Source organism: Coturnix japonica, chromosome 6 (genome assembly GCF_001577835.2).
Source record: "Coturnix japonica isolate 7356 chromosome 6, Coturnix japonica 2.1, whole genome shotgun sequence".
NCBI classification, from domain to species: domain Eukaryota; kingdom Metazoa; phylum Chordata; class Aves; order Galliformes; family Phasianidae; genus Coturnix; species Coturnix japonica.
Window position 1 is genome coordinate 15139425 of NC_029521.1, and position 144179 is coordinate 15283603.

The 144179-nt window shown below is 41.6% G+C and overlaps 3 protein-coding genes across 14 annotated transcripts; all 3 read right to left on the minus strand.

Annotated features, from left to right (window-relative positions):
* Nucleotides 1-3387: 3387 nt before the first annotated feature.
* MARCHF8 (membrane associated ring-CH-type finger 8) lies at nucleotides 3388-83024 on the minus strand. 5 transcript variants are annotated; one of them, XM_032445406.1, is made up of 9 exons: nucleotides 76382-76578; nucleotides 75344-75566; nucleotides 63584-63762; nucleotides 24346-24396; nucleotides 14740-14819; nucleotides 13591-14436; nucleotides 11505-11685; nucleotides 7804-7951; nucleotides 3388-5424 (listed from the first exon to the last, which is right to left on the minus strand). In XM_032445406.1, exons 3-9 carry the CDS (start codon nucleotides 63677-63679, stop codon nucleotides 5120-5122), a joined length of 1707 nt encoding a protein of 568 aa, XP_032301297.1. In that variant the 5' UTR covers nucleotides 63680-63762; nucleotides 75344-75566; nucleotides 76382-76578; the 3' UTR covers nucleotides 3388-5119. The 5 variants fall into 5 exon arrangements, with proteins under 5 accessions (XP_032301297.1, XP_015722304.1, XP_032301298.1 ...); XM_015866818.2 differs by lacking the exons at nucleotides 75344-75566; nucleotides 76382-76578 and adding an exon at nucleotides 82842-83024; XM_032445407.1 differs by lacking the exons at nucleotides 75344-75566; nucleotides 76382-76578 and adding an exon at nucleotides 82341-82626.
* A 10803-nt stretch (nucleotides 83025-93827) lies between these two features.
* Nucleotides 93828-112026, minus strand: ZFAND4 (zinc finger AN1-type containing 4). 3 transcript variants are annotated; one of them, XM_015866754.2, is made up of 11 exons: nucleotides 111722-112020; nucleotides 110937-111226; nucleotides 104929-105004; nucleotides 104766-104833; nucleotides 103118-103304; nucleotides 100263-100410; nucleotides 99027-99450; nucleotides 98269-98933; nucleotides 97682-97736; nucleotides 96056-96173; nucleotides 93828-94734 (listed from the first exon to the last, which is right to left on the minus strand). In XM_015866754.2, exons 2-11 carry the CDS (start codon nucleotides 111118-111120, stop codon nucleotides 94599-94601), a joined length of 2061 nt encoding a protein of 686 aa, XP_015722240.1. In that variant the 5' UTR covers nucleotides 111121-111226; nucleotides 111722-112020; the 3' UTR covers nucleotides 93828-94598. The 3 variants fall into 3 exon arrangements, with proteins under 3 accessions (XP_015722240.1, XP_015722239.1, XP_015722238.1); XM_015866753.2 differs by having other exon boundaries at nucleotides 96056-96170; nucleotides 98269-99450; nucleotides 111722-112026; XM_015866752.2 differs by having other exon boundaries at nucleotides 98269-99450; nucleotides 111722-112026.
* Nucleotides 112027-112843: 817 nt separating this feature from the next.
* On the minus strand, nucleotides 112844-143167 carry WASHC2C (WASH complex subunit 2C). 6 transcript variants are annotated; one of them, XM_015866746.2, is made up of 31 exons: nucleotides 143085-143167; nucleotides 142904-143014; nucleotides 142660-142824; nucleotides 141428-141493; nucleotides 140630-140803; nucleotides 139891-139984; nucleotides 139435-139493; nucleotides 138597-138644; nucleotides 137590-137694; nucleotides 136984-137071; nucleotides 136579-136647; nucleotides 136110-136222; nucleotides 133998-134067; nucleotides 133482-133538; nucleotides 132742-132900; nucleotides 132000-132133; nucleotides 130488-130580; nucleotides 129703-129807; nucleotides 128478-128594; nucleotides 127502-127665; nucleotides 126959-127061; nucleotides 125852-126034; nucleotides 124796-124969; nucleotides 122900-123028; nucleotides 122602-122697; nucleotides 120874-120993; nucleotides 119132-119194; nucleotides 118253-118465; nucleotides 117336-117926; nucleotides 116537-116711; nucleotides 112844-113333 (listed from the first exon to the last, which is right to left on the minus strand). In XM_015866746.2, exons 2-31 carry the CDS (start codon nucleotides 143012-143014, stop codon nucleotides 113197-113199), a joined length of 3975 nt encoding a protein of 1324 aa, XP_015722232.1. In that variant the 5' UTR covers nucleotides 143085-143167; the 3' UTR covers nucleotides 112844-113196. The 6 variants fall into 6 exon arrangements, with proteins under 6 accessions (XP_015722232.1, XP_032301522.1, XP_032301526.1 ...); XM_032445631.1 differs by lacking the exon at nucleotides 143085-143167 and having other exon boundaries at nucleotides 124796-124963; nucleotides 142904-143078; XM_032445635.1 differs by lacking the exons at nucleotides 136579-136647; nucleotides 143085-143167 and having other exon boundaries at nucleotides 142904-143078.
* Nucleotides 143168-144179: the final 1012 nt, after the last annotated feature.

Here is a 144179-nt window from a genome sequence, read left to right on the forward strand (position 1 = left end):
AGACAACTTTGCAGATCTTATTTGCTCTTTGGCATTTACATGTTTGTTACAAGCTGTCTCTCAGCAGTGCAGATAGCACTTTGCCTTATTGGTGGTAGAAATTTATTTATGAAAAACTACTGAAGGCTCAGTCCTAGCATGGAAGCACACATAACGCTATGATCATGCTTACACAGGCAGCAATGAGGGGTTATCGTAGTTGCACACTGCTCCACACTTACACACACTTATTTTTTCTTAGACATCAATCAGTGTAATGAGCATCATCTGCTCTGCACCAATGCACTGAGAACCCAACAAGAGACATGAAGCATTCATAGCAACACCCAGCATTTCAAGGCCCAAGGGAATCCTCTGCACCTCCTGTATGGCACAAGCCAGAAACCTCTCCTATGATCCCCACACCTGACCCCAAAGCACCTGCACAAAGTCATGTTTTCTCACTGCAGTGACAGACTCACCCACTTGTTCTTCATGGTTAACTACCCCTTTATGATCCATGACATCAAATTGTCATGGATCCTACTGGTCTGCTACACTCAAGAGCCATGCAGTCCTGTGTTTGCTCCAGTAAAAGTAACTCTCTTCATTTGATCATCTCACTATGGGGAGCTCAGCTTCTCTCCAGACTGGGCCACTAACACTTATTGAAACAAAATGGATACTCTACTGCTTTTGTTTTGTTCCATTTTTTTTGTTTTATAGAAACACTTTATTGCTGCAGTCAATAACCCTGTGTATCACACACACAAAAAAAACCCAATTACAGTTTAAGAAACTAAAAATAATTCAGCAAGTGGTAATACTGAGAAAAAGAACATACATGAAAGGATACAAAACTATACATTTAAGTTACTAGAAATTTACTAACTAAAAAATCCTGCAGAACTGTGAAGTGTCTTGTATAAACTATACAACACATGCCAGTGTAAAGTTGTTTAATGTTATACAATTACCTATCTACAAATGTTTTACCTAAATACAAGATCAGCTGCAATTTTCTTTTAAACAGTTACCTTCTATACAATGACAAGTGCTTTCAGTACTTCATTGGAATATACAGACACTGCAATATCTCTGAACTAAAAAATAATCACAAAATAAAAAATCCCGTTTAGAAGTTTTCTTTGCATATCCAATACAATGCGTCAAAACCCAGCCAGCAATAGCCATGCTTTTGTATTTGCCCTGTTTCAGCCCATATTTGCGAGGGACCCAATCCAGACTCACAGACCTCCTTTCAGCACTGGCCATGACCTTTAAAGCAGACTATGCCAGAAACACCTGTTGATATGCCCCAGCCCAGGGGAAATTTGGATCTGAGTCTCACTTTGTAACATAGCCAACCAAACACAGGGCAGAGGAACCTGCTCCTTATGCAGCACCAGAACACACAGACCAGGTGCTCTGATCAGTGCAGGAAGTGGCAGGAGGGATGGACAGTGAGTTACCTCAGCACCAGTGTAACCTCTGTTGAATCCCTCCTGCTGAAGCAAAGCCAACCTCAATCACATCCAACCAGATGACTGTCTCCAGGTCTGGCCACCTCTTTAGTCAGAATATTGGATTGTGGTCAAAGAAAGTCCTGAGAATTCATAGGAATTTAACATCTCATGATCTCTTAGAGTGAAGCAATCTTCTGCAGCACATACCTGTGTTTCAAACACAACACATGGTCATGACCCGGCAGATGCACTGAAGGGAGATCTCCTTGGCATAATCAGTGCTTTTCTGGACAGGATATAAGTCCATAGCATGGGAGTTCAGTCAGATCACTAGAGCAAAGGATCTGGCAATCTATGGAAAGAGCTGCAGTAGCTGGTACTAAGTCTATATTCCCTCCTATTTTAATTCTTGTCCCAGAGAAGTCCCAGGTAACCTGAACTAACGTTGGCCAAGGAACAAGGACCAAAACAAGTCAGACTTTGTTTCAGTCATTTCAAAAGCTGCCAAAAGGAAGTTCTGGAATGCCTGATGTGATGGGAGTGGTGTTTTCCGTTACCAACATCCGGGTGGGCAGGACGGTGCTCACCCAAGCTAGCACAAGTGCCCTGCAGCTGGAAGCTGAACACAAGTCAGCAGAATCTCCTTAAAGAAACAAGAAGGAAAAAGCACCCTTCAGCCTTCTTACACCATTTAATAGCACCATGTAGAAGCAGAGAACTGCAGCTCCAGAAGCTCCCTGTTAACATTAAGCAAGAATCAGCTCAAGTATGACCAGCTTAAGTGACAAGCCCTGGCAGATGCATCTCTTCCGCAGCCCTTCCTGGTTTGAGCAATCCTCACCAGTAGATAGAATTTAAATACTAGGCATTATTTTCTTTCAGGTAAGATCTACTGGAGAAAGGGGATGGTTAGTAGTTAACACTGTCTAAAACAGTGTTAACTGTTTATCTGCAATTACTTTTCCCCAGACAATTTTAATGGAGATTTTTTTCTTCTTAGGATACACAGGGCCACAGCAAAAACATTCAGTGTCCTGAATACACTGAACGCTAACTGGTATATGCTGCACAGAGCTTCCCAAATGCCAAATGAAATCTCACAATATTTCATCAAGATTCATTTATGATAGTGATTAAAACAGGACAAGCGTGTTACAATATGCCACACTGGCACTGTCAGAACACCAGTTGGACACCAGTGCCTCTCAGATGCAAACTGGAGCACAAACAGGTGTCATACCAGGACTTGTCTGCTTTCATTTGCCCTGCTGGCCAGAGACTGGATGAGAATGCATCAGCTGATTCTGTGCATCTTGCAGACATGAAAGCCCTGTGCACTGGGCATTTCAGAAGAAAATTATGAAGGTATGTAAGACCTGATATTAACCCACCTGAGTTTATCCAGTAAATATTTTTCACAGATTGAAAAGAAAGAAAACAAAACAAGACTGCTATCAGGGTTGTCATAACAGGATCATTCATAGCAGAGTTCAGGAAAGAGTCTTAGTAATTGCACTTTAAAATATGGCAGGCATAGACAACAAGCTCGACACGCATATGGTCATGAAGACTGCTGTCCAGTAAGGTGTGCAGGGCTTGTCTGCCTACATCACATAAGCATGGTATATCCTGACAACTAGCACAGCATGCAAACCCATGCCAGTGCAGCTTTGCTAGGACTGCCTGGAGGTCTGTGTGTCTTAAAACACCTCAAGGACAAGGTACTGTGTTGTTCTTGAAGAACACAGCTGGGAAGCTTCAAGCATGAGATCATACAGAGGCACACATGTGCACACTCTACTTCCAACTGCTCGTCATGTGTGTTCTCTTACCTTAGATCCACCTCAGGCATTTCTAAGAAAGATTGACATAGAAATAAATTAATAATATATTATCAGGAGGAAGGAAAAAAAAAAGAAAAAAAAGGAAAAAAAATGATTTATTTTTTTTTTTTTGGATATGTTAAAGCAATTGCTTTTATTATGAAAAGGTCATGCCCAGTGAAGTTGTACTTGAAAAGGATAAAGTAAAACCTGAACTGGACCTAGGGATTTAGTTCAGTATCTCAACAAGTAAGTAGAGGCTTTTACGTAGCAGAGAAGTCCAGGAGATCCCTATTAATATCATTCAGAAAATTGTCATTGATTTTACAGAGATTTAGATTAGGCTCAGGTAGAGAAAGTTAGCATTCATACACAGAAGCCTCATGTACGGAGTTTCAATGGGGCTCTGTGTCTGCCCCAGTCACACTGATGGGAGACTTTGGTTGAACGAGGGCTCAGAGTTGGACAGTGAAGCAAACTGGTCAAGTGAATCGACAGCAGACATCCCAGGCTTTGGGCAAGTCTGTCTAAAGCTCTGCAAACAGGTTTTAAAATTGTCCCTCTTTTCATTAAGGCTGACAGATGAAATAGTCAGTCCCAAATTCAAAGCAACAGACAAAGCTAATCTCTGACCATGTAACGGATCACATCAGGACTAAAACAGGCAAGTATTTCTTTTAATTCATCCACCTAATGCAATGCTTACACCCTATATTTTGATCTTAGCATCCCCTCTCACAATATCAAATTCTTGGGTAATTCACACATAACACAGTACCAAGGAAAGAAAACCAATTTCAGCTGTATTGACTCAATATCTTTCTTCCACAACAGGTGACATTTTCACCAGTGTACCAGCAAACCCTTTACCAATGGTCCGGAATGACAGTTACATTAGGTACATACATGAAGATTTGTCAATGGTCTGACCTGTTCAAAACAAAACAAAAAAGCAAAAGCAATCCCTAAAATAGAGCACTGAAACCCTCATTCATTGAAAATGAACACTGTACACATCCACATGTCACAAGTGCAATATCCTTTGAAAAGAATTGCTCCTCAAAGGAAACCCAAAGAGGCAGATTTTTAGTGTTATGCTTAGTAGGATAATGTGAGCATGTGCTGGAAATCATGTGTTGGAATTTTTTTGTTTCCATTTTTTAAATAAGGCAAGAGGCTTTCGTTCTAGTAGAATGGATGGGGCAAAGAACAAAGAAATGTTCTGCAAATGACACATTCTTTCAAGTTTCATTCTCATTGGACATACTATAAAATAAAGATTTTTAAAAGTGCTATATGCTTTGTGAGTCTCAGCACAATCCGTGAAGCATAATGTTACACCTGCTGCCTAAGACAAAATGTTAGTGGCAGTGTTAGTGGTAGATTAGACTCTATATCTCTCATTTCCTGCAGCATCTGGGACAACCTCCTTCATTATGCTTCGGAAAAAAAACAAACAGAAAACAAGCAAAGAAACCCAACCGTACCATACTCTACATGTCTTCCACAATCATTTAGAGTCATCTTCTAAAGTAACAAACTCCATATGCAGTTGATGACAGTCCACCAGTGGCTTGCTGGATACCACAACCAAGGCTCATTCTACCCAACTACCCGTGGTCTTCGATCAGGCAGTATGTGGGACGCAATGCTGAGAGGTATGCAACCATGATAACATTGACAGATATGCTGAAGGGGTTTAAAAAAAATTCCAACAAAACACAAATGTAAAAAGAGTCATCCGCCAGCCCTCAGCTGATAGCTGATCTTAACAAGGTAGAGCAGCTTGCAGTAAACAATGATATTTTAAATCTTCGAGGACATACAGAATCTTCCCCTCCCACCCAGCAATCAGACGTGAAGGATTTCTGCAGCACAGTCTTCTGGCTCTGTGTAATGTGAAGAGTTTGTATCCGAATGGTGAACCCCAAGCATTTCTTTACTTTCAAAGTTTGGCTCCATTAGTGCAGGTTTTTCAAAAATGTTCTTTTTACTAGTTTCTGGACAGTTTTGTACATATATTACTCGGTTATAAGCTTTAAGTCTCTTCCACAGCTGTACGTACACTTTGCATTGTACATACATGAACAGAAGTCCTCCAGTGAAACCAATAGCCACAACCACCAGCTTAGTCCAAAATGGCCATTCTAGAATCCCTGGAAGAAAGGGGGGAAAAAAAGAAAAGGAACAGAGAAAAAATCAGGTCAATACTTGAGTTTCTCAAAAGCACCCTAAAGGAGACAATTACAGAGTTCTTATTTTGCTGTCTTTCTTGTTCTCCCTTTTTTTTCTCCCTTCAGGCTTAACACATGTAGACGTCTAAGCTTGTTGAGTTCACATAACATATCTCTCACCAAAGAGGAAAAAAACCCACAAAAACAATTGATCCTTTATGACTGAGCTGCTGTGCAGCACAATCAAGGCAACAGCCAGTAATAAACTTCCAGTCCTTTTACACCTGCCTTTAAAAGACAATTGGATCAGATTATGAATGGGCTTCTATGGCATGCTTTCTTCTTAATAGTAAGATATTCAGAGACCTAAGGAGTCTGTTCCACTCTATGATCACACAGTATACACAGCCATAGTCTTTGAAGGGAACCATTGTCACCATACATCTTGAGACATTCTTGACACAAACCTGACTATTTGATTACCTGCATCAGACCCAGTAGCTTGTAGCTGAACTACGGCACCTCTTCGGATGCAAGATGGCAGGTGTTGGAGATGCTGAAGCATTCTGACAAGCTCACTTGACATTTTAAAAATGACCACCAGTACTTTTCCTGGATATGCCTGAACTCCTAGCCACTGCATCTCATTACATCCCTATAACCTACTTCTAAATGAGAAATGACTAATTTTATACCTCACCTGCTTATAAACATCCCATATCCATCCAGTCTATCTCCCCCTGAAAGATAAGCATCCCAAGATGGATAAGAAACCATGCTGAATTACTCATTTTCAGGTTTCTCAGAGAATTAGCAATGTAACAAAATCATTGCTAAGTCTTCAAAGTTTTCACAAGATACAGGCCACTGTTCTTTTGGAAATGCACAGTAGTGTAGGAAGAATGAAAATATTTTAGTCTCCAAACCCAAAGAGCACGGCAACATGACTACTGATGAAATCCCACTAGTGATGAATACCTGAACCTCTGATTCACAGAGGAGCTATCTGATGCCATCTGGAGGCAGCAATAGCCTACGCTTTGCTGTGCAGACGTGAATACATAAACACATGCACACTCCACTCATGCACCTCAGCTCCTCAGAGCATCCCTCAGATTTAGAATTCAAATGAAGGGAGCAAAGAAAGCAGAGTAACAAGTACTATGCAGTCATACTATTCCTAGTCATGTTCATCGAATGTATTGAATAAAATAATGAGGATAGGATAAATCTTCGAGAGCATGTGCTTTTCTCTATCATATGGAAACCTTATACTGAAGGAACAGTTTCCACCATACATGGAAAAGATGGTGTTGGATGGAACAGAAACTACAAACTTTCATTCAAAGCAGATTCCTGACAAACTATGATCAATACAATACAAGACCACAGCTAAACTGAACAAATGACAGCAAAACTATCTCTGCACTACAGAGACTGTAAGAGCTCTGTGGATTTGCAGGTTTTTAGATGCTCAGCTCTTCAAACCCAAGCCAAAGATTCCCCAACTGCATATGAGGTTGGCATTCAATGATCTGGACAGTTTGCCTTAAAAGAGTTGTGATTCCCAGCCTTGGTGCACAGCCTGTCCCTCCAATCCCACCTTTAGGGGGAGCTCAGCTGCCTCAAAAAACAGTTCTGCAAGAGCTGCAAATACACAGCCTGGCATTCCAAAGTCAACCCATTTCAATTTGGTATGCTCATATCTGGCACACTGAAGGAAAGCTGCTACCCTGAAAGTTAAGACACCCATGTAGTGGGCTGGCAACCACTGCATCAATTGCAGTGCACCTCATCTCAGCTGCATGAATGGGAATTCTAAGAATCAACCCGAATTTCTCTGCTTCGCACACAACCACTCTAATTTCTGCAGACTCCCTGTAGAAAAGTTGTGTTAACGAGTCTCAACGATGTCTGAATAGAAAGAATAATCCTGTTAGTTTGGCTCAGGTTTGGATTTTGGTTCCCCTTCCTTCTTCTCTTTTTTAAAATTGTTCTCGTTTTACTCAGCTAAAGGTAGCCATAGCAGCAAACAAATGCTTACATCCTTGTCATCTCAGTAAGTGTTCCAGCTTAGAACTAAATTAGCCAGTGCAATTTCATGTTTGGCTACAGTGTTTTCCTCTTGTATCTGTGCATTTCACAAGTGCAAAATTGACATGTACAGACATGTACAGACAAATTTACACCAATTTAACTAAATCTCTTTAGAACTGTTCTTTTAAACCAACTCAATCTCTGCCTAAAGCTGACTGTTCTAAGTAAAAGCATTTCCTGCATTCTCAGGCTTTGCATCCTCCCTGCATTCAGGATAAAGAATTGTTCCAAATGAGTAAGTAGGAAAATAACCAAGTAACATACCAGTAGTCTGTCCCTGTTTAATCTCTTCAGCAGTCCTGTCTATGAGGACATATAGAGACCACACGACGCAGGTGATGGCAATGATATGGAATGTTACAGAGCACATGATCTTCCTCCTCTCGCTGGCTGTCATCTGCAGCTTCTCCCACTGGCAAGAAACCCAGAAAGCAGAACAAGAGATTAAGTGTTTATCACAGTTACCAGAGAGAATAAAGAGAAAACACTGACCAGAACCAAAAGCGGGCAAGAGACCAGTTTCCCACCTCATCTTGCTCTGACCACAGTACGTGCAGCTGGCAGCTTGCTCTGCCACACTGGAAACAACCACTCCTGGTGCAGGAGGGGACATCAGCACTCAGCTCCATCCAGAGCTGCAGCACCGAGTTACCCCACAGGGATCCCAGCACAGAGCAAGCAAGCCTGTTCTTCAGTGTATTCACAAAGCAATGAACAGCAAGCACCCACAGTCAGAAATGAGCATCATGAAGGGCAAAGGGGTGCCGTTGCTAAGGCAGCCATTCAATAACACACTGCAGTAGGAAGGGTACACAATCCAATCGTCCAGTATGTGTACGGCATCTCACTGGGAACAGTTAAGAGTCCCCCAGAGTGCAGTCAGAACCATTTAGCACTAAGCTCAAGGCTGTTTAGTTCTCACCTCCCACCTCTGGAAGTTTCATTCAATCTTCACGTATATTTAGCACTCCATAGAGCAGCAACACAGATTTTATTTTCAGTGTTTCAAGTACACTTGAACACGTGCCCGAAGAGTACATAGCAGCACTGGGATGACAGCTTTTATAACTGAAAGGATACAGGAAATTAAACCCCCAGATCTGCACCTATCAGTAATGTTTATACAGCCCCAGGAGAAAACTCAACATCAGGTCACTGACATTCAGAATGGACACAAAGAAAGCAGACAGGTACTACAGGTGCTTCAAGTATACAGGGAATTTTTCAGAATCAGCTTTTCTTTACTTTTCTATCAGTGGCACCAGGAAATCGTTGGTGGTGGGTTTTTGGGTTGTTTTTTTTTTTTTTGTTTGTTTGTTTATTTTTTAATATTTTCCCATTCCTTTTTAAAATATATATATATATATATTCTTTTTTAAAAATTGTTTCCAAAGCAATTTATCTGTATGAAGAAACGTCTATAGGTGGGTAACACATCCCTCATTATATTTGTCCGGAATGGTGTTAAGGCAATCTGTCCTTGTATTTCCACAAAATGCACACAGGGGCACATAAGCTTCTCATACATACCCACGTGCTCTAGAGAGGTGTATTTGGTGTCTCCTAGAATAAGTTGCAGAAAAAGTTGACTTCGAAAAGGAGGAAAAGTGTGGAAGATAATGAGGATGACCTTAATGAGATCATTCATCAGGTCGAATCATTGTTACTACTGCTGCAAATACAAGAATGGTTGAACCACAAAACAGAGATTTTGTGATACTTTCTGTCTTGCCGACAAGCAATCTCTTTGGTAAGTCAAAGCCACACTTCTGTATCAGCGGACATCTAAATCTCATCATGGCAGAAGAACAGAAGATTTCCAGCAATGATATACCAGATTCACATCACCCTAGAAAACTGCACACTTTCAATTATTGTTACAAAATGACTGGACAAAACTTTTGCTTTGGATAACGTTATAAATAGGAAATGGATTTTGTATCTAAACAATGGTGTTCGTTTTCTGCAGAAAATATAATTTAATTCATTTATTCTGTCAAAATGTAAGCATGCGTGAGTGCTCTTACAGGGCCACAAGGGCTCATATTTTGACTATATTCCTCTTTTCTGTATTGCAGCTAGAGATGTTCCACTGGACTCTGACTTCTCTTATTATATGCTGGCATTGCAGCTCCCAAACCATCCCATACCACTTCATCTTTCCAAAGACAGGAGTGCACAGCAGGGAAGTTATCCTGCTAATTTTATTCTGTCCTAGCCCAGAGAATGGAGTCCAGAGTTGCCTGCTGCATTATCCTAATGACACAGCAAGCAATATTTCACAAATTAAAAAGTCAAAATTTCTATTCAATCCACAGAATTTTCAGTTTTTCTTTCTTTTCTTTGTTGTTGTTTTCACTTGAATTATACAGCAGAGCCTGCCTCTCTTGTCTCTCCTCACTTTCACTTGTACTGTGATATGGTTTGTTCCTCACTCTCTTCCACTTGTAAATTAGCATTTGAACATATCACAGGCCAATATGCAGTGATGCAATATAGCCTTAAGATGTTGAGAATGCTAATTCCATTCCTGCCCTGCAGACAAGCACAAGCCCTATTATTTGTCCCACCTGTTAGTAATCACCAGTTCCAGACTGTTTTGTCCTGACTGACAGGATACAATAAAGGATGAGCTGAAGACACAGCTTGTCTTCTGGCTGCAGCTGAACCTCTAAAGGACCCTTCAGACATATCTGAAAGGTAAAATCCTTCTTATCCTTCTAGTTATGGCTCAGCCCCCACCTCCTGGCATCTGGTCCCTCTCCCATGGATGACCTGCTCAAATATAACTAATGATGCCAAATGACTCATTTTTGAAGGTGCCCAACAGCTTTTTCTCACCACACACCAATATGCAGGAAATGCTTCCCACCCACTCTAGGCAGGGTGAGCACAGAAAAGTCAGCAGCTAACCATCACCTATGGCAACTCTTTTTATTTGGGCTCCTCCAATTTCTTTCACATCCTACAGATGGGCTGTGCGATCTGTCTGTGTGATAACAAAGCCTGTGGCAGCCATAACTGCAGCTCTGAGCTCCTACGCACTGTGCTAAGAGGCTACCAAAGAAAAAGCTACAGCTCTTAGATGGCAATGCTTCTCTGCAGTCATCAGCAGAGGTTGAGATGTCAACACAACATTCTCTGCCATATACTTTGTGGACTGTAGATCTCCATTAAGAAAAAAATAAATAAATCAAAACTTACAAAGTGTTTGAAGTCTGCTCTATTTTCTGTTAGGATTCACTTTCAGAAAGCAGACAATTTCTCATAGCAGCTTTCAGATGGCTGCAGTCTGGACTTCCCATCCCTTATCATTTAGGATAATCACATTTGAATGTTTCTCAGTTATTCTAGTTCTAGACTGAGGTTATTGCTATTAATCTCTTTCATAGCAAGATCTGTCTGTGGTAAGAACACCAGTGACTTTCACCTCAGAATCCTGATGGTAAGGACCAACTAAATTTGAAAGCCTGGAGGATATGGGAGAACAAAACAGGTCTTACAATACACAAAGCATTTAGATAACTAGGTTTTAAATCACCAGACTTGGGAAAGGTAATTTGTTTATAAAACAAAAACAAGTTATAGCAACCCAAACTACTAAAACTGTTGTGAGTGTATGTAAGTACATTTAAGGAGAGCACTGCTGGGCTGCACTAAATCTACACTTTTTCTCCTGTTAGATATAGGGTGATGTAAAGGAAGGAAGGACTGAGACTCATTGTTTGCTTGGACAGTTGATGAGTTCTTGAAGCAGAATTATCATGACAATGGCATGAGCAGAAAAACGCCACCTCTCAGACCTGGATTCCACTGATGTTGAATTTGTGAGGTTGAGTGTTAGACAACCTCCAGCACCTATACAAAACTGACCAGAATTACTAAGGAGCCACCAAATCGGTTCTGTGGGATTGTGGGCAATGACAGCCTCTGTTCAGCGCAGGTGTATGTTTAACAAAGCCTACCTTTCGCAAAGGCTTCAGCTTTGTCTCCATGATGAACTCATACTTGCAGAGTTCACAGCATCGTGTATCTGAGCTCTTGATCCACTGCTGCAGGCAGGCTTGGTGCACAAAATGAAGACTTCCCGTGCAGTGACAGGGGGTAATCAAAGGGCTCTCATCATCTCCTTCACAGTGACATATCCTGGATCAGAAGCAAAGCTGCTCATTAGAAACAAAGGAAATGGAAAGCATGTGGAAGAGGCATGTAATATCTGTGATCACACAAGACTGTCTGTTGAGGATCCTAAGACATACATATCAAAGGAATGTATTCCATAAAGGAACTAAAACTAAAGAACTCCCTTGCTATACAAGCACATACACACACACAACATAATTGAGCACAGACACTGCTAACTAGACAGCTGCTTTCTAACAGACGAGGCAGACACACAGAGCCTGACAGAAATTCAGTACCCGAAAGAAAAAAAAAAAGTGTGAGAAATGACAATCCTCCATCTACTGGAACAATAGCACTTAACTGAATACAGCATTTAAACAGATCAGACAGCACTTCCCAAGACAAAACATGCACAGAGAGGTGCAGTTACTCATGAATTATGATCTAACACAGATGAAACAAAATTCCCTAAGGAACTGTGAAACAGCCCAACCTAGTATCACAGAGAGTTAATTTGGTCCGAATTTTGCACAAGGGAAATGATTGTTTCTAGTCTCAGATGCTAAGGGGCAGAACCATGCTGCAAAAAAATAGCATCCATTTCCCCCAAATACGCCTACTTTAAAAGGACTAATGGCTTTGCTCTTCCAATTCTTATTTTGCAAGAGTTGCTAAGGAAGCACCAGCTCTGCAAAATTCCCAGTTTCCCTCACCATCTAACTGCAGACAGCAAGGACACCTGATACAGTGCTACTGCCAGGTGCTGGCATTTGATTTCCAGCTTCAATTTACACACAGCACTTGGGCTGCATCAAACATCACTAAGTCCTTCGAACCACGTGAAAGAGGTCAGGAACTGAAAGGGGGATGGTAAGGAGCTCAGGGAATGAATATAAGTTACTAAGCATATGGGACGTGCATCCTGGCACACTGCCATCCCCATCTATTACTGAAATCTCTCACTGATGTGTAGCATCTTGCCTCTTGTGACCTTGCTGATAGCTTGCAAGTGGGACTGAAAGAGTGGGTGGATTAAAAGAGCATCTTGTTGATGACAAGCCAGTAAGGAACTAGATTTTGCTGGTAACGGAGTATTGAGGGAATAAAAACTTGCTGGCAGGTATTAACAAAGCCAGCTTCGGATAGCGGTGTCAAAGAGGAGAAAGATTAAGACAGGAAAATGCTTTGCAGAAGGATGTGACAGTTACTCCTGTACTTGGCATCTCCTTCTCCCCAGACTCATTTTGGAGCTGGGACAGGGCAGGACTGCAGAGAATTCACCACAAAGACAGTCAAGAGCTGCATGTTCCTTTCACCTATGTACATAGCTAATCCTCTGTAGCTGAAACAAGGAGATCCCATCCTTTTTGGACATCATACTGCTCACTAATCATCACTAATACCTAATGTTTAGTTCTCTCTTAGCCATCTAGAAGCGGGGAGATAAAAGTTAAAAAACAATCTTAGGCTATATTGACTAGATCTCAGAACCAATGTTCAAGCATTCTTTTCCTCTTCATTGCCCACCCTCCTCTGACACAACTCAGCACTGCTTGTCTGGAAAACACATTGCTCATTAAAAGCTAAGAAATTTTCAGCTTGGTTTTTAATATGTGTAACTGATTCTCTCAAAATATTCCCAGATTGGGCAAGGATGAAAGAAAAATACCACCTCAGAACCCCAAATCTGAAATAAATTGCAAGAGAATTTATTTGACTCCCAAGGATATGCTTTTGCTTAGTAGACTTGTTAAGTGCATCAGAGGGGTACAGGAAGCAGAGAGAAGGTTGCATGCTTCACATTACACATATTAAAGCAAGGCGACAGGGTGAAAAAAGGACAAACAGCACAAAGGCAAGGAAAGCAGAACGGTCACCACTGCACACAGGAGGGCTCGAAGGTAGGCGGTTCTCTGATGCACCAACCTGCAGGTATCTCCCGATGCAGACACCGGGGAGAGAGGGGGGAATTTTTCTGAGAGGGGGGAAGGGCAGTCAAGGTCACTGTCCTTCTCTACTGAACACAGCGGTGCCCGCTGCTCTTTTGTTCTCAGTTTCATTGAGGTGCTGTCCTCAAAGACGTCATCATCTCCCATGTCCTCAGAGCAGAAGTCCGTGCTTTCCACCAGCATGCTGGAGGATTTCTCAGCTTGGAAGTGACTGGAATAGCTCTCCAGTTCGTGGAACTTATGCAGGCTGCTGGTGCTGGAGGTGTGGGAGAAGGAAAAAAGGTAACGCAACAGTTTTTTGCTTCTTGAGTTGTCATGGTCCACTCTGTCCTCCAGCAAGGGGATATGTACAGCGCTGCGGTTCTCTGCTCCTCCTGATGCACTCGAATAGTTGGAAAGGGAAGGGATGTAGGAGTGTTTAGAAGTGCTAAAAGAAAGAGGCCTGAGATTCAGCGTTTTCCTCTCTTTAAGATGAAATTTGTTAATCCTCAAACACTGCTCTTGAGTCGGGGTCAATTTGCCTTCTGAGCAAGTTCGCTCCACGTAGTCAAAGCACTCACTGGTGCTCTGTGCCTTCTGGTCCACGTCATTGAGGGACTTGGAGAATTTCAAAGTGCGGGCGGGCTTTACATTCTTAGCAGACCTGAGCGCCTGGCCCCGATCCTGCCCACGGGAGTTTCTCTTTGCTGCATGTAACGTGTCCTGACAGATTACAGTCACAGTGACCCCTTGTGTCAGAGAGCTCTGGCAGTGAGGATTTTTCAAGACAACAGCAGACTGCACTGGACTGTGATGACAACATTCAGAAAACACTGCACTGGAACTGCATGCAGAACAGTGGAATAAAAAGCACAGAAAGTAAAAAAAAACAATTACATAAGAGAACACATATAATCAAAAGCGAAGAAATGAGAATTACAGCTAGTGTGGGAACGGCAAACATAGCGGGCCAGTCAGTGGGATTCAATGAAGCAGTGTTAGACAGCAGTTGAGTCAAACAAATGGGACACTTCAGACCAGAACCCCGAGTTGCTTACTTCTCCGTACACATGCTTTTTCAGCTTTGGTTTTCCTTAAACGAACCTTGCATGAACCTCACTGTAGCTATGCAAACAGGACAATTTACCTGCAGATGTCCTGGTTGGATGGCGTAACAGAAGTCCGAGAGAAGCTATGAGGAGCTGTGATAGAGGTTGGACTTCCAGCCTGCAGTGACATAAAAATAAAAGGGAAAAACACACACACACACACAAAAAAAAAAAGCAAGTCAGAAGTTGGAAGAGTTTCATAGGCGCAGCAGTCACCTTCAGGGCTGAACACAGCATATGGAGTCAGATATCACTCTACATCAGATATTCAAGGGCTGGTTGCAAGAAAGCGAGGTGTCACTGTCAAGTGCTAAGAAAGAAGGTTGTCACAGCCTCATCCTTGGAAAAACAGAGATCAGAACAGAAACGTTTTTCCCCAAGGTCATATGCAACCATCTCTGGAGCGGAACCTGCCAGCTGTCAGACACTGCACAGAACAATAGCGCAGGAAATGAGCAATGCTACAGTAATTAGCATAATCAGATGGAGGTGTGTATGCAGACTAGTTGTAATTTAGCTACCACTTAATAGCTAATCCTTCCACTTACCACAATGACAAGAGATTAGGGGCTTGTTTTCTTTTTCATTTTTTTCCACAAGACACTACCATCTGTAATTCAGCAACTCAGAGAATATTTGTAGGGAAGGTAGTTTCAGTACCAGGATGTACACATGAGCACCACCTGCCTAACCAGACCCTTCCCTGAAGGCTTTGTACTCTTTGTACTTCAGGAGACCTTTCACCCTGCTCCTACCTTGACAGGGCCTTTCACCTCTTTGCAGGAAAGCTGTGATGGCAGCTACATTCACGGGACCAACAAGATCACAGCATGAGATTGAATAGGTGTAGAATTCAGAATTCAGCTGAAATCAAAAAAAGCTAAGCCCAGGGCTTATGTAGCACTTAAGAAACAAGCCTCTAAAGTCAATATGGTAATAACTATCTCAACAGCCTACTATTACAGGCCTTTTTGCTGCTGCATGTTTTGAGTGTCAAACTGAAAATACAGAACACTTCCCAAAGATTGTGATGAGGTATATGCTGGTAACCTCTTAATGGGCAGAGAATCTCTAAACCTGTTTCTCCCACACTCCACAGCTGTTGAACATGCAGTGCAGCTCACTTGCTCCTGCAAAGCACTGCTCTCATTTTTCAATTCAGACAAAGGTTTATGGTTCTTCTGATCAGTCAAGCAAAGCTCGAAGATTCTCCAACAGCAGTGAAGAGAGAGACATGCCCGGTATTGCATCAGGATGTCTCAGGTACGCAAGTATGAAAAATCAGGTATCCACTTACAGCTGGGCTGGCAGGGGCAGAGGGTAAAGCTCAAACACACACCTCTCAACCTGCAGCAAGGCACTGTGGCTTGTTTCCCATCTCAGACAGCTAGGTTTGTATACGGAATAAAAACCAGGATAACCTTGCTCTAAAAAAGCAAATTGAACAATGTCATGACTGACAAAACATATTAACATGTAAAGATTGGTTTGGGCTTTATCCTGAAAAGCAAAATTCGTACACTTTACACCACTTGTGCATGCTGATGATATAGGAGTGTTCACACAGTGAGGTGAATTCAGCTATTATTTGGAATTTTTCTTCTTGCTGTTTAACCCATCCTAAAAGCAGGCACATCTCTGACTAAAACCCATCTCTTAGAAAGAGCGCAGTAATTACTTTGTTAAAAAGAAAGACAGGTTAGTGAAAGAGCTGACACTATAATCTGCTGCTATAATTATGCAAATGAAAATTAATATGACTTAAGTAATGAATTATTTAAAAAGACATATTTAGCAATCTGCTAAAAACAAAATATTGAACCAGTAAAAAAACACGTTATATTCTGCCATGGAAACAGAGCAATATATTGCTGCAACTGCAGTCACAAATCAATTAATATATCTGTCTCAGGTTTTGTTATGAGCAAATCACAGAAGGTATTCTGCTTATAAAGAATCTGCTTTCTTTACTGCTTCATTTTAGAAATGAAGCATTCCAAAAAAGACAGACGTGCACACAATGTGACAGTCTAATAGCAGATGACTAGATTCAATGAACCAAAATTTCCTTCTGAACCCACATTACTGGTTTCTTGATCCAACTGCCTGGCACCAAGACAGCATGTCAAAGTCTCGCTGCTTGGAACATCAAAAAGCTGGGACAAGGAAGAAACAGTGAAATTGCATTTGTATTTCAAAATCACTGCATCTAGATGCCAGCACTACTCATGACAGCTTGCATGGAAGGAAAAAAATAAAGAAAGCCAAGTGAAGCAACTTTCCTTTTCCTCTCACCCTCCTGTTTCTTGTATATAAGAAGTCTTTTATGCCACCCTTAGACTAAATGCAAATGCAACCAAAAAAATGAACACCAGTTAGCACACATGGAAAGGCAACACAAAGTGGAAGATCAAAATGCCCCCATCCTCAGCTGGAGCTGATATCAGGTGTGGCTACCATTAACAGCCATGGTTTGGCGCACCTCTTCTCATACCTCCCACTCTCTGTTCCTCCCATGCTTTTGCCTGTGACACTATTTACACAGCTGCATTGCAGATCAGATAGGATACTGAGGTGAGACAGAACAAAGCATTTATTTTCCTGAGCTTGCTTAATGTCAGTCATTTCCCTAGCTGCATTTGCCAGAGGACATTAGCTGGTTACAGCAACGAGCCTCTAACGGTGAGACACAGCTTGTCAACAAGAGAAGAATACAGTAAAATGCAAGCTGCTGCCCAGAACCCAACAAGCAAAAAAAGCCATGAAAAGAAGAATGGAAGAAACATGACAGCCTAGGGCCAGAACATGACAAAGAGGTGATGTGATGGTTGAATGTAGCAGAGAGGTAGATCCAGCTCACTTGGGAGTCCTGGCTGCTCTCCTATGCCAGGCTCAGCTCCAAAGAGGCTGGGAAAATGAGCAATCAAAGCCTTTACCACCATCCTTACTGCTCCAGTAGCAGCCTCACAAGTAGTAGCACCATTGGGTAAACCAACTTCTTATGATGTTGTTTGTAGCCATAGATTTTAAAGCAGTCCTTTTCATAGGGGGTTTCTGCTACGTTCATTAACTGACAGACGTCCTAAGCTTGAATTCAACCCTTCTAACCTCAGAACCACTCACTGAATCTCTGTGGTTATTTCTTGCCCTTCACTCTGGATGACTATCACCACCAACAAGAAGTCCTAGGAGCTACAAGCTAGTGAATTGCTCTGCGCAGTCAGACTTGTGGCCTAAAATAGCTCAGAACTAAAGGTCAATAGTTAGTTAATTGTTTTGACTGCCATTCCCATCTAATGCAATTCAGTGAGGTCACAGCGTGGCCCTCCCATCTGGTTTTGGATAACCACAGTAACTGAAAGCAGCAATCCCTGGAAGCCCACAGCTCTCTACAGCGTTGCCATCAAGAACATATATGAATGTGTGTTTATGCTGGCATAGCTGGTTGTTCTCATTCTTGCACTACTCTGCAAACTGTGATCCCTTAGTAAGAGGAATTGGTCTCTTCCAAAGACCTACTGGTGACTACCTCCAGCACACCTGAAAACAAATACACCCACCCTGCCTCAGAAAATAATATAATCTTTGAAGTAATCCTACTCCATAATAACCTGCTCATCTGAGATGGTGCTTCTGGGTGTATCTTCTGTTCACTCAGCCTCAGCTGCACTTCAGTACAAGTAATTACACATTATCTTAAAGAATAAGGCCTGAGACATTTTAACAAACTTATTACATTTCCTCCACCAATGGGAAGTCTGAAGGAAGAATCACAAACCTTACAATTTCTAGGTGCCACATAAGTAGGATCAACACTGTCACCTAATATCCGGGCTACAAAAACATCTAGAAGTCTCAGCTAAGGAGACTCTGTAGGAGTGCAGTGACTGCCTTTGCTGAGCCAACTCCAACTAGAAGCAGACCCTGAGGGAGCTTGAAGAGACACAGGTAATCCTCACTGCAGGTGTTGGTTAAGGGGAGACATCTACCACCACTGTTTTGGAGTCACCTGTCCTCCAAGAACAGCCAGGGACCTAGCCCACCCCAATGACCCAGAGGCTGTGATGCTTTTCAGCATACAGTGCTGTGGTCTGTGATGGGCCACTGGGAGTTCTGTCTGAATCTGATTCATGTCTGCTGGCATTAACACATCACAATGATGAATGCGGTAGAACCACAGAGAAAAGACAGAGGGATGGTTATCACACTGTACTTCAGAAGAACTCATTACCAAAAAGCTATTTTATCTGTCTCACACAGATCCCACTTTAACATGTATTAAAAAGGCAGGACTGCTGCTAGACGTGGACATGACAGACACTTATCTTAAGCAGTGCATCTCCAGGGGCAGTGAAAGCCCCAGATTCTTCTGCCTCCTTAGTTTACACCATGGAAACCAGGACCAATCACCCCACATCTGTCCCCTGGCAGGCTCTAGGAACAGCCAGCCAAGTCAGGAGAGAAAACAGAAGTGGGCTCTTGATGAAAATGAAGCACTAAGCACCACTGCAGGGTATCCATAGCTAACCTGGCTATTCTTCAGGTACTTGAACAACTACAGAGACACAGGGAATGTGGCAACTGTTCCTCAAGAAGGAGACAACATTTTGCACACCGCACAACTGATGCATGTGGACCACTTCTACACCATTTGCTGCTCCAGCTGTCCACCTTCACAAGGACGCAATGCATTTGTATTTTTATGTTTCCAGCAAGAGCTGTGCACTCTGACTGAAGGCTCCTGCACTGCAGCTGTGGCCTCCAGCAATTATAAGTGGTGTCCACAGCAGGCCTCCAGCTGGACCAGAGTGCCCAGGAGCAATGGGGCAATGACAGCAACTAGTTGTGTGGCCAAGCTGGCACTTGAGATGGCCCAAGAGGCTACTGGACATCATGAAGGGCAGACAGCCCCAGCTGACAGCCTTCTAAATTGCAGCATGGCTGGATCAAATATCAGTAAATTCTAGCCTACACAACTCCTCCCTACCGGATACATGCCACGTAGTCTTCCAGTGTGTGATGATATCAAGTGTCTTTGCCTGAAATATGATGCATTATTAGAATGGAGAGTGGTAAGAAAAAATACTGGGGGAAAAAAAAAGATCACAACAGTTCACCAATGACTGCTTGATAAAACCATGACTTTGCCAAAGAAAAAAGAGTTCCTAAGTTTGTCCCAAATGCTCCATTGTATTAGCATCTTAGATTAACAGAGCATTTTTCTATTCAACAAGGATAAAATGTAGGTACAGGATGTAGGAGGAAACACTGTTGATGAAGATGTGGGAAAGAGANCTGATATTTTCAGGATGATCAACTCCATCAAATAATTCTGGAAACAATTTGACAGGAACTGGCAGCTGGCTCCTTGAAATACTTTGTTCCATACTCTACATAACGTACATGACTATAATTAAGATGACATCTGGAAACTAGGAGTGAAAGCCCTCTCTATCGCACTGTGCCCAGGCACAAGTTCACATGCCTTTCTGAATGGGGAAAAGTGCATCCCTTCACCTTTATGCTATGCAGTCTTGTTTTTCCCGAGCATCTCAGTTGTATCAGATTTTGTTTAAGCAGCTTCACTTTCCCTATTCCCTTTTCCCCTAAATTCATGTACCTGGACAGAGCACGTCTGATCAGCAGACCTTTGCAGTGAGCCCTGGTCATCTGATAGACTACAGGAAAGCTCAGCTCGGCAACTAAAAAACCTGGACAGATTTTCTATGGACGAACGCTCACTGAATCCATCAAAGCTTCAGGCAACAGTGGATGTGTGTATTCATATGCTTTTCTAAATCTGTTCCAAGCTGATGAACAGCCTAAATGGATTTTAAATTTCATAGCAAGCTTAGGCTACCACTTTGCATCTGCACTGGCTGCCATTCAGTCCAAGAATAATTTAATACTTTACAATGTGCTCCTGCTCAAAAGATAAAGCTGTGCTAGCCTTCAGAAAAGACAAAGCATTTACATTTTTTAAGCAGCGTGCTTTTGATTTCTTTGCTACAATCTCAGTATTAGCATTTTCAAAGTTTACCTCTCAGAGAGCTACAAAAGTAAGTCTAAAATGTACTTCCCCTGAACACTAAAATCAGCCCTCCAGAGAAACCAGATGACAGGAAAAGTACACAGATGACCTAAAGATATTTCCCTACATCACATCATCAGTTTACTATACACTCTAATGCCAAACAATATGGCTAATCTGAGGATAACTGTTTACAGACCAGCTTTGTAAGTACCCCATTTACTTTGCTTGCTAACAGAATTTCTTTATTTAAGAGTGGAAGATGCGAACTATCAATACTGTGAAAATCCTCTTTTTGTGGCCTCGTAGTGGCTAGCTGTGCTTTAGGGTCAATTTTATCCATACAGAGAAGATGAAGCTTATTAAGGTTAATTATTTCTGTATGGCTTGTATGATGAAGGCACTTACTAATGAATGGTGGCTTCTTGGTAAAAATGCAGGCTTAGGGCACAGAACTGAGATGTGAATCCAGCCTGTGTGGCCGTATGCCAGTCAGAAATATTCCAATCAGTGTCACTGCTCTTGAACAGGGTGTTTGGAACTGGGCCTTGTCTGAGTACTATGACTAAATCAATTCAATCTCCTTCCAACACTTTTTTTTTTTTTTTAAATTTGTTTTAAGATTTGGAAAAGATTCCATAAATTCAAACACATTTTTGTAGAGCAGATTTAAAAGGAGTGTTTGAAATATACTCACCAAAAAAGCAAAGAAGGGCCTGGAGGAATGTTACATCCCCCAATGCACAACAGACTGCACAAAATCTAATAGCACCACACAAAGATCCTCCTACATCTTATCCCCTACTTCTTTTTCTGCTACTGCTGGCCTTCATCCCCAGCCAAATGTTCACATTCTTATTACTAGGCCTGACCACATACACCAGCATCTCTTCAGCCTCTGAAGATCTGCTGAGATCTGCTCTTGAAGGACTGCCCTTTTTGCCCCTTTTGCTCTGGACAGCCCCAGCAGTTGGGGTCTATGTTCAAAGAGGTGCTGCTACCTTCACCAGCTGATCTCATTTTAGTGGTGCCATCTGCCTGCTGCTCTCCTTAACCACCCCAAGCCCTATGGCATCAGCTCCTTTCCTTGGTCACACCAAATAACACAGCATCCTCTCCTGGCTAGAGGCTGATCTCTGACTCAACCCTTGACACTCACGTTGTGCCGTACAACTGAGAACAGTGGAAAGATGCACAGTAATAACCACAGCAGGTTGGTAATGACATATCAGCACCAGAAATGGCCTTAAATCAAGTGCCAGCATCGAGTGTTTGTAGTAGCTCTACTGTAAGCTAGATCTGAGTGGAAAAAAATAGCTGCAACAGTCATTTGCAGAAAGTGTGATCATTGCTTCTGTAAACACACATGCACACCCCAACAGATCTGGAAAAGTAGCACATATCTGATTAAACTCAACTTAAGTTACATAGCTCCTCTTAGAGCAGTGCAGTGTCAGAAAGCTCTGAGGACTGCAGAAAGGGCTATACATGCAGCCAAACACTTCCTCACATTTTCCTTTACATGCATTCAATCCGCTTTATTGGCCAGGTCGTTACACTATTCCAGACAGACATAAAAGGCACTTTCCTATTAACTTCAGAATGAATGACATTTTCCATGTACTCAAGCTTCTATGCAGTATCCTGCTAACTATAATCTTTCCTGGTTTGCCCGACAAATTGCTTGTGACAGCCATCCCACTGGTGGGCTGCAATATAAATTGTTGCAGCTTAGTGCTGAATTGTCTGGATGCACAAGGCAGCACGCAGATGAATGAGGTAAATCACTGACTAATTTCACCAGAGGGACTTCCACCTCTTGCCCTTGCTAGGAGCAATCTCCAGAATGAAGCAGCACAGAATGGATCAAATGCAGGTGACAGAGGGAAATAAGAACATTTATACCTCTGGGAAACTCATGTTTGGAACCAACAATTCTCACAGGTTGAACTGGCAAAGCTGACTTTTGCTCCCCTTGAGAACTTTTGCTTTTGCAACACACAGCAATCACTTTGAATATTTCAGTGCTTCAAGAAGAATGCAAATCTTGGTGTCTCACTTGCCAGAGCTCCCAGGGAAAGCTCTGCCAGAAAGCCTGGTCCTTCCCACTCCACCAACAACTCTTGATGAATTAAGAATGAACTGTGCAGCCGGCTTTATGTATGCTGCTTCTGCTGGGATAGGGTTCCTCTGTGAGAACAACAGAGGGAATAGGAATGAAACAGGTGCTGCAGAAAGGCATCTTGTGTTGAATTTTGCACACTCTGGGAAAAGTACAATGATACTTGATAAAAACTGCCATTTCCTTTGAACAATGCCTGAAAATTCAAGAAAAAGCCCTAGGAAGAGAAGAGCAAAGGCAACAAGGAATAGGCACGGTCCTGTTTTGGGATAGGATGAATCAGAAGTTACACCCGCAATACATTTACTTCAAAACCCTTTGTGTGAATATGTGATTTCTGAAGCTGAATACAAAAGATAATGCTGTGCTGCTCCATGATAATACCACCTTCAGTTTGGTCAGTGCCTTAAGCAATGGACAGCTGCCCTAATTGTTATTTAGGACATTCATCAATTTTCTCTTTCTGCCCCAAAGTGAAAGTTGTCTGTGCCCATATAAGCCATAAAGAGTGCCCATATAAGCCAGAAACCGTTTCCTTTGCTGGAGATAGGCACAAATAACTTCATGTATCCTGAAGTACCCAAAATGGAATAAAGTGACTTGAGCGTGTCACAGATGCAATGACTCACTCTGTCATTAGAAGTCATTATCACCAGCAACAATAACCTTGAAAAAGACGGGTTAAGGCTCATGCACCCCATGAAAAATACTAGCCAGCCAGCACAGTGTTGCTCGCACAAAGCCTTCAAACAATTGTACCTGTTGTAAGCAACAAGGTACGCTGAAAGCACTTCAGATTTTAGCTAATTAGAAGTCTGGTAAGAAGTGGGAGTAGCAAGTATGTTCTTGCAACAAGCTGTTTTGGAAGGAGGGTTATTTTTTTTTTCAGATGACACAAAGTGACTGTGTTTTTGATGTGTCCGTTTGTTATACTGAAGGATTAGAAAGGCAGTTTATCATGCTTCCCTTAACTTTGGAATACTTACATAGCCATGCCCTAATAACACTGAACTTCATGACACTACCAATACAATTCAAATGAGGTGAGAATAAAACAATATTTAAAGTATGCATCCAATACACATTATGGATGCATCCCACATTAGGCTGGACAGATTATGGAAAAGATAAAAAAAAAAAGAAAAAAGAAAAAAGAACATACTTGAGTGATAGTTTTGGAGCACTTTTTTTTTTTTTTCCCCAAGATAAAATCTCAGGCATCTGTCATCTATCTCGCTCCTATCAAGCTAAGGAGGCTGACAGTGTGAAAGAGAAAACCTACTATGGCTTCCATTTCATTTGACCTGTAAAGACAATCTGCATAACACCAGAGAATTCTAATGTTTCAGCAGAGTGACTATCAATTACAGACAGCCATAAGCAACATTTTCTACTGGTCACACTGTGACATCTATCACTTCAAATCTGAAATGAAAGAAATCCCATTATCCCCCAAATTTATCAAAGACTGAGTTATATTGAGGAACATACCTTAGAGATGTTACTAGAGCGGCTCACGGAATGCCCCAAAGCCTTCTCATTCTGAAAGAGGAAGAATAAGATTATTGCAAGAGTAAATCAGTTATGAGAGTATTTTAAAGCTGGTGTTAGAAACCAAGTATGGAGAACAGTTTGAGCTGTGACTTTTGGGGATGTTGCTTCTATTGACATCAGTCTGATCTGCCACATTTACTAAGCTGTTTTGTTTGCTTAACTACATATTACATTGCTGAAAATCAAATAGGCAAGACAAGTACAAACTGAGAAATAGTAGAACAACGACCTCTCTATCAGTACTGCAAAGCCCTTTCCTCAAATGCCATCTGTTTTGGAAAGGATATTTCTCAGCTCTGCCTCTTTGACATCCAAAGGCAAACATCCAACCACTAAAACTGAAAGCTTTTGCTTCAAGGAAACAGTGATGTAAAGAAAAGTATCCCAGTGATGTCCTGAAACAATTCTGAATAATCACACGTATGTCATTTCAGGAAACGAAGCGGAGTTACAAAGCAACTTCCTATCTACCACAGAACTCAGAATTAGACTGGAAATATCACACAGAATGGAAATAGAAAAGCTGAAATTTCCTGAAACTGAAATCAGTTATGAATGTATCTGTTACTTTTCAGTATGCAAACCCTAGCTGATAAGGATGACAATCTTAACTACTACCAAAATAAATGGTAGGTTTCACCATGGTGTTTCATCATTTACTGGCTCCTGCTTTCTGAATATCCATGTACCATAAATGCTAATGGACGTGATTGTTCCACTGGTAAGAACCTGGAAACTTATCTGCAAAGGCTTGCTTGCTTTTCTGAATAAAACCCAAAAGGAAACATGTTCTTTTGAAAAACATTTCAAACAGAGCAAGTCATAACATTTGGCTGCATATCCATATCACCACTTCTCTATGTCTGTGAAGCTGGGAGACAAATTTGTTTGCGACTTAAGCACCTGAAAAAGGGCGTATTCACTACTTTTTCCTACGGGCTCCATGCTGGGTAATAGCTTCTAGAAGTGCACCCTTCCATCTGGCATTTCAACAACCCAACAGAGATGCTTTGATAGCACCCTCTTCCAGCTCTCATTGGCACCAACTGATCAGACAGAACCTGAGAACAGAAGTCCTGCATGCATAACAAATGGGGACATAAAAGAAAGAAAAATAAAAATTAAAAAAAAAAAAAAAATCCACGAAAAACCCAACAGACCAGCCATTAACTTGCAACTACTTTTATATCAGCTTAGATATAATGTTCTTTGTTTGAGACCTTACATCTGTGACCTTACATTTGTCACAATTCAAGAGACATTCAGCTACCAAAGCCCACATCAATGCAGCCTGGGTGGCCAGGCACCTAGGCACTACACCCACACTTTGGGATCCCTGTGCTCCCAGACATTTCTTCTTTCAGCACACTCCTCGAGCAGCTTGAGAGCTGTGTGCTGAGAAAAGAGAAGGCAAGGAATTTCAGCATATGCTCAGAAAACCAGACAGGCTCTTCCTTCTAACACAGTCATGGGCACTACCTTGGCTGATGGATATAAATCACACTTTCTCCTTTAAAAATCCGAGGAAGCAAATAACGGTGCTCTGAAATCCTCTCTATGTAGGTGTTTGAGTACCTTAAAGGCAGCCTTTCAAAAGAACAGAGGAGAAGTGTCAAAGGAACCCCCACAAATTCTGACTGACGGCCAAATCAAAAGTCAGAGAGAATCTACGTAAGGTCTGGAACAGCTAAATAACTGTTGACTTGAATGCCAGATTTGCATCCTACAAGGCCGAGTTTATCTTAGATAAGATTATGAGCTTTTATTACGTGAATATCAGTATTCCTGGAAGAGAAACAAACACCTGAAGACCCTCAAAGAATACGGGCATGATGCTTCTGTGATGACTAACACTGAACTGGGCTACTGCCAAAAAAAGCCTGGCCAAGAATCAACTCCAACCGTAAGGGAAGGACCCAGCTAATTTCATCAAAGACACTGTAACTATAGCAACAGGAAAAAGTTCATTGAAGCTACAGAATACAGAAGAAAGAAAAAAGGGGGCAGGGACATGTTCTTAAGCTATGACGAAGAGAGAGCAACACAAGTTGGCAAGCACAGCGACTTGTCACTGCGGATGTGCGAGGTGTGGGGGAAGCGGGCTGCGCTCGCCAGGCCTTGCAGGGATGTGTGGGAGGTAAACAAAGCTCGGCTCTGTGGGACAAGGGAAATGCTGGTGAGGAAAGAGACCTGTGGGCAAGAAGTCAGCCTGAAGCAGCACACAGCCCCATGCAGATGGCAGCCCCAAATGCAGCCCTAGACATCAAAGACTTTCAGGCAAAATTCCTGAAGACAAAATTAAACAGAGTTCTTCACATTAACTCAACACTTCCCAGTACTGCTGTCTAGCTGAAGAAGATGCCTGTGAGGCAGCATGACCGAACTTACGCAGGCACCTGTGTTGAAAAGGATGTGCTAAAATTCAATAACTGAAGAGGCTGGAGGACAAGAGCTGTATTTACACAACACAGAGCAAATACACTCTCGGCCACGCCCCAGAAACTAGTCTTCCTGCTCCCAGGGCTGTGATCTTATCTGGTGGATGCCAGCAGTGTGAGAGAGACAGATGCTCATATCATCCTTATTGATCTGTTGTTGGAAATGTACCTTTCTGAGGTCCCAGTAAGTACACGATTGTGAACAGTTGGGTTTGTAACTGAAAGAGTGATCATTACTAAACAAAAAGTGCTCTTAGAAAATATTCTGTATATACAGAGAGCGGATGCACACATATTAAAGTAGGAATGATATTTCTAAATTACTCACCCACATAAATGCCTTTATATTCCTGCTCCTTTACCACATATAACTGCTATGGACCGTAAAGCCAACAGGAAATTGACTGAAGACTTAGCCCAAATTGGCCAGGTCCTGTCCTTGTAAGGGCTACTGGAGCCACAGAATAACAAAATCGTTAAAGGTTGGAAAAAAACACTGAGCTTATCTAGTGCAGCCATCAACCTACCTCCACCATACCCACTAACCACGTCTCTCAGTGCCACATCTCCACGTTTCTTGAACACCTCCTGGGATGTGGACTCTGCCATTTCCCTGGGCAGTCAAACTGACAAACAGGAAGAGCACCAGCTCAGTCCCACATTCAAGGAGCAACAACAGACAAAACAGCCACTAACAGATCCAAAACAGATTTGCAAATACACACATACACTTTTTTTCAGTTTGTTTGGCCTTTCCAACTACCAAGCAGCTCCCACCACTTAGTTGAAACTGTTTCAGCCTTTGGTCACCAACGGATACTATCTCTGCATGCCTTCTGATCAGAGATGTTCTTCTGAAACAGCAGCTCCAAGTCTCAGCTTACACGCAGGCTTTAAAATGTGGTGGGTAGAAAACAGATAAACAACTGAGCTGCATTGTGCAACAGCAATTTCCAGTTTACTGTGACCACTCAAGTAGCATCCTTGCTGAAAGCACTTGTCATGCTTTTTTTGCAGGCTTCCACAAAGGACCAAAAAATTATTTTTTAATCAATGAACAGCAACAGAAACACCTCCAGGTGATATATGAGGGCTGCTCCAAAAGTAACACCTCCTATTTTATTATGTACACCCATGACACCAGAGGCAGATGTTGGTGGTATGGCTGTAGAGGTATGTCACTGAACTCCTCCATGAGGAAAAAACGGCACTCATTGACATTCACTAACACTTGCAGAGTGTTTATGGAGACTGAACAGTGATGTGAGCACAGTGATGGGGTGGGAGGTTCACTTCAGCAGTGGTGACTGTGAGTGGTCACCTCCACTGGCTGCAGATTATTATGAATGCGACATGCAAGTACTTATTCATTGTTGCATATCTAATGGTGGCGGCTATGATGAAAAATAGAGTTTTGTAGCTGAGAATTTGCTCTATCAAATAGTGTTATTGTGCTCTTTGTATCTGTTGTAGTTTCCATGGCAATAAATAGAGGGCATTACTTTCTGAGCAACCCACGTATTTCATGAAGTCTAGTTGTGCCATTTAATACTCTTATACAAAAAAATTAATAAAAATCTATACATAAGAGAATAAAAACACAGTGGAAAACATTAAAGACAGCACTTTATGGTGTTTCCAAAGATGCAGTACATTAAGGATGCTTTATGCTTTCCAGTCATTAAACTAGAAAAGAACTGCAAAGCCATAGAAGGAAAACTACTGGAATAAATGCATTTGAATGGCAGACACAGTGCAAACAAACAAAAGTCATTTTTCACACTATATTCATTGCCAGTACACTTATCATAGAATCTTTTAGGTAATGCACAAATTAACATTGAGTTGGGAGTGGAAAGGCAAAGCCTCCATTACAGTACTCCTAGTACCCAACAAATGAAAGTGCTCAGAGACTATTTCTAGTATGTTCACATTGCACAGTAAAACATATTCTGGTCCGACAATTACAGCTCTAAACAAGCTCTCCTTCCTTCTTGCAAAAGCATTAGACTTTGCACTTCAGCAGAAAGGTCAAGACAAACGCAACATCTGTCAGCATGGACCACACAATTACCACCACTTAAAGCAAGCATGGCTCTCCTTTAGCAGATCAGACTTTCTGCATGGGATAATGGGAATCTTACCTTTCAAAATTCATCCTACTCAACTAGGATCAGTGGGCAGGCACTTAAAAAAATAGTAATAAAAAAATACAAATAGAAAAAGCTTCTAAGTGCAGCAGGGCTTAACTTCCCCCCAGTCACTCACTGACAGCTGCTGTTCTGACGTCCTGTCAGATCCTGGCTTAGGGAAAAAACACGGAAGGCAGGAGGGGGGAAACGATTTAAAAACAGGAAATCTGCTACCCAGTTCCTACTGTAGCACACGTGCTTCTAAATTCTGGATGTACTTGCTTGCCACTGCTTGAATCCCCCTCCCAACGTTCTTTCCCTGTCTTCCACATTTGCTCTCTACTGTGATGGCTGAGCTCTCTCCTTCCTTCAGCAGTTGCATCAGTTGTTCCCTGAAGAGCTCTCTCATTTGCTTTCTCCACCTTGCTGGCTCTCTTCCCCTCTGCCACCACTCCTCAGCTACCTTCACACAATGGCTCTTGCCTCCTTAGTTCAGAGATCTCCCAGTTGCCACCCCCCTTCCACCTTCCCACTCACCTCAGTCTTCCCTATTCAGCACTTAAAGTTATTTCACCTTTGCTTCCCCATCATAAGATACCCTTGTTCCACTAAGTGCAACAGCTCTGTAACTCTCACAGCCACATGAACCCCAAACCACCAGCTCCTGCTGCCCAAGCCAGGGGTGCTGTCAATCCCTTGACAGCAGTTCTGATAGCCAAAAGTGCTCTCATGCCCTCACAAAACCAAGTAGTACACCACCCTACCTCCAAACTCAGCTGTAGAGTTAACCAAGAGGGCACCATGAAGAAACACGACTTGCATGTCCTTGCCAGGATGGAAGGAAGAGAAAAATACCCAGGTGAAATGGTTTGGATTTTGTCTCTGTATTACTCAGAACTGAGCTGCCACAGTGCAGCTGCAAGTCAGCACAGTGAAACTCGGTTCTTCCTGAGCCCCACAATGAGAGCACAAACGCTCGGCTGCTCTGCAGACACGCAGCCACACACACCCAGGTATTGTTTCGGGTTTCATAACTGATCAGATTTCCAAACAATCTCTTCTCAGCGCTTATGTAAATCTCGCACTGCAATTCTATACCTGAAGTGTAGAAAGTGAAAAGAACATACACTTTTAGTTCGAGCAAGGAGGTTGCTATTGTTGGCAGTATCGGTACATGCACTTCATTGTCCAGAGTGACTTGTATAAAGGGAAAGAAATGGGAAATGGCTTTGTCGATTACTTTCTTTGTGTTTCCATTGGGTTGTTAAACTACAAAGGTTCTGGCACTGACAGAACCCAGCATTTCATTATTTCAGCAGGAAATGCTATTTAGCATCATACCAAGTGAATGTGGTCTTTATTTCTTTGGCAGTTAAGGGACCCTCATACAAGAGCAACATACTAATGGTTTCAAAGCCAGTGCTTTGCAAATATCTTAGATCTTATTCTGTTCAGTCTTTTACCCACAAAATACCGTCGTATATAATCAAGGTTCATCAATGAGCATACAGCTAGAAGATTCAGGCGAGGGCAAGTAATGACATCTAATCAAACAACAGTAACTGCATCTGAGCACTGCATCTCTGCCTGTGCATAGTATCTACCTCTAGACAGTACTGCTGTTGAGCTGGGGCTGCCAGGCCTGCAAGTGCAAGCTTTCCTTTCTGTACAAAACCAACTGCCTGGCACATTTCACTAACATAGCATATATCTGCATACTTACATATTCATGTGCCTAATTTGTAACACAAAGTAAACTGCAAAGACTTTGGCATCTAAGATGTTCTATGGAAGTCCTTATCTTGCTGTTGCCAGACAACCTAAAATGGATGCACATCTATGGGATACAACACATAGAAATGAATCCTTTCCTTCGTGAACAAATTGTACAAACTACAAGGGTCGTTATTCAAAACCATACACCTTTCTTGGTAATGGAAGCAGTATGCATTAAGCTTACCTATGTGAAAATGCCATTTCAAACCATTTTACGTGTTTAACAGCACAAAGAAGGATATGAACAAGGAAGCCAGCAATTATGAACAGATTAATAGGAATAACATTCTGTCTTTTGTAGAGTAAATGCATTTAATGCAACTGCTGGAATTCTCATGGTACACTACACACGTCAATATGCCAAAGCAATTTGACTATTTTAAACATTCACAGATTAAAACTCCCCCTAGGCAACTGGTAATTTGGAATTTCTCGAGCTGCCAACAGACATCGGAAGCCTGCAGCCCAGATAACTCTCGATGGAGCCGGACTTGCTCAGTTTCTACACAACCTGCATGTTCAGCTGTCTACAGAAAGAACAGACTGCATGCTATCACATGTCCCTTGTACTTGGATGCACAGTTTGCTAATCCTGTGGAATCTCCCGAAGTGACACCGGGAAAGCATTCAGGGTATTTTTAGTAACATTTAACATGATACAGCCAAAGTAATGCAACTATAAAGCTATTGAAAGGGTACCAGTAAGTATCAGTCCTGTTTAGTAATACCTAATCATTGCATACCAGTGTGGTTTTGCCTCAGACTTCATCCTCCCATTTTTAACTGTGCAAATTGCAAATTATTCTGACCCACAGCATTTAAAACTCAGTGTTAAACGACCACATGAATTTAGCTAAATGAGGAATCAGGTCCCAGAGAACTCATTAAAGTTACACAGCCAAACACCCGTTAGAGCAAGATCCTTGTAAATATCTGAGCTGTGATGTTCTAGAGAGTTTTAAACTCGTTGCTTTTAACAAAAATAGACTGAAAGGTGAGAGAGTACACAAGGAGTAATATCTAGGAAGAAGCAATACATTCTGCTGTCCTTCCGTAAGTAAGCCAACCTAAGTGATGGAAGACACTGCTCTGGGAGGAAAAATGCATAAGCTAAGAGTGCAGCTGATCTCATGTGGGTCTTTGACAATTGAGCCCTGAGGAGGTGACCTGGGAGCAGGCAGAGGAGAAGCCCTGGCAGCCCATCATTCCTGAGCACCTGCCTTTGCCAACAGTCCTGCCTGTGAAACAGTGACTCAAGCCCCATCATTTCTCACTGTCAAATTCTCATTTGCACAGTGATAAACACTGCAAAATCCCTGGATATTGGGGATTTAAAATGCTCTAAATGTACTTACTCCTTTAGCCTAAAAATCTGTAGTCATTTACATCATAGCCACAATCAGGGTGTTTTTACTTAAAGTTAGTGAATATGTTAATCTTTAAAGGGAACTGAGATTGCTGAGTTCCCAAGAGTCACGAACAAACAAGTTTCAGAAACTGCTAAACTAAGAAATACTGCACTGTTCATCTGCAAAATATTCTGGCACTCAGTTGTGCAAGGAATGCTTAGGATCTGTTACTTACAGGAGTAAATACCACTGGATCTGGCTACCTTCCACCCATGCAGCAGGGACAGGGAGAATATAGCACTACACATCTTAGATAGCAATGGGTAAAGAATGAAAATGTGGGGAAAGAAAAGGACAGAAGCAATTTGTCATGTTCTGTTTTTCTTTTTTGTATATCCCTAATTAAGCACATCCCTGATACAGAAGAATTCAGCACTTATCTGTCCACCAGCTGAAGTGATCCAATACACTGATATTGATCAGCGGGATATGCATACATCGTGTTCCCACCTTCGCTACTGTGTCTATCACAATAGCTTATGCCCACCAATGAAAATTGATTACAGAAATCCTCTTGAGGGAAGATGAGCATTCAGGATATTTAAATTCTTTAAATTTTTGATACTTTGCCTCCTCTTATATTCCTAATCTTGTCTGAGTAGGAAAATGGGCTGAAAACAAAATCCTACAGATTTATACTAGCTTAGGATGATCCTTTTAACTTTTTATTTAAAGCAGTTACTAAAGAAAATAGAAAAAAAGATGGTATGGCTGTAGAACATAAAGGGAAAATCTTCCACGTGGGCATGAAAAGCAAAATGATCAACCCCATTCTGACAGGGGCATCTGTTTTAGTTCTGTATTCAGCAGTAGTGCTGCTTGAAAAGGAGACCTTACCAGATCTTGTCTGTCTTCAAAATATAACAGCAGTCAACAATGCCAACAAAATGCCAACACAGAAAAGGATTGGATGGAAATGAATACTGAAACAGTAACAAAACCAAGGACAAATCAATGGCTTTTGCATATGGTCTCTAGAGATTAAATACCGACTTTATAGAAGTAGAGTGAATTCCACCAAGAAATCAATCACATCAGGAGATCAGCCTCTGTTAACAGCAGATAGGGTGGAAATACACAATTCAGAGCAACAAATACAGCAATACAGAAAAGCCTTTATATGTGGACAGTTGGAGCAGAACATTATTTATTTACTTTTTCTTTCAATGAAGTGAAGAAAATACATGTAGCTAAGTAAGAAGCCTTCACAGCTGTGTCCCACACCTTCAGAAGAACACCCAGAAGCAGGAGATGTGAGCCAGTTACTGCAGGCTGAGTCACTGACCTTGCTTGAGCTTATCTATCAGTATTTCCTGGAGGAAGCAATAAATGCTCTGTGTAGCTGCGGCAGCCCTAGTGAAGCCAACAAGAAATCCCACTGGGTTCAGAAAGACTTAGACTGAGCCTCAACCAACATCCTAATCCTAAAAAAGTATTTCAGGAACTGCAACTAGCATTAGGCACACTTTAGCAGATTTGGACCTAGAGAATTTATAGAAATACTGACTTGTCTTACAGCACGAGAAACAGGGAAGAAAAGAAACTGCAATAAAATCTATCTACAAAAACACATTCCCCTTGCACATGGAAATCTACATCTGTTCAGCAGGGAAAAGCAGGAACCCCATGCAGGAACACAACACTGTGCAGTGCTAACACTGAGCAACATGCAACCTGTGGAGCTGTGCAGGCTGAATAAAACACGGATGAGCCCAGTGACCTAAGCACAGTAGGGCCAACAACATAATGGCCAGAAAACAGCAAGAAAAAGAATGTTTTTGGAGCAGGTGGTGTGAATAGTGTGGTGCTCAGAGCACTTCCAAGCACCACTCCTGTTCAGGGCTTCCATGACTGAAAAGGGAATGCTTCTGGTAGGCATCCTCATCTCTCATCACTCGCATCCTAAAATCGTGTCAGATTACAGTGGAAGAGCATCAGAGGCAATCAGAGAGGAGACTAACAAGACTTCCTGGCTGCAGAAGAGCCCTTCAAAGAGCACAGCTCTTTACCCGGCTGTGAACCTTCACAGCAGCCACAGTCTGACTGGAGGGCTGTAAGTTTTTGTGTGCCTGAACAAGCTGAATGCCAGCAGCTGTATAAGAACTAAATTTATCACTGCAGTCCCGGGAACGCCTGCATTTTCTGCTAAAATAAAATCTCTGGGCCATTAGCCTATTGAAACAGAAGCTTTTCCACTTATCTGAAGACATTCACTCATTCTCTTTCGTCAACTCTCATGCACCAGTTCCAGTCAAATCCTGCTTAGTTTTAGAAATTTTTATGGAAAGACGTGCACATCAAAAAAGCTCAAAAATACCGATATTATGTCAGTAGTATTAAACAATTCACTTCACTGGGTTGCTCTGCCTCTCGCATTTATGCATATGAAACAGAAAATAAGCTGCAGCTGTCAGAGCACTGCCTGACCTATTGGAGACTGTGCTGCATTCTTGCATGCGCTGACATAGCATTCTCTAAAGTTTGTTTCCCAAGGGGAAAGGTTTATAAATAAGTCCCATATTCACAGTAAATCTCCTGCCCTTCATTCCCTACAGCTTTGAGCTCGGGCAGTTTTTGTCACAGGAAATTTCATCAAAGGTTTCAGAAAAAGTGTATTAGCTTATTTGATTTGCTTCTGCCAAACAGCCTTTAAAATTACCCCCACCAAAGCTAGAATTGTAAAACTCGCTTCTCTACTTCCCTTTGTTCATTGCTGTACATGTTCATTATCTGTGGAAATCATATTGCACATCTGTGAAATCTGTGCATGCTTCAGAAGATAACAGATTTTATCAAAATACATTTTGTAGCTTTTAAAACTCACTTTTAAAAAACCTCAGAGAACTGCTACACAAATACATGTTTTCAGAAGGCATAAAGAAATGCCTTTAAAGTCAGACCTCTGGGGAGGCAACGTTTTTCTCTTAGGTGCTACTCTTGTAATGGAGCTGATGAGAGGCTGAAATGATAAAAGAAGGGGCTCACCATGGGCTCTGGAGTCCAACAGAGAAGATTCGCTCAAAGGGAAGGATCGTTGGATTGTAGGATTTTATGCCCCAGGGATCACACTGACACAGTGTTTGCTGATCCCATTACAACAAGGTTCCGATCCAGAACTGGAACTTTTTTCCTCTTTGAAGCATCTATTTCTGATTCCTCTTACTTTTGAAAATTTAAAATATAGTGTAGCGCAGCAGAATGGTAAATTATGAAAGCAACACTTAAAGAACACTATCAAGAAAGAAAGTAACGCTTTTCTTCCTGGGTTCCTTAATAACATCTGGTACTAGTACCTTGGAGGACAGAGTGGAGCATACTGAGATGATAATGTAGATCTGGAAGAACCTCTCGTAAGATAAACGTGCATTTAAGCAGCACACTCAAATCATCACTGAAAATAAGGCTGTACCACAGGGCTGAAACTTCAGCACAGAATGAACATACTTCTCGTATAACATCTTTCCTACAAACCACTATTATCCATTCAAAACAGAATACTGCAGTTGGTTGGTGCTCAACAGCATCAGGCAGCAACTCAAAACAAGAATTCAAAACAAACTGTAAGAGGAAAATGATGAGGTCAGTTTGCAACTTACAGACCCTTGCAACATACACTGCTGACCTTCTACACTGGTATTATGAAGCAGGCAAATGTGATCGTCAATCGGCAGACAAAAAAAACTGGGGTACGCAGAAATTATGCTGTCCTCAGAAATGTGGCCTTCCTTGTCCTACACCAACACACAGATTCTCTCATATGGCTCAGTGCTGCAGATGTTTTTGCATAATACTTTTACACAGGGTGAATTTCACATACAGTGTGCCAGGGAAAGGAAACCATCATTGAGATCTCTCCCTTCCATTTTTCTCAGTAACAGAACATGACTCTCCAACCTGAAATCTGTCAGTGCCCTCATTTTCATGTGGACTATCAGACTGTGATCTACCTGAACAACTGCCATCTAGTAAAGCACAGATGCATTTGAGAAAGCTCTTCCCCGATGTTGGAAGAATGTCTCATTCATCCAGTCTTCCTCCTTGAAACTTTACTGCCAGGTTCTCTTTACTTGTAAATGTGGTCCCCAGTCCTCCTTGCACATCCCTGTCTGTACAGTGAATGATGTTTGGATCTCTAAGCTTGATGACTCACGAGAAAAACTATCACGGCACCAAAGCATAAGGCATCTACAGGGTTTTCAAAAAGAACTGGGATTTAGGATCAAGACTAACACACACTACTTTGGGTAATAGTTCTTTGGGAGATCCTGGTACACAGATATTTTGATTTTTTCAGCCTTTGGCACACAGAAAACTTGCTGCCCACGCTCCCAAGTGCGCATACATAAGTATTGTAACCGTGGAACTGAAGTAAGAGGATTACATTTCAGGAGGGACATGTTTTGGTGAGAGACTAGAGGCTTAGGGGGATTAAAAGATAGGAACTGCTTCTGAGAATGACAGGGTGAGAAACAGCAAAGCCCACACAAAAGCACTGCCTGCAAGAAAGCATTGTTTTGTATCATTCTACAGCAATGAGATACAGCAAGCAGAAAAACAAAAGAACAAGGGAACACATCAGCTGCATCTTCAGCCTCCTCCAATGTCCCCACACCATTTTATCCCATATCATACTTGCATTTTCTCTGTCTCCTCATGCCTTTTATCACCCTTATTTCTCAGCTGCGTCTTTGACCACATGAATCAGCTATTTTCTCCCACCTTTGTCCTATCTATATTGGTTTTTCTGCATCATTTCCTTTCACAATAGGAAAATTTGGAAACACTTTTTGGAGGCTTATTTATCAAGAAACTTGAATGGATAGAAACACAGCTGATCTAATCCTGGGTACGAGGGAAGTCCTGCAAGCTTTAGCAAAAATGACTGTAATCATTTTTAAATCCAAGAGGATTTTATTTGATGCTAGCCAACAGCCCTCAGAGGTGAAGCATTAGATTTGGCTTCCAGTTAAATACACTCTTCTAACAAATACTACCACAGCAGGATTTTTGTTCCCTGAAAGATATGGAGTTAAATGCACTAACAAGAGTTACAAATGCCAGAGGGTTCCAGCAGAACTGGAACATCCTATGTGGATGCCACTTAGAAGTCAGAACACTGTGCCAAATTCAACTGATGTTTTCAAGAAAGAACAGAATTCAAGAGCAGGTCGCTGTGGTGCTAAGCATATAAAACATGGCAAAAGGCTGGAGTTGCTTCAGAAAGCTAATGACCCAGTTAAAAAAATACAAAGATGACTATGGCAATCAAACAACAAACACTGAGAGGGATGAACGTTAGTGTACAAGATATGAGTAAAAGCAGCCAGGCATATTTAATGTCAAACACATTAAAATAAATGCACATATGTGTCTACATGCATATATTCATATATGTGTATAATATATAGATAAACCTATAATTTATGTTTTTATTTAATGGGAAAAAAAAATCCTGAACTGAACAGGGTTGAATCCCAAAGGATGCAGTACAAACCCAAGAAGCTCTCCTACAAGAGAAGTCCTGCATTGACTGCTGAATTGCAAGGATGGAGCAGTTGATCCCATTTGTATTACTGACAGCATCCTAGAATAAGAGCAAAGGTTAGGATGACGACTGAGCCACAGGCTTAGGATGCAGGAAGATGTATTCCTGGACTCAGATCTTTATGGCCTTTGATACAAAACTTTCGCAAATCTGTTTTTCCATTTGAAAAGAATAGCATAGGATATTCTCACTCCAGAAAAGTGTTGACTATAAATCTGGTTCATGTCTGTAAATGGTAAAGAAGCCACTGTTATGGAGGACAACTTGCAAAACTGCTAGCATTAAAATGAACATACTTAAATTCTCTTCCCACCGCTGTTCAGAACCTTATGTTTTCTATTTGTTAAATTCAGACTTCTTGATATTGCAGACAATCTGTTTTCATTTCAAATATAACTGTGTTCACCCTTCTTTTCCTCTCGGTGAAATGTATGTTAACTTCTTCCCTGGAGTCAGATATGTGAGAATGCTTCCGCTTCTGCTTCCACAAATCAAAAGCAGCTGCTACATGACATAGCATGGTAGAAGAAAAAGCTCTTAAATAATAATAAAAAACAACAAAAACAGAAGAGCAAAAGGTGAAAGGAGGATAGAGCAAGTAACAAGCAATATAGCCTGCAATACAACTGAGGGTAAAAACAAAAGAAACAATGCCCCTCACTGTTTGTTTTTCTTTTGTTTTTGTTTTTAGTTTGGCTGGTTTTTTAAGGGCAAGATGACATGAATTTCTTTGTTGAATTTTGGATGAGAAAATTAGGTCTTCTGATGAAAGATAAGTTTTAGAAACTATTAATGGTTTGAGGCATCAAGTGTACTCAAGGGGCTGCTTCATACTATTCTTCGCGGGCTGGGGGAAAATACCTAATAACAAAGGACAATGTGTAACTCCCTTTCCAACTGTTCCTACCCAAAGCATGTCCTTGTCCCTGCTGTCCTTTGCCCACTTTCAAGATAACAGACTACAGAAGTAGGAACATTAACAGGATATTATCCATCCTACAGCTATTGCATTTCAGGAATCCTTTGGCAAAAGAATCCCAGCTCCCATCGCTCTTCCAGAATGAGTTTCTGGAATAAACATTAAAGTTTTTTGGTTCGTTGATTAACATATTAAAATGCCTTTAAAAACAAAAAACAAAACAAAACAAAACAAACAAACAAAAAAAAAACCAAACAAAAAGGAGAGGGAAAAAAGTCTGTTCTTGGGTCAGAATATCACTGCATGTACCTGGCTTGATTTTTTTAATTGCGTTATATTAATTTAGCCTTTTTTCAATGGCTACCTTTTTTTTGCTTCTTAAATTACCACCAACATTTCTTTAGCCCTGCTTCTCTCCACCCAGGAGAGCTAGAGTGACTTAGACTGGTTTTATACATTAGATATCCTGAAGATAGCCTCAATTTTGCCTTTAAAAGGGTTTGCCCCAGTATATCTGAGGGAAACAGAAAAGAGATTTATAGAAAGAAACTCAGCTTGTAATGAGACAGAATTCTTATCCTTGATTACATGTAAGTTAAGGCTAATTTACTTAAGAATTGGATTGGTTCTGACATCACTCTAGAACCACAGAATCATTAAGGTTGGAAAAGAACCCTAAGACCATCTACCCCAACCATCAATCCACCCCCACCATGCCCACTAACAATGTTTCTCAGTGCTACATCTACACATTTCTTGAACACCTCCAGGGATGGCGACTCCACCACCTCAGTTGCACCAGTGCCTCATTGCTCTTGCTGAGAAGTTGTTTTTCCTAATAACCAGACCAAACCTCCCCAGGTACAAACTTAAGCCATTAGGTCTCATCCTATTGTTGTTACCTGGGAAAAGAGACCTTTGACACCCGCCTTGCTACAACTTTCTTTCAGGCAGTTGTAAAGGGCAACAAGGTCTCCCCTGACCCTCCTCTTCTCCATACTGAACCATCCCAGTTCCCTCAGCTGTTCCCCATAACACTTGTGTTCCAGATTGTTCGCAACTTCTTTGCCCTTCTTTGGATACACTCCAGGGCCACAATGTATTTCAACACCACTTCACATTTAACACAGCAGTTCTCGGCAGGAAAAGAAAATGCCTGATGTGTAATAAAGAGCTGGGATAAGACTAACTTGTTTAAACAGCACAGGTATGGCAAGAAAAATCATGGCATAACAAGAACTTACGCAAAACTCTCTGTACTGTGCAGCCAGTATTAGTTTCATATTAAACTGTGAACCTTAGAAGTCAGGTTTTTAGCTCCCTCACCCTTAGAATTCTAAGAAAATTATAAAAAGTCTTATCATTGTGAAAATGCTTCCAGTTGAAATACACAGGCAGCCTGAACCAGCTGGTCAATGGGGGCAAGCTGTTCAGCCAATATGTCGATGTGGCAATGACAGCAACAACTGTGTGTCACTGAAGTTCATTAGTTCAAGGTTGGTGAATATCAGGAGGGACACTTGTGAACAGTTTCACCTCTGAGGCCAGCATCTCTCAAGCTTTTCCATTCAATAAGCCATTTCAGAGATGACAACTGCAGCACTGCTCATCACTTCATAATTTAAGAGATTATGTTCAATTGTAATAGCTACATCAGCTACGAAACAGACAGCGAGTCAACTCCTACTCTGGTATCTGACCATAACCTGGCAAATGGGAAGTCAATAGAAGTCAGGAGATTAACTTGACTTGAAACAAAGGTCATCTTTAGGAGAACAACGTGTAGTAGGTGCTCTCATGGAGATTGGAGTGAGCTCACAATTATGGGACAAGAAAATATTACAAAAATGTTTTAGCAGAAGCACAGTTCCTTGATAAAGCAGTGAGAGGAAACATAAAGATTATTACTTCAACAACAATGGCCCAGCCTGGATTTGAAAGCAGAACTGGTGCCTTGAATAGCCTAAGGTATTACATCTGGTTCTTCAAACCAATCTGACCCCTTTGAGACAGGCAAACATTTCCTTGGAGAAGAACAGTTGTTGTGCTTCAAAGTCATAATGCTAACCAATGAATGACAATCAAGATAAAACAAGCACCCCAGTGAGTCATAAAGTCATAATTTTCCATTAGACAGCAAAAGAGAAAGCGATGACAAGAAAAAAACAATAAAATTGGCCATTAACAGAAGCCAGATGGAATGGCAAAAACTATTCAAAAAGAACTATTAACCTAATATAAAGAAGTAACAATGTGCAATAACCACAAAATGTCTCAATACAAAGACCAACCAGCCATCAAGGTCAACATAAGAGAGCTAAAATTGGTTGTTCTGAGTGAGCTTCCTGTTACACTAGGTTAACCTGACATTAAATTAGCTAGAAAGGAAAAAAAAAAAAGCAACCCTCAAACAAGAGAAACACAAAAATTCATGTTGACTGCAACCTACTTGCCCAACAGAAGGTGCAGAAACCAGGCCATGGTAGAACATTTTAAAGACATTTCCTTCTCTTCCCAACACTTCCCTGCTACCTCAGTGCCACCTCTCTCATTTGAACTACAACAGTCAATCACTGGTGAACTTTAGCTCACTAAAATTAAATGAAAGACTCCAGCATCTCCATAGATTAGAGCCCTTGAAAAGGTTTGATAGGAATATACTAATTCTAGTCACTGAAGTGAAGCACTGCTAGATGTATTACGCAGGAGTTAAACTGTTCCCCACTCTTTAGAACAGCTCAATGTTGTCAACCTACGATACATACAAAATATGACTCAAATTTTGAAGTCATAAAATTTCTTTTAAAGACATAAAAACAATTATGAGCACATTCACAATCACAGAGGCTGAGTGCACCAAAATACACATGATAAAAATAAGTCAGTAATATTGCCTAGTAACTGCAAAAGACAGGAAACATATTAAAAATGCATGTTTCAAGCACTTACTGAAAAAAAGAAAGAAGATGAAAAACAGAGGTACCTTGATCTTCACCAGCTTTCTTTCAGTTATATGCAGGTTAGATGGGTGGGTCTGGTACTTCCATGCTCAATCAATTTGAGTAAGGCTGTTTAAATTATGCTTTTAAAAGTGCTTAATCTCAGGAAAAAGCAACAATACACAAGGTTCTTGCTTTTAAGCAAGTCTCACCATTTTCTTTAGTAGGACTAAAAGGTAGGATTTAGTAGGATTTAGGATTTTTTTCACCAAATGAGGCTGCCATCCACAGAGGCATGGCTATCTGTTTCAGGTTAGCACCCTGCTAATAGGCTGGAGGCATTCTGTCCTGGCATGCAGTCCCTCAGCAATAGCATATGAAGAGGTCAGAGATGAAATAGTGAAGGAAAAGTAAAAGAAAACCAAACCTCTGTAGTTAGGTTCTTCTGATTTTCTCAGAGCTATCCTCATAAAGAAAGCAGTGTGAAGCCATATGAGGGAAGACAATTACTATTTCCTTCAAACCCATTGTGTACTCTTATGTGAAATCAAATGACTTAAATGAGAGTAGAAGGTGATATGAATCCACAACAAAGTCTGAAGACTGCCACTTTAACTCATCAAAATCATTAAATCTTAGTTCCTAAGAGCACTGGCGATGCACTGATGGCTTGGCTGTTCTTGATCATCTATGCTTAAGGCAAGCAAGGTTCCCACACATCTGTAACAGTCAACAGTATATGCATCTAGCAACATTTGCTATTTGGTGAGCCTGAAATCAAGGTAATGAAGTCCCTAATCATGATCTTTGCCTCTCATCCACATATAGCAACCAGATGAGAAAGGGATGTTGCTAAGAAAGAAACACATGGATTCTAAGACACGTTACTAATGAATATTTTTAGTAAATGTAACCATGAAAAAAAAAGCATGCAGCTTTAGCAACAAGTGAAAAGAATCCATGAGTGAAAACAACATATCCAGAAGTGATATCTAACAAAAATTAAATGCTAATGTCAAAAAAACATGAAAGGGAAGGAGAGCAAACCACAAAAAGACATCAAAAAGGAGAGGTGGCAGAAAGAACAGCATAATCTGAAATTCTCTCTGTTCCTTACAGGTTTATGAGTGTTAAAGATCCAGATTATTTTATTTTATTTTTTTCTTTTTTTTTTCTTCTGGGTGGGGGGGGGTAGGAGGCTCCTGTTACTCTCAGCAAATCCATACTGTATTAACTTGGAAAAGTTTAGCTCTGCTCTGTGGCTTCACCTAAACTGTCTTGTCTACTTTTGTCCTTCTCCAAATGTTGTTCTAATGTTGTCAAACAGGGTTTCCCCACTGAGGCCGCCTGATTTCTATTGCAGCCTATGTGACAGAGCACACAGAATCACAATGGTCACAGAGAAACAAGTAGGAAACAATCCTCCTTCACTCCAGTAGAAGAATTGAGGCCATACAACAACATGAGCCATTGAGAACAAAAGAAGAGAGATTTTTTTTTCACAATCCATAATTAACAATGGGACTCTGATCCAGCTGATTGAAGATGCTCAATATTTTAGCTAGGTTCAAAAAATGATTCAGATTGATTAGAGGAGGGAAATCTGCTAAGAACTACTAAACAGAAATACCAAAAATTCTTTGGGCTATACATCAGTGAGGTTTGGGAAGACATCACTGGGAAGACTGGGGAGGTATCATATCAAGCATAACTTGATGATATACCTACTTTCAGAGATATTATGTAATTATATGCCTGTTTTTATTCTAGTCCCCAAGCACTTGCTTTTGCATATTGCCACAAGATGCTTTGGTCCAACCTGGAACAGCATTTTTAGTGTTCTCGTTTCTAACTATGATTTTGACTTTGTTGTCAACTTAAGCATTCCTGCTATTGTGAGCATAAGGGACCATCTGGGTCTTTGAGTCAGTTCTCTGGAATAATCATTCATGAGACATGAATCAAGTTCAAACAGGTTCAAGAGAACACTATTCTCCCACATGGGAGACAGATCTCTCCTGCAATTGAGCAGGAAAACAAGATTTCACCACCAGTGATTCAGGTACCTGTAGTGCAGAGATATAAATTAGATAAAAATACCCCAGGACAATCCTACAAGGAGGACAAAAATACAAAAGCAGATTCCCAAATCCCAAATTGCAATAGCTACTGTCAGTTCCTTCCTGACTTCCATGCTTTTTTAGTCATTCAGGCCACAAACCTTCACCGTCTTCACGCAGACTCTTCCAGAAACACAGGGAAGGCACAATGCCTGCAGCTCCTGGCAAAGTTCAATACTGCAGTGGTTGAACTTGGAGAGGTATGCAGCTCCCAGCTGGCCTACCTGAATTCACTGTGCTGTATGTAAGCCCAAGGCCACAAACATCCATGCACCAATGCAAACTGTGCTAAAATACCTTTCTGTTAGTTTCAAGCTTGGATATTGAGTGAGTCTGCAGTCACCTCACCCAAAGACTGTTCTTTAAACATTATTGAGAGGCAAATGTAAGACAGGGGGGCACCCCTTCACCCTCCTACACCAGAGTGAGATACTGAGGCATGCCTTCTGCAGCCCCACCAAGGGCAGCCCCACCATTTCAGAGAGAAGAGACTGTTCCATTTTATACTACAAAAGACTTGATTCTGAGTCTAAACCTATTCTTCATGCATTTTTAAATCCCCCCAAGCACCCCGCAAGCAACAAAACAAACAAATGAAAAACAAACATACATCTTCCCTCACCATAGGTCTACCTTTAAGATTCCTTTTCAGCTTAGAAATATAAGAACAAAGTTTCTCCACTACTTGATAGGTCCAACAAAAAGTCCACCTTACTTGGTCTTATCCGTTTTTCTCTCTTTTCCCAAGGACACCAAAAGTGTAATCATTTTATTTAGTATAAGATATTACCCTTGGTATCAACTAGTTTTGCAATATGTTTATTACTCCACCAATATAAGCATACTTTTCATTTTAGTTTGTGTTTTGTCTCGCTGCTGCCAAATATTGATCATTTTGTTGTATTTCTTACTCTACTATTAGGAGTTTAACAACTGAGATAAGAGAGAAAACTGATTAGGAGTTCTATCAAGTACATCTCAGCCTTCTTCCTGGCCTCAGTCAGAACATAAAGAAGCATGCATCCCACTCTGGTTTGATTCCAGCTCTCTATAGAGATCTATAGAAGAATTAGCAAAAAAAAAACCAGACTTGTGCCCCTTTCCTCCTCAATCATTAGTTAACTTTTTTGTTCAGTGCAAGCTCTCACCTTCGTGGATCTGTAAGTAATGCCTGAATTGCTCCTGTCAAGTCTGAACATTTTTCCCACTCTTCAGTGACAGAGCAAATCTTTGTGAACTTTTGCTGATATTTTGATCCAGATGCATGAAAGCTCCTCATCTTACTATTGTACTGATGAGCCCCATCCAACAAGACCACAGCCTGATTATGTGCATATGTGATATCCCTCCCAGCTGTTAGCAAAATGGTAAACAGAAATGTGCACAAGAATATGATATTCAGTGACATGCAAGTTCCGCTCAGGTGATCAAATCATCTTGGAAGAAAACATACTGCCTAGGCAACATACACTTAACCTCACCAAAAGCATGTGATCATTAACCTCCTCCCTGGGGGATTTCACATAAAGCCAGACAAATTCTACAGCCACCAGTAGTGCTTATTTACTAAACAGTGAATCAGACTTCAGCTAGAAATTTTAAAAGGAAACGCCTTGTCTGCACAGCAGTGCACACCGTTTGGTCCTAATTATCTAGTGGGGCTTCGCTCTTTGCACTTTTAAGATTTCAGCAGCCCATCTCTCAAGGAAAACAAACAAACAAACAAAACACCTCCATAAAAAGCTGCCCCTAAATCAAACCAAAACCCCAGGCAGGCAGGCAGGCCACACGTGCAGCGGTGTGCTTAGCAGCCAGCAGCAGCGTACAGACTTCAGACACACAAAACCAAACACATTTGAACATTCTTGCCACATGGCATTACGTGTTTGTATTCCTCCCTTCCTCACGCATTCACAAACCCACACATTATAAAGAAAATAATGCTTACAGAATAGAACAAAGACCCTTTGTTATTAGAGAATCACAGAATCATAGAATTGGAGGGGCTGGAAGGGATCTCAAGAGTTATTGTTCCATAAGGTTTTGGAAAATCCCCTTTCTTTGTCTAAAACTAAACTAAACAGTGCTGCTGGAGTCACGATGTTTTAAATATAAAAAGCTTGTACTGAAAAGAAATACCGATTTATTTTAGAACTTATATCATTAGATAATAGAGACAAGCTTTCCAGAGCACAAGACCCGATTTCTAAGCATCTTTATTCAGGGGGGAAAAAAAAGTAGTAAACACAGCACCCATTCAAATGCACAGACTCTGAAAGGACACAATTGGAGCTTAAGGCTTATCGCACCCAGCTGTGTTACAACAAAACCTCTCATGGTTACCTCCCCCAAATAAAAGTGCTAATACTAGCACAATCAAAAAGCAAGCTTAAATTAATAACAAACAAGCAAACCCAAGCCAATACCAAATACAGCAACAGAAGGAAACAAACAAATAAAAAAACAACCAGCAAAACCCAGCAGGCTGTCTCTGTTTATGATAGTACGAATGAAGGAAAGATGCTCGGCAACAAAAACATGCAGCTTCACAATTAGGAAGGAACAAAGTACCAGACCGAAGGGATCGTTCGTGGAGCACTGAGTCCCTACAGCAGCCTCTCCTGACAGGCTGCCCTAACGCATATTTATTCTGCAAGGCTTAAAGCATCCGTACAATAACTGCAAGTCACAATACTCTGCTGACAAGGCATTCGCCTACCTGAAGCTTCATTTTCCAGCACGAATGCATGCACGTATCTCCAGCGTAGCTTCCCTTGGTTGCATGATTCCTGTTAGCCAGCCTAAAGAGATGGAGCCGTGTAAGCAGAGCTACGGACTGCCCTACATTTGCCTACAGACGAAGAGAAAGAGTTGGTTCTGTACTTGCCTGGGCTTGTTTAAGCCCCTTAAATGTAATACTAGTGTAGCTCAAACTAGACTAACTACTTCCTCCAGCTGATCCAAGTGAAAGGAGCTCGTGATGAATAATGCATGAGAGCTCCCAGAACAGCTCATTCCTCGCTGCAGCTGATGTCCACCTCTCCAGCTTCCCAAAAGCAGTCCCTAGCAATTTTTGTGCTGTGAAGCATAGCGACTCTCCCTGTATCCAAAGAGCAGGGAGGATGTCCCTCCCAGATCCATTTTCTTACCTCTACTTATTAGTAGATCCGGTGATTATACTATGAATTTTAATATTAAAAGTCCACAGAGCTAGAAGTCAAAGAAAAAATAGTAACCACAAGAGCCGTACCTCTAGAATACCTGATACCAGTAAACTCAGCCAGTTGCTCAGAAATTAATGTTTCTTACTCCTAAGGCAATAAGAGAAGCCACGTAAAGATGAGCACTGAAGGCAGAGGAAGAATGGGACTCACTGGAAAACAATACCACAGAAAGAAGGTGGTAAATAAAAACCTTGCTCTAGCTGGCAGTTTCAGTTGGCTGTTTACAGATAAATGAGATTGTTTAGGGGAACTTTGTGGGTGGAAGAATATGGGAGATAAATTCACGTGGTTCTTCTTTTGAGCAATAAATTCCGCTGCTCACTACAACTTCACAAGCTAACTACAAATATCTCTTACTTTTCAATATCCTTCCAGAATGAACAAACGCGGGACTAATTTGCAAATACTTCATTTGCAATTACTGCAGTAGGCAAATATCAGTGCACGCCACTTACAGACTCTATTCTATTTCCCAGAACTGTTTTGTTTTGCTTTGATTTCTGTTAGAGGCACAAGATATCTGGCATCTGTTTATCAGTTATCTGCTGTGGTCCAAATGACAGAGCCATCTCAACACAATATCAAAGCTTTTTAAAGTGGTTAGTTTCCTGTAAATGAAATGCAGCTTTATTGTATCGCGTACCAAAGGCAGTATCTGTGCATGAACCCAGTCTTGCACATCACGTCCTACCAGCTAAGCAATTGGGCTGAATGCAACAGAGACAGGAAGACTGCTTTATAGACAGATGTTCTGTTTCTGCAAAGGAAGCCGAAAGGAATACACCTTGTCAGGGATACCAGAGTCATGAGGCATACCCAGAGTCTGCACTATAACCAGATAGTATAAGATTAAACAGCAGATTATTCTGACTGCAACACACTTCTGAGTAGTGAAACAGAGTATGGTCTGTTCATTTCTATCTACCTGACTTGATTTTTTATATTCTAGCAAGTGGTAAATACAAACTGAAAGATTAGCTCTATTGATGGCAGGGTCCAAAACCTTTCCATTCTCATACTGCATTTTGATAAAACATCAGGACCTTCTTCTCTCCATGCCTGCAGACTCCTGCATGCACACAGAGTGATACCTGGATCTGCTTCTCACAGAGCCACTGCTAACAAGGATTTTGCAGTCAAAATTTCTGGACACCTGCACTGCCAGGAAGTCACTCTCTAGATGTCTACTTTAATACCTGTGCTTATGGCATGGAAACTAGAGTTGAGTTCTGAGGTAGTTTTTCAGACTCTGAAACTGGGGTTAAGAGGATTTACTGGAGGGGAGGGGAAAAATATGTCATTAACTTACAGTTGTCAGGCTTTGTATACAGTGGAGTATACATCAAGGCTTAGTTAAGAATATTTACCCTTTTCCACATAGCACTATAGCACTCCAGAAGGATAGGTCGGAGGTTATGAAGGTCAGTTTCTAAACTCGGTCAATAAGAAAGAAGGGGACAGACTCTCGAGCAGGGTCTGTTATGACAGAACAAGGGGAAATGGTTTCAAACTAAAACAGAAGAGATTAAGACTGGGTATAAGGAGAAAGTTTGTTGTATTAAGGGTGGTGGGCACTGGCACAGGTGTCCTTGAGAAGCGGTGGATGTCCCTCCCTTGGAAACATCCATGGTCAGTCTAGATGGGGCTCTGAGCAACACGACCAAGCTATAGGTGGTCCTGTTCATTGCAGGGGAGTTGGACTAGATGACCTTTAAGGGTTCCTTCCAGCTCAAACAATTCTGAACATAGCAAGCTGGAAGAGAAATCCGGTTTAATCACATTTGCTCCAGCATTATGGTGAAGGGTTGTCCCAGAGCCATGCGTGCACGTGGCCCATGGGGCCGCTCCCACAGCTTGGGCTGGTAGCAGTGCAGTGCATTTCTGGAAGAAACCAACCAGCGCACAAACAGATGAACATAAGGGTAATCAAATGCTGTTAATTATTTCAGACAGTTATCTCCATTGTGTATTTCAATTTAAAACTTAGCATGAGAGAATTCAGTTCCACCTTCCTGTTGGAGATGGTTGTTTATCAGAGAGATTTAAATTAAAAAAAAACATTTTCCTGACTCTTTAAAGAATAATGAACTCAGGCCTTTCTAAAACAATGATTTCAAATTAACTAAAAATTTCACTGAAAATCCACTCACACACAATTCCCCCAATTTTGGTGTGTTTCAGAACTGGGGGGAAAAATTCAGAATCATATATGTAAAGTGTAAGGCCACATGGCAAACAACTCCAAATTGCCATGAGTTCACTAAGTTCAGTGGACTTTTGAAGCAGTTTGTGATTTATATTTCTTATGTTCAGGAGGCTAGAAAGGACAGTTTAAAAATTGAAGGGGTTCAATTAAACAGTCAATTAAACATTTTATTTAGAATGAAGGGCATTTTGCAGCATTCTCCTGCATGCCTGAACAATGATGCTACTGCTGTGAAGAAAGAGATGCAGAAGAGGCCTCTCCACAACCAGAACTGTGCAGAGCAGAGTCATCTTTCATTCATGTGCACTTACTAGGTGAAACCTGAAATAACATGTGCAGCGTCAGCTCAAAGACACATCACTTCATTACATGCTTATGCTAGAGGCCAAGCTGAATCATGTTGGTTAAGTAGTTAGCTACTGACTGGCCAGTTAATTTTAAAGTCAAATTTTGTACAGTCTATTTAGTTTCTCCCGTTTTTAAATAACTGCCATCTCCTGGGGAAATTCTCTAGTAGACCATCTGCTCATTTCCTATAAAACCTCTTCTCAGACCTTATCCAAATTGCTGCTGCCAATCTGAACTTCTTTGATGTATAGGTGGTGGCAGCAATGAAATAAAAAAATATAACAATTTTAAAAGTACTCTGAACTGAAGCCTGCAATACAAAACGGCACTTGGTACCCATGAGATAACAATAGAAAGGCAGTCATTTCTCTGCAGTGTACCTCAGCCAGCAGAGAAGCATTTCTGGTCCTTCCTGGCCATGGGTTAGGAGACAACAGTCATCATCCAGGGGCAGCTCATCTTGCATTTTTAGCCTGGTATATTTCTGCCTGAGTCTCTGCACAGCCTTGGAGGGCATCGCAGGGGCCGCCTGCAAGCATCCTTCAGGCTTCTTGGCTGCTGCCATGTGTGCTCCAACCTCAAGCCTACCCTGTGGCTTCCAGCTGGTGGACATTCCTTGGTCCAAACCAAAGGAAGATGGAAGGAAGGAAGGAAGAACCAATGTGGATGGCACAAGGATAAGGAGGGAAAAAGGGAATAAGGAGATGCTAAATAACAGGAAGTGCTTCTTGCCTGTGAAATTGCAGGAGATGGTATTTATTGAAAGGCTTCTCTCTTTTTCATGAAATGCTGCAGGCTGCACAGATGCAATGTTACTTGAAACTACTTCCAAATAAACAAGGCTGGAAGGAGCTTCTTCAATCAGAGGACACACTGAGAAGCTTACAGACTTTGATACAGCAGATGTTTCTCCCAGTCTATGTGAATTTCACAGTGGAAAAAAGCGAGGATTTTACATCTATTTTTAATGAAATTAGCATCAGTACTCAAACTTTTTACCAAGCATTAACAAATACCACACAAATCCCATGCTTCCACGCAGCAGGCAGAAAGACAGCAGCACCCGCGGGTACGAGCTGACTTGGGTCTACTGCTTGTGCCCAATTCAAGTACTTGTCAATGTGACAGCAAAATTACACTTCTACAGAGCAACGTAATGGTGCCTACCCAGGTGCTGTGGATGTCACTAATGCAGCTACAAAACAAGAGCGGGATAGAACAATATCACCTGTAGAATTTTTTTTTTTTAAGATGGATTAAAATATGGAAGAAAAACACACACACAAAAAGCACTTCACACTAGAGAAAATCAGGTGATTAAACATGGAATGAAAAGGCCGAAGTTCCCCTTATATATCTACAGGTTTGGCTCTCCTTGTTCTGCTTTTTGGCTTTGGGAGGTATAGCTGAGTTCAGAATGGTGGACTGCACACAAGTTCTGCCCAGCAAAACCACACACAGTGGAACTAGTTAGGACACTTTCACAAACATTTGAGAAATCTAAGAAAAAAACCAAAACCCAGAACTTTGTTATAAAGAGGAACTGCAAGAGCTTCCTCATAAATTCTTCCGAAAGGAAAAACAAACCAACAAAAAAAAATAGATTCAAACCCAGCAATAGCTAAATCCCCTGCTATGTGTTCCACAAGGTTTTGACAGAAAAGATACAACACACCCAGGGTCAGGGTTCTGCATTAAACACCTCAAAAATCCTGGTTCTAAATCAGAACAACAGACTCCACAGTTACACGTCTCAATAACTGAACTGAAAAAACAGCAGTGCCATGAAATCAGCTGATCTCATCTGCTTCCCTTCACCTTGCAATTCCCGGAGGCTGTGGATGCCTCAGCCAGGTTTACCACAGGTTGCAAGACTGAAGTAAGCCTTCAGCTGTCTGCTTTCTGTGCTCCTGCTGGCTACCCCACAACATCCTGTGGATGTGGCAAGGACACCAGGGCCTACAGCCCACCCCCAGCAGCTGACCGCATCTGCACCGCTCCTGGGATGCTGGGCCCAGGGCCCAGTCCTCACCTTGTAAAACCTGGCAGTAACTTGGAGATATGTATGAGGAAAGCATTTCATGTTCTTCACTGTATCTGCATTCAAAAGGAAACAGGTTTATGGATGAAGGGGTTAAAAACGACAGTAACTTGCTCCCTAGCCTCATTAATAGAAAATACAAGAACACTTAAATCAGTTCATTCTAAGAACTACTAAAAAGCATCTTTCCAAATAGCATTATTCTTCAAATTCCATGGAATAAGAAGTGTAAAGGAAAGCTCCAACACTTGGGTGTGCTGACTGCTCAAGAAGCCCTCCTGAAGCAGGGATACCACAGGGAGTGAGGACAGCCTTGCTGGAAACATGCTCTCCCCATCTGCTTTGTCTGCCAGCCTCTTGTCTGCCAATAACATTCCCTAGTAGTCTTCTCTAGAGCACTGAAACTCCCACCTGAACTATGTCTGCAGTGGTGGTGTTCCTTCCAATACACACTCTGCAAACGACAGTACAGTCTCAAGTTAGTTGTTGCCCAGTGTAAAACAAAGCACTGTGTTTTTCTGCTGTCTTTGCTTTAATGAGGCGCCATCCCCAGACATCTACAAAGGCTATGAGGTAGGAAAAGAGCAGTGTTTTCTCCAGCTATCAGCATGAATTAATAAAGTTCCATTTGACAAGATTTAGAAGGAAGCCTTAAGTGTTACTGGAAGTATTTTCCAAGATAGATGAAAGGATTTGATTTGCTGTATTCAAGGTAAAGAATATCTCCTTAAGAATAATCGAGTCCAAGGCTTTTGTGAAACTCATACCTACAAGTAAGTCTGTCTTGATTTGTATTCAGTCCAGATCACCATTTTCTGTGAGACTTTGACTTGATTTCCTAACAGCCTTTCAGGGGTGCCCGATGACCCTATGTAAAGGGTATAAAACAGCTAAGCTCTGAATTAGTGCAAGTCATTGCTCTACATCTTAGCAAAGGGGCACTCATTTGTCACAGACATAAGTGAATTCACAGAAGGATGGTGAGGGGAAGCGTTATCAAGTGATCCCCACTTCCTTCTTTTAAGCTATGAATGTTTTGAATGCAGCTAGTTTCACCAAGTAGAAATTTGCAACTGCCTCAAATGATGTGATTTTTCCATCTAAAGAAGGCAAGCAATACAAATAGAAAACCTAAATGGTGATGAGCAGGTTCCTGGCAGATTCAAAGTTGGCCTTGTCAATACACAGTCAAATGAAGATGTTCCTACTGGTTCCATGAGATCACTGTTAAACCTGGCATTAGTCAATATTTTCAATAATCATGTGAAAATGAATTTTAAAAAATATAGAAAAGTCTTTAAGTCTTTGCCAGCTACATTTATAGATGACAAAGCTTAGCAGGGTGGTAAAAATGAAGAGGCTGACAGGCACTTCACAGACATCAAGCAATCAAAATTGATTTTTTTGGGGAAAAAAATTAACTCAAACTGTGCTTTACTTTGAGCAAGTCCAAATGACACCAACTGCAACTGCAAGCTATACAGGATTCAGCACATAAAGCAGGAGCGCAGTGAAGGATTTAGGAAGTTGCAGTAAGGTGACAACTGGAGATGAGAACCTGATCAATGCAATTTGCTACTGTGCTACAGCAAGGAGAGATCAGCTTTCCCTCTGAAATACAGCACCACCAAAGGGAAGCGCTGGAGAATTAAGGGAGGACAGCAGCAGTTACAACAAAGCACCGACAGTAAAGAAAAGCAGCTCGCCTTGTAATTGAGATCCTTGTATTCACCTCCACTGTCCCAATCTTTCCTTCCCAATAAGAGAGACCAGAGGGAAGGATTTCCTTCCCTGCCCCCAAGCTCTTTCAAGGCTGTTGGAAACACACTACTTTTTAAGAACTTTATCTGTAAGTTTCTCTAAAAAAAAGGTTGACCTAACTTGCTTGCAATGTGTTGAGTAGTCCATGAGCACAATTTAAGAGTCTGTTTCAATTAACAGAGAAAGAGGCACCAACAACCAGCTGCTGGGAGCTGAAGCCAGACAAACTCAGAATTAAAAACACAGAAAATAGAAGTCAGGTGTGGTTTCTGTAAACTAAGGCTGGTTGGCATGGAAACAAACTATCAACCAAACGAGAACATCTACCCCTTGTCTTCAGCTCAAGGCTGGAGATTTGGCTACAGTGTGTCTTGTGCAGTTATGGACAGAGGTCAGGGCAAATCCAATGTGACCATCCCTCCTGGACATCAACATCACAAACTTCAAAGGAGCACAAAAATAAAAGAAGGCATTCTCAGTCTAACTAATGGGAAAGGGTTTGGGGGTGGAAGGTCCTGCAGACTTCAGTTTAAAGGACAATCAGCCTTTCACTATTAACGCCTACAAATACATGTATATACTTTTATTTTATATAGCTATGCGCCACTTTACCTAGTAAAAATTTCATACAACAAAACAATCTGTACTCCAGCAAGTCCCTCCCTCTTCTGTGTGTGACAACTTATGTCATCATTATGTGAAAACCAAGATTCTTTACAGGGTGACTTGAAGCAATGTAAGCACAACAGTCAAGGTTTTTATATTGATCACAGAACAGAACCAGTTCTGTACTGAGAGAGGGTATTTTATATTAGTTTAAGCACAACACAGCATTGGAAGTACCCAGGCTCTAATTTGCAAACATTTCCATGAACACTTCCTTTTTAAGTGCTTAACTTAAATAGCTACAGTTTAAAGCTTATAGGTACTCAGTAGCTGTGCTTCCCTTTTCCCAAGGGCTCTAACCTTGGTGTCTAAGAGCAGAATATCCTGTTTAGAGGGGACTCTTCCACATTTCTGCCTGTGGATGTTTCAGTTGCTCAAGTGGCTCTACTGTACGTGATGCTTGTAGGCAGCCAAAGGAAAAGTTACACTGCAGCATTTCATGTGGAAAGAATCTATTTAACTGCTGTTATATTAACCAGCTCAGAGAAATTAAGATGCAAAAATTAGTGAATGTTTCACTTGGTTGCATACAGGCCTGCCTTGCAACCTTTACCCAAATAATGTGCTCACTGCCATCTGCACTACAATAAACATAACTAAAGAGGACTGGGGAGGGTGGAGAGAAAAGGGGGAGGGGAGAAACGCCCCTACCATTGCATATTCTTTGAGTCAACCAAATGGTTCCAATGTTGTGAATAAAATCTAAAGCCAAAAAACATATACATAAGCTACTTGCTGAGGGAAATGTACACTGCTTTATTCAAACTGATCAATCCAGAAACCACCTCCTCTCACATCTACTGCTTGAGAATAATGACTAGAAATATACAGGCAGACAATTACCAGAAAAAACTTTAAAACTGATGTGGGTTTTGTGCATCCAGTCAGTCCTTCTCTGAAGCCTTCAAGTCAGGGAAAGCCAGTAATCTATGATAAAAGGCTGTTCCTTCACTGCTTTCAAGAAGAAAAAAAAAATAAGAAAATCAATTAATCACTTGCCATTCAAGAAAAAAAAAAAAAAAAAAAAAAAAAAAAAAGTCAGATGCAGCCCCCACACTTTCAAACTGTCTTTTTCGGGGCTCCTGTCTCCGGTTCTGAAGAAAAGGATAATCTCATAAACAATTCAATGCCAATCTGTAATTCTGAACAACATATGGTTGTGACATTTAAAGTACAGTACAGGAGGATGAAATAAAAGCTAAATATACACACACACACACTAGTCACTTCCCTGGACTATATAGTCAAATCTGACATCAACACATGCAGGAGTAGTAAGATAAAACTTGCCCTGTGTGACTCCATGAGGCCTCAGAGGATTGCAGACATGCCCATTTACATCAGGCCTGGAAGGGCAACATTGAACTGGGGGACCTACAACTTCCTCTCTCCCTACTACAATCCAAATGCTAGAAAATACAACTAAGGTATGTACTGGCCTCTGGTTTCCTACTACAATCCAAATGCTAGAAAATACAACTAAGGTATGTACTGGCCTCTGGTTTCTCGCAAGCATCTTTAACCACTGTTTAAGGGAGGTTAACATCCTCCCACAGAAGAGTACAAGTCTGGTGTGGGAAATACCTTACAACAGATCACATTTGGCAGCCAGCTCTGAAAGGATTCCTGTTACTGGCTGAAAAGCTCTCCTGAAATAGCATGAAAGCACAGAATGCCATTATTTTAAGTCATCTATTATTTTCGTAGTAACTAGAGAGGAAAGACTACTACACTGGCTCTGAAAATCACTGAAGAAATAACCTGATTCCACACAGATTTGTAGTATAACATGGTCAAGCTTTTAATGTCCACTTTTGCCAGCTCTTCAGAAATGAATCAATTAGTGCAATGATTCATACAAAGCTCCGCTATCATAGAAAAGGTCCAACTACTTCGCTGCAAAAAAAGATTTCTATGACTAATGTAAGGTCAAGGAAAAGATGTCCAAACCTGAGCACCAGCATACATACAATCACTGAATCATTAAGGTTGGGAAAGACCTCCAAGATCATTTAGTCCAATCATCAACCCACCCCAAACATGCCCACTAACCGTGTTCCTCAGTGCCACATCTCCACATTTCTTGAACACCTCCAGGGATGCTGACTTCACCATTCTTCTCCCCAGGCAGTTTATTCTAATATTTGACCATGCTTGGAGAAGAAATTCTTCTAAAAATTCAACCTAAACATTCCCTGGCACAACTTGTACCACACACGTTGCGTCCCTGAAGAATGCACTGGGAGCACACACAGTGTGCACATAGCAAAAGAACAAGGCCAAGTTCTGCAGGTTTGAGGACAATCCTCTCCATGACCCACAAAGCCACCTGCTGTCAGGTTCACAAGGAATATGATACATCCCACAATAAGGAATATGAAAAAAGAATACAAAAAGGTCACTCCCACTCATTTTCTTAAGCATGAAGTGCACTCATTTATAAAAGTAGGGAATTGGGTAAATAAATATCAACAAGTACATGATCACATTCTTCCTTTTATTTTTGAAAATAGCAGAAATCAGTTCTCAACTTATTGAAAATGAAGTTGTGAATTCCAGTCACTAACCTCATCAAAAAGCATTTGGGATTGATCAGTCATTAGACTTGTGGGCGTCATGAAATCTCCATAAATTACTGTCTAAAACAGCAGCAAAATAAACCAGCAAAGAGAAGATCAGAGGCAGACGAGTAACCACCACTTCTGGGGCCAAGAGAAGCTGAATGGGTCCCAAAGGTGGATTTTGTTTCTAGGTATGAGGACTACCGACTCAGAAGGTTGTAGTCTGAAGTGCTTAAGTTTTTGCAGTGAGCAGAGAAGCAATTTCTAAAGAACACAAAGCCCTCCTCCCTTGTCAGCAAGATTTCTTCATAAACAGTGTAACGGCTATGAAAAATTACCTAAATTCAGAGATGCCCATCTAAGGCTACATACACCTTTTCAGAAAATGGAGGAAAGGAGTATAATGGAAAATCAGCAACTTGAATGTCAAACACAGCTTTGAGAAATCTGAGGTACAGATACTGTAAGGATGCTACGCCACTACATTCCCCCCTCACAGAATTTTTGGTCTTTCTTCTTAACAGAGAAAAAAAAAAAGTCCCCAAACAACACAAAACTCAACCAAGGAAAGAAATGAAGACACTCACTGTGCATCAATGCATGAGGCTTAGCATGAAGGAGAAAAAAATATATAGCCCTGCACTCCTGGTCTCTCTTTCATTTACAGAAATTACCTTTAATTAACAAAGCTTTAAATATCAGTTTACAGGAATCCTGATAGCATCACTTTGAAGAAATAGTAAGGCCACTGGATGACAGAAATCCCTGAAAAGTATGATTAGAACCTTGACCCATGTCTTTGTGGAGCCACAGGGATTTCAGTGTCACTCCACTCTGACACAGACATTGATATGCAGAAACTGCTCAGTGTGGGATCCTGACTGACACTCTATTCTTAGAAAGCAAACAAGCATGCATGGTTTTGCCAGGAAAGAAAAATGCCAGGATCACAAAACAGGAACACACCTACAAACCACAAAGGAAATGCACTCAGCTATCACACAGTTAAGCAGTGCCAGCACTTCTTTCATAAAATTTTGTTTTTCTAAGAATTATGCTCAGCTTGTTCTCATGAGCTGCTAATGAAAACTAGACAGTTTGTGTTAATACCAGAGAGGTGGTTTAAGGATTCAGGTTAATGCAACAGCTATGGATCATAATAATTAACCACCGTTTTCTGGTGCTGAGACTCCAAAGAAAGAAGTCCACATATTCCACTGCTGTATCAACTGCTGTTAGCTTCTACTAACTAATATCTACTGCATTTTTAAAATTTAGGGTTTTCTCCTCTTCTCCTTCAAATCCCTTTCAGAAAGCACTTTCATAATTCATCTCCACTCAGAAGCCACCTGCTCCTCTCCTCACACACACATGCTGCACACACTCCAAGACAAACACAACAGAGAATCAAATGGTGTGATCTGACTTTCTTTGTTACAACTGCTCTGTCAGGAGCAGCTCCCTCCACTTCCTATTTCCTCTCTTCCTCCTCTGCCACCAGTGTTTCTGGGAAACAACGCATTCCTGTGTTCAGCTTCCAAGAGCAGGGAGAGGACAAGCTTCTCAGCTTGCATTTGACACAAGAAGAGCAGAGAACATTCACGCGGATCAGGGAAGGTCACAGTCAAAATGGGTCCCTCAGAGGATCTGGTGACAAATGCTTCTGGCTCCTCATCTTTTGTGTGTAGACCTGAAACCCTTTCAAGGCTTCAGTCAGTACTGCCACTTTGACAGATGGAAGAAAGAGAGCATCAGCACTAAAGGGACTTGCCCAATACTATCCAGTGGGCAGGAAGAGACAAATCCCAAATTCCAGACCAGCAGTTTAATCCAGACAAGGCTGCGCTCAGTACATTTGTCAGACATCCAGGTGGCATGCTGGAGAGGGAGGTCAGCAGTGCTCTTGCCAACATCGTGTGGGAGAACAGAAAGAAGCCCTGAAGCTGGGCAAATGACAACAGTGCTATGTGCCCACTGGGAGCGCAGGAGATATGCCTCAGGTCAACAGACACCAAGGTGCCTGTGATAGTGAAGAGATACACAGCAACCTGACATCTGCAGGGCTTGGCTGCAATGAGAGCTAAGACATCATGACAAACACAAGGTCTCTCCTAATAACCAAGGGGGGAGATCACAAGGAGGGTGGTGCTGAAGCACGGGCAAGTGCAGCCCTGGAGGAAAGGGAGGGATCTGGTGTCAAGCAACTTCTCAAGCAGTTTTCCTGTAGTGGTCCTCATTAGACTGTTTACCTGCTGAAGCTAATCTACTCCTATGTAAACACACACTAAGATGTCAGAAGTCAGTACAGAAATCAGCCAAGAAAACCTTGCTCTCAGCATGTAAACGTCACTGCAGGGCTACAATTCTGAAGGCTGTTAAGACTGCCTGTCATCCAGGGTGTTCTCAGTGTTCCTACCTGGTCACAGACAATGGGAGAAGAAGCATTTTCCCTGCAGCTCCTCCAATGTGCTTCTGTAGCCTGTTCTGTCAACAAAAATTTGTCAAATTGCTACTTTTTAAAAAGCAGGAAGGGTGATATCAGCTTTTTCCGAGAAGCACTTTATGAGCCAGTGAAAAACACAGTAGGTAAAAGCCAAAGTTCATATTGTCAGGAAAGGATTTTGCAATTCCTATTTTGTGGCCAAGCCTATAAGAAGTACAGCTTAATGAGACATCTGCTTCCCACAGAATAGTTACAGGATACTTAGACAAAAATTCTTCCGTAGTTAACCAGTTTCTATACAAAGTGAATTTAATATAGGAAAATGCCAGGCAGTGTTAATATAGTACATAGCCACACACAAACACATAAATCTCAGTATAAAGATAATAAGGGGAGAAACTCTCAGAGGAGTTGGCTTAACGGCTGGTTTGGTTCAATGGACAAGCAAAGCCACATACGCTGCCTTACAAATGCACAAGAAATTCAATCAAGTTCAGCCAGTCAGAGCCCACAGACACAGCTCAAAGTCCAAAAAGTGGACTGAAGAGGTCAGAGAGTGCTTCTGTACCTGAAGAACAATGTAATGGCTCTCATGGCATTACACTGGGTTCAACAATACAATGCATTCACCGTTATATTACATTACCAATCTGTGATTAAAAATTCTTGCAAATGCATCTGTTGTTTTTTTCTTCTGTCCTGCTTTTCCAGTAAGACGTAGCTTGTATGAGTTAATAGACTATGGTATCTTTCCTGTTACAGAATGCAAGAGATCTCTAAGAAGGCAGAAGTTTAGCAAGATGCAGCACAATGTACTTCTTTCACCACAATTTCATCCAGACAAATCAGGTAGTCACAGCACCTCCAAGACAGCACACGAAGATGTACAAGATTGTTACAAAATCTCTGCTGAGCACATAGCAGCCAATAATTACTTAACAGCACTTACAGACAAGAAGGCAGTTGCTCTAGAACAGAGGGCAAAAGAGTTTCAGCCAGTGAAATAAACTGATATTTAAATTTGACAGGAACATGTATCTGTTTTTGCAATATATGATCTTTTCTACATGCTCTTTGAGAGGAACTCAGTATCACTTCCCACATCCAGGCCATGGAGTGCCCAAAGTGGTTTGCACCAGCATCCCATGATCTCCCATTCACACTTGATCAGCCCATCCATGATCTGCCTATGAGATCTGCAGAGATCACAGCACAGGCCACAGTATAGAAGTTACTCATATGTTTTCAGAAGGGCAGTGTAAAAGTTTTGGTTAGAGAGCTTCACTTACCATACTGACTTTTACAAACCACCTGTAGGGCACAAGCCTCTCAAACAAGCAATATCCTGCCACAGAATGACATCAGAACAACACCTTAACCACATGCCAGCATCACTGCCTCATTTCCACTTCAAGTGCTGAGGGCTGTCTGTTGGATATGTTAGGAAACATCACTATCAGCGGGATAGCCACCAAAGGGGCAGAATCTGTTGCACTTCACAAACAATAGAGCGACTCTCCCTTAAGGCAGGTAAGTATGAGGCTATTCCTAGTAAAGGATAAGTAAGAAGCTAATGATGGTTATTAATAGCTCTTAAAGCTAACAGTTCATCTGAGTTAAATGCAAGAGTAATAATTCCTTTATGACCTTCCCCATTTTTACTCTTAGAATGGACAAAGTTTCATTGAAGATTGTTGGTAACCACAGTTTCCAACTATTTCAAACCTTGAAAATCACACTAACCTGAATGAGGATCTACCAGGCTCCACAATTAAACATCATTCTAATCATCACTTCTGAGGACTAAAACAGAAATGGCAGGCAGGTGTTGTGCACCTTACCACCTTTTCAAACGCAGTAGGATTTCTGCCACAGACTTCCACATGTACTGAACCTAAATGAGACATGCCCAAGGACTACAGATTATCTGCTTTGATAAATTGTTGTGTAATAATGGTGGTACGGATTTCTTGCTGTTTTTCACAGTTAGTCCCAAACCACTAGTCCAGAAAACTTGTTCTTGTAGCAAGGAAAACCATTACTAAAACCAGTCAAGCCTTAACTTGAAATATCAAAGCTACATCTTGATCAGAAGCAAGAAAGAACGCAAATAGAAATCTGAACTATTCAGCTGGACAAAATTCTCTCTGTACTTATAAACATAATGTGGAAAATTAAACATCTGTATTCACGAAAGATAGGAGAATGTGAAATAAAACATCATCCTTCTGGGGAAGAAATCAAAAACTAACTTTCCTCAGACTGACAAAGTTCCCTCTCTAGGCACGTGGGTGCTTCACTTTTTGCTACTGTGCTTCTTGAGCTCTTTCTCTGAACGGCTAATGCAGGTACAGACAAGCTAATGGTCTAGTTTGAAATATCAAGTTCCCAAAGGAAAAGTAAACCAAAACAAGAATAAAAGTAAGCCAAACTTTGATCTGTTAGCTGACATTCAACTTTCATACACTTTGGTTTTAGCCAAGTTTGGTAATAAACAAGACAGATGTGTACAGAGTCAACTCAGTCTACAAAGCACACACCTGGAGATGCCCTCCGTCTAAGAACCTGCTATTATACAGTAAACCTCCATATTATCTTTTAAAAGGTAATATTGACTGTGATTGCAATTTGGGGTTTGTTTGATTTTGTTCAGATTGGCAAGTGGCTTTGCACTATTCAAAACTTTCTAAGACCACAGTGTACACAATGGCCTGAGGCACTTACTGCTATTAGAAGTAAGGAACACTTTATTATAGAGTAAAGGAAAGGAAAGAAAATTGAGGTACTTAAATCAAACCGTAAAATGCTTCACTCGCTTCTAAAAATCCATTACATATTTTTGTAGAAATCCATGCAAGAATGGTGTCCAGGCCAGTCACAACACAGAGAAGTAACTGCAAGCCGTGTTGCATAATGGAAAGTTACACTACTGAAAGAGAGGAGCTCTGGAGTTTCACCTAATTTGTACAGAACGTACAAAACTGCAGTGCAAATGCTTTCTTTCTTAGTTTTACCTGGTGTCTCTCTGGAACTGCAGATGTTATCCAAGGCAGGAAAACCATCTGCCACCGCTAAGCAAATTTTCTCAATAGAGAACTGTACTTTTTATCTTGCAGGGATATCTACCTCATACACAGCACGGGTGGTCTGAAATGATTGAAAATACAGTGGTGATGTTCTATAATTTCTTACTCTTGCACCCTGTATCTGAAGGTGCTGTGTCAGAAACAAAAGAGAAGGTTTAGAAAGAGACTTGGGACTCTCTCTTCTGAGCTCAGTGCATGGTCAAACAGTTACCACAGGTCATTCTAATCTGATCGGCCTTCTTATTCACATGACCTAACTGGAGAGTAGCCAATTCAGAGAACCATCATGTATTTACAGGGGAACTGCTTCATGCTCTCTCAGAGCACAGTGTTTTTTATGGGAGGAGACCAAAAGAAGCAACACAAAAGTCCTCTTACCCAGAGAGCTGCCCAGAGCATTCATGGACTGCTGTTACTTACCGTAGGTTAGGAAGCGAGAGATTCTGGCGGACTCCTGAGACAAGATGCCTCAATGACTTAAAGCACCTCAACTGTGAAGACAACTTCTTGCCTGGTTCTGGCAACCAAAACTAGTGCCAAGTCAATCTACCTGGATTCAGGAATCCAGGAAATTAATTACTGGTTTAAGAATGTGAAGGACTACAATCCATTTTAAGATTTTTAATGAGATAAAGACTCCAAAAACACAACCATGAGACAATAGATTTTTTGCTGACAAACCACAAAATTATGTAGGAACTGTCTGGTCAGCTGATGGGTGAAAGGGCTTCTCAGAGCAGAATTTCCTAACACATCAGAAACAACATTTTTTCTTAAAATTCTACCTAAAGTTAGTCTCAGTGAATCCCTTCCTATAACATGACAGTGCCTTTGTGGTCCCTTATACTTCAGCTGTGCCCAATCTGTAAGAGCACTGCTCTGCGTCTCCTGAGAATCTGACCACTGCTGAATACATACTCCTAGTTTACAGAACAAGCCTGCCCTTGCAGTTGCTCCACAATGTGAATGTTCTTTTGAACTGCTCTTGTACTAGGGTAAAGCTGTAAGAACATTAAATGGTTTCTGTGGAACTGGCAGATAATGCAAAATTCCATGCAGCTTTAGCATACACTAAAACATGACACACACAAAGACATTTGGCTTGAACAGAGACACAGCCCAGAGTCTAAATAAGGTTGATACTCAAACATCATAAACATTATGTCCTTAATAATAAGCAGCTTATTAAATTCTCTTAACCTTGCAACCATTAGATACTTCAGATTTTTGCATTCCGTTTCTCATTAGTATCAGAAGGCCACCGAAAACTTCACTCACATGTTTGCTCCCAAATAAGGAATACAAATCTTATCTTTAGGAAAATACACCTGCTACAGCTTTAATGACAATGTATTTTGCAGCCATCTACTTTGAAATGGCAAATATTGGAATGCTAATTAGAAATAATTAGGTTAACATTCATTAATTCATTAACATTGCTCTTAAAGAAGCAATTTTGCAAGGAGTTGGGTTTTTGGATCAGAATCACATCTGATTTGTTATTCCCTATCTTTTTATCTTCAGATAACTTTCCATGAAAATAGAATTTATCTGTCATTACCTGTTCTTCTTTGTCTTTGGTCTTGCTCCTGGGGACTCTGGAAGAGGTAACATCCTGAGCTGGAATGACAGAGATTTGATGCAGTGGCATGTTCATCACACCGCCTTGTTTGGTCCTATCACTTACAGGAAGGAGTCTTGAAGGCAGTGCTCATTCAGTGCCATTGTCAGGCCTTGCACCTAAAAAAAAAATTAAAAGTAAATAAAAAAAACCACGAAATATTTTGAAATGCAATTATTTCCAAAACTAAGCCATCAGTTAGACCAAGGTGCACCTCTTGCCTTCTCTCTGCCTTCTGAACAAGAAAGAGTTCTGGTTGGGTGAAAAAAGACACAGAACTTTTCAAAAGCTACAGCCAGAAAGGCCAGAGCACAGTTATGCAAATAAATAAGTAAGTTATCAACAGTTTGGGAAGTGGTCCAAGAGCAGGACACAGGGCAGGGCTCGTGCTTGAGACTGTGTGGGTAGAGAGGAGTAGGTGGATGAGCAGCTCTTCATGCTGAGCAGCAGGAGTGCTGCATGAGGTGCAGAGAGCGAGGCTGGTGCAAGGAGTTTCTTACACTGCCTCAGATACAGTCCCCAGTCTGGCTGAGTGCTGTGTGTTTTTAACCACTGCATTTGGCTCCAATAATTAATCCAAACGTGTACCAACAATAGAAAGACACATCATGCGAGCTTTTCCTTTCTTAAAGCAACTAGAGAGCATTATAATCAAAATCCCTTGCTGGGAATCAGGAATTCACCGGGCTACACACAATTTATGCTTCTGCATTACACATAGAAAAGACAGTAATAGACGTAAATTTGCCAAATTTGGCAACTAATCTGAAAGAGGGGCATAATTAGCCATACCTGCTATTAGATTAAAAGCTTTTTGAAACGTGTACGTTCATGGAGCATTTAGTAGGAACATAACCCCGTTGCAAATTAGACACAATCAATTGTGTTTAAGGAAATGATTAGAGAGGAATTACCACAGTGGAGACAAAGTGAGGCAACTGGATGAAGCATTGTTCTTACGTTTCCATAACATTCCACTTTTTGATTCGTTTTTTAATCTGCCAGAAAACAAGGAATAGATAGATGTCCTATATATTACACTGCTTAACAGTTTGGAAGTGGTATAACCCAGCACTCCATACCCTTAGCACATACGGCATATGTTGCTTCTTGAATATTTAATTAATTGGAAGTTATAAAGATAGGTCGAGTTTCCCAGGTTGATTATACAAAAGATACTGGTGTGGTCCTATTTCTACCAGGCTCCACAGGAGCGCTGCGGGATCTTTGACTGCTTTTGATTAAACAGGGGAAAAAAAACCAAACCACAACACGCTAATCCCAAGACATTTTATGCAGGGAATGATGGCTCAGTATCCGCTTTCTAGTGAGTGGGAAAAGAGTTGTCAGAGGTCATACAGCACATCATGGGCAAAAACAAAACCACAGGCAAAGCCTTCTGCTTCCCAAGGTTGCTGGATGTCCATTAGAGTGATCAACCAAATTCAAGAGTGTTGCTGACACCTAGTCAGGATTTATATTGCTTTCATTAGTGCCAAGACAACATACCGTAAGGCAACACCTCCGTAACTTCTAAACATACTGATCTTAAAAAAAAAAAAATATCTGTAAGTGTGAACAAGCAACAGCAAGGACACTTCCTTATTGAAGGACAGAGGCAAACATGGGACTTACCAGCACTACTGAAATGCAACTCTAGCACAAAGAGAAAGAACCCTGAACTTCTCCAAGTCCTCCACACCCATTTAGCTTCATCATCTAAAGGAGCCAAGCTGTAAATGCCGTAAGAGAGATAAGCATAGGCTGAGACCGGAATAGCAAACTGCAATAAACAAAGCAGGAATGAAAGGTTTTTTCCCAAGAAAACATAAACGAAATCCAGGGATCGTCAAGCTCCAATGAAACTGTCAGGTAATATGTCCTGTACTACTGTCAGCAACAGCTGAGCCAAGGGGTGTGGAAACAGTGCCCAGTCTGCAGCCCTCAAAATGGATTGTGGTCTTGCAGACAAGGACATTTTACTGCTGTAAGGAGAGCAAGGAAATTTAGTAGAAAACACAGCTAAAATCCCTCTGATACCAACAAACAAATCAGACCAGTTTTTCTGCAGGTATTTTACGGGTAGTATGTTAGAATCCTCTGAAAGATATAATCCAATTAGATATTCAAAGACGATGTAAAACAGCCTTCCTCTGATAGAGCAGCTGGGTAGACACTCAATAAAGCCTGCCTTTGTTCAATAGCAGCTTAGGAAAAGCTCTAACCTTACCCCAGATGCTACACCGTATGCCTCCAGCATGGAAGGACCCTAACAACCACACACTCGAGGCCTGCCAGTCCCAACCTGAAGCACCTCAGCTCCACGGCACTAATTAAAGGATAAAGTTACACAAGTCAACCATCTGCAGTGCCAAGCGCATACTGACAAGGATGCCAGAAAAGCAGTGCCTGTCTGTAAAAAGCTAATTGCGACAAGCTCTGTGAGACTTTTTCCACAGCTGAATTAACACTGTGGGCTCCACGGTGAGTTCAGCATGTGACAATCATAGGATGTCTTGGGTTGGAAGGGACCTCAGTGATCCATCAAGCTCCATTTCCCCCGCCACAGGCAAGGCTGCAGATCTCTATACCTAATACCAGGCTGCTCAGGGCTCCATCCAACCTCACCTTGAACACCTCCAGGGACAGGAAGAATAAAGACATAAGAAAGCTGCAAACACATCAAATCAGGGGCCTGCCAGAAGGGTCTCCCAGCAGGCAATGCTAAGGCAAGCAGACAACTCTAGGTTCTCCCTACTCAGGATTTGTAACCACCAATTATAGTGCATAGCTAGAGGTGTAAGGCTTCCCTTGAACAAAGTGAGCAATCCTAACACCAAAGCACCTCTTCCCATTGAAACAACAGCTGAACACACCCTGAAGGCAGCAAATAGCTCGATTTCCTCCTACTTATCCCCCTGAATACTGCATCCCCTGACAGCAACAGAAAATCAGATTCCTTTGGGTCATCAGCATTGAGTACACGACAGACTCACCACAGCAAAAGTAGCTGGGGGACTATTTGCAATCCCATTTCCATCACCCACCCAACCAGGCCTCACAGAGGAAACCAGGGCACATGTCAGCCTCGAGGGGAACCTAATACTCTGTGAACTGCTGGCCTGCTCCATGAGATGTTCTACTGGAAGGACCAAGGCACAGGAAGGCATGCTGCTGTCTCAACCTGCCACTTACTGCAGCTTTTCTGTCCATCATGTGTTCTAAAATACAGGCTAAACAAAGATTCAGATCTAGAGATCTAGATCAAAGAGAGATCTAGGTCTAGATCTAGACAGGGCAAGTGAACACAAATAATAGTTTCCTGTCTGTAGTTTGATATCCAAAGGAATCTAAAAATATGGATTATGAACTGCAGATCTTATTAGCTTATTTAAACTTCAAAGTTTACCATATTCTCATTTTACATAGCATGTGGTGGAGAAGTCCAGCAGAAGCTCTTGAGCTGTTGTGGCACTGGCTGCAGACACAGATAGGCTGCACCAAAAGGAAAGCATCCTATGGATGTATGGATGTGCAAGCACATACTTTGCATTGCTCAAAGGAGAAAAAATAGACAAATATCTCAGCTGTTTCCCTATTTAAAGAATAGAGCCCCTGGATTATAAAAGAATCTGCCACCATGTGCGTGAAAGATAAACCTTGTAACCTGTGGCATAAGCAAGAGGATAGCTGCTAACACGAGAACTGGAACAAATTTCACCTGAGAGTTATTCCTGTCTGCCTCGAGGTTTCTTACACTTCTCTTCAATTCCGTTAGTTCCAATTGATGACAGTGAGATGTAACACATAGGTCAATCTTCTGGGGGATGTGCAAGTTAAAAATAAAGACACAAATCACTGCAGTCCAGATAATCCATTCACTGCAGTGCTATACAATGCCACAAATACCCTGCAGTGGAGCTGATGGAATGGTGGAGCTCAGGGCATGCACCAGCTGCAGGGTGGGAACTGCTGCCCTGAAGGCTGGTAGAACACTGCTGTGAGTGCCTGCTGTGAACTCCCCCCTACACAGCATGAAACCCAACCCAAACAGGAATAGAAACCCTCTGAAAAACACACTGCTCAAAGATGGTGTACTGCTTATTTTCCCTAAGTGAGACTCAGAATAATCTATTAATGCAGCTTTAGAATTTGTTTTTCTGCTGGAGGCCTTAATGTGAAGTCTCAAAGTCTCATGAGCATAAAAATCTCTTTCATGTGTGTGCATGTGTGTGTTCAAATTTAGAAGAAGCACCCATGCAGTACCCAGCAAATGTGTGCACCTTTCTTGCTTACCTGTCCTGACATTCTGTGGCCTATACATATGCTATAATATGCTACTTTCTGTACGCTACATATTCCATATTTGCAAATATCTCCAATCCTATTAGCTTGTGCAGGCTCCAGTTTGAAGCTTTTATTTATTTTATTTTGAGCTTGTCAGGACTCCTCCCCTACTAATGTAGCTTACATAATTCTTTCCTAGAGATGACAGATGTGCATTTTCAAAAAGCGGATCCTGCATCTGTGCTTCATTTTGTTTTACTGAAGCTTAATCAGTACTTTGTTAACAGCACCATTTAAGAGATGTCATCAAGGCTTATGCACTTCACATGCATTTGTTAACTTGTCAAATCTAATCAAGAAAGCTAAAGTTGAGAATGGAGAGAAACTGACACTACTTTCCCTACAGAACCTTTAGCATTTCAGGGTTAGTTCAATGTCAAAAGTGAAAAGAACCCTTACACTAAGACCTTGCTCTACACAGATCTAATTCTGAATTACTGCTATTTACAGCTATGCCTATGTACATATATCTTGCAACATTTACTAACTCTGCTGCAACTTCTCACTTTATTATCTCAGTTCCTCCTTTCTTCCACCTGCAAGTGTACTAAAAATAATGAGCCTCAAAACAAAAATATTTTTCTTCTAATTTCTTTTTTAAAATCATGTTGTTGCTTAGCTGAAAAGGAAGATTTAGCAAGGGGACAAGAGATCCTTTTGCATATCCCAGATGTTCCTTTAGAAAGCTTCTCAAGACACAGGAACATACAGCTGCAGATTACACACGGCAAAAAGAAAGAGGGGTGTCTGCCAGCTCTGGCTGCCTCCTCTCTAAATACAAATACGATTGTTTCTACAAACATTTCTGCCTAATGGAAATAGACAAGAAAGCTGTTAAATTGCAGGATCAGTAAATAATGGTCCCAGAGCTCTTATCAATCCCTTCTCTTGTTTTCAGTGGAAGATGAGCATGATTTGCACCTCAGAAACAGAGGTTATTGCAGGGACAGTCTCTGACTACAACAAGAAAAAAGATGCAGAGGTAAAGCTGAAGTTCCATTCTCCTTTTGCTGAGAACCCTTGAGGGTGAGGGGACTGAGAGGGCAACAGCCAGGGCTGCTGTGCTCTAGGTCGGCAAGCAGTGATCTCTGCTCAGCTGCAGTTCACAGCCATTTATACTGGGAGTGTTAATTCTTGTAGTGCCCAAGCTATCAGCATTTCACCTCACCCCTTTACGTTAAGCACATCTTCCTGCCCGGGGGTGCTTCCCAACAGAACAGGTCTGGCACGTGGATCATGCAGCAATCTGCAAGTCTCCATGGCTCTGCTCCAGGCAGGATGCAGTATCACAGCACACACAGGGCTTGCCTTGTTATCACTGCTGGCCACGATCCCCTTAACTCCCACACAGTAACCAGAAGTTGGCTTTCTGAAAAATTCATGTCCTTCTCTAGAGCAGACGTTCCTCCCTCTGAATCAGCACTGAATCCACACTTCAGAAACAAATTCAGATCCCATGGCTCAAACTAATATTTTCTTTATTATAGGAATGACTACTTCTTCATAATATTCAGTCTGATAACAACACGCAACAGCACCACATCTATTCCTGCAGGTACTGAAAAATACAAACACACATACAGACCAGTGAGAGACATCTGCGCCAAAATACCTTTGCAAATATGACTGACGTAAGGCAAGACCTATAACTTGTGATCATCTCCATTCTCTACCATAATCATTTTAAGGTTCAAGAATCTCAGTTCTGATATTAAGGGGAAAATTGCCCTGTATCTTTATCTTCAAAATAATAAAGACTATTAAAAACAAATGCATACATTTACTTGCAGACAAAGAAAGCCTGTGTTTCTCAAGCAGTGTAAATATTTACAACACAAGATAGCAAAGAAACAAAACAATTTCATTATTGTTCAATGAGGACATTGCTCACATTTTGTATTATACATGGATAACAATGATGTATTTCTAGGAAAATCCTGTGCTACATCACTTATTTTCCAGTACATCAGAGGATAACATTTGTGAAAGCTATTATGAACAACAGGCGCCTAAGCAACGTTTTTCACTATTGTTTAATTGCTGCTAGGCAAACCATTCCTCCTAAGCCAGAGTGAAAAGAACATAGTATTTACTAAACGATTCTGTGTTTTGAAGATGTATGAAATCACTGCCTCTTTGTCCCTGTGTGAATAAGAAATTTCCAAATTGATGCACATCAGAATGTATTTCTTTTGAATGATTCATGGGTTAAATAACTTAAGCCTGTAAATAAAGAATTACAACATATCTTTACTCTGGAAATCTTAAAAAGAAATCCAGATTTCTGCATCACTGTGACATACTGTTAAGCTCCTTCTAAGGAAATAGCTAAAAACTACATTCCTTAGAACTTGCACAAAGCAGAAATTAGAGAGCTCCAAACCAGACTCTTCAAAAGCTCAAGTGCACAGCAAGAAGGTCAATGTACCAAGCATTCTCTACTTGATTCTTCTACAAACGTGTTTGACACTAAGTTCTGTTTTCAACCACGTTCTCCCACGTTTAGAAATAACCTGACCTGCTGATGCAAAAATAGCTACCTGAAGTCCCTGAATTTAAGAGAGTTAAACTGTAAATAAATCTTAAATCCAGGGGAATACTACATACAGGTCATTGAACTGCAACAGCTTTCAGTGAGAGCTTTTTATTGCAAATGTAGACACCTTATGCCTGAACATTTTATGGTTTTTTCGGTCTTTTTCCTTCTCTATACATTAGCTGACACCAAACAAGAGCTTCCTTTTTCAGGGGGAAGACCAGCATTGCCACCTGCACAAGAGCTCGTGCTTTAGAAAGGATAACAAACTGTGGGATCCACTGCCCCACATGCACAAGTGCTCATCTTTTCTCCCCCTAAATATCAGCACTAAAGAGGTGTCCTCACCAGCTGGGGTTCAGAAAGTCAAAGTGTTTAAGTTCTTCACCTGACCCTTCTGTGCAATGGAAGGATAGCAGTACTTCCCTTTGCCCACTTTCCATCTGCTTCACACACACAGATAACTTCTGTGGTGCTGGCACTGCTCCTTACTGTAGCAATACACTGTATCTGGTACCACCATGATCCCAGGCACTGCAGTCAGACCGGTGATAACAGCAGAACAGGTGTTAATCACTCCTCAGGTTCACACCTGCATAGTCACAGTCACCAGATCCTTGATTTGACAGACCAGCTAGAGAAACAAATACAGCATTTACCATTAATTTCAATGTGACAGTTGTACTATGAAGGGTATATTTAGGTTAGATACAAGGTTGTTTACAGTGAGGACGGTAAGACACTGGAACAGGTTGCCCACAGATGTGGTTAGGTGCCCCATCCCTGGGGACTTTCAAGATGAAGCTCAATCAGGCTCTAAGCAACTGGATCAATCTGTGCATATCCCCATTAGTTGCAGGGGAGCTGGACTAGATGATCTTTAAAGGTACCTTCCAACTCTAAGGATTCTCTGATTCTCTAAGAACCCCAGTGTAATAGCATTATCACTAAATAGCAAAGCTGTGTGAAGCACACAGAGAGGGTCCGGGTCTGAACAGAATTAATTTCCCTCCAGCACCAGAACAAGATGGTCTCTCCCAGCCACAACCCTGTCACAGCGCATTCAGTAACATTAAAAAGGCTGCATGTTCTCTTCTTATCTCAAGTGTCCCTGGTGCAGTTTAAAGACCAGGCAGCCAATTTCAGCAGGCTGACAAACAGCCAGGCTTCCCATGCCCCAGCTCCCCATGCAACACAGGGCTGACACCAACACGCACTGGCAGCACCGAAGTGTCAGCAAAAACAGTTTCCTTTCATTAGCCAGTTATTTCATGTAAGTGTGCTGCAAGGCGTGTGTTGAGTCTGCACATCCTCCCCCATAGCTCCACTCTGCCACCAGAAAAGAAGGAGCTGGCATCACTGAGCCCCCATACAAGGCACTCCTTGCCATGTTCTATAAAAGCCCATTCATCCCCACTGGACCTAAAATAGCCTCTTGATGCGATCATGAGCTGAATACACGACTGTGGATTCCTTTCTTACACTTACAAGAAACCAAGTGTCCACTGGTTCCTGCTTCCTCACCCTCTGCCCTTGTTCTTTGTTCTGCAATCAAGTGTTGACCCTTTCTGTCCCATTCCATATTAGATCCTTTACTTCTTCAAAACAACATCTTACAAGAATTTTGGAGAAACACTATGAAACTCCACCTATGCACTTACATGTTCTGCATGCAGTCCTATGAAAAACGTATTGCAGCTGTCTATCACCAGCATTAAAACAGCATTTCTAAAGCCTATGAACTACAGGCAGCTGCAGCAGGCTGAAAAGCCTAAACCAAGTGTCCAGGTAAACAGAAACAATGCATGTTTGTAAGAATTACACAGATTTGTTTCCTGCAGCTTGGGTGACTCACAACACACCATTGCCATTTAAATGGCTTCTTGTTTTTCCTCCAGAAGATGCTCAAAGCAATTTTCAGGTGTCCAGCAAAGGTGGTGAGAAGCTTAGGCCATTAGAGAGCAACGGATTGTCACACAAAACAAGGTTACTACCAGCTTTCTTCTGAGCTAGGCCAGTGAGCGGGTTCCTGAGTATACGCATAGGGTAAGCAAAGTCGATATGGGAAGTTGTCCATACAGGGAAATGTTTAAAATAAATTCAGGATCATGACCACATCACCATTATCAATCAACATGTCACATCTTCCAACCTTATCACATTTATAAGTGGCTTTTCTGTCTTCTTCCCTAATGGATGTGCTTTCCTTTAAATTAGTTTAGACAGGAGCCAGCATGATGAGCCAAGTGTGCTGAATACAGCCCATGTAATTCTGGTGCACATGAGCACTATTTTAAAATCTGAAACACTAATGATGACAAGAACTAGAAGGAACTACTGTTTCTATCAGGTATTGGTTGAAATGGAAGACAAGAAGGAAAAGGTCATTTATTTTTTTTAGCTGAAATGACATTAATACTGGAAGAAAGTAAACTGTTGGAAAGAGGAGAATATTGAACCTGATGAGGTCAAACAAAGAGTAGGTAAGATATTACTACAGAATCATAATACAAATGTCTGCTGAACTAGCATGATAGAGAAATAAGGGCATCTTTCTTTATCAAAAAAGCATGCCGACAAAACAGCACCCTGCAGCATCTGGCTGGGGAAAAGCTTCAGCAGGAGCTCAGGGTAAAGCCAGTGCCATCACTCTGAGGTAGTCTCCCCCCAGAATGCCTCCTCCAAACACCAACTCTCCTAACTGGCAAATCAGAGATTTCACTTCAAATCTCTGACCTTGCCCTAACTGCAGATTACAAATTAGAATACTTCTCCAATTAGAGATTGAGTGTGGAATTAGAAGGTGGGTTATTTTTAGCAGCCATCTGATTGAGCCAGTGCCACCGAGTTATAAGTGAGTCACTGCCTTTCTTAGAACTATGTTTTAGGCACCAACTTCCAATGCAACATTTAGTATCTCTTCAAAAGCCATCATCTATCAGTCATCTTTGCCGGGAACACAGAAGAGGGAAAGCAGCTATCACTCAGCCCAGAAGAGACTTCTTAAGAGCTGCAGGATTCTCGTGCAAAGCCTAGAAGGAACTGCAAGGAGAGATAAAGATGTCTAGGAAAGGCACAGCTATCTTCACACAGCAGCAAAGGCAGCTACACACTGAGCAACTTGTCCCTCTGACAGCTGCCATGCCGCAGTGGCATATTCTATACAGAGCATCTCAGGAGGCCCAGCAGCAGCACACTGCACTGTGTCATTGCTCACCAGGCTAAAGCATGACTTGGCCTCCCAGAGATTTTCCTCCCTTTTTTTGGCACATCCTAGTGAAGGAAGAAGAAAGCACACTAAGGGCTCATCTCAGAAGCTCACCAGCTCTGCCCTGGCTCCCAGGGACTGCTGAGGGCAAACCACATATGGGAGAGGCTGGTCTGTACCTCTGCGTGTCCATGGTGTGGCCTTAGTGGGATGTGATGCATTGTCACGCTGCTTTCCATTCCCCCCCTCTGCTGACACAAACCACTCTCAGACTTGAAACTCAATGGCTTCCTCATCTTATTAAATTCCCTATTGTAACTCAGATGTCTCTTATGGACATTAGTTAGATTACATCAATCACAAGGAGCATCCATGAGGCTCACAGGATAAGGCTCAAAGGAAGACAGAGTTGGATGATCAGCGTGGGGTTTTCTTCCCTTCTTTACAAAAATTAATGTCAGTTACAACCAAGTGAACAGGGATAAATATACTGCTCGCAGGGTCTTGTGGAAAGCATGATAATACTGAAGTACCAAGGTACAACTGGCAAACACACCTTCCCTGAACAAAGTGACTGCCCTAGTGTAGAGCCATACCTGCAGCCTCCCACAAGCAGAAGGCACAGCCCATTAAGAGAGGTTCTGCCAGACCCACACGGGATTTGAGCTTACATTGAGCTATGGAGGACCTGAAAAGTCAGCAGGCAGGAGCCAACCAGCAGGATGCCCTCTGGCATCACAGGCTCACCAAGTCCAAGTGAAGCACCCGTAACATTGCAATGTGAAAATGCAGATGGGAAAACTTCCCAGTGGGCATTCAGAGATGGCACGTGTCCCAGGTGACAAGTAGAACTCAAATACACAGAGAAAGCAGGCAACCATAATAAATGTCTAACACACACAACAGGAGACCGCAGACAAGAGACACATTCATGATGGATGTTCTTGTCTAAAGAACTGGTCCTTACTCTGTTCCTTGTGCTCAGACTCTCAAACAGCTGTACTGCACAATGCTGTGCTTGCTTCTTGCCAGGGTATCAATGAATGAAGATTTCTTATTCCTTTCTCTTAATGCTGTACTTGGAGAAACTAATATCTACACCACTGATGAACAAAAGCCTATGCCTGATGCAAATACAAGCGTCTCAGGGTCCCCAAAATACCACACGCTGACAATGGGGGACTCAGATCCCAGGAAGAAGGGAACCAATAAAAGACTGCATAGCATACATCAGCATACACCATGTACCATGAGCATCTGAGAAGCAATGCTACTGAGGAGTAAAAAGCAAGAGGCACTCAGGCAACCCTGGTAAATGGCATAGAGCTCCGGCAGGGCTGATTCCTGTGGCTTTGAACATGGAGCTTTGAAGATGCAGCTCTAGTCTTTCACTTGCACACTGTCTACTTAGAAGCAAAGCTATGTATCTCCTTTTTAAAAAAGTAACTGGATGGATCATGAAAGGTGAAAGAAGAATAATTTTGAACTTCCAGCCATTTGATAACTACAGTGGGGTCTTGCAAACCTCACTTGCATAGAAACTTGCCTGGAAAACACCACACTGCAGTTCTCCTTCCCTCCCAGAAGGATATGTAAAAAAACATCTCACCTTTAAAATGCCTCAGAGCTGCAGAGCTCTTCAGGTGTAGCAGAGCATGGCTCTTTCTCACCCTCCTGTCAAAGCATGTAGCAGCTTGTACAGAACAACACAGAGCCCATTCAAGCCTTGAAGTTTTATAATGAAAGCAACTCGGTGAATGTTTTCACAACACTTGAAAGACTTAACTCCAGGGGTCTCGCTTAGAGGTTATCCTTCCCTTTCAGGGCTGAGCCTAGGACAAAGGGTACAAAATAGCTGAACACCATCATCACGTGAATCACAGAAATAAAATACACTTCTCATGCTGAACAGCAATTACACAGAGTTTTCACACCCCAAAGCAGAGATATTTCGACAATACAACATTAACACACTGCATAAGGACACCAATCCTTTCAGAGGGCTGAAATCTGATCTCTTTTATTGGCTTCTGCTTTATTATATCAGGAGCAAAGTTAAACCCCCGTTTCAATTTTTTTAATCAAATATGCTTCTTTTTTCTTGTTACCTCTCAAGATTGAGCCAGCCTGACAAGCCTCCTGTAATTTTACAACTGAACCTCTCCTCCTTCCACCCCCTTATGTTATCAAACATTAATTTTGTGAAGAGGCTGCTGCATAGCGCCAATTCTAATTCAGCAGCAGTTCTTAAGCTTTTCCCCCAAGCTTTCTAAACACCTTGCAAAGAAAGGCGGCCATCCAACGGGCAGAAGGATTGGCACACTGATAGCTTGCATTCTGGTGTCCTGCGGTTGCAGCATGCCAAGTGTCACCCACTCACGTGGGCTGTCTTGTGTCTAAAAAAGTGCTATCTATCTCTGTGAGCTTTGGCACAGGGTGAGGCTGCAGCTCTTGGCCGTGACATTGCAGCTTACTTTCCCTTCCTCCTGTGACGCCAGCTGTTTCGGCAAATATCTGACATTTGGCCATCAGGTTCAGAAGTTACTAGCAGTGTGATTGCATAAGCACATTTCCTACCAGAAAGTGGGCTGAAATCCAGTCATTAAAAAAACCCCAAGAGCTTTACAGTAGGCAGGCTAGATGATACCTGAGCTGGCAGAGACGTACGGTAGGCACAGGTGAGGTGGCCTGAAGTAGAAAATACAGGCTGAAAGCAGGAACGACACTCAAATTTCCTGTATCTTGCAATAAACCTTTAGCTGCAAAGTGAACTTCCTTCTTCCTTAGAGAGCTGTGCAGACTTATGTTCTCTTTGCAGCAAGACACCATTTAGTTGTGCACGCATTTATGCTGTTTGGAACAAGAAAATCCTCTCATTGTGAGTTTATTTTCAGTATCAAAGAACAGCAGTTCCTCTGTAAGTTTGTAGTCTACTCATTTTATTATATATTACATGTGTGTATGAATGCACATACACATATACACACTTGTGCACACTAAAGCAGTTTGAATATAAATGACTGGTTACAGGCTGAGCTAGAGGAAACTCATTGACAGCAAGAGTCCTTTTGAGTTCTGGCACCTCCAGCTGAGATCCGGCAGGCAGGTTCTACACAAAAATGACCCCAAAGCTATGATGATGATAATCACACTTAAATGGACAACACTTTGGATGCAGATCTACAGGGAAAACTCATTTCACTTAACTGAAAGGAAGGAAAAACCAAAAACTTCTGATAACCCTCCCAGGCTTTTCCCACATATATTCTGCACTCTGTTGTCACATACCATAAACTATGACCTTGCACTTCTCACATTGCTCTGATATGTCAGACTTTACTGGGCTCATTAAGAACAGAATAGCCACTGCCAACTTTCACTTTCTATCATAACAGAGTTCATCAATCTGTCCAGTGTAAGTCCCTTAAGAGCAGTCTGCTGAAGGCGGCCGTGGGAGAGAACAGCACAAAATGACACTCAGAGAAGGCATGATGGGGCATCTGCAAGAGCCCCACGCTATAACAAGGCCCACAGTATGAAAGCACGGCAGAGCAATATGGTCCATGACTTCATGTTCCACGCTATCCACCCATCTTCCCATATTATGTAACACAAGTATGTCACATTTTTCATTAGCCTTCCTCTTCTGACCAATGCATTTGCAGTTACAAGAGATTATAACAAGGATTGGCCTAATAGTGAATCATCCTCAGTAGCACACTGTGCTTTTACAACTAGAAATAGAGGGATCAAAGAGATTAATCCTCTGTCCTGGATGACATGAGGAGCCAGTGGCAGTGAAAGCAAATATAAACAGTCACACGAGGTCCCTCGTCCCACCACAGCCCCCTGGGCTCTGAAGGAGGTGCTGTCAGCAGGAGATGCTTTTCAAAGTCATTGAGAATGACATTAAAGACAGGAATCCATGCAGCTATCAGGACAAGAGGCACTGTCATTAACAGTTCATGCAGCAACACCTCCCCACAGGAAGGTAGAGGCCAGGTTCATGCCCGCTGCCACGTGAAGCTCTCTACCATACTGAGAGTTATCTGAACATTTCCTCATTGTTTAATTGGTGATACAAAACAATTTGTACATGGGGAACCTGTTGCTTCCCAATATATTGATATCATTCAAATGGCCCTCTAAAGGCAAAATTCTTCTGTCAAAAAGTAAACCCATCAAGAAGGGAACCATGAGTGTGGATCCCCACTACTGCACACATTGTTAGGTAATAGGAGACTGGAACCCAAAACCCAGCTCTGAACAGCGGCACATCCCCATCTTCAAGCTACACTGACGGCACAGAGCTATTAGCAGAGAATGAGTCAGAGTGACAAATTATTCTGGTCATTAGAACCAGCAAATCAGACCCAGGGGAAGCCTATCTGCCTGTTAAGAAATGCCATCTTTATTCTTACAGGTACTCTTCTCCGCTGTACATGTAATAAAGCAGAACTGAAAAGCTTGTTGATAACAAAGTAGGTGAGAAGAAGGGAAGCTGCAAGTATTGGTTTGCTTTGCTAAAAAGTAGCAACATTGTGTGTAACCTTGTATCCATGTACACACCTCTGGTCTGTCACCAGCTTCCCTTCCTCTCTGAGCCTTATCTGACCTCCTTGATTCAAAGAGAAGTGGTTCCTGTCTTACATTCAGAACAGGGCAGAAGGCGAACTACCTGCTTGGGGAAGAACAGCTGGGAATGTTTCGTTCCTTGAAACGAACCTCTTATCCTTCGCAGTGTGCAAACTGAGAAGCTTAGTGAAGCCACAGCCAAAGCTGGGGGGAAAGCTGCCCTCGGCCATTCTCAGTCATCTGTTAAATGAGATTCCTAAATTCAATTCCTCATATTAAAAAGAAAACTGGCACAGCTGTCCATGAGCAGCCCCACCTGCATGCTGGGCTGCTGACATGCATCTGCCCTCCTGGTGCCCTTTAAGGACAGAAACTCTGGGGGCAGATATCAAGGTATACAGAACTGAAGCTCAGGAGTTATCCACCACAATATACACAACCTTTATGTTCTGTACCAATTCTATCCACTTGCAAGGTATAAAACTGATATCCTTTAATGAGCCTTGAGTAGTAAAATGCTCATCTTTATAGTTGACTGTGCATCTCATTTCATGAAGAAGAAAAAAAAAACAAGTAGGAAAAGCTCAGCCACAGTTTCTAGAATGTTAATATTTTGTGACCTATCAGACATGCATCTGGCATCAGAAATTCCAACAGTGTTTTCAATCAGCCGTGACATTCTGTCAGGTCTCTGGCTGAATTCAAGATGTGCTGCCAATCTCCCTTACCTGTCTGGAGGTCTCTCATGCAAATTCCAGAGTGGAATCTATTTTAGAAGGCAGGCAGTTGAACAGCCATTTGCATGCACCTTTCCCCCACAGCAGCCCAACCTTGCTGACCAGCTGGGCACAGCAAGAGAGAAGGCCAGCATCCCCATTCTCTGGGGAAATAAACTGCAAGCAATGGAAACTCTTGATGGCTGAGATCTCTGTGGCTGTTTGTGAACTGTCTGGTGGTGAGCTGCATTTAAGAAAAACATGGCTCTTAGAGTCTATTGTTAATTGCATTGAACAGATGAAGAAAACAAACCAACCCAGTGCTTGCAAAGACTTTGCAAGGGCACCTCATCCACTTACCTACCCCAGAATCAATAAACACAATGTAATCTGTTAAGTGGTTGTTCAGTGCTTTGCAGGAAGACCTGCAAAAAATATTGTGGTAAGCACTAAAGGAGAATCTGCTTTGGAAATGAGGAGCTCTTTGGCCAAGTGGAGTTCTCAGGAAAGGTCAAAGGACAGAAATAGTAACACTGGCCCTGACTCAGTAAAGATGAAAAGATCTGGAGGTGGGGAACTTCACTTCCAGAAATCCCACCCAGCAAGTCTAACACAAGCTCTGCAATGCTGTGCAGGCTGCCGCCAGACCACAGAACATCCCGAGTTGAAAGGGACCCATAAGGATCAATGAGTCCCACTACAGACCTTTGAGGCCAACACACAAGTCAATAAAACAGAAGTCACTGCAAACTCTGCACAAATTCTGTGAACGTGGCTGTATCCACACCTCACTACAGGAATTCCTTTGCTGAATTAGATGCGTGGTTTACGTGGTTTGCTTGTGCTGTTCCTGCATTTCCTACATCTTTCAGCAATGAAAGCAGCAGAGCAGGCAGTAACACCACAGCTTATTCCCCAAGAAAATCCCCCCTCTCATGGCCTAGACTTGACACATCCCAGAATTTTAGTTTTCCATTCCTCAGACCTTTCCACAGCTTTGCTAATCACTGTTTATATACACAAATATGGTGGATTAAATTAATTAAACATGTCCTGAAGTGACAAAAACGCCATTTTCCATAGAAGTGGCCACGTTGCCCAGACCATGCTACCCAATTAGACAAATTAATATCCCATTTGTTTTAGACACAAGGGAGGAAGCAGTGGGTGTGAAACCCAGACAAGAGCAATCACTTGGAATTACAGGAACTTCCCATGAGAGCAGCAGGAAACAGCTATCCAGGAACAGATAACATCTTCGGGTCCTATGAACCAATCAAACAAAACGCAGGGCCAGAGATGACCTATTTTCCTAAGCAGTGTTTCAAAAGAGGATGAGCAGTTCAAGGGTCTCAGAGGCCAGAAGAGCCATAATTAAGAAAACAAGACAGTATTTCCACAAGGGGATTTGGCTGAACTGCTGAGTGTCTTCCATCCTGCTTTGCTGCTTGCAGAAGTTCTGGATGGCCAAATCTTCCTGTGCAATTAAAATGTTGGGGTAGGTTTTGAGAGGCGCAGACAACATTAACTTTGACATCTGACGGAATTGGGCATTTGAACCATTTCCTGTGCATTTCTTTAGAACATACACTAAGAGAAACACACCACAAGTTTTGGAATGTATAGTGAGAATCAGGCAAGAAAAAAAGCAGAAGATGCCTTTCTGAGAAGGTGCCATAACAAAAACGCAGTGCACTCGAAACAACAGCTCTCTGTCTACAAATAAGTTATACTTCTTCCCACCTCTGTTCCACCTCTCTCTGCAGCAGAGGGGAAGTGCCTCCCCATCTTGCCAACGGCATCCAAACTCCTGCAGAGTGCTGAGCTCTGCCACAAGCGGACAGAACAAACAGCACCCAGGATCCTGCAAGCTCTGCCCATCATAGTCTATTCATTTGGCAGAGGAGCTCAGCAATCACCTCTTAGAGAATACTCGTGAGACACTTCTACAGGACCGAGAGCTCCTTGTACAAGACTCGCACAGAACAAAATAAAAATCATAAATAAAGAATGGTACAGTCACTCCTGTCTGCGCTTCTCTTAGCAAATGGTCATTCTCACTTGAGTCTCCAACAGCCATTTATGAAGCCAGTTATCAGTCACCTCAGGGCTGACTGCTTTTGACAGGTACGATGGGAAAGGCTAAGAGCAGAAGATTCGTTTTCCTCGTGCTGCAGAAATTAAAGAGAACCTGCTACTCCTCCCCTGGTCAGACCTACTGGGAGCAGCCACACTCACACACAGCAGTAAGGAAACCAGGCTGGCTGAGAAGAGAGTTTGGTGTGCTGCCAAAGCAGGTGCCGACAGCCTCAGCAGATGGACTCCTTTCACCATTGGATGCAGGAGAGTTGTCTGTCCAAAGGGTTAGACTGCAATAACAGAAATTAAAACCCCCTCATCCTGTAGGAAGTGGGCGGCCTGCTGAATCAGTGCTTCCTCATGACAGTCCAGTCTGAGCTAAATCAGCCAGGAGACAGGTGGATTTCCTAGTGTTAGAATGGTAACTGCTTCACTTGGGCACCTCTACCAGCCCTGACACAGGCTGAGTTATCAAAAATGTTACAGCTTTTATTCTGAGCTGACAGCCCATAATAGAAACCTGGCTCTTTCCCACCAGCTTACCTCTATGAGCACACCTGCTGACTAGGGCTAGCAGAAAGTCAAGTCAATGAAACATCCCCAAACACCACCACCACAACAACCAACCAGTGAATTCTGAACTTCTTCGGGTTTCTATCGGATGTAACCAAAGTTACACGAAGTCCCCAGTGAAAAGACAGTCGCTCAGTCTTTGTTAGTCCTATCAGTCTCAGCAGCTGCAGCACAATGACATCCTGGGGAAGGTCTGGCTCCAACAGTGCAGTGCTCCAGGCAGCCTGGCACCACCAGCTGGGTCACAACTCCCGACATCCCGCAGCAGGCACACATCCTTCAGCCAGGACCCTTGGTGTTCCCAGCTGTCCCGCTCCAGATGCAAGCTCAGCATAACACAACACATCGATAGGAATTCGTGGTCATTGAAAGGAAACAACACAGATTTTCCTCCACTAATCTGTGGCAGGTTCGACCCCAGCCTGGCCTGACGCTACCCAAACTAAAGGCAGACGTTCTCAAAATGAGCTGCTGTTGCAGCGGGCTGGCTCTGCTCAGGGGCACACGCACTTTACCGGTCCCAAAGGCGGTGCCGCTTGTGTTCTCACACTGCAACCCTAAGCTCGGCTACATACGTTCTGCTTTGAGCCTGACTCGCACTCCCGTCGTGCTGTAGTTAGCGTTACGCTCAAGAACAACTCGAGAAGTACTTTATCTGCTCACCAGCTCCTGGAGGCATGAAAGAATTCGGGCTATTTCCCCGCCTGTCACGCAGGCTCCGTACGGTCGGGTTAAGGCAGCACACCTTGCGTAAAGTTTTCACTCCGATCGCCTCCATTCTACATCGCCACCCGAATGCAAATTCGCGTCCTCCCCCGAAACAAACGCAGCGCAAAACCAGCGCCTCTCCCCACAGCTGATCGGCTCTCGGTTCCTCCCGAGCACCGCTAATACCTCCAGCGCCAACGCGCTGCGAGACGAGGTCAGGCTGAGCAGACAAAGCCGCCGGCAGCGGGTAAAGCCTCTTACGGCCGCACCTGGAGCCGCTCCCGGCAGCGCCCCGCTCCGAGGCCGCTCGGCCGCCGCCTGTTGCTCGCCGTCACCTGCGGGCGGAGGGCGCTGCCGCGGTGCCCGCGGGCGTGGGACGAGCGGCCCGGCGCCCCCCCAACCTGGAGCCCGGAGGAAGCGGCGGCTCCCCGCGGTCGGGGCGGCGGCCGAGCCTACCTTGGTGCCCCGCGCAGGGCCCGGGCCGGCGGCTCCTCCTCCGGCTGCGGCGGCTGCTGCTGTCCATGCCCGGGCCGGCAGGCGGCGAGCCGCGGCTCCGACGGGCCGGGAGCGGCCGGGCTCCCGCGGGGCTGGGGCAGCCCCGGCTCCCTCGCCCGCTGTTTACGGCGGTTCCGCGGCCGGCCGGGATGCCCGTCACCGCTCCGCCCCGCCCCGGCCCGCCCCCGCCGCCATGGCCCGGAGGAGGACGGGGAAGCGGGGCGGGACGGGGTGCAACGCTCAGCCCCGGCGGGCGGGGGTCGCACCGGTGCTCGAAGCGGGAGTACCCGGCACCTGCCCGCAGCAGCACGGCACCGACGTGGGAGCGAGGGAGGGGCCGAGACACCGAGAGCAGCAGGGCGGCCGCGGGAGCTGTTCTATAGTTCGGTGCGTTTCGTCATTTCTTCCCCAAGACAGAAACGGGTAACGAACGTCTGTTTGCTGTATGCTGGAATAAGTGAACGGCGCAAAGAAGTGAGGGTTTTGCGACGAAATGCTGAGAGGGGGATCTTCTCCGACCAGGCTTAGTGGGAATAAGTGAAAAAGCGCCCTGTTCCTGCCTGCGGCACAGCGGAGAAACACCGGACAGCAAACAGGAGCACCTGCCAACATACACGAGTCCATTCCCTGAACCTGGTCAAAGTTTTTCATCTGTCTGCACTTCTTCACATTGAATCTACAGTGACAACGCTTCCCCGTGGAGTACAGCGATAAGGTGTACACAGTGAGCAGAGCAGCCCCTTCCCATGCTGAGCACAACCACCCCCAGCACAACGCGTGCTGCAGTGGGCTTTCAGGCCCAGAGGTGCAGGGCTGACGTTGTCACCGTCTCGGCGTTAGGGCTGGCACCCCACGCAGCGGAGGAGGGAGACGCTCCACCTACAGAGCACGCAGTGCGTTGTCCTGAGAGGAGTGACTACAGCTCCCGTTCAGTCCTATGCAGGTAGAAGGAGGCAGACCTACCTTACAGTGCCTTTAGAAGACAGAGGACAGGGATGCTTCTGCGTGACGGTAACCGCGTCCTGTCAGCAGGCAGTGTAGCGCAGTCCTGCCTTGTAACGAGACCCATGGTCCGCTGTGCCACTGGCTTACCTTGAGGCAGCTGGGAAGTCCTTCCCTCAGACATTCAGTCCTTCTTGCTTGAATCATTTTCTAGGCTGGGAGAGAATCTGTGGGAGTACCCTGTGCTGTGTGCCAGACCAAGACAGGGCCTGTTGGCACAGCCCAATGGAAGCAGAAATCAAGCTGAGGCACAGCTGTACAGAGGGCAGACCTTCTGTGATACACAGTAATAAATGCTCAGACCTGAACTGAGAGAAGCCACCACAAGCCATCAGCAAAAAACCCTTAATTGTCAACAGAAGCAAATTCCTGAATTCCTTTTCAGGAACAGCCTTTCCTGTGTTTTGTGATTGCTATGCACAGTCATTATGTTTCCAATAACCCTGCCTAGTACTGTAAACACACTGCTGTTCCAGAGGTGAAAACTCTGCCATAACACCCTGACAGCAGCCCTGCGCGGCCAGGACCAATGTCCACACTGAGGAGCACTACTCAGAACACCTTCCTGCAGGCCTGACAGAATCACAGCATCATTAAAGAGATCATCTTGTTCAACCATCAGCCCCTCAACACCACGCTCACTAACCACGTCCCTTGGTACCACACCTCCATGTTTCTTGAACACCCCCGAGGGCTGTGCCTCCACCATTCTCCCCAGGCAGTTTGTTCCAATCTTTGACCACTCTTGGAGAAGAAATTTGTCTAAAAATTCAACCCGAACCTCCCCTGGCACAACTTACAGCCACTCCTATCACTGTTAGCTGGAAAAAGAGGCCGACCTCTGCCTCACCACAACATCCTTTCAGGGAGTTGTAGAGGGCAAATAGGGTCTCCTTCTTCTGCAGACTGAACAATCCCAGTTCCCTCAGCTGCTCCCCATTACACCCTGTGCTCCAGACCCCTCACAGCTTCCTTGCCTTTCTCTGGACACATAATAAATAAGTGTTACTGTTATTACTGTTGCTATTACTAAGTGGAAAGCTTACATTTTTCCCTCTGACAGTTGCAGGAGACAAATGCTTTCAAAACAAACAAACACACAGAAAAAGAATAACTCCCGCTGCCAGAGGATTACTGGCACAGGTAAAATTGTAGCAGGGCAACACAGGCTCTCAAATGCACAGCTGGGAGAGTGACAGGTCTGCAGGAGGAGCTGCCCCAATACCCCACAGACAGGACATGCACTGTGAGCACACAGATGAGGCCTTTATAAAATGCCATCAGCTGTAAGCACAATTTGTTAGTCACTATCAGAGAATTATCCCTGTGCCTATGAGACTCTGGTTCCCTCCAGGAGCAGCACGGTTCTGACACGCAGCTCTTAATGCTTTTCCAAGTACTTTTAGTTCTTTCAGCAAAGACCCCGAATGCTAATAAATGCACACTGTGTGCCCTTTGGTGTCTTCAGTTAGCACAATAATACATACAGTACTTCCTATGTGGAAAAGCATCACTGTTTTTTTTTTTTTTTTTTTTTTTTTTTTTTTTTTTTTTCCCCAGATAATGATAAATGATCTTTTTATTCCATGATCTTGGCCTGAGCACCTGCATGTTCCCATAGCAACTCCACACGACTTAAGGGATTACTTCAGAATTCCACTGTGGTTTGGGTCTCCAAAGTTATTCAGATTTTCTGGGGAAAAGCTGTTTCCTGACACAAACTAGAATTATTGCTCCCATACCCTTAACGAGCTGTGCAAGTCAGCTGTGTTATTATCTTAAGAAACTGGAATACATTCTCGCATTGTTCTACACAAAACCATGCCATATTGCAGTAATAATTGCAGTGACACAGCCGTCAGGGACTTGGGGCTGGAAGCAGCCCCAGACGTCTTGCAAGGGATTATACAAACTGATAGGGGACTAATTCCAATCAATCCTTTTGGCCACCTCAGCCCCAAAAGACCCCTTGCAAAGAATAGGCAGGTGTAAGCCCCCTCCATGCACTCATACATGCTCGGTTATTTCACACTCACATCCATCTCCCCTCCCATCACTGGCAATTAATGTTACACATAGATAAGCAAATCTATTAGACTGGATAACAACATCTGATGAGGAAGAAGCCTTGCACCCAGACAGCACCCTGGTCAGCCTGCTAGGAACACACATGCTCATGTACTTGCATGTGCAGATATGACACACACACAGATCATAGAATGGCTTAATTTGGAAGGGACCCCAAAGTTCAAGTTCCAACACCCCTGCAGCAGTTGGGAGCCACCAATCTCCAGACCTGGTATTAGACCAGGCTGCTCAGGGTCCCCATCCACTCTGGCCTCGAACACCTCCAGGGATGGAGCATCCACAGCCTCTCTGGGCAGCCTCTTCCAGAACTTCACCACTCTCTCTGTAAAGACCTTCCCCCTGACATCCAATCTAATCCAGATGAGACAGGATGTACTCCCAAGTTTTACTTACCTCTCTGACATCTGGAATCACTTAAAACCTGCTAGCAATGTGTTTTACACAGCAGATTTTTAGTCTGTTCCACAGGATAGAAGAAGGTATTTTTTTACTGCTCTCTTCCTTAGAGCATCAAGAAAACTAGATGCATCTTTCTTACCAATTTTAAGACGAAAATTCTCTGCTAACATCATTTCAAGAGTACAGAAAGAATTTTCCTGACTCCTTCAGGAACAAGAAAGGAAGAGATACAGCTCCCTTTCTTTGCCAGCCCAGAACATCAGTGTAAGAACCAGGAGTATTCAGACACAAATTAACTCAGAGATGCTTGCTGTCTGAAAAGCGTTCTGCTCCAGTAAAGGGCAACAGCTTAGAAATGAAAGAATTTAGATGACACATGAAAATTGTCCGGCAGGCATCCGAAAGATACCACACACTGAACAAGCATCGTAGCATTAAAGCACTGACCCTCTGTGAGAAAAGAGAGGAAGTCAGGAGGTGAGGCCACTAATGAAATACACACAGGCAACATACCCGAAGAGTGGCAGTCGCAGCTAGGTGAACCATTTTTCTTTCTTATTGTCTCTATGATCTGTAACAAGTGACCCAGCAGAATGCACCAAAATCTGTCTACAGCAGGACTGCTGTGCAGCTTTAGCCAGTGAAGCTCTCAAGGCTTGTAACACCTTTTAATGAAAACACCACAACTCCAAGGAGGATATTTGCAGACATCTGCACGTGTGTATTCCCTAAGCACCTGAAACTTACCAGACTGTCTTCTGTCTCAGATGCAGGACTTAAAGTAGAAGTGCACTGATGTGCTTCAGTAAAACATGGCCTTAGAAAATTGCTAGGATAAGATCATTTGAATTCCGTCTCTGAGACTGAGTGGCATCAGTTCTTAAAGTCTCACTGGGAAAGCAACCAGAAGAAAAGACACTGCTGTTTGCCAACTAGATCATAGCCTTTCTCCCAGAAGAGAGTTGAAAGCCCTCGTACATTGTGCATGCAGCAGACAATGGCTGCAGCCACCCGACACGCAGCAGGTTTAGGCCAGCACAACACATGACAGACACACAGCTATGCATGACTTCAGCAAGTCCTTCCAGCCATGTGAGGGCGCCTTTATAGAGTGACAAGATTGGATACAGCTCTGATCCTGTCTCAGAGCAGATAAGCTGCTGTGGTCATAAAGCCTAACTGGGGCCTCAAATGTTACCCTCTGTAGGAGTGTTAACAGGGATTTTCTTATTATTGAGCCTCAAAAAACTAAGGAAAAGGCAACAAACTGACCTTATGGCAATTTCTCTAGACAAAATTGGTTATCTAGGTATGGGTGAACCGGGTCTTGAGCAATTCAGTCCACACTGTTACGACATTACACTTGATTAAGGCTTCTTGCAGTACAAGAAGCTTGGTATCCAGAAAAAAAAAGAAGAAATCTGTATGTTAGTCCCTTTTTCATACCACAACAAATGTAATGCTTTGTTCACAGGCAGGATATGCACCACTTAAGAAGGAAAAAAAAAATGAAGCTCAGGGAGAAGTGATGTACCTCCCAAGGCCAGGTGGTTCTGCAGCTACAACAGCTCATCACCTTCCTTTACTTTGCAAAAAGCAAAATAAGTTCCATCCTCTACTGATCAGAAACAGGAAAAAGGACCTGACTGGTCTGCTGCACCTCCAGGTTTGTTAGTTAGACTACTGGGAGGGGTGGGGGTAGAAAGTTATACCAGCTCACTCCTCCCAACCCTGAACATGCAGAAGAAAGACATTTGTCCTTGCTGAGCCTCTCTCTTCACAGTTGTTTTCAGATTCAGCTCTCCTGCTGCCATAAGGATCACGTGCATCCAGCACATGCATGTGGTGAAGGAATAAAAATAGGCAGCCTGTTTCCGTGCAACAAAATCCAGACATCATCTTCCTCATAAGCACAGTTATTGTGCTGATCTCAGCTAGATGCTTCTCTTATAGAACTTGCCTACATTCTCTCCTGATACTGTTGTGCTATTTACGTCCTGTTCTATCCAGAAATAATAGACTAATACTATCCATTTCTATAGGAACTCTCCCTGAAGAACTCTGGGTAAACTTCCTGTTTTACCAGATATTATTTGAATTATATTTTCTGAAGTTTCCATTGTACCAGTATCTCATAGGTGAAAGTCGCTACCACAAGCAACCTAAAGCTTCATATACAAGACAGGCCAACGAGCACTGGGAAACTGAAGTAGACAGAAGGATTTCTGAAAGTATATTGCAAAATCAGAGAAGATTCAGAGGACAGTGGGTACAATTAAGGCACCAGAACAACAAAGAGAAGCAAATGGTACCATAAAAAAAAAAAAAAAGAGCATAAGGAGTTGCGATAAAACAGAAGGAACTGATTTAGGAGATGCTGCTTTCGCATTCTTGTAACACCAGCCCAAATATAATTCAATTTAAAAAAAAAAATAAAAAAAATAAGGTAGGAAATTCAAAACTGCAGTGAGAGAAAATGCTTTTTACACTACACATAATTAATATAGAGATTCTGAATCTAATAAGGTTCAAAAATAGTTTCAGACTTTTACAGGCCTCCAAATTAATATCACAATGCACACGCAGACAGTTCTTCAATAGCACAGAAGATCCAGCACGGAAAACAGGTTCTTGCACATTTGGTAAGCAAAGAATTCTTGAACCTTTTGAAGTGTGAGACAGATGCCGGGCTGGAGCAATGTCAGACTGACTCCATCTATTTTGGTGGGTCTTCTGTTCCCACTGAAGCAAAGTACCTAAGACGATTGGCAAGATCCAGCTCTCAAGTTCAAGACCACATTTAAAACCAGAGGTATTTCGTTATACATCTCTGTATTGTAACCTTGCAGTGGCCAGCATGGGAGTTTACAGAAACCATTACTGCAACCCAAAGATGGCCCATTAAGGGCAACAGTTTCAGCACTGAATATTAAGGACAAGTTTAGCCTAAAGCAAAAAAATATATAGCATTCAAAAAGCTTTGATTGTTTGGCTGAATAAAAAGACTGTCTCCAAATAAAGTCTCTGTAAAGAAACAGAGAGGAAAAAGAAGAAGCTGTTTTTAAATCCTTGATTTTTCTCCTTAAGAAAGCCCTAGCATTTTTATTCTCAGCTCATTAACACTCTTAATCACATACCATGCAAATCATACTCTTTTAGTAATTACGTATTGTTTTGAATTTCTGATGCCAGATAAAACACCTAATTTCATTAACCATTCACCACTTAGTTGTGATTAGAATTCATAATTCTTATGTAGAGATGCACAGCCGTCAGCCATATCAGGACTGGCTTAAAAAGAACTGAAAACAACCTGAAAGTGTGATGTAGGTAAATCTCCTGTTGTGGAAGACCTGTACAAATTCTTGATTGCAAGGCCAGAAACAACAAGTAGCAAGGGATGGTCAGAGCTCACCTGAGCAGTTCCTAGTGTAAGCTCCTCATATACCACTGAATTTATTCTTTCCTATTCTTATCTCATATCCAACAGAAATATTTATCTCCTTAGTGAATGAAATAAAGGGACAGGTAATCTTTTAATTGTACATATAGTGCACAATTAAAACATAACTCAGCTAGCAGACACTGCCAAAACTGTAGGTTTAGAGGGGAGAAACAGGAGGATTCTCTATTCTGCAATACATGAAGTTCATGTAATAGTCTTCACTGTTAAAAACAGAGCATTCAAGCATATCTTGGTTGCATCTTTTCATTTGTTTCAGAGCATTTTTGAAACACTTTGGAATTAGGTTTCAGATTGCTGAGGGTGGGCTGAATGAGGATCATGAAAATGCAGTTCTTTCTTTCGTATGGTTTTCTTCATGGAACTCATCGGACAAAACCAAAACTTTCTCCATTCTGAAATGTGTCCAGTGCCCCCTGGTGTCTCCCTTCTGCAGCTTCATACAGAAAGCCAGCAGTGCGCACTATGCCAGAAAGCCCCTGCTTAAGAGGAAAGTTTAACTGCACACGAGTATGCCAGACACTGCTCGTTTGCATGCTTATAATTATTTCTGAAAAACATCAAATTACTACTTCGTTCCAGTAAGATACAGAGGAATAAAGAAAACAGATGTCTCATTCCCAGCCCAGATTACCCCAAATTAGCAGAGCTCCAACAGATTAACCCGAACTGAACTGATGATGACACAGAGTAACCCAAGAAAGAGCTGTTTCCTCTCTTCTGCAGAATTCTGCAGACATGCTATTAAATAGCTGCTGATGCAAGTTGGTTTTTTTTTTCTTTTCTAAAGAATTGTTTAATGGGAAAGGTAAACAATTACCTAAGCCAAAATATTTTCCACGGTATGTACACAATAACCATAAAAGCATAGAGGAATAAAATGATGTTGTTGCACTGACATGACTGATAAAAATCAAACATACTGGCTTATTTACAGACTCGCTCTGATTCAAAAGATTAAAACCACCAAGACTGAAACACGGAAGAGCTGAAAACACAACATCTCCCAGCAATCAAATGTGTGGTGGAGACACAAGGCAGGCATCCACCCTGCTGTACACAGAGAAATGGGGCTGGGACAACAAAGACCACCTTGCTGTGATACCTGTCCAAGACAGCCTGCTGATCAAGGCAATCTACGTTTCATCAATGAGGAAATAGCATCCCATGGCTGAAACACAACATTCTATCTTTCAGAGCAATTCTCTTTTTGGCAAAAGGGATGGAAAAGCATTTCTGACTAACTGAGGAGTTCTGCATGAAAAGCCTTTCATTTCTCTATTTTCTCAGAGTGGGTATGGAAAAGGAGAATCAAAACTAATACCACAAAAAGGGATATTCCTTTGCTTATGTACAGATACATTTGTAACATTCAGCCATACTCGAGCAACATTAGGAAAATGAAATCTAATATAGGAACTACATACAGCTAAAGAAAAGAGGAGACTGTTTTGGGAAAACTCAGCAGAGAAAGCAAAGAACTGCAGTTTTCTAAACTAAGAACAAAGTATCACTGCCTACAAAACCCCAATAGCTCTAATCACACCTGCTGCACTGGGGACAGCCTAAGTTCATCTTCCTATTGAGAACATCTGATTTTAATAGACAATCTAAAACAGGATGATAACCACAGTAAAGAAATAACTTTCTTCTACTTCCTCCCCTTCATACTGTCTATGTGCTGCAAAGACTGCTAGCTCAGCCCAAACTAAAAGGTGAGTAACTACCTCATGCAAGCAGGGAAGGCTCACACAACTGCCCCATAACTGTATTTGATTTCCTTAGTCACAAGAACATTCTCAATTGAATGACTGTGGCTCAGTATTAACCAGGGAAAATATCAAATGCATTCCAAGATGAATCCAAGTTGCATAGAATAAGAAAAGCCTTCTCCAACATAAAGGCAACAAAAAATCAAATCCCCACAGGTACAAGCGACTCCAAGCCCACAGCTCACTCCCAGGAGATGGTGCCCCATTACAAATGTTGGAAGCACTTGAAAAAGAGACCCAATTCATCACGCGTAAGAAAGCTAGGAAGACTTCACTTATCTAACATAAAACATCAGCAATCCAGCCTTGTCTGTGACAAGATTGTTAGCAGAGGCACCACTGCAATTACATCCCAAGAGAATGCCAGCTGAATAGACAGGAATTGCAAGTAGACAGATTTTTATCACCATGGGAGATTTCAGGGAAAAAAAAAGAAAGGAAATCTTTCATTCAAGATCCAGAAATGCTTAAATGCCTCTGACAGCTCAGGGGAGCTCACCAATTTGACACGAGAATCCTGGAGGTGGTTCACTGAAAGCCTGGTCTGGTTAAGTCTCACAGGTCCTCCAGTTAAAGAAAAAAGAAATGAAAGGAGGGTAGAGAAGCACACAGAGTCACTGTTAAACTTCTATCATGTAAAAGCTTTATGATACAATTTAATTACATGAGCAAACACACAAAGCTAAATGGATGTCTACAGCACCACACAGAACACCGAGTGATATTCAGAAAACCAAACCATTTAGGCAAGTTTACACAGTAAACAGTAATTAACCCATAGCACAGCCTAATGCAGGATTCAGTAAAACCTGGTAACATAAATCAGCAAATAAAATAGTTAATTACAGACCTAACTGCTTTTAGGGCTGTACTGCTGCTTGAAAAAGAAGAGTGCCTGTAATACAGTATTGCAGATCAGAACAAAACAAGAAGATTTCTGCCCCCCAAAAAACCTGTATCAGATATAATCAATACAAGGTATAACATTATGAGAAACTACAACCATAGAACTTTCCAGAACATACAGTATCATAACAATCTCTAAGTATGGTTACACACTGCAGGAAGCAGTTGTGCGTATGCAGAAAGGGAGAGTCACAACCAAGATTTGACTCAGTTGTGAGCTCTTAGTAAAACTTGAATACGGCCACTCTAACACACAGGCAAAAAAATAACCCTGACAATGACACTTGAGCAATATCAGATTAAGAGATGACAGCTGATATTACTTTAATTCCACTTCCTCTCAGAGATCTACTATACCCACAAAGGAACGACACATCTGTCTTGAAGGTGCCGAGTCACAACTGCTGGGAAAACACTCCCACACGTGCCCAGTTTCTTGGTATTTTCCTTCAGCATCAAACACTGTGTTGGAGAGAACAAAAACTGCAAGCAGTCCTTCACATTCAGTGCACCATTTTCTAAGAAGAAGAGGTCCAGAGATGACATACAGAACAACTACCTTACCATGTGTCTGCCTAGAGGAGTGAATCCAAAAACTGTATTCCAAGGATGTCGCTCTCTGAAAACTCCAAGGAAAGAAACTGCCGGCAGACCACAGCGAAAGGATTTTCTCCAAGGGTGAGAATTCTTCAAATTACTTCTCTTTGTTTCATTGATCTTCCTTCTGTTATTGGCCCAACTTGTAACTGCTGTGCTCATCAGATGCTACTGTTTGCAAAGCAGCATAGACAACATAGACATTTTAACACCAAAACCAACGAAGTACTCCTGGAATTGAGCAAAAAAAGGACTACGACATTTAAATGTGTAGATGCAACGTAGGGATTCATACTGGAGCATCCTGAGCAATACAAACTTCTAAAGACTCTGGACAGGAGTTAGGCTAAAGCACATAAGGCTCCAAATATTGCTTCCTGACGTAGCTACATGCTCATTAAAGGGTGTCTCATGCAAGCAAATACTGAATTGCCTTTTTGTATCAGTAGGAGCCGATAAAGGTTACAGGCTAAAACATCATTCGTTGTACACCTATTTTGCCTTTGCTACCACGTCCAAGAGGTTTACCTAAAGCAGTGTTGGCCACTTCTAATGGAGGTATGTGGGAATTTTGCCACTGACTTCAGTGGCAACAGAGACTTCTGAAGTGCTTCTGAAAGAATAAAAATACCTCCTTCTCCCCCACTCCCAATGCTTAATTTAGGAACATGCTTTGAAATAGGCCGTCATTTTGTGCATCTATAAGATCAGAAGCCAGAATAAAATGTAATATTTATTAGAATTTCTTCCAGTAACAGCATTCAACACCTTAACAAACTGAGCTGTGAAGTCTTTAAAAAAAAAAACAAACTAGGATTACAAAAAAAGGTAAAATAAGTCGTTCCTTATATTTAATATCATCAAGTGGGATTTTCTATTTTAAAAACCCATTTGTAATATAAACAGAATTATTTTATGAAAATGTGATTTAACATGATGTTGTTTTCTGGATGGATACACAGTGTATGAATACCGACCTGAATGGAAGGGGGGGCAGAGTACACTACCGCCTTGCTCGAAACAGGCAGTTAGAAAAATGGGAAGGGAGGAAGATCACTCCAGTGAAATAACTTAAGATACCAAGCAATGGACAAAAAAGGCAACAGTACAGAAGACACTACATGATGCCCTCATTACAACACCCCCTTGAGTCTGGTTATACTGTAAATTAAGTTAGTAAAGTGCATCTTTAAAAGACTTGTCTAGTGAAATACCGTTTCCAAATATAAAACACAACACAAGACGTGCAGGAACAGTTAAATCATAGTGTGAGTTTTTAAAAACTAACTTTTCATTCACTAAAGAAGAAAAGTTACAACTGCAGTAGTGTTCACATTATTCTTCAATAGGATGCATCCTTGTGTGCTTTTGATACTTGGCAAATCCTCAGATACGGAGCGTGGGTGGCAAAATTATGCAGTTTAAGCAAGTGCTTCTCTCAATGAAATACAACTCTTCAATGGCAGAATGGCCACATGCAGCACAGCCACGTTAGATTTTGGGAAGCTTTGGTGCACTAACGACGGGATTGGTCTCCTGTAAATACCTTCTCCCTGTACTCTTATAGTCGTAGGTGCAGGTGTGAGTCTCTGCATAGCGGTGTGTTGCACAGAAGTTGTTTCCACATCTGAAGAATCAAGAATATTAGAAGTTACAAGCTTTTAAAAGCTTTTAACTCTAACATGCTGGGAGCACTTTGGCTTAATCATGTCTTGTTCACTTGACACGACTGCTTGGATTCTAGTCATCTTTGACTGATAACATTAACTGGTAATCAAAACATTTTTTGTCACCGAATGCTGCAGTTTTAACCCAACTCTCTCTTCAGCTGGGAATTTAAGCCACCTCAGTACTCTTGAAATCAGCTAGAAAGGATCACAAATACAGAAGTTAAGAATGACAGGCTTTGATCTATTTTATTTTGTTTTAAAGATTTCACACAACATTAGTAGGTAGAATTCAGAGGACAAATGGATAGAACTAAAATAATGGCATCAGGGCAAAGCCACATGATGTATTTCAATTAAAAAATGCCACATCAGTGTAACCACTGAAGTAACTATTTAGTTCAGCATGTGATTTCTGCCTGACATAAACTGAAATTAGTTAGTACCAATTTAGTCAGCTGTAGAGATGATAGACGGGTAAACTGCAGGGAACACAGTTGGTTATACAGGAAGTTAAGTATGCGTATTTCCAGAATCAGTTGCAAATTCAATGAGGTAAAATAAGTATTTTCCCCTTGATACACAACATGCTTACTGGGAAAATAAAATAATAATAATAATAAAGGAAACAATGTATGTTGTACCTAACCTGAAAAAGTGCTTGGAGACCAATATTAGCTTCACGGAACCTCAAGACTGTAGAGGCTGGAAGGGACCCTTAGAGATCATCTACTTCAACACCCTTGCCCAAGCAGGCTCCCTAGACCAGGCTGCACAGGCAGGCATCCAGGTGGGTCTCGAACGTCTCCAGAGAAGGAGACTCCACAAGCTCCTCTGCAGCCTCTTCCAGTGCTCTGCCACACTTTCTGTGAAGAAGTTCTTACACACATTTGTGCAGAACTTTCTGTGCTTCAGTTTGCGGCTATTTCCATCCTGTTGCTTGAAGTACTTGATTAAGTTGCTTTCTGACCGTACAGCAATGACATCATTCAGAAACAGAATGTTCTTTAAATGGATTGAGCATTACTATCTCATTACTGTATTCCTCTCTCTACCTATCTGGGTTTGTAACAAACTCTGCAGCCTTTCCTGAGGCTTTCCTGCCCAGTAACAACTTTGTTCTCCTTTTGTTCCTGCTTCTGTAATCACCAGTCTGTAACTCTTTCAACTTTGAAAGCTGGCTTTTGACATGCTAGGTTTCAGTGAACATCATGAAGCAAAGAAAACCTTTTGGTTATCCCAGCTATTTACCTTAAACAGCCAGTTTCACACCACGCCTACCTGCACTCATAGCTGGTTGCCAATCCAGTTTTCTTGCCACAGAGAAAGCAATACTTTGCAATTTTCTTTTTTGCTTGAATTGAGCCATTCACAGGTGGAAGATGGGTTGTTTCACCTGCTTTCAGAGGTAGAGAGACAGCAAAGACAATTTTATTTATTTCTGATCACAAACAAGCTGAAGTTATCTTCCAAACTCCAGATTTATTTTCCATTTCTTAGGATGCCTCAAGTGGGACCCTCAAGCCCAAAAAGTAAAAACACACAAGACAAAACGGAACACACCTCAAGCCTACGAACACCTTTGGAAGGGCCAGTGCAATGTATGACTTCGATACATGATTATTTTACATCTGTTAAAAATTCATATAAGCAAGTAGTTACAGGGGGAAAAAAAATAAATTGAATTTACTAATGCCATTCCCAAATGCAAAATTAAAATACACAGTGCAACTGGGAAAGCACCACACATTATAGCTTTCTGAAGAACTGAACATTCAACTACACAGTATATAGTATATGCATTAGCTAATAACTCAAGTTTACCAAATAAATATAACAGTATTAAAAAATCTTGTGGGCACATAAAAACTGCAGTAAAAGTGCATGATAACTACATAGCTTCATAAGACACTTTGTGGATGTTCCTTAGACTTAAGTACTCAAAAACTCATATTACCTGCTTCGTAGCTGGAAAGCACATAAAGAAAAGTAATCTTTTCTCCTTCTGCAGAAGCAAGCTTTTACTTACACACGCTTACCATATGCTGGATATAGAAAATGATCAACACATTTCAGTGCTCGTATCACTATATTATCAGGGTGCTCCCCTGAAAAAAATGACCTAATGAAGTGGTCTTTCTGAAGTGCACTGCTAATCACAACAGCTGTTTCTCAGCTGAGACACCGTGGCTACATGCAATAGCTCACACTAGGTCACCGCTACACATTGCGGTCCTATCTACCAATCATCCTACCATCATCTAAGAACAGAAACTTCAGGCAACATTTGTCAATGCCACCCATATCATTATCTAAAAGCATAGTATTCCAGAAGCATCAGTTTGTGTAGCTTGAGAAAATAAGCTTGAAAACATTCCTTACTTTGAAACACACATAAACAGAAAAACAGAACATCAGCCCCTACAGCAGCTGTTGTAACATGAAATAACTACACAAAATCAAGGCCTTAAATAACAACAGGACTTTGGCTAGTTAAAGAAGCGATCATTACCTTTCTCTCAAGGGGATGCATAATATGACACCCACTTTGTTTTCTCATGTCTGAAACCTTTTGGAAAATACATCTCTGCTTGAGAAAACAAACCAAAGGAATCTATTCATCACAGCTGCATCCAAAATGGAGTAAATGATGTAAATGATAGAAAGTTAGGCTTCCCCATCATGCAGACTTGTCTCTTTTGTCATAAAGTTGTTATGGACAAACATTTTCTGATGTTCACTGCCAATTATTCTAAGCTGCACCCCAGTTTAGACAAGAAGGCACAAGCTACTTTCACAGCTTTTGCCCTTACAATTATGAAAGATGTACGATTTTTGTCCTCTAAACATGTGATAAACCAGGAAAGATTAAAGAGCCATCTTCAGTTACTAAGTCACATTACTTACCTACTCTTTTCCCTACAGCTGCATTACTTCCATTCATTCCACGCCCATGCGCAGACTGAAAAAAAAAAAAATTTCCACAAGGAAATTACTAGCAGATGGAAATTAAAAGAATACTCAGGCAGTCTGGTATCAGCTTGTTTGAAACCAACGTTGTAACAGAGTAGCTACTAAAACAGTCCAAGACTTCTGTACAAAAATATATATATACAACATAAAGCCTTACTCAGAATGACTGACTGAATTTTAATAGTCTCACAGTATTTCACAAACACCAACACAACACAGCACACTGCAGATCTGAAGCCAGGAACGTACGGTACAATTCACAGGGAGAATTTTGGAATAAGTGAAATTAGTGAGCAGCAGAAATCAGAAATCAGTCATAATTCTATCATTACAATAACTAGTAGTTTTAACTGTGAACTAAACAACCAATTACTTCTAGGACCCATTTAGATAAACACATAGATAAGATACAAAAAGGAATTTGGAAAATAGATGCAGACAAAGACAAGATAAGAGCTTTTAGAACGCCAATGCTGGAAAGACAGGATAAACCCAATTTCCTTAGAAATATTAGTACTCACTAGGATATATTCAGCAGCTTCTTTTGGAGGAGCAGTTTTCCTAAAGCTTTCTTCATGAAAACTCTGCAGGTTTGTAGGTAGTGCAATACCAGAAGTCCGAAACCTGCCAGTCCCACAAGAACTCCGTAAACTTTCCCTGCTTGTGCTTCGGGCCAGCGAAGCTAGAAATCCCAAGTTATTTACAGAACTCACAGGTTCTTTGGATGCCTTGTTAGCCACATCTGCAATGTCTCTAGCTTCTGCTTTAGCAATTCTATCCGGTCTTTTGCTAAGTGGTTCTAGTTTCATGCTATGAAATCTAGCAGTCCTAGAAAAGGAGGAATCTGCTATACTACGGACTTCCAAAGATCGGAGTGTGTCCGGTGAGGCTGCAGATCTCAAGTTACAAGACTCAAAGCATTTGGGTTGTGTTTGTGGTTTCAGGGAACCAGGATGTGCCACTTGTGATGAATACCAAAGAGGTGACAAAAGCATACTTTTCTGAGGACTTGATTGATGAGTACTGAGAAGTCCGGTTCCCATTGCTGCAGAGCTCAGTACTTTACTTATAGGTTTCTTGTGCTGTTCTATAACCTTAGATTCTTCACCTCCATCAGAGAGTTCAAGTTCTGGGTTCACCTTTCCTGCGTCGTATACCTCGCTACACTGTTCAGTGGTGTTTGTTTCTGTAAACAAAGCAAAAGTATCTGTTTCAGACAGAAGTTTTTCTTCCGTCCCATACAGTTCTACATTTGTTAGATTTGGATATAATACAGAACCTTCCTCTGTTGTTGAAGTCACATTTTCAGACTCTTTTTCCAAATTTGCAGGCAGAGATGAAACAGGACTCAAAATACCATTCGTAGGTACTTTTGCATTTTCTAGTTCAACACGAGATATTTTTGGTGGTAACCTGATGCTGCCAACTGACTGAGACCAAGAATTGCTCCGCCAAGTATCATCTTCCTTAAGAAAGTCATTAGCTGGGGATGGCATTGTTTTACCAGTAGTGGCCAAAGAGGCCAATGCTGTAAGTGCATTTTGGGACGACTCTGAAGGATATGAATTCCCAGAAGGAGGTAGGCAGGACTGTCCTATATGAGGAAGCACTCTTAAAAACCGGTGACGAGCAGCAGCTGCTGCACCACTGGATGGTCGAGGAGCTGTTGGAGGACGAGGTTTCACCTTGACAGTTTTTTTAGGCTATTAAAAAAAAAAACAAACAACAAACAGGCAAAAACAAAACCAGCAGTTAGTATTTGAATTATGGAGGCGATCAGAAACCTGGCTAAGATCATATTCGGAGGAATTCTGACAGCATAAGGCCAGAAAACACAGTCATATAATTTGTGCTACTCTCTCACCTGTTGCTAACTACAAAGTCTTCACACATACATCAGAATATCAAGATCAAAGATTATAATCAGAAAAGATCATATGTCAGAGGAATAAGAAAAGGGAAGCCAGAACACCAGTGACATTATCCAGAAGAGCAGAGTCTCAAGACAAAAAATGAAAGAAAAAGCATATCTTCATCTTACATCTTGGGAACCAAGACAGACATGAAATAATTTTACTAATCCAGATCTCCTGAATACCAGACTAATGTTTTATCTGCTGGGTAATCTTGTTCTCATATTCAACTCCACAGGACTCTTAGTTACAGCAATTCTTATATGAAATTAGAAATAAGTTCCATTCTCTACTGGGAGAGTGCTAGAAAGCAATATTACTTAAAGTATCAGAAGAAAAACAACCACCACAAAAATAACACAAAAACATGCAGGACAAGCACTGTATTCTTTGAGTACTGAAAGGTAGATCCAAGGGAAGCCAATGCCCCAGGGAAGAACATTAAAGTGCTGCTGTTCTTTTTGAATAAGAGATAATAAATCATAAACCCTTTATCACTCTACTCCTCCAGAAAGGGAAGTATCTAATTTGCTTTCCTAAAAAGCCCATACTGACAAAGCGCAAACTATTTGATCATAGAAGAATTTAAATCACACTTTCACCTTTTTACTTAGATTCATGTTCTCCATCTTCGCCTTGAGCAGTTTCATTTTATTCATAGTAATTGAATTTTCAATAATCTGCTGTCCAGAAGGTGATGCCTCTGTTTCATCTTCATCATCAGCATATAAATTATAAACTGAACCACCACTAAAAACAATAAAAGAAACTTAGTTTTCACCTCTAACCAACTTAATTATGTTTTCAATGTATTCTCACAACTAGAAAGTCAAATCCGCAGTTGATCTGTTGACAAAGCATTATGAAAAACTGTATGCAAAGACATTTCAAATCCATTATTTTACAATATAAGCATTCCTTATTAAGAGTGCTCACAAAAATGATGACGCTGAATGCAGCACACAGTCCCACCTCTGGGAAGTTGTTATACCATATACAGCCGGTTCACACTCACTATATATTTTTCCCCACAGAGGGAATATCCAGTTCCACAAGTGTCTCCTGAAGGTATGGCCAAAGCTGTTAACAGTGTGACTCAGACAACAAGCTGATCAGCTTTCCAATTAATCAGACACTGGCATGGAAGGAAAGTCCAAATTTCTATCCATCCTGAGGGGTGTTCTCACCATAAATGGAAATGGAGGGGTCACCCATGTGGATGTGATATTCTATTTCTCCTTTTCAAAATAAAAAAAAAAAAAAAATGAAAAAAGGATCAGTTTAGGTTTCTAAAGAGTCTCACATTCGGGAAAAAAAAATACAGATTAGAATTGCTACAGCTAAGACAAAACAGCTTAATTCAGTTGTCTGTCACTGGAAGTTTGCACTGTATTTTTCCAATTCATATTCCAATAGAAAGCAAAAACTCAACATTTTAAAATTTGATTTGTTTTCTTTCCTAGGAAGCATTAATCACTCACACACATCCAACATCTGACAGATAAATAAAAGAACCATTTTGAGTGTCCATTCATTACAAACTGATGCTTTTCCAATCTCATACATAATACTTTTTAAAGAGTGTTTTTATTCTTCCATTAGTCTGTCAGCATCTAGAAATTGTGACAATCTGGCAATTCCCTTATCTTCATGAAAATGCTTGATTCAAACAAAAATTTCTTCTCTCCAAAAGAGACCAAGGAACAACTAAAGGTGATGGGCAAGTCAGTACCAAAACTCTGTACCAAAGCCAGCACCTTTTCAGATTCTTGCAAATCTGAGTTTAGTTAAGAGCCAGTGTTTTTGTACTGACTTTCCTAATCCTTCTCCTAAAACATAGCAAAATACACAAAGTAACACAGCTAGGAGACAGAATTTTAAGAGCAGAAACAGAACAAGTTAGAAGAATAGCACAGTCATTTCTTACCAGACACTGAACAGCTCAGTACAGGGATGGCTGGCACACACATTACATACCTCTCCTGGTAAAGATTCAACACTACATAATCACATCAGAATTATAAATCTTCAAAGATTTACGTCATCAACTCAAAACCGTTCTCTGAACTTCCCCTCCTTCAAGGTAAGAATAGAAAGAACAGGGATGCAACAGTCCTGTGCTTCACTTTCTCCCTCTCTATGTAAAATGAATTGTTTTGTTTGGTTTTTATTCTCCATTTTCTGACTAAAGCTATGAAAGTAGGATGGGGATATTTGTTCTTCATTATACTTTGAGCCCATTTCTCAACTGACTTTCTCCATTGGTGTCAACACTCTCGAGTTCTTGCTTACAGAATGTGTGCTTCAAAGATGATCAGTATATTGTTAAAACACTGCCAGTTCTCCTCCAATTTCAGGTATTTTCTTTTAATCCAGAGACAACTACCACTGTATGTACTTACACTTTGACAAGCTTTAACAATTAAATGTAAGTAATATAAAACAATCAGAGCAATCAAACAAAACTTAAACACCTAATTTCTAAACCGCAGTCACTATATATTCATATGTGAGAAATGTGACCTTGGTTTCACTTTATAAACAGTGAAAAGAATAGCTAACAATGTTGGAACATTGCAAACCTTTATCTTGGAAAACGTAGCCAGTCCTTACAACTCTTTTAATAAATGTACAGATATCACATTTTTCATGGGATTAAAAAACTTACCCCAAAGCTCCAGTAAGGACAACATCATATTTTTTCCAATATACTTTATCAATTTTGATAATGTCAGAAAAAGAATCAGTCTAGCAGCCTGTTTACCATAAAATAGTAGCTTAACTGGCAGTCTAACTCCTTTGTTAACATCAGTACTTCGATTCTAAGACAAGTTTGGTGTTTCAACATTAGCTAAACTGAAGTCAACTTATGTTCAAAGGTCAGCTCTATTAATAATTATTTCACTATTTTTTTCTAAAAAGAATGAAAAAAAAATAAAAACAGCTTCTCTAAAACTTCAGGCAAACTGTTTACATTGTTACACTGACAATCATTTATCTTCCTGTCTGATCACTTGCACAAGTCATTTCTGTATAAAAAAGATTTACACTGGAGACAGAAATGTTTATAATACTAAACAAATGCCTTGGAGTGGAAAAGAAAAATTGTAATAACTTTTTTTCTTTTTAATTAATGGAAGTTTTTAATATCCTTGTTGCCAGGTTGACATTCTCATGTGTAAAACTGCCTTTGAGAAAGAGGGCTGCAATACTGAGAACTGCCTCAAGTACAAGAACAGCATTAGCTCCTTTTACTGCCACGCAGAGATAGACAACATTCAGCATGATCAATGACCACAGAGACTTACTGTGTAGTCAGGTCAACCACTTACAGCATTTTGGCAGCCCTTATTGCGCAATTGTTCCAATATTCCAGATATTATTTTGACAGATAAAACTGAAGATGACATTATTCTTCAAGATGGGGATGCCACATAAAGATTAAAACCAACTTTACCTCAAAGATTCAGACAAGGGAGTTAAAGTACCATCTCCTCGGTCTACTACACGGAAGAAATTCAACTGATCTCCTTCTCGATATACTAAGAAGGTAACTTGTTTGTTAGATGGTCCTTTCTCCCAGATCTCATCTCTGCTGGGATCCATGTATTCAGCTATTTCCCTTATAGGGTCTTCTACAGGAACTATGAAGAGAAGAAAAAAACCAAATGATTTCAACTTCTGGTAGTAACACTGTATTTTCAGACCACACTAAATACAAGTACAGTTACAACACAGATGTTTTTCCAGCAAGTCTGCCCACTGGAAGACAACACCAATCAGAGATTCAACTTGAAACAGTCTCTTTCAGACTTTCTTGCAGTTCTGCAAAAAGCACTCTATAGATTCAAGTCATGTGCTTAAATATCCCAGATCTACAACTCCACATTTCAGTGAATTCTTTATTAGCAAGCAAAGTCTACGAAACAAACAGTTTTGCAAATAAACTAGTTGAAATGTTAACTGCTATATATTTACTGTTTAAATAATCCATCCTCTGAAAACCTCTGTTTGTTCACTAATCACAGTTTAAAATCCATTCCCAAGGTGCACTTTAGAGTTTAGGCCTCTAAACTGTTCCACTCTCAGATCTTCTTACAGATACAAGAGGAAAAAAGTCAACCAATAAGAACAATTGTTAAATGTTTCAGAGGTGAGCCCACTTCAGAGTAAGAAAAACTGGCCCAAAATAAAACTCCTGGAGTAACTTGTTTTTTATTCTTTTTCTCCAAATAGCCTCAATGTGGATAATTCTACCACTACAGAATCAGAAGAAAAATAAGTTCAATTTTACATAGTAAAATGTAACACCCTAGCTGTGTTCCTTCCATTAAGGCAGCAGATCCCTTGATTCTTTTACTGAGAGAACTCAAGTACTGCAATCAGGAAGTCCTTCATGAGGAACAGCTAAATGCTTGCAGAAAGCTTGTCATAGCTCGAACCACCCAACTGTCAGCTGCGGCCAGATAATAATCAGGCCTCTTAAGGTACTGAGTTCTTATAAAACAAAGACTAACATAATTCTCCTACAGTAATACAACCAAAAATGTTAATTTTCAGTTAAGTTTACAATACAAATACACCTTGTTTTACAAAAGCATTGCAGCTGAGGCTTCATTACATTAAAGCACTCAAATGTTAGGAGCAGTTTTTTCACCATCTCTGAGAGCTCAGTTCAGTTTAATATTGGAATTCCCACTGTAAAAGACAGGTGGAGTGTTTTCCCAGTGAAAATTATTAAAAGGGTTTCTACACTTTCTGTTTTCATTCCTCCATGGATGATCCACAAAACCAAAGCTGAAGCAATACCCATTTTTTATTAAACAATGATGCTACAGCAGCATTGCTTTCTTTCCTGAAGAATTGTTGACTTTAAGACTTGATGATGCTGTGCAAACACATATTCCTTAAAGTAAGAGCAAACACGATTAGAAGAGATGGTGCATTTGTTACACTAAAGAAAAAAAAAATAGAGGGATACTTTTACCAAGCCCTGCCCAACTAGTTGGGAGCTGAAGTCTGCTTGCCTGAAATAGTTAAGAGTAGCTGTTCACTGTTTAACTTGCTACATGAAACCATTAGTTCTTAACAAAATTAGCACCTACCTCTTCTAGTGTTGATAGGTCCACCTCGCATAGCCAGAACTAACTTCAGAGTGCAGCCTTCTGAAATGCTGTAAATAACAATGAATTAATTTTTGTAACAGTCTCTGTTGTCTGTGCTAATAATTATTTAGAAATATCCATCGTAATTTTATTCTGCACTTACTTATAATCATTCAAGCAATAGTCATCTTTCAGTTCCACATTATTCCAAATTAAGTGCTGCTGAGAGACAGGAATACCTATAGGAAGTATAAAAAAGATAAAAATTTGATGAGAGGGCTTTTGGGAAGTTTTGCTTTTTGAAGAATGCGTGTGTACAAGGTTAAGAGATAAGAAGGGAGATCGCAAGAGAAAGAAGCAAGCAGGACAAGGGCAGACACTTGAGCAGCCATCAATGACAGTATCCAACCTTCTGAATAGTTATTACGAAGGTGTGTTTTCAGCAGGCCTGTGTTCACACAAGGAACTCAACCTCTTGGCTCAACAGGTCTGTAGAAGCATTCAGTTGCTTCAGACTTCATAGAATACATGATCTCTTCTAGTCATCAGTTGAGGGAGGGTAGGTTTTTCCCCCCTCTTATCTGTACCTCAGAGCCTTCTGTCTACTGACACAAAAAACTGGATAAAACTGACTACAGAAGTACTAAATTATTTATTACAGATAAATTCTGTGATACTCTGTGTTACTCACAGCTTGGACAAGGTTGCATTAGAGTCACTGGTGACAGCTCTCCTATAGCGCTGACAACTATAAACATGTTTTTCATCACTTGATAGAAAAATCAGAAGCTCATATATATAACACAACGAAATTCCTCCTACAAACGTTTACCTTCTTTAGGCGCTCTTCTAGACCATCAGAACGCTTTAATACTATTCTCTAGTAACACTCATTTTCAACTCAAGTCTTGGGACAGATTTGGCACGCTTACTTAACACTCAGTCTACATGAAGCCCACTTTTCTTTTAGCCTGCGCAACCAACTCATTTAGATACAGGCACGATACACATTGAATAGAGGAAGCATAAAGCTGGTACAACCTGAGGTCTTCACACATTTCTATTAGAACACTGCCTCTTTTCAACTTTTAGACAGTTAAGAGAGGATAACACATCTCTGGTCGCCAGAAAGAGTAAGGCTACTGGGGAGATGAACAGCTTTCCTTTCTGCCATTGAAAATAAATAAAAAGGCTAAAGCAATCTTATCACACACTTTCATTCTTGGTCACTTTAGCATCACATTGTGTCATTTGTTGCTCATTTACATGCTTTGATATTTAAAAAGAGGTATAAGTAGCTATAACATGCAGACTTCTAAAAATACATGTTGTGAGAGGGGAATGCAAAGATCAGTGTCTTTCAGGTGTTTTGGCACCAGCACGCAGCTTCTCAAGGCTGGTGACAGTGTTTGGCAAGTTGGAGCAGAAAGTCAGTAAAGCAGCCCCTTCCTAAGCCAGAGAAGGAGCATGAAGCCACCAACATCCATCAACAGCAAAGAGGAAAGAAAATGGGACCAAACTCTGTCAAAAGCCCAAGCAGATTCGACAAGCTAAGCAGACACTCCCATCTAGAAGACTGATTGCATTTTGGTGGAACTACCCTTGCTTTTTTTAACGCTTCAACAATTTGCTTCTCCCACTACAGCTAACATTTTCTTTTATGAACGCCCAACACAACTCTGCTGCACTTGGAAGGTAGTCAGAACAAGTCCTGTATTATCTGAAGCACACAAGCCATTTATGAGACCAGATGCATTCATATAGTAGACCAACATAATAGCTATTATCCTGCCAGCTATTTAATAACTGGCTACTGGTTAAGTTTCAAGTCTGCAGCGCAAGCAAAACGAGAATGAGCTGGCAAGAGCCAGCAAGTCTGCAATAAAGTCCTTTTCTTTGTTGTTTTGCAGTCTCCTGATCACAAACAGTCATTACGGTCTGCATTTGTTATGGTTTCAGCAGCCTCCAAGGAGCAATTTCCAATTACTCTGATAAACTGAGACAGCGTTTGTTAAAAAGGCTGGCTTGCAACTGGCAGCACTGCTGTGATGCATGTTTTTGTTCATCTAACAGTGACAACGTATTTTTGATTAAACGAGCAGATGAAAACACAATAGTCTGGTATAACGGGAAACAGACAAGTATTTATTATTAATTCCCTTTCATGCTGCTTTCTAGGAATTCTGTATACATGCACAAATTAAATGCTATACAGTTTATAGGTTTAAATGCAAGAAGTTAGGCATCAGCTGACTGTAAATGCCCCATTCCAAGAGGCATTCAAGGCTAGGCTAGATATGGTTCTGGGCAGCCTGGTTTAGTGGTTGGTGACCCTGCACACAGTAGGGGGTTTCAAACTAGATGATCACTGTGGTCCTTTTCAACCCAGGCCATTCTATGATGCTATGGTTATATCAAATTTTCCTTCAAAAGACATCTCCGTGCAAGTTCAGTACATAGAATAGGCATGTGAATAGGCATGAACTATGAGATACTCATCTACTACCCCCTCCTCCTTAAACAGCGCAGGACTGCATCACTGCTCTGCTGTTAGTACTGAGAAGAAAATAGGGCAATGAGCAAAAGCTCAGCGCTCAAAAGCAAGTGGGCAAACCAGGTGATGCTGTGGGAAAACAGAAGCTTCTTCAGACTGTCAACACATCTGTAGCTGCTTCAACAAACAAGACAACCTATTAAAATAGTGACAATGGGAGCACAGAAAAGGGAAGGAGGGATTTGATGCTGCCTCTGAATCAGCCATTCAAGACACACCCAAGACATACCTCTTTACTCTTTCTGGCAATGAAAGCAGGCTCTAAAAACTGATGTGGTTTGACCCTAAGAAAGCCCTACAGATTTTAAAGCAACCTTTATTTTACGTTGTAGGTAGAATTTACTATGTCTAGGAAGACAAATATTTTAAACTCAAAGTTCAAATGCAACGTACTTCTCTTTCATCCCATGTTGAAATTTCTGCAGAGGTTCCTTAAACATTTACTTTTTGCTTGTGCTTACAGAGGCTGGGCCCACAGCCTCCAGTTTGCCCCCTGAACTGCCTACACTAGGGAAGGGCTGCAAAGGTTCACACCAACTTACGGCACCAGGAGATGTTTCCATAACACTCAAAGTCACCAGCCTTCATTTATACAAGAGTAGCCTATATTAGTGTACACAGTTTCATGTATTATCTGCAATTCTTTTACAGGCCAAAGAATTAAACAGTGCACTGACTGAATGTTCCCTCTATAAAATTAAACATAATAAAACGTGGATCTGAGTGAGCAATACTAAACCTCACCCAGCCCAGCAGCCACAAAGACTTGTGCAATGGAGGAAGCAAGAAGAGATCACTTGAGGGAGCCAATGTTCATCATTTAAAATGAATGCTAATTGCTCAATTGGTGAAATCCTGCTATTTTTAAGCACCATCAATGTGATAAACCTCAGTCTTTCACATCATTTTGAAACCCAGGTACTGTCCTACCCCTGACCACCAACACATGGTTCGACTTTAAGATCCAAATATCTATAATTAAACCAAAAGGACAACACCACACACAACTGCTGGCTGAGAGCATTCTGGCTTTTATGCCACCGGCACAGACAAAGGGAGATAGTTCTTCTCCAGCATAATGCTTAAGAAGGCTCCTTCAGTGAATCCAATGCTAGAGATAATTCATCTGAAGTGGATCCAAAGTCTTTATTGGAACAAATCAAAGTTCTGATAGCAAGTGCTTGCTACGTGTATGGGACATGTATCAGACACATGCCTGGATCTGATCCAAAAACACAGCTAACTCCAATTTACCAGCTGATGCGCACAGAAATTTTAGATGCGCTAGAATCCATTAATGCATTTTAACCCACATACACTGATTAAAGCTAACTGGAATGAGAGAGCTGAGATCCGGAGCTCTTTTTAGTAGGGTACCAATGTCTACTGCAGCTGTCTAAACAAACCCTGGACACATCAGCTCGCTAAAGAGTTACCAAGATGACAAACACTACCAGAAGTATTTCAAAATTCCTTACATGTCATCCAAATTACCCCTTCTCATTACAGTCGACTGCTATTGGCAGTCTAGTTTTTGACAGAAGTTATTTATTGACTCAGTTTTTACTATGAGCCTCTTAGAACTAGAGGGGCTGATGTCAATTTACCAAATCTGTTAAATTCTGATGCGATTCTACATGTTGTACTTGGAGATTTCAGGTAGCAAAACAAACTATTTTTCCAAATCTTACTTTTGAATGCTTACATACCATCATCCTCAACTCATACATCAGCCTACAGAGACAACACACTGAGAGACCTGTAGATTCTCCTAGCAGCATAGGAGCATTCTCCAGACACATATGCAGATTAACTAGGAGAGGTTCACACTCCATGAAAGTTGAAATAAAACAATAATAAAAAGCAAAAAATAGCTGCTGGGAAAGAAAAAAAAGCTGCTCTCTGCTTCCCATGCCAGACAATAACCACAAAATTACTTCACAACCCACCCTTCACCTGAGTGATTCATTGCTTGAACTTTTGCTCTACGATAGAAACTTCACTGTTGAAAAGCTAGAGATCTTTTAACTATGTTCTGAGGTACTAAAGGATTTGATTATAAGAACCAAATTATTAAGTGAATAAAGTGAGCACCTAAATCATTAATTTATCGCCATAGAACGTACAACATAAAAGACAAATTTCTGGTAAGCGCTGCACTCTTCTTATAAGAAATCATGACGCTTTTAAGTTGGGCATAACCAGCCTGCAATAACAGGCTGTAGATATAATTCAGAATGCCAAGCTGCAGATTCCTATTTTGGACAAGAAATTCCAATTCTTCTTCCTCACATTTTCCACTGGTCTCTTCACGCATCTTTTGAAGCCCCTACCTTCATCTGTACTGTCTCAACAGTTTGCCTTCTTACCCACCCACACCTTTTGTACCACTATAATCTCTAACATAGCTAAAATAAATAAATCCATAATTTTCACTTTTCACCTCTAGCCTCCAGAAGCCCCTCAACATGTTCCCTGACTCGAGTTTAACTAAGGCACTACTACAGACAACAAAACTATGTCTGCACAGCTACACTAATTCAATCACACAGATGTAAATCTCTAGTTACGTACAGGGCAGAGCTTCTTGTATGTAATCCCATTAGCCAAAAGTCACTCTTATTGCCATGACCTCACTAGCCAAAAGTCACCCTTACTGTCACAATGCTTCTGCTCCAGTTCATTAGCATTGATTTCCATACAGGGAGAAGAGTATCCTCGATTCAAGCATCGTATTACATCTCCCAAGTGGGTTCCACGCAGACAGAAGAATGAAAAATGTGGACAGGTACACAGGGGAAAGAGGATCCCTTGTCTTGAAATTCGAAACTGCTTTACAGTCAGCTTAGGCAGCTACAGTCCTGTAAGGACTATGAAGTGCATGCACACAATATTGCAAAGCAGCAGGAGTACCAATATAGAGGCATTCTGAATCACATTCTTCCATGCAGGAAGAGGAGAGAACTGACCCACCACACGTTTTCTCCTTCCCTTAGCATCACATCAACCTCATAAATTAAAGGTTATCACTTAGCAAGACACGCACAAAGTTCATCGCATTGCAAAGCAGCACTTCAGCCAGACTGCCACCACCATAATACCTCTCATCTACTCACAGCTCCCACCAGCAGCCTCACGCTGTCCTTGTATCTGGCCTGTAGCAGTTACCCTTTTGACTGTGCTATCAGATAAACACAACTGCCATAACCCAACCAACCTAGGAGGCAACAGCAGCAACACTCAGACTGAAGTGCACTCAGAGCTGCAATACAGATGTACTGTAAGACTCCTGACAGCCCCTGCTTTGAGAACCCTCATTGACTAACAAGGGACAGACAATGTGCTGAACACCAAAAAGGTTATATCCCATGTGATAAAGAGAATTAGTAATTTGGCATAGGTGTCTTACAAATTATTGCTGACACAAACATTAGAAAAAAGAAAAAACCCAATAAAGCCTACGGTACAAACTGATAGGAAAATTAAAGAAAAAACAACTCCAAAACCTAACCCATGAGTTGAATGTCTAGCTTACATGTAAAACTGAATGAGTAATCTGTAAAACAAGACTTCCTCTGAAGTGATGGAATTAAAACTCAAACAAAAGAGAACGGTACCTTCCAGCCTCTGAATCTTTGCTTTGACAGAAATCACAGTTTCAAAGGGCGAAACACGCAGCTCAAAGCACGTCCCTGTGAGTGTTTCAATGAAGAGCTCCATGGTTTCATAGAAGGGAAGTTTGTAGTGAAACGGCCCCATGTTATCCTCGTTGAAGAAAGGAGGCTCCTTCTTGTTGGCCATGACAAAGGACTCACAGCTCGGTAGGAAGCTCTGCCAGAAAGCCGCGTCCTGCTCCCAGCCCTGGGGACAGGTGAGGTGTATCGCTGCTCATGTTGGGAACGGCCACCTATAAAGCAAACACGCACAGCCTAACAACGTCTGGGTACAGCCGTTCCCGTTTATTCCAGTAGGAAAACAAAACAGCAGATAAGAGCTGGGAAATTAGCATCTAGGTCGTGCAGGGAACCGCGTCGGCACCAGGACCCTGTGGCATCAGGCAGCATTTCAGGATCTCATTTCAGGATCTTTGGCTATCCGCTCGTTTACGGTTTGCTCACCCGGGCAGCCCGACCCCTCGCAGCACCAACCGCACGGGAACCGCGGCACCCGTCCGAGCCCGGAGGCCCCACGGCGGGGCGGGGGAGCGGGGCTGTCACAGACAAAGGAGAGGGAGCAGCTGCCCACCGCCGCTGCCCACCGCCTCCCCCGCGCCTCAGGGGCGGCCTCGCCTCGCCCGCCCCCGGGGGACACCTTAACTCCCTTCCACCGCAGGGAACCGGAGGAGGGAAGGCAGAAGAGCGGCAGCCGCGCAGCAGCGATGGAGGGCAGGCTGCCAACCTACCTGCCGCCGCCGGGCCCGCTCGAGGGCTACGAGAAGACGGGAGGGGGAGGAGGAGGAGGCGCGGCGCGGTGTGACCCTCCTCCGCCCGGCTCGCCTCGTGCAGCGGGGGGAGGAGCCGCCGCCGGCAGGAGGGGGCACCGCAGAGCGCCCGCAGCCCGGCAGCCTCCGCGCCTACCTCGCCTTTATGACATCCCCGGCGGGACGGCTCCCACGGCCGAATGAGGCGGCCGGGCTGGGCGGCTCGGCCAATCGGCTCCTCCGGGGGGCGGGGATCGCGGTCCCGTCGGGGCCGGTGCCGCTTGTTGTGGTCGTTAAGACGCGGGGAGGCGGAGCGTGAGCGCAAGGACCCGGATCCAGCGCTCCGTGGCCGGTAGCGCTGTGTACGTCACACAGGGACGGATGGGACATGTAGTCCCTCAGCTGCGCTTCTCAGCTAAAGAGAAAGCAGCTCATAAGCACTCCAACCTACATATGGGGCACAACGGCAGATGCACGGCCTATAAATAACAGCTACAGTCTGCGTGCATCTCTTACATTCTGCTCACTGCACGTCAGCACTATGGTGCGTGCCCTGCTCCATGAGAAGGGTGGTAAGAGGTGAAGCAGGCCTTTGTCATGCCCTGCACTGAGGGCTGCGTGCGGCACTGACAGCTTGGAAGCAGCCAAGCAAGGTCGGTGCAGATGGACTGCCCGGGATGTGCTGTCTGTAACACCTGGGCAAACCTAGGCAGGTGAAAAACCTCATTTTCACAAAACATACAACTTGTTTTATGTTTTTTGTTCAAAAAACATACAACTCGAACAAAAGATGATGTTAATCTTCTGTTATCTGCTGTAGCACACTCCAATGGAGAAGTTTCAACTACTATTTTTACAGATTGTGTTAGCTGTCAACATGAAATAACCAGTCTCTCTCTGCTGTCAATCCCTGCACTCACATTTATGTAATCCTGCTCTGAAGAGGAGCTGTACCTGATAACAGAACCCAGCCCAGCACTAGCATTAGCTCAGGAGATCGACAGCTGATCCAGAGAAAGCACGGCAGTGGTGCTGGATATTTTCTAGTCACGATGCAGATATCTTTCACAAGTGGTAGAAAGGAAAGCAAGACATACACACATATCTCATTTAACAGACTCGATTTACTATTTAACAATATCAATGATTCTCTCTATAGATCTGTTCAATAAAACAAACTATACTTTGTATAATAGATAACTTCATTGAAGGTATTGCACGGGCTATATTCTTCTGGCCACCATGGGAAAAATAGCAGGAGGTTACTGTCCTCTTTAAATATATCATTAAGCGCAATTAGACCCAGCACAAGAGCATATTAACCATTTTAAATGGGTAATCTGTCATTTAAATATCCACAGCCACCTCACTTCAGGTCTACTGGATTAGGGAATCCAGAGTATTAGTACTGGACAGGGCGCAGGGAAGGCCTCCTCTCTGCAACATGCTCCTGTTGGCTACTGGCCTCCAAAGGCATTCAGTGGGTCATCAAACGTGCTCAGTGCCTTGCTTTCAGGTTTCACTTCCGAGGCTGCCTGAGATGATCTGCTTTTGGGAGTGGGTTTCTTGATCTGGCTGCCAGAGAATATATCATCTAGATATGGGGGAAAAAAAAAAGAAGAAAAAAAGAAAGATAGATAGCTTTAAAGGGAATTGACTACTAAACAGAAGTATCATTGTACAGAAAAGTCCCCAGCACACAACAGCGCCTGCCAAGGACATTCTGTGATAAACAAATGCTTTTCTGCTGCAATTCTAGTTGGATTTGTTAAGGACATACGTGGGAGCTGCTAGCTGCAAGTCAAATCAAGAATAGCTTTGCTTCTCCATAAAGCTGAATAATACTTAGATTTTATAACATATTCAAGCTCTCAAAAGCATTTGACAAGTATTAATAAGTTAAATGTCTGCAATAAATTTCATCTTGCAAGTTCCAAAAGACAACCTCCTGCTTATCTAGAACATTAGCATTTGAAGAACTTGAGAGAGTCCATTAATTGTTGAGACTGGTGACAAAGAAAATCACAAGAGAAAAATCATAGAACTTGCTAGTGATTGCTGTGCCATCTGCTAGCCATACCAGAGAGTCTGTAACCTATAGCACAACAAAAACACAGCACGCAGCACTGGAGAACAGGACACGGCTAAGACGCAGGAGGCAGATTGCTCTGACCACCTTCCTGCTGAGTAGTCAAAAAGTCTGTCTGCAGTCCTGAATCAAGACCTCCCACTACCTTTAATATATTTATTTTACAAGGCAAAGATACCTGGATTCCTTATGATTCACAAGGCCCTTATATAGACGGTTTTGAACCCCTACTTAGAAAACACACCCCACACAGAGATTCTTAGTTATTTACTGGTCCAGAGTATGAATGTTAATATTCCAGCCTTAAATATGTAACCTAACCTTCAGCAGAGGCCAAACAAGAAGCGGCCTGTCACAAGATGCTTGCCTTTCACTTCTTGCTGCTTCTTCCCCTCCAGCATGTTCGCTACTGTGTTGATGGTAAGGATTACACAGAATAATCCAGGACAGCATTTCAGCACAACAGCAGTTTGAAAAAGCAGTAAAATAGAGTAATCCCCTACTGGCATCGCTCCAAAGCAAAAAGCTGTCACATGGATTTGCTTTACAGTCAGCTGGGAAGTAGTGTGAGTGCTATCAGCAGTACAGGTATCACACGCATTTCATAACAAGGCTTGTTACAGAAAGAGAAGAGAGTTTTGGCGATGAATTCCAGCATTTGTCAATGCACAAAAAGAGTTCACTCTCAATTTTGTTGTGGTTTTTTTTTGGCTTTTCTAGATGGACAGAGACAACATCAAGATGCTCGTGTCATCAGCCACACAGTCACTGAAGAGGTGAGAAGGATAAAGACCTACAAGGGAATTTTTCCTAATACTGCCTGCACAAGCTTATCACGAATGTACTAAATAATGATACAAAACTGTGGTAGAACAAAGAAAGCAAGCAGCTTGTGGCCTTAACACTGTTGAACTGCAGCCATTCAAGTGTTGTATCTGCAGCAGAAAGGATCTCCTGCTATATTCAGCCTAGATAAAGTGTTACCATATTGCTGAATCCAAATCTTAATCTGCAGAACAGGGAAGTGCCAGGCGAGAACATCTTCACCAGAGCTGTATTGCTCTGGGCACTAAGAAGCTGCATACCTGCAGCTGCAACAAAAACAAAGCCCCAGAGCAGGCAAGTCCAACCAACAGACCACGTGTGGCCCTAGACAGCTGATAAATGTAGCCCCAAAAAATCATAAACTGTTAACATTATTAAGTGATATTTTTCATGAATCAGGCATGGTTTACATGTTTTTAGTGCCCTTATTTTTTATGTCTTAATAAAAATATAAAGTTTTATTACTTGTAACAGATAATTTATGCATATTCTATTCCAATTATTATTTATATATGTGACTCGAGACAATTCCTCTTCAACAGTGCAGCCCAGGAAAGCCAAAAGGTTGGACATGACACCTGTGCTCTAGAGGAAAATCAAATCTACCAGATACATGGGGCTGTAGATGCTCCTATGTATCAACATCAAACGAGACACCAGACAACAAGCTCTGGCACTAGAATGCATGTCAGAAGTACAATGCAAAGAACAGGACCCGTCATTACTTATCTTCCAAGCTATTTTCAAATTGGCACTCTCCAATTCTTTTTTTCAACACAAGGCTCTGGATTTGAATGCAAAAGTATTTTAAAAAGGTCGTGGTTTGGGAAGTTCTCTCATTTGCTACAGGCTACATGGAAAACAGTAAACTATTAAATTCTTCTAAAGTAATCTTAGAATGAGATATTTCTCTTGATTCAGTACATCTTCCAAGAATCTTGCCTGCAAATCTGAAAATGTGTTTATTTTTATTTTTTAATGTATCAATTGGGAATGCTTTGAAATCTCAACCTTTTCATTCTCTGGCAAGTTTTAATCCCTTTACAGACTTCAGCCAGGTCATTCCATCAGGTCCAAGCGCTTAACAGAACCCCAGCTAAATACTGATAAATTAAGGTTTGTTTTGAATAGGTTGAACAGAACGAAGGCTCACAGGAATCAAATCCAGAGGGGAAAGGACTTTTCCTTTTTAGAGGAAAAGAATTATGTGAATCTCAAAGGAGAGCTATAAACATGAAGAGCCTGAGAACAGATGCAGTTCAGAGATCAAATGACTTCTGATACCTCCCACTGACAGAACAAGAAAGCAGCATGCTTCGCATCATTTCAAGTTACTATATACTGTTGGGGTTTTTTTGTTTGTTTTTTTCAACAATTATACAGAGCAAACTTTGCTTTCAGGTGTAGCATTTCCAAACTGCTCTGGGTATACACTGATATAAACAAAATCTTAAGATCTTAAGAGCTTTAAAGTAGTTAATGCAGCTGAGGGTGGGGAAAGATTTATTCACATCATCAGTGATTCATCTGCAAACAGGATACAAGAAGCTGTGCAAATTTAAATACGGAACTTATCTTTCAGTGCTGTAACAGCATGAGATTATTCTCTTACTCAAGACAAGAGACATTCTAATCCCCACAGATGAAAAGATCCCCACAGGAATTAAACTATTCCTCCTCTTAAAAGGGTTTTAAACATATCTCTAAAACAATTTAAATCTGTGCTTTTCCTACAGATCTAGGAAGTTCTCACACAAGATTAAAATCTTGCATGTTCCCAGACTTTAGAGCAGTTAATAGTTCAAGAAAGTGAAGGGTTCTAAACCATCTCAGATAAACTCATTTGGAGACATGACATTAATAACAAGACATTAGACACTCACCCATATCGTCATCAAATATGGATTTCTGTTCCACCTTTTTCTTGGTCTTCTTTTCTTTTGGTTTTACAGTAAGATCCGCAAAAATATCAATGTTATCATCAAAGAGGTTAGTCTCTGGCATTTTCTCTTTTGCTTTGTTCATTGGCTTAATCGCCTCAGTAGCAAATATATCATCCTTGAAGCAAAGTATAGAGAGATTATCAATACAAAGCATGCTTCAAGAGAACAATCATTACCTGTACACTGCAGCTAAGTTGTTTAGAAGACTGACAGCCTTGGGCTTCTCAAACCTGAGAAGTTTGAGTCCCTTCTCCCCTGCTGGAGGTTCCCTAGTGAGGGACTGTGCACAGGTCAAATACAGAGATACAGAGATTGTCACCTCTCCTGAATGCCAACCTTACTCTTTTCTTGAAAGATCTATCTGAGCTGCTGTGCACTGAACAGAAGCAGAAGAGAACTAAATACTTCATTAAAAAATAATCATAAATAAATAAATAAATAATAAACATGGGTATGTTGTCACAGCATGTTCATTGCCCTGTCTGCTCTGTGTTAAGGTTTCACCTTTTAATCCACACTTGGTAATAAACAAATGAGCACCTAAAATAAGGGTTTCTGTTGCCCAGTATCAGAGTACAATTGATGCTTCATTAACTGTTCTGTACAATCCCCTTCCTACAGCAGCCTCCACTTAGCCTGTGCTTGAGTATAAGTATTTGCATATAAAGCCCTGGGGATCAAAAAGGCCAAGGCAGCAGGCTATCCTTCCCAACTCCTACCAGCAAGCCTCAGCCATTACCTCAAAAATATCTGGTGCAGCAGAGTCAACAGCTTGCCAAACAGCAGACTTCAGCTCCTTCCCAGTTTTCTGACTGGCGAAAAGAGAATCTTCCTCCAAAAATGATATAGGGCTGTTTTTTGCTGAAGATTTTTGCTGTATAGACTGGAAAAGATCACTGCTGTCCTGACTACCCAGAACAGACAGTTCAGGCTTTTTCTCCATGCCCTTGATGGGTTCGCTGGCCACACTGGCTGGCATTTCCCCCTTCGATTTTGATTGTGTAGCTGTTCTGGATGTTGAGTGGCTTGCAAAAAGGTCTTCTGATTCAAACAGATCATCTCCTTGGTCTGTGGATTCAAGAGGAAGTTTGTTTGTCAGAATGCTGCCATGAGCTGGTAGTGATGAACCAGAGAGAAAGCCATTTTCTTTAGACTCTGCTTCAGTAACAACAAGCTCCTTCACATTCTGTACTGCTGATCTCTGATTTTGTACTGGGAACTGTGGTTCTTTAGCACTGTCCACTTCTTCACTCTCACCAGACTCTTGGGCAGCCAGACGGCGGGCCATTCTGCTTGGAGGCCTTCGTTTTCCTGTAACCTTGATTCTGGTCTGGTGGAAAACAACGGAAACAGAGAGGGTTACATTGAAGGGAAACAAAAATAACACTACACTTTATGGAAGACAAATTAGGACCCATGTTTTGCTCTGTTATAACACTTCTCTGTCATAACACTGCAAATTAACATGTGTTACTTATTTCATACCAGCACACTGAAATTAACTTCAGCTTTTGCTGAAGTTACTTAAACCAGAGCTATAAGCAGCTACCAGCACATTTAAGCAAACATTCAGCTGTGAAACCTGAGCAAGGAATGATGAGAAGATGCTGATTTAGCTTTAATTCCCTCTTCTCCCATCTTAAATACCAAGGTTACCTTATTGGCACTGTGCAAGGTATCCGCTTGCATAGGCTGATCAAAGCTTACACCTAGTTCTTCATTGTTCCCTGCAGCAGGAAGGGCTTCAGTGCTCTGTACGTCATTGGGCTCATGCAGTGGAGCGTCCAAAATGGGAAAGGGGGACTTTACACTGGAGATCTTAGGCACTGCACCAGGAAGTAAGGCTGCAGGGTTAATAGCTAAGTTAGCCTACAAAACAGAAAAAAGAAAACACAACAAAAAACACATACACACACAAAAATAGCATGTTAATACTGCTCCAGAGAAGCAGCAAGAACTAGTATGTTTAAGCATTCAAGTTCTACTCCTAGAAGTGCCTGGCCTCTCTCATTTCAACTCACTTCTGCATCTCACTAAACTTTCAGGTACTCAATGCTATTACACTGCATAAGAACTTCAAGAACACCATGGTCACAGTACCTCGCACAAAAAAACCCTGTGTAGCCCAGTATCCTGTCTGAGGACAAGACTGGTTCTGACTTTGGAGTGAAGCAGTTATACAGACAGTTATTAGATTTTTCATATCAAGAGAAGGAAATAACCGAAACTCAAAACCCCCAAGAGTATCTAAGCATCCTTAAAATACTGCTGAGAAAAGCAGGCCAAAAAGCAGCCCACCCTCTGCCCCCAAAGAGTTAAATAGCACTGCTCACAGTCAGGTCTGAAAGGTAAAGGGGGAAATAACATTAAACATGCAATACAGAACAATTAACAACAGAGAGCATCTGAAAAAAAAAATGGCAAAAGTAAGGTAGGGAAGTAAAAAGATTTTGCTTCAGGGAGAGCCAACAGTGAGGCAAGGAAGATTTTTATTTTTTATTTTTTCAAAAGCCAGAATGCCAGTAAAATAATTACTTGTAACTTTCCAATCCGAGATGAGGGCTCTTTGGTTTTAATGGGAACGGGACCTGTAGATTTCTGCACAAAATTACACTGAATTAAACAACAGGTGGAGAAGTTAATATCAACATCTTCAACCAGACTATAGCCTGAGTTTCAAAATATCTATAGAAAGGAATCATCTCACTGCTTATCAGCTTCTTCTTGAGTTACTTTGTTTTCAACGTGCATTCTAATACCAGAACTAGTCATTTGACTTTTAAATCCTGTTCCTCATGTCGTAACCCTAATTTGTTACAACACTTTAATTCCACCCCTTTCTACCCAATATTATATTTTACCACCATAACTCTGCAACTTCCTCCTTTCTCCAGGTCACACACAACACAAGTCAAATCCAGTTGCGACAGCTACCTTGCTACCTTCTCTCCTTGCTTATTCACACTCCTAAGAATCTCTGGTCATGCTGTCTTGTCATAATTACATATATGCATAATTATACGTATACTTTATACAAAATATACATACATACATATATATATACACACACACACATAGTTATGCACATATATAATGTATAAGTGTTATAATCGACTTTTCTCTTTGTCATTTGCTGTAGTAGGGCCACAGACCTTAACAAAACCCACACAGAAGCCAAGAGAGTTCCAAAATTGCAAGGCTTTCAAGAAGGGAGCATTCCTCTATAGAAAGCAGGCCACCAGCACCATAAATAAGACCAGCAAGCTCAATGAACAAGAAAACTGTGTGGCCTGAAGACTTTGGTCAGTTCTGGGACTCAGGGATAAGCCAAATCAATAAAAGGTTTTCATCCAGGACTTGTTTTCCTCAAGTCTCTCATCTACAATGGTTTTATGAGCTGGGCTGTACTGCCATTGGTGTGACTGGGCAGTATTTGAGATTTGGACACTGTTTTGGGGTCCTTGATAGCATGACAGAAGAATCCTGCTGCCTGACGTAATCCACCACTTAAAATGCACATGGGATTTGTCTGAACCTCAAACACGCCAAGATCATTCCAGTATTTCAGTGGCTACAAAAGTATGAAGTCAAATGTGATCCTCTGCATTGGGTACTACTTTATCAGAAGAGAAGATAAGCTAACTATTAGCCCTACAGACTTACTGTGTGCTCCTCAGCCCAGAAGGCAATAAACAACCTCCTCCCACCCCATATTCTCTAGCACCCCACAAATGAAAAGCTCTTCTCCTACAGTTGAAAAATCAAACAAGCAGCTCTGATGAGACAAGCCAGAATTCAGATACCAGCTCCCCACATGTGAGAGGAGTGCTTGGTTCTGCAAGATCAGGAGTCTTGTTTGCTCATCATAAAACTTCCATGAAATGAGTCTTAGCTGCCACAGATTCATGCTGTGTGCCATCATCTTTTCTGAGAAAGCCCACCTATACTTTAAAGACCACAGTAACTCCAGCAGGTTCTGGCACTTCAAAGAATGAGCAAGTGATCAAACCACACCAAACAGCACGTGACTTCACTACCTTGCACTTGGCCCTCATAAGCACGCTGGCAGCGAATAAAACATTAGCAATAGCATTTTAAACTTCTTGCTAGTAACAGTGCATCTGTTGATAAGCAGAGACAAGTATGACCACATATTACTGTGTTTCTGTAGCTTTGCAGCCAATGAATCCAGGCACTAGTTTTGATCTTTTCAGGAGACCTATTTAAAATATCTTTTCCTGTGCATGCAGTCCATGACACAAGCTTTCAGTACTTGCCTCTGTAGTTACTGTCTTCAGAGCTTCTTGTTGTTTGGCACTTAAAGCATTTTCTGGAGGACTACAATTCTCCGAGGAAGGGACAGGACTGGTCTTAACTGTTTTCTTCTCTGCTATTTTCTGAAAGCATTAAGAGCACAAATCAACATGAATTGGATAAAACAAGACCTGCAGAGCAAGAAAACTAGCAAAGCTTTTCAAGATCTGACTTCCATTTCCAAAGAAAACTGCCCACATCTTTTAGGCCTGCAATGCACAGGCATTGCTTTTTGGTCACCAATGATAGGGGCCTTTCACCCCTCTACAATTATAACGTACCTAAGCCATTGTTGGCTGTGGCAATGGAAAAAAATGTGATTTAGGATAAGCTTCCAAAAGCACACACATTTCTCATATGCAGAATAGCAAGGAAAATAAAAGCATAAACCAGTTAAGGAACACTACTGTTTTCAGGGTTTCAAGCAAGCAGGCTTCATGAGTAGCTGCAAACACTGTCTACAGACAGTCCCTCCCACAATCCTCAGATAAACAGTTTCCAGGAAATATTGACTGTTTTCTAGCCTAGCTTCCAGCTATTGACCTGAAAATAGACTAAAGTCAGAGCTGGCTTCAATTTAATTAAGCTCCATAGGTGTATAGATTGCTCCAAAAGTAATGCCTCCTATTTGTTTCCATGGAAACCACAATAAATACAAAGAGCACAATAACACTATTTGATAGAGAAAATTGTCAGCTAAAACACTACTTTTCAATATAGCCACCATTTTTGGTGCCAGCTATGAACAAGAGAACCTGAGTGCTGTGCTCATAATAACTTGCACCAGCAGAAGAGACCCACAGTCACTGTTTGCACTGCTGAACTGCACCCTAACCACTGCCTTGCTCTGCTCATGCCTACTGTTTGGTCTTCATAAACATTCACCAAACCTCAGTGAATGTCAATGGGTACAATTCCAAAGGGGAAAAATCACTTATACACCTTAGCATTTCAGACACTATTTCATCAGACTGCCCTTTTGCTGTCATTTGTTGCACAACAACAAAAGGTAACAGAATATTGGGGGAAGGTTGTAGGCCAACATGATAAAATATGAGGTATTACTTTTGGAGCAGTCTTTGTACATTTAGAGCAGAAGTTTAGAATGCATATCAGGACTTTGAACTCAAAGCCCTCATGATGTAGTTAAATTCATTACAGCAGTTGCTCACCCTCTAATAACAATCCAATGATTTTATTAACACATTCATCACCTTAAATTAAACAAATCTACAGACTTAAATGACATGAGTCACAGTTAATCTGAACTACTACATAAAAGGCTCTAGGGCTACCATTCTCACAAACCCTACTGAGCCTAAAGTACCTCACTGCAGAGAGGCAGGCCAAAGTTTTAACATCCCCAAGGTATCACTACCCATTAAAACAGCCAGAGCCTGGATAATACAAAAGCAACTCTACTATTTTGATTTCTGCTTAAATGTGTTCTTTAACATCTAAGTCTATCTCAGTGTTACCAACGAAGGAAAGAATACAATCCTCAAATCTCAGCTTCTGGAAGTCTGCTGCACCTGTTTGTTCCATATATCTTCAGAGTTGTTAGGGCCAATTCTATTCTCTCAAAAAGATTTTTAAGTAATTTCATGTCCAGAAAATGTAGAAAAGCTCCCTTCTATATGCTTATTTCTGTGGTCTTCTGCAGAAGCCATTTATAATAGAGGATTACATACTGGAGGGTTTATTTTAGCAGTACTGAAGAGATCATCCTCATCATCATCCCCAAAAAGACTTCCTCCAGATGATGGTTTCAGGATACGATTTGCAGACTGAAGAGAAAAAGGATAGAAAAGAGTGTCACAGATCAAAAGCATCACATCTTCTGCTCATGATGCCTTAGCTGATTTTAGCACTTGGCCATCCCTTGAGATCAGGGATTTTCAAGTCAAGTTCAACTGTGACACACTAGAAGGCTATACACTTCAAAGATTGTTTTTAAACAGCAAAATCCCTCCTCTGAATCTGACTCACCATTGAAGTCTTGGGACTGGCAAAGAGGTCAACATCCGGGTCATTGTCCTTCTGAAGTTTGTGACTAAAAAGAAGCTCTTCATCTTGAAAGACACCAGTGCTTTTGGGACGAACACTCTTCTCAGAAGGCTGAAAGAAGAGGAGAAAGGTTCAGACAACTAAAAAAATCTTTCTTAGAGAGGACACCTGCTTCAGGGATGTACTTACCAAGTAGACAAGGCAAGTTACAAATCGCCTGAGGCTACACTACAGCCCTAGCAACAAAAGTACAGCTTGAACTACCAGTAGCATTTTTGCAGTTTGAAAAACCTACAATGTAAATACTTGTATTATCAGTTCATTTTGATTAGAAGACATTAAACAAAACGTACTTTCAGATCTGCCAATTTGAAAGGCAGCTTTTATTATGTACTTGTTATGCTTTCCTAGGAGGAAGAAAAAACAGATCTTCTGTATGGTATTATGAGCATACAGCAAGGTTTATATTTTAGGAAGAAACTTTTATGCTTCAAATCATTCAGATGAGGGTGCAGGACAGAAGTGAGAAGAGAATTTGGTTAGTTATCTTCCTGAGCTACCTAAAGAAACAGCCAACTAAAAAAGACAAAGTTGAAGCTCTTTATGCTGTTATCGTTGATGCTCATTGTCCTTTCTTTAAAGCAAAGGCACCCCCATAGAGAAGAACAGAACTTTTGACTTTGGCAAACATGTACTTTCAGCTCAGCTGCTGAGTGGCAGGGAAGGTCAACAGTCAAACACATTATATCATCAGCCCTCCACAATCTGGCACACCAGACTGCATCTGCAATTCCAAAGCTAGCTTTCAAACTTTAAAAGAGCTTAGATTTTCCCAGCCACTCTTCCTCCCCACCCCCACCCCAAAAAAACAAACCAAAAACACCCACATGTCCATAACAGGCAAATAAGTGTTCAACTAACTCAGAGGCAGCAATAAACAGAGTATTTTGTCTTAAGACATCGCCCCAAGGACCAGCGCAAGAATGTGACTACGCTAGGCGAAAACAAAGCAGTGCTAAGAGTCATTTGCTTCATTCAGCTCCAGGGACTTACAGATAGAGCATGTATTGTCCTTGGTGCTGAAAATTTGTTTTATAAGGTTACAATAAGAGGACAAAAACTTGTGGCACGCTCTAGTATACACTATGTTCTTTTAGATATGATTTCAAGTTTACTACACACATTTTGGTATAGTTACATCAATCAAGTAGAAACATGAATGTTACCATAAATTCAAGGATATTGCTGTTGAAGATTCAAAGCCCACATCTTGATGCAATAGGCTATATCAGGAAAGACAGACAGCTAGAATATGGCAGCTAGAAGCTTTTTTTAAGAGATGAACACATGCTTGGAAAACAGAATCAAACATAGCTTCATCTAAAGTCATCTTAGAACTAAGTCTGCTGGCTTATACAGAGCAAGCAGATTGCACCACTATTAAAAGAAGGATAAACTATGAGGCTTCATACTCCATATTCCTCTACTTTCTAATACCTCCAACCTCGAAGGGTAACTGAGGAATCAGCTCTTTAGAGCAGACATCAAGTAACTGCACCAGAAAAAAAACATTACAGAATTTTTTTTATTTTTTTTTTTTTTAAGTAGCATATGGCAAAATGTTTTTAAGTCAGAGGGATGGAAAAATTTGCAGAGGGATTCAGGATAATGGGTAAGGAATTATTTCTTAGGGTAGGAATCATTTCTCATCCAAGAATTGGGAAATTTTGAAATTGAGAAAGATTACCCAGAAAAAAAATCAGAGAAAGGAGGTGTGAAAACAAACAGACAAAACCCTTCAACAAACTAGCCGAGAATGGGACTGGTTTAGAGACAGAACTATTCTTTCCCAGTGTTCAAGAATGTCCCTAGACTCACCACATCATTGCCTTTGTGTGCATTTTTAATGCCATCATCTTCCAGTCTTTCCTCTTCCTCCTCATCAAACAAGCTTAGCGCTTTCCTAGCTTGGACATTGGCATCTTTCTCCAAAGCTGGTGGTGATGCTGCGAACAGATCTGACTCCAAAGATGCTGTGGCAAAAGGCTCCACCAAAATAAACAAATAAGTAAATAAACAAACGCATCAAGCTGTTACATAGTTCAAGTCTGCCCCTAACTAAGCTTTGGTTAAATGCCAGCTATGGTCAGAGTTGTGCAATCTGGTGTCACAGCAGACAATTAAGTTCAATTCAATTATACTAAGCAGATAGAATAGCAACATGCAGATTATCAAGATACATTTCAATAGATTAAGAAGACATTACTCTGAAATGAATGTAGTTGTCTTTCCATACTCTACAACACAGTGATGTTGATAATCAGATTTCTGAGTATGGTTTCATTCCCAGCTATGCATCAGGTTACATCTTGCTCCACAACTCTGCATTGAGTTGTTTTGACTTGATCTGCAAGGTATCTAGTTCATGCCATTTGGGATTCTTCATAGTGGGCAGCACCACCTGAATACTCAGTGCTCAGGAAGGCTTAAAGCACCACAACAATACACTGGAAGCCCATCAGCTGCCAATTCCTCAACAAAATTTCAGAAGAACAACACCCAGAAGTCAAGTTATGTTGAAGATTCTTCAATAACACATTCAAATCTCTTTCTGTAAACTACTTCCCATGAGAAATTTGCAATCATATGAGCTCAACTCTATAGCTACCAATACCATTTACAATTCAGACAGCATGCACAAACATTGAAATTACCAAACTTTACAAAATATATCCATTAAATTAATCAATTAATAAGCTTATTCTAAATGCCATTTAATTAATTTGCTGTGTGTTTGACCAATAAGTGATTTTGCTAAAGGCTGAGTTATTCTCTCCTAAGTAACAGCAGAGGCAATAAAAAAAAAATAAATTCTGTTACATTTTTAGACTGCATCTTTGCCAAGCTTCAGATTAACCTAAGAAAATCTCTTACTTTTTCCTTTGTCACCTGCCCTTTGACATCTGTTCCTCTAGGCACAGGAACTGCTCCAGGCTCCCCTGAAGACCACAGTGTATCTTCTGCCTGGTTAGACTTTGCCATATGTCGTTTATCATCCTTTTCCTCTTTTTCCTCTTCATTAAACAAGGGTGGTGTTTGTGCTGGCGTTATTTTCTCCTGCAAAATTATGAGAATGTCAGTGACACAGAATTGCTAGGTATAGAAGAACAACAGTACTGTCAAGGGACAGCAGACCCTCAATTTGCTATCCAAGAATCTACGTGGACACTTGCAATATGCTTGAGCTTGCTTTCTTTTCTGGCATGGGACATTCTGGTTTGTGACTTCTGATTTCTGGTATTATAGGCTCTTAAGACTGAATATAGAGTGCCAGGAAGCAGTTGCAAACTTAAAGCAGATGCTGTAGGAATCCTGTTAAACTACTGCAGTGGCTCCCAAGACTGCCAACAGCCAGACTAGCTTGCTGGCTTCTTTTTCCACTCCCAAAGTCTGCACTTAACCTAATCACACAAAAAGGCAAGGCCATGAAATACATTTGTGGCAACTCTTTTCTTGGTAACCAGAAAGGTAAGACCATACGTGCAGCAAGTCCTACTGATACTACTGCATTAAACTTCTGCAGTTCTTACTTCCAGATCCAAAGCACAATCAGGCGGGATAGCACAGTGTGGGTTGAGCTCAGAAGCCAGAGGACAGCATGAGAGTACTCTACTGAAGGCCAGCCAGCTAGCGCTGAGATACCACAACAGATGAATTTCCAATTTCACACTCAGCAGTAAACTGTCTGTTCTTGTTAGTGGTACTTCATGATACGAGAGATCTTAAAACATCCCCAGAAAGGGCTTTCAGCATAAATCAAACAAGTTAGGTGATGATGTTGATGATGATAACTTTGAAATCTTTCTTAGCCTGATAGTAATAAGAAGTTTTACATGTAAGAATTCTGTCTGATCCCATTTCAAGTTTGCTAGAACTACTATTGTCTAAAACAAGTTGGGTTTACACTACCTAACAAGGAGGATAACTTATGTAAGCACTGTGCAAGTACTCTGCACTATTTTTAAAAGAAAGGGAAGATACCACTGAAGCAGCTGAAGGAAGTGTTGATTCGGAACTGAAGAGTGATTCTCCAGTAACAGCATCATCTTCAAACAGCAGTGATATCCTCTGTGGCTTTCTTTGGCTACAATGAGGAAAAGAATAAAAGTAGATGATCAATGAAAAAGTTTCCAGGCCCATATTGTGCATCACTTTAAGAAGAGTAACTTCAATCATGATGTGTGATCCTAGATAAAAGACTTGGGTTCTTCACTATCTAAACAATTCTACCATCACTCTCTCTCATCTGCATACCTTCCTACAGAAGTGAAGATGAAAGAGGTCAGAAAAGGCATTAGAAGCAGTGAAACGAAGACCTCAGTTTGGTGGAGGAATACAATCCATCACAGAAAAAAAGAAAGATTTAAAAAGCCCAGCCAAGCCCAACACACCCTGCTCACACACATCTACACTTTGTCCTCAGCAGCATTAAGAAGAGACAATGCTCACAGTGAGTCTGTCTCTTCATGTTTTTAGGACAGAGCTGGGCTGTTCTGAAGAAGATTCCCCCCAAAGAATTTTCACCTCTCTTTAGTGATTGCAAATAAATCCTCCTCATCATCTTCCTCAAATAGGCTTGTCTTCTTCACAGCTTTAGCCTGACTGTTGGTGCTAGATGATTTTGCAGGGTCCTCTTTCCGGTTATCTTCTGAAGGAAGTTTAAGTGGCTTCGAGACATTCCAATGGTCCTTAAAAATAAAAAAACTTTTAAGTCTCTCTTGTCTTGGCCAAAGCCACTTTCACATCATCTCTGTAAGCAGAAACAGTTCAGCATCTTGGCAGTCCTTGCATCTCTCTACTGGCTTATTTTTATTTATTTATTTATTTCCTCCATTCCTGCATTATTGTGTTAGCCAATGTAATCTGACATTCATCAGGCTTCATGGAGGGCCTGGTCACCTTTCAGCATACATTTGCCAGCAGAATAATGTACACACACTTTCCCATTACAGTTGCTCTAAAGAACTAAGGTCAGTGTAAGCCTTCCAGACAAGCTTCTAGTTACTTAATGCCTCTGAGTTTCAATTAACATGTAAGATGACACCTCACCTATCTCTAATAGAATGCCAGTCCCTAAGCAGTTCCATCCTTGCATTTCATTCTGTCCATCTCTGGACTTCCAAGAAAACCAAGCAAACAACAAAACTCCAAACAACATACCTATCCGGAACTTTAAACTTTTCTCACAAAAAATAAAGTAGAAGGTATTTTTTTTCACTCAGTATTTTTAAGTCAGGCTTGTTGGTAGCAGAGTCCTCAATATGTTATCAAGCTAAATACTACCCTGAAAATATTCTTTTCCACATAATTTCTGTCACCCAGATCCTCAGTTAATCTGAGCCAAAAGTAAGCTTGGCTTACAGCAGCAAACAAGTGCTGCTGTATGAATTAGGCAGACATGGCAAGAGACATTGTGGTTTGTTCCTGTATGAACAATTTTATGTTTTGGCCAGTAGTAAAATCCTGTAACCCATTTCAATCAAGTCTCACTCTTCAGTACCTCCTCATCACTGCTGAACAATAAGCTGGAGGCTTTCTTGTGTGGCTCTGACTGTTTTGCTTTCTCTTCCGAGGGCTTTTCCTGTTGCTTCTTGGCAGGTACCACACCAAAGAGATCCTAAAAACAAACAAACCCCAGAACAATAAAATGAAAATCCAAATTCACAATGGAAAGCTTGTTGAGAAGTTACAAGCATGCAAGACACCATTACCCCTGTTTCTCAGATAAGAAAGAAGTAATTTTGTGAAGATATTCTTGAGCGTGATACAACATTGTGGTACAGGGAATTTCAAGCACACAGCATTTAATAGACCAGACACTTGTAAGCATACAGCCTGATTTCGGCATCTAGATTGTCCAAAATCCCCAATACAGCAATTCTGCAGCACAACAGCTAAAATAATGGGGCACAATTTCTACATTTATGCACTTTAACTTCATAACACAACCTTCCTGGACTATGCTAAAACCCAGAGATTTTACCACATTACAGAATGTTTCACAATCCTACCAGTTACCCCTGTATACAGCCCCAGTTCAGAAATGGAGGAAGGTCAAGCAGCCCCTTTCTGAACAACAGACCATTATCTTCAGTTTGCAAAAATTCTTGGTCTTCCAGCTCTGAACAGGCCTTCTGTCAGTCTCACACTGGAACTACAAGGTAACTTAACTCACCATGAAGGCTACAGAACCAAAGTTGAAAGCTCAATGCAGTGTGTGCAGGAGGAAGAAGAGGGTGCAACAGATAAGACACTAATCTTGTAAATTTTCTTGCACAGACTGTGCTCTGATCTCAACTTCTGCACTAGCAGTTGTCATTTTCACACACAGAAAAGCAAGGGGGAAAAAAAAAAGATATTTGCCAGCTGTGACACAGTGGAAATAAGAACTCACTCATGGCTAAACAGCAGAGGCCAGGATAAAGCAGCCTTTCCAAGCTCATATCAGTTCTGTATCTCAATGTTCTTTAGCTGTATGAGAGGGACAATGTCCTTAGCATTTAGGTTCAAAAATGATATGCACTGGCTAAAAATACTAAAAAGAGCTCGTAAGAGTACCTCAACAAATCTCTTCCATTATGCTGCCTGCACACTCAGAACTATTATAGAGTGTAAGTGGTGCTCTAAATTTAGTGCTCCATTTATGAGTCCAGATTTTTAAACATCTGAATATTTCCTGCAGCAGGTTGTTCCATGAACAAGTAGGATCAGAAAGTGCTACTTACCTCTTCATCATCATCAAACAAAGAGAGTGGAGCTTTTGTCATGGACTTGCTGGTGGGGAGGGATGTAGCTTTTGATGTCACAGTTTTACTTGATGAAAACAAATCCTGCACAAACCAGAGAAATATCACTATGCAAAGTGACGTTATACACTTAAGAACCCTAAATGGGAGATCCACATTGAGGATGTTAGGAGTTTTGAGATACAGTTCAGTGGCTTATGGTAACAAGGGTAATGGGAAGATGGTTGGACTAGATGACTTTGAAGGTCCATTCCAACCTTGTCATTCTATGATACTATATTATACTATACTATAGCTCCTTTAAAAAAAAAAAAAATCAAATATTCAGTGTGTCTGCAAAGTCAGGATAGATTGTCTTTCACATACATCAAGTACCTAAAAACTCACGGTGATTTCTCTCAGCTTTGCAGATTAATTACTACAAGAAATCAAGGACACAAATCTAAACACATTCAGTCCATTGTAATTCTTGTTCTTACTTTGCTGCTCTTCCTTCCCTTTAGACTTTTAATGCCTGTGTGTACCACACAAGTTCAGGCTTCTAGCACTGGGGAAAAAGTAATTGTCACAGGTTAACTAAAAATCTACCTGCGCTCGTGACAAAACCATGACAGTAATCAAAGATCTCACTCTGAGAAAGTTTTCAGAAAGGCCGGGAGCAGATACATGGTATCAAAGACTACAACTGTACAGATAAGAGGAATAAAGTCAGAGTGACTCAGACTCCAAAGATTTTTGCAGTAATTTACTTTAGAGATACTCACTTCAGAATCCTCCTCATCTGAGAAAAGGCCCCTCTGTTTCCTTTGAGGTGTTTCAGACGAAGGCTTGAAATCATCACCTGAAGATGGCTGACTCTTAAGAACAAAAGAAAATCACTGCATCAGCACCTACTTTAGAGTCAGTAAGGGCAGGCACACCATGTCCTTTTTAAGGGACATGCTGCTGATAGCAGTCAAAAGAACAGGATACACGTTTGTCATTCATGAGCTCAAGTTCCATTTGCTGTGTGAGCAACTCTTACGCAGCCAGAGCTGTGCAAAGTTCTCCTCTCCTGACACCTTCCTTCTCAGCAGAAAATGTGTGCAGCAATACATACCAGGCCTCATTTTGAGTCAAAGGATAATGATTTTTAAGCCAAAATTTAAAAAAAGAAAAAAAAAAAGGACATTTTGTGTCAGTCATCATTTCCTTAATTAGCTCAGCATGGCCCAGGACTGCCACCAGTTATATTGCCATTAGAGTCAGAATGATTCCAGACCCAAACACTACCACCAGGAAGCCTAGAGTATAAGATTTCCTTCATTTCCTGACAGAGCAAGAGTGCTGCTGCTGAATCAGTTCCCATCCTCACCTCCAGGAAAAGATAGTACTATGAGATCTGAACAATGGTACTGGAGGTTCTCCCATTACCACTTTTGCATTGCATCAGAAACAGGAGCTGCCTTTTGGCTTTGTGCTCAAGCGCTTTTTAAAAGGCAGTATGGATAGAGTCCTACAACAATTTGCATTACACATCCCCAGCACTGTATGCTACTCAGTGTGGAGGGGAAAAGTTGCCACAGCTCATTATGTTCATATACTGCTTAGACAGTCAGCATGTATACATGGACACATACAGGCTGTGTTACAGAAACAAGAAGCATTGTCATCTGCCCCAAAACACTATTCTGAAAAATAAAATGGAGTGTGCATTAGGAAAGTCTCACAGCTTTATGCACGTGTCCTCAGGACAACATTTAAAGCTGAAAAGCTGTTTTTTGAATGCTCAAAATTTTGTATATGCTTAGGTAGAAATGTGACACCCACAATTCTATCCCAAAATATACACAAGTAATGGGTTACCACTAAAGCTCCTGTCAGAGGTCCGTGTAACTGCAAACAGTCTGTGCAATAAGAACCATAACACCAAAGGTTCTTAATTCAGGCTGGCTTATTTCCAGCAGTGAATTTCCAACACTTTTGCTGTTGTTGTTTGCTTGTTAAAGTTTTGTTTGTTTAAAATACCAAAGACTTTGCATTTTGCTCCCAATTCAGTTCTACTTGAAAAAGATTCTCTAATCATTTCCCACAAGCAACAAACCCACAGTTAGGGAAGCAAAAAACATTACAGGGCTCCTGAAGCATTTAAGGACTTCTAGTAACAGAAGACTTTATGTATCCAATTCTGTCATAAAAATATGGCACTTCCATACCGTTTTACGTGGAAAGATGACTTCACACCTAATATCTTTTTCCTGATACCTTAGCCATACAACCTATTCATATTCCATCACCTTTTTTGCTATGGTTGTCTCCTTTTCACTCTCCACTTCTTTAGCTGTGCTAGCAGCCACAGTAGGAATGGCAGGTTTCTCTTTGAATAAGTCACCTTCATCGTCATCATCAAATAGGTCAGCTGCAGATTTGACTGCATTAAGAGAAAAATACAATGGAATGAGTAGAACAGAACAGCACAGACTCTACTGAACAAGAGTCATCAGTCAAAGATATTGTGCTCCTCTTTTAAAAGAGATCAGAGTACCAGAGACTTTTAAGAGAAAAAATGAGGCAAGTTCTTGAAGTGAAACAGCGCATTGGTGACAGGCACTGTAGCCTAGTGGACTCTAGTTGGAGTCTCATGAATGGCTACTTCTAAATCCCTCAACAAAGCATTTTACATTATCTTGGCACACCTAAAGGCCTAGTGCCTGTCAATAGGTGGTGGTGAGCAGAGGTGTTCAAGGCTGCATGAGTTAAGTCTACACTATTTTCCTGCTTTAAGTCTGGATACTGCCTTTGAAGAAGAAGCAACATACTAAGAGAAAGGTTAGTGGAGAGCATGTACAAACAAATCAGCCCTATCATACTGAGGAAGAGTTGCTAGAAGAATAAATATTAAAACAAACATAAACCAAAATAAACAAAAATCCAACAAAAACCCAGGCAAAAATAACAGCATAACACTCAGTGGTTCGTACAGTTTAAATGTCAATGATCTTTTACATTTAACTTGTCACTGCACACGTAAGGAGGTACCTGGACCTTCAGGCTTTTTAGTTGTTCCCATGAAGAAGTCATCATCATCATCATCAAAAAGAATGACTTTTCCAGGCTGCTTAGGAGCTTTTTCTGTGCTCAGTGCTGCAGGTTTCTTATCTTTTTCTGATAAAGAGGAACTGAAGACATCACTCCCTCCTGCAGGTCAGATGGGGGAAAGGGATCCACACAGTTACCATAGCCAGAGTTACAGAAAAACTACTGAAAAAAGTTACTCCTGTGAAAGTGGAACCAGACACACAGTTTCCATCACAGCAATACTTAAAGCATTCCTGCAACAATGCCTCATCAAAAGCACAAGCTGCTGATAACCTAAGAAAATAATGATCAAAACTAAAAGATGAAAATGCATTTCCCTCTCAGTGTATGAGTCGAAGGTGCAACTGAGCACACTGCAGACACAAATAGTGCATTAGTATTAAAAGTAGTACATGTCCGTTGGAATAAACTAGCATAACTCTCAAAGCTGACAGCTGCTAGCATTTATCTCCCATCATTGGCACCTACCTTCAGAACTCCTGCAGAACTCTGATTAAACATAAAGCATGCTGCAAGTTAGGATTAGCATGGTAGAAGTGCCTGTGTTTGTCATTAAGCATGTGATCAAGCAGTGCAGTGCTGCTGAGCTTTCATAGCTTTCTTCTTTAAAAGCCCCCCAGTGCAGTTTAGAGAAAAGGACATTTTGTGCATGAAGCAATTTGCTATTGAATGAATCATACCTGGGAACAGAGATACTGCACCTGCAGGAACTTTCTTTAAGGATTTTGTAGAAATTGCTGAAATCACAGGAAGTACAATACAATTGGATGCACTCACTTTACAGTATCAAAGCCTTTAGAACTCTACCATAGAAATAGGAACCTTAGAGGTCTTCTGAGCTCTACATTTTGCTCAACAGCCCGGAAATCTTTAAGATGTTCTCTTTGAACTTCTGCCTTTTTTAAGAACAGTCTAGCTTATTGGAATCCATTGAAACTTGCCAACGAATACAAAGCTTACAAATACAGTATGCATCTACACATGAAGTTATTTACAAGGGATCACATTCACACATTTGGAACTACTTTGATACAATACAACCAAAACAAAAGGGCTCAGTCTCTAAACCCACATCTGAAAATTCCTTAAGTACAGCGTTTCAATAAAAACAGCTGCAGCACAGAACTAGTGCTCATCAGATTCCTTAAGAGTCTGGATACACAAAAAAAGTGAAATGTAGACATTCAGGTTCTTACCTGCACTGACAGGAACTTGTTCCTCTTGCTCTTTTGAATCTTCTCTTGGTGCATCAGCAAAAAGATCACCCTGTTAGAAAACAAAAATGCAAAGGAGTATGGGGTAAAGTAGTGAATTTGTCTTTTGTAGGAAAAGACGGTTGCCAAATCTTCCACATAGAATATCCAGTCCTAAGCCAAGATAGAGGAGGTAACCACCACTCCCTTTTCAAATGTATGTCTGCACATACAGACTTAAAGCAAGATACCCAAAAGTTTGTGTGAGGGCAGATGTTCAAGAGAGTCGTTTTCTGTCTTCTAAAATTTAATTTACACTATAATTCAATGTGATTATCAGTCTCTTTACTGCAAAGAAGGAATGAGCTTTTATTCGCACACTTTCTTATGCTAGTTAAATTACAGCTGTTTAGGCCCTTTGTATTTCCGTCAATGCTTTCCTATTGAACTTTAACAGAAAGGTCCAAAGACAGAATTCACATCTGGATAGATATAAAAACCCTCCTGAATCTCAAACGGCTAAGATGAATAATTTACTTTGTTGCTAAGGAGATTCCAAAACACTATTGTGGTGCAAAGAGATGCATTATAGCTCAAAAGCATTACCAGACACTCTCAGGAGAGTCCTTGAGGAATAGCAAAGATGAACAGCTCCCTCCCTTTTTCTCCCCATCCCAGGGCAGCAAACTCTTAAAGCACAGAGCAGCAGCCAAACTGAATCAAAACTATTTTTAGTGCATCCACATGCAGAAGAAAACACTCCTCACATTCAGACTGCAGTTGCCCTGTGCTGATCACACAGCTGAACTCCACACTGAGAATTACTGCCTAGATTCCCAGGAACCCACTACATCTTGTTAGTAATGACCACTTCTGAAAGACAGAGGCCTTGAAAGCTACAAATTGCCTCCCTGTATATTCAAAAGTTTGTATAAAGCTTAGTGGAAAGAGGGCAAAAATTGCCAGAAAAGGGTAGGGAGGGGGGGGTCAGGTCTGTCACAGAGTTATGGCACATCTATCAATTACTATCTGTCAGTTAACCTACTGTGGCTGCCATCTGGTACAGTGAGGCCAATTCTGTTGTATAAGGTAAATGAAAATTTCTAGATGGTTATTTTTCAGGTAACAAATTAGTAAGAATAAGCATATGCAGGCAGGGAACACTCACTCACAGACACATCTGCTTGGCTGGTATCTAGCAGAATGAGCATAGTAAACTTGGCAATAAGAAAGAGTACTTAAATGATAGTGTCATCTGAATTTGCACTGACACAAAGCTGGCCTGCAGTATCAGACTTTAACTTTCGTTGTTTTTTTAAAGCTGTTAGTTGCCAACACCTGTTGGCTTTTTTTTTTTTCCCCAATAGGAGCCACATCAGAGTGGAAAGCACCACACATAACTATCTTCTTCCTTTCCTTGTTTGCTGCATGTTGGACACATTCTAGCAGCTTGGCATGGTAAGTGCAAGGCCAACTCCTCAAGAGGTCTCCTTCCAATTTCCAGTTCAACAGCCAACTTGCCTTCCATGAAGGCATGCTTCAGCGTAACTCTTGTTTCCTTAGTTATAACTAGGAACACTACACCCTGCAACGGCAATGGCTTGGCTACTGCTCTAGACTTCGGCCAGGAGTCGAAGGCGCTGGCAATGATAAAAAAAAAAAAAAATCAGAGTAAGTTGTCTTTTTTACACACACTTTTCGTGTCAGACCCTTAAACCTCATTAATTTTATTTATATATATATATTTTTTTAATGAACAAACTGCATAATATTTAGTTTATCTTTGCAGATAAAAGTGAGGCACTGAGTACACAGATGGAATCAAAACCTCTCTAATATAGTGCCAGAACCACACTTGATTCCTACCAGCACTACTGCAGAAAAGAAGGCTTTTTGCCAAAGGCAACACAAGTACCTCACTCACATAGCTTTATTTGTCCAACAGAAAGATACACTGTCCCATTATATTTGAATGTTAACAAGAAACAAAACGTTGTTTCTTCTCTCTGCCTTTCAGAGTTGTTGAGAAGTTGTGGGATTTTTTTTTGGTGTTTTGTTCGTTTAGTTCTACAGGGACGCACACATCTCCATCTGTTCTCTCCCTAGCATTCTCACCTCATCATCATCAAAGAGACCTGTACCACCACTGAAGAGACCACCCTTAGGACCAAATGGTGTGAAATCTTCATCAGTCAGCTTAGGAGGCTTGAAGATGTCATCTTCATCATCTAGAAAGCACAAGAGACAAGAGTATTGACTGAGTATCAGGAAAGGGAACAAAGAAACAGTCAAAACAAAAATTAGTTTGATTCCACCCCCCCTCTCTCATAAACATGATAAGTACAGAGAAGCTGCTGTACATCTCTCAGGTTGTTTGTGGCTGCTCCACAACGTTACATTTAAAGTGAAACTCTCACTGGACCTGTTTCTGGCCATCTTTTGCATACACAGAGAACTACCTAGACTTGTATACTTATTCACCCTGAAGGATGCTCACTGATATCCCACACAGTTTCTACAGCAAATACCAGGTTTTCTTACAATTCAACCAACGACTGAAAAACAAGATAGGAGGAAATCCTACCATCTGAAGGAACTTTAACTTCCTTCTTTTCTTTTGGAGTTTTCCTTGGTTTGATCTCTGGTGACAGTGCTTTAAGAAGAGAAGTTCAAAGTGTAAATGAAATAATCTGTCTTTACTCGTAACCTTTGCTTGACTTATGATAAAAAGAATCTAAAAAAGTAATTTAAGCAGCTTGAACTATGTGTTTTTAATATCTCAGCCCAGTAAGCTCTAAAATTGGCACTTAAAATTATAATGGCAACACAGTTGTTCACACTGTGTCCTCCTCTTAGGCCTTCAACTAATACATGCTCAAACAATAGATTTGTGTAATTTTAAATATCGTTAAATGAATTCTCCTCTCCAAGACCTCAGGAGTTCTCCACCATCTCACAATCATTCATCAAAACTTAAGAGTTAACTCACACGAATGCTCTTCCTCCTGTTTAACTGGTATTTCTCCTTTAATTCGGGCTGCAAGCTCATCTGCAAATGATGTTGGCCTCTTCTTTTTCTGAGGGGTAGGGACAAATAGCCATTTATTTATTCTACTCAATTCTAATGCCAGTTCGATACAGTTGCAATTGTGCAATTATGAGTACAGTATGCCACAGCCTCATTTATACAATTTCATGTTTAGACTTCGATAGAAGCACTCATAAGGATTTTAAGAAAGTAATTAAGATTATGTGTGCATCAAAGAAAAGCCATTTGTAGTACTTTACAGTTATAAAGCTTTTAATGTCACCTGAATTAAAGAATATAACAAGCAGGAAGTATTTATTATACCCAAATACAACAGTTTCTTAATGACATTTAAAGACAGTTTTGATTTGAAGTTAGGGTGCAGGATTCCCCTAGTTTCAAGGGACAAAGCATGAACAATCATCTTGAAAGAAGATTCTCACAGGTCCTCTCTACCTGATCCCCATTACAGGTACCCAAGTATTACCACTATAATCAAAACCAAAGACAAATTTTTCATGAAACAAGCCCAAAGCCTATCCCTGTAGAGAGGCAGTAATCACTTACAGGTCTTGTGGTTTCCTCAAAGTCTCCATCCTCATCTTCTTCTTTTTCAGAGTCAAAGAGATCACAACCATCATAATCATCTTCATCACTCATCTGTACTGTCCTCTATGAAAAGATATAATACCCTGCTGTTCACTCCTCAAGTTGGCATACGAAAGGAACAAGTATAAATTTCCACCTGCTTACATAAAATATTCGGAGCAAACTTACTAAAAGAATGGAAACATTCAGCCAGTCTGGGGGTACTGAACAACTTTTGAGATGTAAGGAGAGAGTGCCTGTAGCTGTAAGCATCTAGTTGTGTTCTCCTATACACCCCTATGCTGCATCAACAAACGCTAAGGCTGTGCTCACAAGGAGCATGCTTTAAAACACTGTTCTTCCAGTCCTGAATCTTCTCAGACTGAGAGGGCTGAGGAAGAGGTCCCCAGCACAAGCCATAGATGCCTTTAAACATGGGTAACATTCCTTCCCCTCAGCAAGGTAGCTACCTATTCCCAACAGCTGAAATTAGGTTTGAATTTTTCAACCTAAGCATTTTTTCCCCCCCTTTTCATATTGTTATCCAAACAGTCACACTTCTCAAATGTTTCACACTGTTCTCATCTTTGATTTCAGGTCACACTCAGATTGCATTGTTCCTTACTTCCTGTATCACAAATTCAGAATTGTAATTAGACACAGTAATTCCTCAGAAGCCAAGTTCTCCTGGGGCTGATTTCTTTCAACTTCCAGTACTCCAAAGTTATTCCTGAGAAAAACACATATCACGAAGTGCCACTGAACATATACTATGCATCTAATGATGGTTGGCATGGTGATGCTTTAAAGCCCAACACAGCTTCGGTAGCATAGTACATGCATCTGGTCATGACAACCTACCCATACAAAGTTATACAAATGAGGCTTAACCAAGGTTTTTAATTGCTAATTATCTAGGGCTCTGATCTCCTCTTTTCTGCATTCTCACTGTGTCTTTCAGGTTGTACCACGGCATATAATCATACCATCTTTTGGTCATCCTCACTTGGGTTTCCAAATTCATCCTCAGATTCCTAGAATAACAAAAGACACAAAGACAAGTATCACACATTGCTTTGCCCAGTGGTTAAAGGAGTGGGCTCAGAAGTTCTGGACTTGCTTAAATGTGGATACTTCTCATCTCACCACAACCAGACCACATTAATTGTTTGACCACTACTGAACATCTCTCTTAAAAGGAGCTCACTCAAATTTCATTAACTTAGCCAAGTAAATGAGCTCCATCTGACAGTGCATTTGAGTAACTCAAAAGGGATTTAACTCTAATCAAGTAACGATACCAAGAGTAAACACCTGAGGATAAAAGGAGTGCTTCCACAGCACAGCTACAAACCACCGATACTCCAGGTAGAAAAAACACATCAGAAATTGATGGTCCAATGCACTGGAATCATGGCGCAAAGCCTGGAGGAGAATCACTGAAACCTTTTCAAACTTATTCCTGTTAGTTCACAACCCTTTCTTTGCCACGGTAACTTACAATAAATTTGTCAGTTCTTGAATTCTCACAAGAATTGAGTTGCTTTGCTTCACAAAATGAAATTAGACTGGATAAAACATTTCACCTTGAAATATTCTACTATAGCATTAATTGGAGCCAGTAACACATTACTGCTCTCCTGAAAGGCTGCAGAGAAAATTACTGCATAAGAACAGTAACAGAAAAGTACATTTACCACAACAGACATAGGGAGGAGACATTACAATATTGTCTTGAGACTGCAAATGAAAAAGGTAATGGCCTAACATGTAAATAAGGACTCATGAACACTTATGCAAAGCAGCTACTATTTCATTGCTTACCTCTTCATCCTTCTCTTCACTGTCAAGTACACTTCCACGATCACTGTCAACTGATCCTTCTATTTTAGATGAAAACAAAAGTTAAGAACAGATATGACATCTCCATGCAGAGCTTGTAGGTCACCAGACACAATTACTGCAACATTAAAAGCTCTGTGATGAGAACTAAAAATCAGGTGGGTAAGAGTAATCTGAAAGAGCTTTGCAGGCTGCTGAAGTTCTAGCATTCTGTGTTTCAAACACACAGGGTAAGAATTACTGATAATTCGCTCACATATTTGAAAGGTGGTTGCTATAGCATGACTCAAGGTTTTCTGTAACTGTTTTCAGTATCTGTCCAAACAGGCAAAAAAAAAACAAACTATGCAGTATGAGACAGGCTATTTAGTTAAAACCAAAGTTTCAGATTAGGAACAACTTACTCCAAGAGAAATCAAAATTTATGCCAGCACATACCCTCACTCGTCAGATCTCCGAGGCCAACATCATCTTGTTCCATGAACTGCTGGGAGCCAATCAGGTAAGGTAAAGGTCTGTCAATATAGAGATCCTAGAAAGAGACAACATCAAGTCTTTCTGACAGCGAGGAACAGCTCTACATTGCTGATGAAGACAGAAGTCCTACAGCCCCTGCTATAACATGAGAAAGATACAAGCTTGTTTCAAGAGAGTTCCGTTAGAAACATTCTTCAGGTGGTGTGGGCCAGCTGAGATGTATTCCCTCTTAACACTATCAGGAACATATCTATCTCTATTTATACAGTCCTAGTATGCTTTCTAGATTATATCTAACATAAAACAAGTATATATCCTTGCAAATTCTACCTCTAGGATACCTAATTACTAGGACAGTAAAAACTGACTAAGAAAATACTGTTTACACCTAAAAAGCATGACATTTAAAGGTCTCACTCCATGAATTCTGATTCAGGTAGTGAACTTCCCAGGTTCACTCCCATTCAACTAAGTCTTTTCAGGGCCACCACTCATCAATGCTAACCCAACTGCAAGATGGGCTATTAAAGAAATAGTTCAGCACAGAGCATTTCAGCTTTAGATACAGTCACCATTCCTCTTTTCAGGTAAATAACATCACTTTGATAACAACACGATATTACTGCTGACAGAAATGAAGAGCAAGTCCAATAAAGAGAAACACAAATCCAATGCTTCCAGCAAGAACACGTCTCTGTACCTTTGGCTCAAGTATCAGTTCTACCCTCTCATTACTTTCTTCCTCTTCTGAGTCAGAGTTGCCTGCTTTGATGTCTAGCTGTTCAAACGCACTGTCCAGAACTTGCAACCCATAATTCACTGCTTCTTGTATTTTGGGGATTAGATCAGCTTCTTTCTGTTCCCGTGTCTTTTCCTTCAACAGGAAAAATACTGTCATTGCATTTTACTCAAGACTCAACCTCACTGCAACACGCATGTAACGAGCTAATTAGCACAGTGAAAGTTTTTCAATGTATGCAAAAAAAACACCTTCATGAGCTTTGAGGCTTGATTTTTTTTGTTAGGTTTGGTTTTTTTTTGCTTGACTTAATTCACTTCTTTTCAGTCTTGTAAACAGACCTTTTAAACACCCACACTAACACAACACTTTTCTTTTTGTGCTCCCAGCCCTTCACAGGAACCTTTACGTGATAATACACCTAGATTATAAGATATGTACAGAAAGCTCCGAGCTCTCATCCCTGGTAATTGCGGACAGATTCTACTTCCATAATTCACAAGGTTTGAATCCAGAATCTTCAATTCTCTTCCTAAGAAAATACACATAGCTGTTGGAAAACAAACATGTATTGCCTATCATGTTGTAATACTGAAACTGGGGAGGCGAAGGCCCTGAAAGATTATACATATGTTGCAGGAGCTTTCAAAGTTACTGTTAATGTTATGTTTGAATGACATGGACCACAAAGTCTAAAGACATCACAAAGAAAGTTAACAGTTTGATTTGTAGGCACTCATGGAAGATGAGGTTAGCTACCTGCTCCGCTTTCTCCCCAGCATCTGTTTTGGGTATAGACTCTTCCACTTCTTCATCATACACTCGCTAAAAAAAGTGAAGGAAGATTAATTGAAATAAGAGCAACAAACTGCTAGAAGGGCTAAATCATGGGTATCATCAATAAAATAAAATTACAAATTAATCCACTAGATAGTAAAAAAAAGAAACCATTAATGATGCCAGGCATCTTCATAGCATCCTTTCACACACTGCAGTTATTATGAAGGTCCTACCACATAACCTCTCAATCCAGCTAAGGTGATTCAAGACCACACATGACAATGCAACAGCAGAAGACAAGCTGAGCATTTAACCCCTTTTACAGAGTAAGTTAATGTTAAAGCAAACAAAATAATTACAATACACAGCACTGTTTTAACTCCCTATTATTAAGCTATTTTAGAAGCCTTCAAAAGTAATCCTCATTTACTTATGGGCAGTTGGGTTCTGTTTTCTAGCAGCTTTTCTCCTTCTTTCCTGTTTGCCCTTCTCCTGTAGCTACAGGGAAAGCTCACATCCTTCCCCAGCCCTCAGCATGTTCTGGTGATCGCTCTATCCAGCACTTTGAGCACTCTCATGCAGGATCAGCTACTAGGAGACACAGAGGAATAAAGAACAACCTTCAAACCTGAATCCAGATTTCTCAAGCATAGGTGGTTGTTAGCCCCTGAGAAGAGACTGATCACTCTTGCTCAATTAAGACATAGAAGTGAGGACCCTTTTCTGTGCATTTACATTTGGGCAAAAACAATCTAAAGCTTCCAAGAATTTAAACGTTTGGTACAAAATCTTAGTCGTTTGAGTTGGAAGGGACATTTAAAGGCCATCTGGTCCAACTCTGCTGCAATGAACAGGGTCCATCAGGTGCTCAGAGCCTCATCCAGCCTGACCTTGGACGCCTCCAGGGAGCAGGCACCCACCACCCCTCTGGGCAACCTGTGCCAGTGCCCCACCACCTTTATAGCAAAAACTATTTTTCTTTTATTCAATCCGAATCTCTCCTCTTTTACTTTGAAATCATTTCCCCTCGTCCTTTCAACACAGACCCTGCTAAAGTGCCCGTCCCCTTCATTCTTAGAGCCACTGATCCGAACAGCAGAGGCAGGCCACAAAAGATATCACAAATAAATACCAGTAACCCAGATTTCCATCACCTCACCCTCTACCACCGTTTGTCCCATAACAGCACTATGGCTTCAGACGAGACTCACATTCTCAATGAACTGCGTGTTGGACAGCATGAGGAAGTCGTTGAAAACATTGTGAAGGCGGCAGTCGGCGGCTTTGGTCTCGTTGATCAGCCCGTCCACCTGCTTCTTGATCTCGTGCGTCCTGGAGATGGTTTGCTGGGAGAACTCTTGCAGGAACCGCAGGAGCTGCGTGGGACGGGAAGCGGCGCTCAGGGCGGCGCTCGGGGGCGGCACCGCGCACCCTCACGCAGCTGAGACCGCTCACCCCAGCGTCCGAGGCCAAGGACCAGCTCTGGCTGTCTTTACGGATCTCCTCCAGCGACCAGGGTCGCTCCCACACGGGTGCCGGCTCCGTCGCATCCTGCGCGCCGTTCATCTGTGGGAGAAGAGCGGTGAAGGGAGCGAACAACCGGGCCCGGCCCGACCCGGCCCGCCCGTGCGCTCACCCTGACCACCCTCAGCAGTCAGCTGAGCGCCGTCATGTGACGCCCCGAGCCCGCCCCGCCCGGCCCAGATCCGGGATGCGGGACGGCCAGTAGGGGGCGCTATAACACAGCGGGCTGCGCCGACTCGAACGCCTTTAAAGCGTCCTCATAACGCTGACATAAATCCTTTATCACAACTCAGTACAAAAAAGACAGGGATCTCTTGGAAAGAGTCCAGCGGAGGGTCACTAAGATGGTGAAGGGCCTGGAGCATCTCCCCTATGAGGAGAGACTTAGGGAACTGGGTCTGTTTAGCCTTGAGAAAAGAAGGCTGAGAGGGGATTTGATCCAGGTTTATAAATACCTGAGGTGTGGGTGAGGCTGGTCTCTTTTCAGTAGTGCGTGGGGACAGGACTAGGGGTAATGGGATGAAACTACAGCATAGGAAGTTCCACACGAATGTGCGAAAGAACTTCTTTACAGTGAGGTGAGTTGCTGCCCAGGGAGGTGGTGGAGTCTCCTTCTCTGGAGATATTTAAGACCCGCCTGGACGCCTACCTGTGATTCTGTGAAGTGAATTAAGAAGAAGGAATGTGACAGTAACATCCCGTTCTCCCTGCTGGGAATGAGGTCCTTCATGCAAATAGTCAGTTTAGAGCAGCCCTCGCGAGCACCACGTGGAGTTGCTGTATTTGTTGCACTGCATCTGGTGAGGAAGCAGCACACGGGGTGACCTCCTGAAATAAGGCAAAGCAGTGAGATCTCCAGGTTCACATCGATTGGTTTCTATGACTGCATCCAAATACCTGAAGGAGATGGAGGCCATCTAAAGGGAAAGCATCACTGCATTCCTTTCAGTGACTCTATAAGCATTACTGGGTCAATCCTTCAGCCTTAGGAGAATTTAAAGAACTTCTATGTGCTGGTGATAAAGCAGAAAATCCCAATTATTCCACATGGAAAGATCCTTGTCCAGCCTGGTTTCATGGTTGTGATGCTGTCTTTCCATCAGGCAGCTTCAGTCTGGGGACCCTGTGAGAATTAGTGTCCATTGGGAAAAAAACAACAACAACATGGAATACTCCTTAGAGGCAAACCATTTTCTGAGCACACAGA

Coding starts and splice junctions, on each gene's coding strand:
- MARCHF8 (XM_015866818.2), bottom strand. CDS start 63,679: ATGAACATGCCACTGCATCAAATCTCTGTCATTCCAGCTCAGGATGTT. Junction 14,820..24,345: donor GCTCTAGTAACATCTCTAAG/GTATGTTCCTCA, acceptor ATGTCACTGCAG/GCTGGAAGTCCAACCTCTAT. Junction 14,437..14,739: donor TCCAACCAGGACATCTGCAG/GTAAATTGTCCT, acceptor TTCTGCATGCAG/TTCCAGTGCAGTGTTTTCTG.
- WASHC2C (XM_015866746.2), bottom strand. CDS start 143,014: ATGAACGGCGCGCAGGATGCGACGGAGCCGGCACCCGTGTGGGAGCGA. Junction 141,494..142,659: donor ACACGCAGTTCATTGAGAAT/GTGAGTCTCGTC, acceptor CACTTTTTTTAG/CGAGTGTATGATGAAGAAGT. Junction 136,648..136,983: donor ACAGGAGGAAGAGCATTCGT/GTGAGTTAACTC, acceptor CTCTTCTTAAAG/CACTGTCACCAGAGATCAAA.
- ZFAND4 (XM_015866752.2), bottom strand. CDS start 111,120: ATGGCCAACAAGAAGGAGCCTCCTTTCTTCAACGAGGATAACATGGGG. Junction 100,411..103,117: donor CCCTTGTCTGAATCTTTGAG/GTAAAGTTGGTT, acceptor TATTGTTTTTAG/TGGTGGTTCAGTTTATAATT. Junction 96,174..97,681: donor AGCTGTAGGGAAAAGAGTAG/GTAAGTAATGTG, acceptor TACCTCTGAAAG/CAGGTGAAACAACCCATCTT.